At 44.3% G+C, this 132,882-nt stretch overlaps 1 protein-coding gene across 5 annotated transcripts; it reads left to right on the top strand.

Annotated features, from left to right (window-relative positions):
• Positions 1 to 15,109: 15,109 nt before the first annotated feature.
• On the top strand, positions 15,110 to 76,291 carry TTC8 (tetratricopeptide repeat domain 8). Of its 5 annotated transcripts, XM_088839392.1 has the most exons (15): positions 15,179 to 15,352; positions 26,202 to 26,279; positions 35,048 to 35,168; positions 36,716 to 36,779; positions 36,898 to 37,057; positions 37,276 to 37,365; positions 39,835 to 39,879; positions 44,286 to 44,371; positions 53,882 to 53,969; positions 56,620 to 56,730; positions 67,454 to 67,593; positions 68,924 to 69,098; positions 69,384 to 69,506; positions 72,189 to 72,272; positions 74,518 to 76,291. In XM_088839392.1, exons 1-15 carry the CDS (start codon positions 15,251 to 15,253, stop codon positions 74,632 to 74,634), a joined length of 1,584 nt encoding a protein of 527 aa, XP_088695518.1. In that variant the 5' UTR covers positions 15,179 to 15,250; the 3' UTR covers positions 74,635 to 76,291. The 5 variants fall into 5 exon arrangements, with proteins under 5 accessions (XP_055291953.2, XP_055291951.2, XP_088695518.1 ...); XM_055435978.2 differs by lacking the exon at positions 26,202 to 26,279 and having other exon boundaries at positions 15,110 to 15,352; XM_055435977.2 differs by lacking the exons at positions 15,179 to 15,352; positions 26,202 to 26,279 and adding an exon at positions 34,224 to 34,318.
• Positions 76,292 to 132,882: the final 56,591 nt, after the last annotated feature.

Raw genomic sequence — 132,882 nt, 5'->3', positions numbered from 1 at the left:
TTTTGATGAAACATTAAAAGCAATGTGCAAGCAAATAGTCAACTTTGCAGAGGCATAATTCCTCTGCTGCTAAGTCACTTCAGTCGTGTCCGACTCTGTGTGACCCCATAGATGGAAGCCCACCAGGCTCCCCCGTCCCTGGGATTCTCCAGGCAAGAACACTGGAGTGGGTTGCCATTTCCTTCTCCAATGTGTGAAAGTGGAAAGTGAAAAGTGAAAGTGAAGTCGCTCAGTCGTGTCCGACCCTTAGCGACCCCACGGACTGCAGCCTACCAGGCTCCTCCATCCATGGGATTTTCTAGGCAATAGTACTGGAGTGGCTTGCCATTGCCTTCTCCGATAATTCCTCTAGGACACTATAAAAGTTTTAGGTACTCTAATCTGGATGACAATAATAAATGATTTAAAGCAGTATTTATCGTTCTGGGGCCTCTGGATCATGAGAAGCCTGTGAAACTAATAAAATTTCAATTATAGAAAGGCAGTTGTATACTTTCCAGCACAAGTTAAAACATCAACTCGATTTGAAGTAGACCTCACTTTGGATACAATGGTTACTTAATTTCAACATGAAGTTTTTGTGTTCTTCTAATTTTTAATTTTAACCTTGACATAATTTTAGACTGTTAGAAATGATAAAAGAATTTCTGCATATTTTAATCTTTATCCATATTCCCGATGCCCTGACTATTAGCACTTATTACATTTTCCTTACCATTCTGTCTCTCCGTATGCATGTATGGAAATATGTATACACACATACAGGTATATATATATATATGCATACGTGTGTATGTAAACTCTTTCAGAGTAATTTGTAGACATAATTCCCTTTTTAGTGTGTATTGTTGTTTTCCAAAATGACATTCTCTTACATAATTATAGGATAATTATTAAAATCACCAAATAAACATTGATACAATACTATTGTTTAAACTATAAATCTTACTTGAATTTTGCCTATTGTCCAATTAATAGCCTTTATAGGAAAATTTTTGAAATCTGACCCAGGATTCCATTTACACGCTGTATTAAATTTTCAAGGCTCTTTAAATCTGGAAAAAGTTTTTGAATCTTTATTTTTCCATCATCTTGACATTGTGAAGAATACAGATCATTTATTTTGCTCAATTGGTTTTATCTGATGTTTCCTCTTTACTAGGTTCAGGTTATACATTTTTGGGAGTAATACCAAAAACAATGTTGCATCCATCTCAGTACATGATATGCAGAGGAAAAATGCCATCTATGTGTTCCATTACTGGTTAACTTTGATGGCTTGGTTAAGGTGGTGCCTGCTGGTTTTCTCCTCTTTAAAGTTACAGTTAATTAATTCCCAAGATTTTAGTCCCAAGTATTCTTTGGAATAATAAAGAAATTTTAATATAAAATGTTTATTCATGAGCATTGACAAATAAATAGAAAATTAATAACTATAGTTTGGTACACATAATTTCTCAAGGCATGACTTTGATGAGGGGTGATTGAGGGGGTAATAGATTACACACTACTGACTTAGAATATTATTTTAATCTCTGATTAACAAATGCTTGTGGCATCATGTTTAGTCTGTTTATGATGTTTATTAAATTCTGTAGAGCATTCTCAATGAATGCTCAGAATAAAAATCTCATTCATAGTAATCAACTTTGTTCAAGGGACAATCAGCTAATCTGTTACAGGTTGAAAAAGTTTTTAAAAGGTTACAATGAGGTATTTTGAATACTTGCACATGGTAAAACACATTCATTCCTGCAAGTTAATTTTTGTTGCTGAGAGGTTTTTTTTTTTTTATCCTTTTGTATCAATTTTTAAAAATCAGGCAATATGCAGGACTGTAAATAAAAATTTGGTTATAAAAAGTAACCATTAAGAATATGTGATCGTTTCTGTTCACAAATATTTCAACAGGGGTCACACAGTGGAAGCTGTAGAGTCACAGGAGTTTTGTAAGTCGACAGGGTAAATAGGCCCATTGAATTCATCATTCAGTGAGTCCTTTTACGTTTTCCCTTTCTTTCCTGAGCAGGTCTGTGCAGAGGAAACTCTTTTATGCTGTTGTTTCTTGTTGGAGGATAACAGCTTGACCATGCTGTGTTGGTTTCTGCCATCCATCGCCACGGATCCGCGGTGAATGTACACACACCCCCCAGCCCCCGGCCTCCGTCCCACCCTAAACCTCTAGGTCATCACAGAGCTCGCGGCTGAGCTCCCTGCTGCGAGGCTGCGAAGAAATGTCGTTACAACTTGAACAGGTTTGAACAGTTACTCAGAGCATTGGCCTAAAAGCGGGGCTTCCCAGGAGGCCCAGCGGCAAAGAACCCCACGCACCAGCGCAGCCGAAAGCAGTGCGCCCAGACTAGAGCCCAGGGTGTGCAGCAGTGTCAACGTTGTCGTTCGGGCGCTCAGTCGTGTCTGTCTGTTTTGACCCTGTGGACTGAAGCCCGCCAAGCTCCCCTGCCCATGGGCTTCTCCCGGCAAGAAGACTGGAGTGGGTTGCCATGCCCTTCTCCCGGGGATCTTCCGGACCCAGGGATCAAACCCGTGTCTCCTGCATCGCAGGCGGATTCTTTATCACAGATCCATCTGGGAAGCCCAGGGTTAAATCTGGGATATAAAAAGTGCTGTGTAAGGTAGGACCCCAAGTATCCTCGAAAGGAATGTTAAAATTTAGTGAGTAGGAACAGTTCAAGCTGGGCCTAAATTTTGGTAGGTAGACAACTCGGAAAGGAGAAGGAGGACATTCCTGAAATGTGTCAGGCTATTGAATAGAGGTGCGGGTGGGCTGGAGACTGGAAGGGTGAAACTGAAATTTTAAATTTACATTGTAAAAGTAGTACATTGATTTTCACTATAAAAGCTGAAGATATACTAAAGGAGTGCTCTTTTTTTCCTTGAAAGCTAAGTTTCTAAAAGTGAGATTTAAAAAAAAATAAAATGAGATCAATCTTTAGATTTTGTATTTCAATCTTTAGATTATTTTCTAAAGAAATTTTCAGAATTCCCAATAATTCTGTAGGGCATGAAAGGGTTTCTTTGTATTCTAACCAACACAATTTTTTATCTTTCTAACTTTTCCTAATTGAAAAATAAGTGCTGCTTTCATTTTTATTTCTCTGATTGATAGGGAGGTGGATCAACTCCAAATATGTTTATACTTTATCTCCTACAGTTTTTTAAGAAAACATTATTCTTAGTTTCTTTTGTTTTACAGGAGTTTAAAATGGGTTGTATAGTCAAATAAGCCTATCTTTTCAATGGCAATTTTTGGGTTTTGGGGCCTGTTTGGTAAAAATTCCTTCTACCCAAGATTAAAAAAAAAAGTCTTCCTAACTTTTTTTCTTTTACTTTTGGAGTTTGTTTTAACCAAGAGATCTTTATTTTTGTACACTGGTGAGTTGACTCATTTTTTTCCCCAAACGGAAAGCTAACTGTCCCCTACACAATCTGTCGGAAAGGCTATCTTTTCTCACTGTTTTGAAATACCATGTTTGTCATGTGTTAAGCTGTCACTTATCTGTAGCCATATCTAGCTGCTCCATTCTAGTCCATCGATCTCTTTGTGAACCTGTTCAGGTACCTCCTTGTTTTGATTACTATAGCTTTACTGTAGGTTTTTGATGTCTTGTAAGGCAAATCCCCCCTTATAATTATTCTTTCTCACTTTTGAGGGTGGGAAGATACTCTTCCTAATGACTGTCAGATTCAACTATTCTAGTTATTTAAAAAAGACAGAATTTACAGGGTAATTTGAAGAGAACTGAAACATCACTATCTGATCTTTCAATCTAGGACCAGGGTATTTATTTATGTTTCTTTTTATATGCCTTTCAATAAAATTTAGTACTGTCATTCGTGTGGGAGTTAGCTATCTCTTGCTAATTAGTATAAGTAGATGTCCAAAATCTAATTATGGGAGACAAAGAAATGAGGATGAGGGTATTAGTGTTTGTCAGCTTTGCTGCTGTAACAAATGATCCAAACGTCTCCGTAACTTTCAACAATCACCGTTCTTTCCTGTTCACATTGCATGTTGGCAGGTGTGCAGAGCTGTGGCTTGGCTGGCTTTGCTGCGTCCGTCTTTTCACCCTAAAACTCAGGCTGAAGAAGCAGAGGAGAAAGAGCAAGAGACAACCATAAAGGCTCAAGAAGATTCTGATAGAACATAGAGTGTGTTTTTTTCTGCTCATAATCCGTTGACCATAGCAAGTCACGTGGCCAACTCCAATGTCAGCGGGGACAGGGTGGGTGGATGTTTAACCTTCCTGTAGAGGAGGGGTGAGTGGATAACTGGGGACAATAATACAATCTGCCACAGTATCCTCAGGAAAAGGAATTATATAAGGGAATTCAGAACTCTATAAATGCTTAAAACTTTGGAACGTCCAGAGTAAAGTGGAAAATTTTTCAGAATATGAGGGAGGGAAAAGGGTAATGCCAGGAAGTATAAATATGAGACTTTCACAAGAAGGCAAAAATATGTTCCACCATGCAGGGAAAAGTTAACTCTCGCTGTTTGACCTTCTCAGGTTCCAGCAGGGATTCAGGGATGGGCGGTCAGGCTGGGAATGAGAGTGGGTGTGCCGGGCAGATGACTCCTCCGGATTCCCTCTCATTGCCTTTCTCTCCGAATTCCAACTGGGAAGGACACCATGGGGTAGCACTCTGTTGTTGATTCTAACAGGGCCAAGGCCAGGCATTGTGACGAGATGGGAATAAAGTTGCAGAAATTCTTGAGATGACTGTTTTGTTTGGTTTGATGATAAGGTATTATGTTCAGTTAAATAATCTATACTACCAAGTCTTAACATTTATCAAGATGTTAACTAATAGATCTTAAAACTGAAACAGTAAACCAGAACTTGTATTACTCAGTATAATATTATTGGAAGGAAAGCTATTTATTCAGAAAATGTTTTCTTGTTTTTTTTTTTTTTTTTTTTTGAGCACGTATTATGTCCAAACACTCTTCTAGGCACTGAGGATGCAGTCAACTTTCTCCTTTTGGTGCTTGCTTTCTGGGGAAGAGTGGCTAAGGGGAGAGAGAGAGGTAAATATATACATGCATACATGTTAAATGTATCAGGTGGTGACAGATGCTTCAAACAAAAAAGTGGCAGGGCAGTGAGGTGGGAATGGTTTTCGGGGAGGACCTCTTTTGTAAAGTGCTGTATCAGTGGGGAGTTTTATGAATGGACAGCGTGATGTAGGTGGCTACCTCGAGGCAGAGTGTGGCTGTCAGCAAACACTGCCCTAAGCCCAGACAAGCACCAGCAAGGAGGCCAGTGAACCAAGTCAGCAAGTCAGAGGGGCTGAGACACGGCCAGAGAAGCAGGCAGGAGTGAGGACCCGTAGCACCGTCAGATCTCGGCAGAGAGTTCGGATGGTGCCGATAGGGCCTTCCAGCGCTTATTTTGTTAAAAAAGAGCAGTACTCTAGCCAAATCAAAGATGCTGCCTTACTCACTGTCCTTCTGTCCTAAGTGTATATAAGTGTCCTTGTGGTAGACCAGAGCAGGGATGTAAGAATACAGTGTATATTGCACTTTAAAAACCACTACTTCCAGTTTGCATTTAAACTTTTTATACCAGGATTCCCTGTATATAAATGCCATATGATAGGTACTTGTTGGTTTGATCAAAATGCCATTATTTTAGCTAAAAAAATAAACTAGGTCTATTTTTCTTTTTAAAAATAATTTTAAAAAGATTCTCATGACCCCTTCCCAATGAGTAGAAATAAGGCACTCTTTCAGATCATGTTCAATTGAATGAGGATGACATGGAGCCAGAAGTGGTTGTCACATAAATAGAATTTATACCAACAGAGTTCTAAGCTTACTTCAATTGTTGAAATTAATTCATTTTCAGACTTCAGAATCTGATTTTCGGAGTACAAGACGCTTGATGGAAAAAGCAATTGAATGCAATCAGCCTCTCTTTGTGTGCTTAGTTTAAAAGTGTTTAGGCTGTCGTATGTGATATGGATCGGAGAGACTCGATAAATGTTCCTAAGAGCACCTAGATGCTCACCTTTATGGATGTGTAATTGTCTGTGAAATTCAGACTGAAACAAGCAAATTTAGAATAAAAGGGAATGGTGAATCATTGTATTTTCATGTTTCTGAGGCTTTGGCCAAAATACCTGGCAATGACTTCATTGGAGAGTCACGAGAGAGAAGAAAACGGGTCTTGGCAGATGGTCAGTTATTTGAGGTCAACGTGAGGTAGCTCGTATGCAGAAATCGAGAGGCATTTTATTCATTTTCAGGGAAGTCACTAGTTTTACAGTGTTTTTCAACTTGGACATTATAATGGTAGTAACAGATTGAAGATAATACATCCCATCAGTTTAGGAAAAACTATTGTTCAAGGATTTGAAATGCCAGTAATGTTTGATTGTGATTAACTTTATGGCACAGAATAGCTTTCCTGTGAATAAACGCTTACATAGGCTTGAAGACTCGAGAAAATGTGACGATTTATATAGAGAGCAATAGTAATTAAAGCTGTGATATATTTTCCTAAATACTGACCTTCATATCAATGGCCTTGAATAGACAATCCAGAAATGCATTCATTCTATGCTATAATTTGCAATATAATTAAGGTAGCATTCAAAAATCACTGAATCAGTGTCTAGTAAACTATGGAATACAAAATACACATTAAAAAAAAAAACACCAAGAGCTTTCCTGCATAACAAAATTTCCTAGAAAGACAATAATCTGCATTTGGCAAATGACAACTTTGGCTCTGCCCTTCCAATAGCCAAATGTATTATTCTGTTCATGGCATTGACTATAATTTTCTGCACAATAATAGTGGCGCTAGCCTGTCTTGTCCCATATTCTAATGGAGATGTGTCTAAGTTGTACTGTTAAGTGTTTTTAAGATAGGATACTCTAACAAGCCAAGGGGACTTCCTGGTGGCTCAGAGGGTAAAGAATCTGCCTGCAATGCAGGAGACCTGGGATCCCTGAGTCGGGAGGATCCCCTCAAGAAGGGAACAGCAACTCATTCCAGTATTCTTGTCTGGACAAGTCCATGGACAGAGAGCCTGGCATGCTATAGTCCATAGGACTCCAAAGAGTTGGCCATGACTGAGCAATTTACACTTCCACTTTCACAACCTGCTAAGGGAACATCCTCATATTCCTAGTTTGTGACGGTGGGTTAGTTCCTCAGTCATGTCGAACCTCGTCACCTTATGGTGAGTAGACTGCCAGGCTCCTCTATCCAAGTTTACCAACAGCAATAATTTTCTCTCCCTTCCATGAGAGAAGAGAGTCTTTGCTATATCCCCATAGTTTGGAAAGTGTCTGTACAGGTGGGCACTCAATAAATGCTTGGTGAATAAATAAAAAGTTATTAAGAGGATTGAATCAAGAAGACATGTGATGTGTCTATAAAATTATCTGGAAAAAGTTTGAGATCTAAAGAATAATTTATCTAACAATATTGGAATTATACCTATATCAAAGTTGTATTAGAAAAAATATATCCATTTTCTTAAAAGTAAGTGAATGTTTTGATAGTTTGTACAATTAAGTTGCCTTTAAAATGCATAAAGATCTTTAAACTGTGCTTTTTTGGGCTGTTATGGGTCTTCGTTGCCACGTGGGGACTACTCTTTGCTGCTGTGTGTGGGTTTCTATTTGTGGTGGCTTTTCTTGCTGCGAAGCACAGGCCCTAGGGCGTGTGGGCTTCAGGACTTGTAGCGTGCGGGCCCAGCACTGGTTCTGTGCAGGCTCTGGGGTGTGCAGGCTTTAGTACTTGTAGCGTGCAGGCCCAGTACTGATTCTGTGCAGACCCTGGGGTGTGCGGGCTTCAGGACTTGTAGCATACAGGCCCAGCACTGGCTCTGTGCAGATCCTGGGGTGTGTGGGCTTCGGTAGCTGTGGTGCACCGGCTTAGTTGCTCCATGGCATGTGGTATCCCCCCAAACCAGGGATCGAACCCATGTCTCCTGAATTGGCAGGCAGATTCCCATCCACTGTAACCCCTGAGAAGTCCTAAACTGGTCATTTTAAAAAATAAAGACCAAAAGCCAACTTGTCTGATTTTTATCCCCTTCAAGAGAAAAATAACTTTCAAATTGCTTTAGGAAAACTATACTTATGTAGACTAATCTTCAAAGGCTTTGGTATCTTAATGAAAAAAGCTATATAGCTTTAAGTTTTGAAAGGGTTAAAATGAGTTCCCTAAACATTGCCAACATCTGCTGGATCATGGAGAAAGCAAGAGAGTTCCAGAAAAACATCTATTTCTGCTTCATTGACTATGCCAAAGCCTTTGACTGTGTGAATCACAATAAACTGTGGAACATTCTGAAAGAGATGGGAATCCCAGACCACCTGACCTGCCTCTTGAGAAACCTGTATGCAGGTCAGGAAGCAACAGTCAGAACTGGACATGGAACAACAGACTGGTTCCAAATAGGAAAAGGAGTACGTCAAGGTTGTATATTGTCACCCTGCTTATTTAATTTATATGCAGAGTACATCATGAGGAACGCTGGGCTGGAGGAAGCACAAGCTGGAATCAAGATTGCCGGGAGAAATATCAATAACCTCAGATATGCAGATGACACCACCCTTATGGCAGAAAGTGAAGAGGAACTCAAAAGCCTCTTGATGAAAGTGAAAGAGGAGAGTGAAAAGGTTGGCTTGAGGCTCAACATTCAGAAAACGAAGATCATGGCATCTGGTCCCATCACGTCATGGGAAATAGATGGGGAAACAGTGGAAACAGTGTCAGACTTTATTTTTTGGGGCTCCAAAATCACTGCAGATGCTGATTGCAGCCATGAAATTAAAAGACGCTTACTCCTTGGAAGAAAAGTTATGACCAACCTAGATAGCATATTAAAAAGCAGAGACATTATTTTGCCAACAAAGGTCCGTCTAGTCAAGACTATGGTTTTTCCAGTAGTCATGTATGGATGTGAGAGTTGGACTGTGAAGAAAACTGATCGCTGAAGAATTGATGCTTTTGAACTGTGATGATGGAGAAGACTCTTGAGAGTCCCTTGGACTGCAAGGAGATCCAACCAGTCCATTCTAAAGGAGATCAACCCTGGGTGTTCTTTGGAAGGACTGATGCTAAAGCTGAAACTCCAATACTTTGGCCACCTCATGCGACAAGTTGACTCACTGGAAAAGAGTCTGATGCTGGGAAAGGTTGGGGGAGGGAGGAGAAGGGGACGACGGAGAATGAGATGGCTGGATGGCATCACCGACTCTGTGGACATGAGTTTGAGTGAACTCCGGGAGTTGGTGATGGACAGGGAGGCCTGGCATGCTGTGATTCATGGGGTCACAGAGTCGGACACGACTGAGCGACTGAACTGAACTGAAACATTTAAATAGATGCCAAAGTGCATATTGAAGCATTATTTATTTCAAAATGTAACTGTCAGCTTTGCATTTAGTAAGAAAAGTATAGCATCTACTGAACTTAGCTAGTCATTCAACAAACATCTATGAGATTTTGTAAGGTTGAATAATAGGAAAGTCTACTAGGGAGACAGAAACATTACAATGTAGCACAATAAGTTTTATAGGAAGAGTACTGAGAATATTTGCAGACAGGTCTCTGGAGAATTGGAGTTCAAATAAAGTTGACATTTGGCTTGGATCTATACCAACCAGACAACAGGCATGGGGAAAGCATATGAAGACATTGCAGGTACAGACCAGCAAGTGCAAAGGCACTAAATCCGGAAAGTACATGAAAAGTACAGACAGTGTTGTGTGCCAGAGTATCTTCTGCTTTCCAAAGTACAAGTTGCACATTTGGTTGAGGGTGTAGGATCTTGGGGCCTCCCTGGTGGCTCAGATGGTAAAGAATCTGCCTGCAATGCAGGAGACCCAGTTTCAATGACTCGAGTTCAAATTTGATTCTGCCACTTACGAGCTGAGCAAACAACAAAGTCTAATTCTCAGTTCTTTCCCCTGTAAGACTGAGATAATAATACCAAACTTGCAGGGTTAGTTAGAAGATCTAAGAGCAGATGTAGAACCTAATTCACCTAGGGTAAGACTGAGTAAATGTTAGTCATCATTATATTGGTATATGGATAAATGTCAGTGACTTCTTATTAAAGTAATACCAAGTGGTGATTCGCTTATAGATTGCTGACAATTATTTATTTCGTGGCTTTTGTTTTAGCTTAAAAAGCAGAAGTATTATGCTAGTGCTAATAATGAGCCACCTTTTCCATATAGAGTCCAAGGGTATCACAGTATCACTTCTTCCTGAACAACAGGAAAAAAACTGTAAACATGTTACCTTGGGTAATATCCATGTTAGAAAAAGATTTCTACCCCAGAATCAGTGGTTTGTGCAACTGCCGGTAATAGAACTCTGTAACTTTAAAATTCCAAAAGAACGTCTTTTGTTGTTCAGTTGCTAAATCCTGTCTGACCTGCAACTCCATGGACTGCAGCACACCAGGCTTCCCTATCCTTCATGGTCTCCTGGAGCTTGTTCAAACTCAGGTCCATCGAGTCAGTGATGCCATCCAACTATCTCATCCTCTGTCGTCCCCTTCTCCTCCTGCCCTCTCTCTTTCCCAGGATCAGGGTCTTTTCCAGTGAGTCAGTTCTTCCAATCAGGTGGCCAAAGTATTGGAGTTTCAGCTTCAGCATCAGTCCTTCCAATGAATATTCAGGACTGATCTCCTTTAGGATGGACTGGTTGGATCTTCTTGCACTCCAAGGGACTCTCAAGAATCTTCTCCAGCACCTCAGTTCAAAAGCATCAATTCTTTGGCACTCAGCCTTCTTTATGGCCCAGCTCTCACATCTGTACATGACTATTAGAAAACCATAGCTTTAACTAAATGGATCTTTGTTGGCAAAGTGGTGTCTCTGCTTTTCAATATGCTATGTAGGTGTGTCATAGCTTTTCTTTCAAGGAGCAAGCGTCTTTTAATTTTGTGACTATTACATGGTAAATAGCCATAAAGTATAACACATCTTTGAATTCACGCATGTACATGTGGATTTACAAGTATTTTAAAATCATGTGCACGACTGTCCCTTGAAAGAGTAAATTGTGTTTTTATGTCTATTTCTTTAGGTCTGTGTTTTGCTTGACTTTCTTGGACAGCCAGGTACAGATGTTCTGCTGATAACTGGAGACAGATACATGTCAGAAACCATAGAAAGAGATCAAGGAAAGATAAAATTTGAGACTTCATATATCTGCTCATTGAAGGCAATGGATGAGACCCCATGGAGAGTCTGTTGAATGAGAAGAGAAGAGAGCCAAAGAAAGAACCCTGCAGGCCCCCAGTATCCAGGGGCAGGTAATTAGACCATGGGGTCGAAAGATGAAACATGTCAAGGAGAAACAGAGATGCAAGAAAGCAGATGTTGATCAAAACGATATCTCATTTTACACTTTGGGTTAAGTTTAAATGGCCTGAGTGCTTTCAATTTAACATTTAAGAAAATTTAACCTTTCACATTTAAAGTTACACTGACTTCGGTATCTGATTAAACTGAATTAACCTAAAGAGATACCCAGTTGCTAGAGAGCAAAAAATAAGGATCCCTGAACTGAGATCTAGCTCTTATTGTGAAACTGACCTTTCAAAAGAGATTAAGTTTTTTTCTCCAGTTTTATGTCCAGGAATGGGGTCGCAGGATCGTATGAGAGCTCTATTTTTAGTTTTTTAAGGAACCTCCACCTGGGTTCAATCCTTGGGTTGGGAAGATCCCCTGGAGAAGGGAGAGGATACCCACTGCAGTATTCTGGCCTGGAGAACTTCATGGACTATACAGTAGAGGGAGGCGCAGAGAGTCAGACACGACTGAGTGACTTTCACTTTCATGCTGTTCTCCATAATGACTGTGCCAATTTCCATTCCTGCCAACAGAGTAGGAGGGGCGTCCCTTCTCCCACACCCTTTCCAGCATTTGTTGTGGATTTTTGATAGCTATTTTGACTGGTGTGAGGTGATATCTCATTGTAGTTTTGACTTGCAGTTGTCTAATAATTAGCGATGTTGAACATCTTTTCCCAAGCCTCTTGGCCCTCAGTATGTCTTTCTAGGAGAAATGTCTATTTAGGTCCTCTGACCATTTTTTGATTGGGTTGTTTTGTTTTGATGATATTAAGCTGCATGAGCTGTTTGTTAATTTTGGAGACTAATCCCTTGTCAGTCACATCATTTGCAAATATCTTCTCCTATTCTGTGGGTTGTCTTTTCATTTTGTTTACAGTTACTTTGCTATGCAAAAGCTTTTGAGTTTAATTAGGTTCCATTTGTTTTTATTTCCCCTTCTCTGGGAGACTGATGGAAAAAGATATTGCTGTTTATATCAGAGAGAGTTCTGCCAAAGTTCTCCTCTGAGAATTTTATAGCATCCGGTCTCACATTTAAGTCTCTTTAACCTGTTTGAGTTTATTTTCGTGCGGTCCAAAAGGATGCATACATCTCAGTGTTCAGTGCAGCACTGTTTACAATAGCCAAGACATGGAAGGAACCTAAATGTCCATAGACAGAGGAATGGCTAAAAAAGACGTGGTACATATATACAATGGATTATCACCCAGTCATTAAAAAGAATGAAATAATGCCATTTACATCAATATGGATGGACCTAAAATGGGAGGAGGAGGATGAGATGGTTGGATGGCATCATTGACTAAACAGACATGAGTTTGAGCAAACTCCAGGAGATAGTGAAGGACAAGGAAGTCCGGCATGCTACAGTCCATGGGGTCACAAAGAGTCGGATGTGACTGAGTAATTGAACAACTGAAATCTGAATAAACTGTGGAGTTAATAGTAATATTCCAATGTAGGTTCCTTCTTTGTGTCATATGAGCCATCGGTTCAGTTTAGTCGCTCAGCTGTGACCGACTCTTTGTGACCCATGGACTTCAGTACGCCAGGCTTCCCTGTCCATCACCAACTCCCGGAGCTTGCTCAAACTCATGTCCATTGAATCGGGGATGCCATCCAACCATCTCATCCTCTGTTGTCCCCTTCTCCTCCTGCCTTCAATCTTTCCCAGCATCAGGGTCTTTTCCAACGAGTCCGTTCTTCACATCAGGGGGTCAAAGTATTGGAGTTTCAGCTTCAGCATAAGTCCCTCCAATGAATATTCAGGACTGATTTCTTTTAGGATTTACTGGTCTGATCTTGCAGTCCAAGGGATCTAGTTTCCCCACCAGCTTTTGAACCAGGATGCCTGCATTAGGAGTATGGAGTCTTAGCCACTGGACTGCGAGGGAGGTTCCCATAAGTCACAGTAACGTTGTTAACAGCAGGGGAAACTGAGTGAAGAGTATACAGGAACTCTCTGTATTATCTTTGTAACTTTTCCATGAATCTGAATATATCCTAAGGAAAGACTGAAGTGGGAGTCGGTGATGGACAGGGAGGCCTGGTGCGCAGCAGACCATGGGGTCACAAAGAATTAGACACGACTGAGTGACTGAACTGAACTGAGTGTTTAGAAAATCTGGCTAATATGGAACAGAGGTTGAGAATCCAGTATACAGAAAGCACTTACATTGCACCAGAAAAAAAAAAGTGCCCTGTGAAATACTGAGTCCAACTGCCAATTCCAGCATGAACAGACCTAAAAACCTGAACCCTAGAAGCAATGGGCTGCTGCTTTGGAACAGGTTACATCTCTAGAGGCACTTCTAGGGAAACAAAATTGGACTAATTGCAATAAACATAACTGGAATAATCACAGTTCTGATAATTAATTGCCTCTAAGATACAGAAATTCAAGAAAGACTGCTTAGTAAAGGAGAAAAAAACTACTCACAACCCATTTCTGAGTTTAGAAAGGTGTCATTTTGATATATATGAAAGGTATATATATCTGGATTCAATATAATGTCATTGCGGTATCCTCGTGATTCGAGAAAATTATGATTTATCTTTGCTAAAAGCTATTGTCAGTTTGCTTTTGATCTCTAAAAGAGATTTAGACCTGATCAGAAAGTTCTTCAATATTGAGTTATCATTTCTTCTCCTGCCTCTCCCACTGTGGTAGGAAGAAGGCAAGAAAAAAAGATCCCCTGACCCTCCATAGTGAAGTTAACCTGGGTTTAGCTTGGTCTCATTGGAGAAGGAAATGGCAACCCACTCCAGTACTCTTGCCTGGAGAATCCCAGGGACGGGGAAGCCTGGTGGGCTGCCGTCTATGGGGTCGCACAGAGTCGGACACGACTGAAGCGCCTTAGCAGCAGCAGCAGCTTGGTCTCATGTCTCTTTTCCTAATCATTAAAGATATTTGTCATCTGTGTAAATCTCTAGAGGAAAGTTAGAATTGTATAAAGAAATCACTGTGCACAAGTAAACATTTGACAAACAAGTTCTTGGAGATGGCGTTTTTAAAACCTCCTTAAGAATTTTTTTTTGCATACATTATCTTGTTTAGTAAAAATATCTCTGATTTATAAATCGAGAACCCCAAGGTATCGTCAAAATAACAAATGGTATTAGCAGTTTGTGATGATCCAGATAATAATCCAGCTCCTTAACTCTATGTGACACCATGTTAATAATTTTTCTGAGCCCATCTCAGTTTCTCATTTGTAAAATGAACGACTTGAGAATACATTAAGGATACGCGGTTCTCAATGTACGTTTTCACTGGGACACAGACTCGGTGAGAAGGACTTAGAGAAACAGACTGGAGTGTTTGCGGATTTAGGGCTTGGAGTTCTGGTGGGCGGGATGGTGCTGAAGAAAGGTGTCCCCTGTGTTTCTGAAGTCGGAGGGGTAAGTGACAGGGGTGTAGGAATGACTGAAGTGCAAGAACAGGACGGCTACTGCTGGAGGATCAGCTCCCGGGATTTCTGTGGCACGGGCGGAGGACGCGCGCTCGGTTGCTAGGCAACCGGGGTCCTCGGGGCGGGTGGAGGACCCCAGCGGGAGGTGTCTCGGTCAGTGCCTGCCCGTTTGGGCGCGGTACCGGGCTCGGAACCAACGAAGTAGGTCGCTTTTTCAAAGGCGCACGGTTTCCGGAGCCAAGGCCTGGCGAGACCCAGAGCCGAGCTCGCCCGCGGCGCGTCTCCCTGTCCCCGTCCTCGGGCGCGAGGAGGGGCGCCGCTCGGGCGAGGCCCCCGCCGCCGAGCGTTGCGGGGCGGGGCCGGACGCTGTCGCCCGCGCCCCCGGGCCCCGGCCTGAGCCCCGCGTCCCCCGCGCCCCCGGCCCGGCCCCGGCCCCCCGGCCCCCCGCGACCCCGACCCGGCCCCCTCCCTCGGGCTCGGCCATGGAGCCGCTGCTCCTGGCCTGGAGCTACTTCAGGCGCAGGAGGTTCCAGCTCTGCGCCGACCTGTGCACGCAGATTCTGGAGAAGTCCCCTTGTGACCAGGTACCGGCCGGACCCCGCCGGGCCTGCGGGTCTCGGCAGGAGGGGGCTGCAGGGAGGAGGGCGCAGGGAGAGCGTGACCCTGTGGTCAGCACGGACGCCTGGAGCCCAGACCCTCCGGGCCCGCGGCCGCGGGGTCCCGACTGTGCGGGGACCGCCCCCTCCGCTGGCTTCGGCCGCTGAAAGGTGCTGAAAGACAGCAGCTAGGAGACCGCCCTCAGATGTCGCTGAAATGATGATGAACTCTGTTAGGTCCTGTATTCTTGCGTATCAGTTCAGTCCAGTCGCTCAGTCGTGGCCGACTCTTTGCGACCCCATGGACTGCATGCAGCACGCCAGGCCTCCCTGTCCATCACCAACTCCCGGAGTTTACTCAAACCCATGTCCATCGAGTCGGTGATGCGTATATTCTTGCGTAGAGGTTGGCTCTTAAGCTCGCTGCCTGTTGCCTTATTAATTTCCAAAACAATTATGTGTAAACTTAAAGATTTGTAACTCCCCCCCACCCCGCCATTGAAATAGCTGCCTTTTTTTCTTTTGGATCAAACGTACAATCCTTCCAGTTCATCTTAAGACGGTTGTCCAAAAGTGGGGAAGCTTTGGATTCTGGGCCTTGACTGCAGCTTGAGGCAAACAATTCAAGTCAGAGGAATGAGAACCTAGGAAGGGAAAAGATACATTTATTATTAGGAGGGAGGGGTGAGAAAAATAATCCCCCTAAAAGAAGGAAATGATAGCATTGATGTTTACTGCTGCTGCTGCTGCTGCTAAGTCACTTCAGTCGTATCCGACTCTGTGTGACCCCATAGACGGAAGCCCACCAGGCTCCCCCATCCCTGGGATTACTAAAGCTCTCTTAAATACAGTGTTAAATAAGTGAGTGAAAACGGTTATATGCTGCTTGTGAGAGCGGCACCCCTGCGGTTGTCAGGTAGTTCTGGAGAAGGCAAAAAAGGAGAAAAGTGCCTCTAGTAAATGCAAAATGTACTCATGGAGTTCAAGTTCCCCAGCTTTTTCTCTAGTGGTGTTGCCTTGGGGATGTTAGAGAAAAAAGGAAAATTGATGAGAGTTACATTCAGGGAGGTGTGACAGGAGGTGTGACAATTGTTCCTCCCCTCTGCCTTAGCTCCCAGCAAGTGGATCGAGGATAGCCTGTCAGGGAGAATAGTTTGGCCTTCAGATAGATAGCACATCTCCCTTAGAACAATTTACATTAGTGGGAATGCTAAACTAGGTTCTGTTTGGGTTAGTTCCTATTAGTTAATAAGACTCTTATTTCCATAGGCAAGCATGTGTTTCTTAGCACAGTTGTCCCACAAATGCTGCTTAAAAAAAAGATTCCACCCTCAGATTTGTTTGGGAACCATGACAAAATATGGACCCCTTTACGCTTGTACAACCAGAGTTTGTCACACACTAGTGATGTACCAGACGTTGTTTTTCCATTGAGTCAGCATAGTTTCCATTCCACAGAACAGCAGTTCCCAGAGGAAGAAAATTTCCTCATTAAATGCATTTGGGAAACGTATATTCCCTACTTAGAGATTCATACTAAAGGCTCTGAGAATTTCTGCAGAAAGAAACTTGACTTTGCCTGATTTTGATGAATACAATAGTTATGAAACTTAATTGCTCAGGGATTCCTTTTGTGGCTGTGGGCGAGGGTCAGCTCACCCTAGAGAGATGTCACATTGGGAAATGTGTTATAGGCAAAGCAGCAGTGTTTTCTGTTAATAGTTAAGACATTGGAATCTTTATAAAAATCATTTTTGTGTTAGTTTCAGGTGTTACAGTGAAGTGATTCAGTTATACATATATATATATTTTCAGCTGTTATATAGCTTGTTCCAGGATATTGAATATAGTTCACTGTGCTATATAGAAGGTCTTTGTTGGTTATTTATATATAGTAGTGGGCATATGTTACTCCCTAAATCCTAACTTATCCAACCCATAGCCCACTTTCCCCTTTGGTAACCATAGTTTGTTTTCTGTGTCTGTTGTCTTACTGGCATAGTCACAGTTGACAGTCAGTATTGCAATTCAGGTTTAGTTTGTGCTGGGCACTGTGATTAGGTCTTTACAGTGTTCAGTAACCTTGTATAGAGTGCTTACTACTTGCCAGGGATAAATTCTATAAATTGTGTGTATTTCTTTGCTTAGAATAACCTTGCAAAGTAACACATCACTGACATTTATTATTTGCTCTGTCAGGCTTGATTCAGAGGGTTTTCTGTTATCTCACTTAATCCTCAGCTAGTTTAGGAAGTTGGCGCTGTTCCCACTATTTTGCGGGCTGAGCCCAGTGAAGCACGAGCTGCAACAGTTGTCTGAGGTCACAGAACCGAGAAGCCCGCTCCCTCTGTGTACACGACGCGGCTTCTTGGGCGCTGTGTAGCCTCATTTGTCAAAAATCTGTGTCTCCAAACTTTTCCTCATACATTTTCTCATCTACTGTTCCTTTTTCAAGATTTTGGATAAACGGTAAGGAACTTGACATACCTGTGTACTTGGGTTAAAGGCTCTGGGAAGTCCGGAAGGAAGGTAACCTGCCCAGTTTTGATTAAGGCAGCATTCTAAAACTTATTTGACTGTCGCCTGGTTTCTTGTTTGGGGGAGAGGTACAAATTTATCCTGGGGAGGGTTGTCACTTTGAGAATGCAAAGGCAAATTATTGGCTTTGCTGTTATTGGCTAAGACTCAGCTGCAGAGGAGACCGTGACTCCTTTCCTCGTACCTGGGGAGAACAAGATGTACAGATTAAGAACTTCATTAAAAATCTCCTAAATTAAGAGCTAAACCAGGTAATAATTGAATCTCTTTACTTGGTCTCTTATGTGGGTCCCTTTAGGCCTTGCTGGCCCTCTTGGAAAATTAAGACTCGTTACAAAGAATGTTTGGAGAAGGCAATGGCACCCCACTCCAGTGCTCTTGCCTGGAAAATCCCATGGATGAAGGAGCCTGGTAGGCTGTGGTCCATGGGGTCGCTAAGAGTTGGATACAACTCTGCAACTTCACTTTCACTTTTCACTTTGATGCATTGGAGAAGGAAATGGCAACCCACTCCAGTGTTCTTGCCTGGTGAATCCTGGGGACGGCGGAGCCTGATGGGCTGACGTCTGTGGGGTCACACAGAGTTGGACACGACTGAAGTGACTTAGCAACAGCAACAAGGAATGTTTAGTGGTTCTAATTTTGATAATGGCAACGAAGAATAGAAGACACAACCTCATACTGGGAAATACTGCTGTTATAGTCGGTTAACCGTCTGACGTGGTTTACGTCATTATGGCAGAAGGTCTTGTTACTTCTTATTACTTCTTGCCACTGTCCTGTTTGTTGTAGGTTTGAAATGATGCATCGAAATGTGGTGTAAGTGGAAGCGTTAGTCACTCAGTTGTGTCTGACTCTTTGGGACCCATGGACTGTAGCCCACCAGTCTCCTCTGCCCGTGGAATTTCCCAGGCAAGAATACTGGAGTGAGTTGCCATGCCCTCCTCCAGGGATCTTCCCGACCCAGGGGTCGAACCCAGGTCTCCTGCATTGCAGGCAGATTGTTTACCATCTGAGCCACTGATAAAGCTTGGTGATATTTAATTTTAATATCCTAGAAATGTTTTTTAAAATATAATTCTTTGCTCCTGTTTTTTTGTTATAAGCAGGGGTTGATATGTTCAGCTCCTATGAGTGTCAGAGGTGGCCTGAGAGGATCACCAGATTTAGAAGAAATTGAGGACATGCTTTTCGTCTGGGATCCTTTTGTTATGCCGAGGTGGTTTATTTATTTATTTATGTTGTCAGAATGGTGAGCAGCTCTTTGCCAGGAACAGAATTTTTACCAAACTGGCCTTCGAATGCCCGGCTTGGGCCTCTGTAAAGTTTACATGGCTCACTCCTATTGGTTATCCTTTGATCCAGCCTTTCAACGCTGTGCTGTTTCTCTGCATGCTTTCCTTAGCACCAATTTGTGCATGTTATATCCAATTGTTATTTCGTTTTGGAAATATTTTCCAGCATGATTTTCCCCACGCTTAAAGAAATTGTGCTTTTTTTTCTTAATTAATTAAAAAGAATTTAAATATTTATGTCAGAGTGCTGGTGGAATTAATGAAGAGCTTTAGGAAGCTTAAGGAGGTTTTCCTATGATTAAAAGCCCCAAAATTCTTTCTTCCTCTTAGCATATGAGTCCAGGATGGCAGGTCTGTGTAGAATGTCAAGGAATCTGGCACACAGGTGCCCTCATTACGTATTAATGTTTGCTGAACAAGTGCAGCGGTCATATTCATACATGCATTTGGAGGGTGTTATTTATGTGTGCCAGCTTCCGCTCTGTTTACCAAGATCACCCTAGTTGCCTGATGGCCTCTGCCTCTCCCTGCCCCCCGTCTTAATTCCCAGCACCATAGGTTCTTTATTTTTTTTCTTATACTTATTTTTACTTGTTTAATTATTTGGCTGCACCGTCTCAGTTGTGGCACGTGGGATCTAGTTCCCCGACCAGGGATCGAACCCAGGCCCCCTACCACCAGGGAAGTCCCACCGTAGTTTCTTAAATGGATTCACCTTTTCAAACAAGTGTGATTGCATTATGGGACCCTCTTACTTCATTTCTTGTTTCAAGGATGAATTTTTTTTTTTTTTAAACCAGTTGAGCAGTTACTTCCTGGATCCTTCCAGGAGAGTATTTCTGGTAGTAATTACACTGATATTTCTTACGACACTCTTGCTGTTCCACTGGAGGAAGTTCAGAGACTGGCAGTCAGTGAAGAGCTAACAGAAATACACGCTCAGAGCAGAAGCAGATGGTCCTTAGCCGGCAGTTAGCTGGTTTATCTTCACATGTCCCTTTAGCCTCATGGGCTTTGTTTGTTTTTTGAGGCGTCTATATTTTAGAGTATTTTTCCTCTGCAGCTCCTTGAAGTACCATTTCTATGCCACCCAACTGATTTTAGTACAAATGAGTGACTCTGATGCAGTGCCTGGACACATGGAAGAGAAAGGAAATTAAAATATTCCTCCTGAGTGCCAAATGTATTCATTTTTGCTTTTGCTTTTTTTTTTCTCCCAGAACAAAAATAGCTTTTGTTTTTTATGTTAATTTTCACTTTTTAGCTTTGCTTATTTTTCTCCCAGATGAGGAAAACCTCTCTAAAGTGATCTGCTCTTTGTTAATCTTTTTATAAGCTGGTTCAGGGAGCTTCATGAAGGTAACATTTCAGTCGTGATACATTATTAACCTTTGGAGATGAAGCCCACCTCTAAGACTATTTCTTCTACATTTAGTTATTTAAGAGATAACATTTTGGTGTTATATCAAAAATAATGAGTACTTTGTAGTTTTTATTAGGGCTTTCCAGATACTCATTGGTAAAGATTCCACCTGCCAATGCAGGAGACATGGGTTCGATCCCTGGTTCAGGAAGATCCCCTGGAGGAGGAAATGGCAACCCACTCCAGTATTCTTGCCTGGGAAATGCCATGGACAGAGGAGCCTGGCAGGTTACAGCGCATGGAGTCATAATGAGTTGGACATGACTGAGCGGCTGAGCACGCACACATACTTTCTACTAGGGTGTGTGAATTTTATTTAGTTTTGATTCTTGCCAATGTCAGAGTAGTCAGGTTGGCTGGAGAGGTTATGATATGCTATGGACTAGCTTGTTTCCTTAGAGTAAAACGTTTGTATTTGGGTACAGAAGGCCTGACGGGTAGGTTGAAGATGGTAACGTGATGTTTGGCAGCGCAGAAGGGCTCCTGAAAACGATGGATTCTGAACTGCTTTTCCAGATGCAGAGTGGTGAGGGATGGAGGAGAGGGTCCTTAAGCATGAAGGACTAAGGTGCTGACCAGTTAAGAATAAAGAAGAACAGCCGATGAATCCATCAGAGCTTTCCCATTTGACAAAAGACAGTAAGAACAATCAGTTCATAGAGAAGTGTTGTCTTTTTTCAGAGCTTATTCTAAATCGGAACTGGGAAAGTGGTTAAAAGTTGTAAGATATACAAAAGAGAAATGCAAACGGCCTTCCACGCAGCAATATGACCTAGAGGGAATGCTTGCTTTTACAGCTCATGTTGGTCATCCTGATTAGTTGCTTAATCTGATTACTGTTCTTTGTGTTCCATATGTCGAATTCATGGCTTTAAAAAAAAGCAGCCCTGATTTTAGCTCCAGTATAGTTCAGTTCATGAAACATACAGGTTTTTCAGGTAGTTTTTTTTTTTTTTTTTAAGATAATATACTTTTCTTAATGGGGTAGATTTCCAATCAATTTTTGAAGTATTAGAATCAGTGATTCTGGGAGTGGGAGGGTGAGCTGTGTACCAGAATGGGGGTAATTCACGTTTTCCTTCCCCACCACCAATCTCTGCTTGTAACAAGAGATGTTGCAGCGGAGAGTTATGACTGTAAATGGTCTGAATGTGGAGAAAAGGCCGAAAGCCGCTGGCTTAGATGAACGGTAGGGAAGCAGGGGTCCCCAGTGAGATGTATGTTAGTAGTTGGTTGAGACAAGGATCTAGTGCTTCAAGCCAAATAAACATCTTTCTGTGTGATTACCTAATTTATTTCCTCACTGGGGCCATGGAGACTTACAGCCAGACAATCTTTTGATTCTCAACACTGCAGAGCAGTTCACTTGGCTGAATTTTCCAGATTACATTCCCACTTGGCTCCCTGGTCACTAAATCTCGCTAAACCTTCTGAAATCTGTTCGTTTCTCTCTTACACTCTCTGCCTTCCTGTTATTGCCAAATTCTGAATGAGGACCCTGCAGTTCATGGGCAGAGCTGGTTAGAGTCATTAGCCAGAGTAAGTATTGATGGCAATTAGGAAGTCACATTCAGAATTAGCTGGAGATTTTAATTCCCTAAAGTAATAGGAACAGCGTGGGGAGAGCTGTTTCCTCGGGAGGAAGGAAGCCTGCTGCTGTGAACTGAGGTCTGTGCTCGTGAGTTTGCGCTGGTTCCAGGCAGCGCCCCTCTATTCTCTGTCTTCTTACTCACTTCAAAGGAGGTTCAAAGGGAAGTTTTAATTTGATGCACCATAAATTGGGAGGCAGTTCTGAGTTCTGAAGAAGGAAGTTATAGAGAGCTGGGTGCTTTCCTGCTCACTGGATACATTTTTTTATAAGGAAATTCTGTGTGGTTGGTACCTATAAAGAGGGCGCTGGGGCTCTAGAGCTGAGAGGGGGACGGGGTCGTGGAGGTTGCCTGGCCTGCTCAGGGTCATGCAGCTGCGTGGCTGCCTGGGGGTCAGGCCCGGGTCTTCTTACGCTGGTGCTGCTCCTCTCCACTCATCTGTGCTGGCTGGCGCCCCTGGAAGTAATCCGCGACACCCAACTTGTGGTTCCTTATGCGAGTGGGTTAATTTAAATCATAAAGCTGTAATTGACAGAGACCCAAAGATCAAGGTCTCAGTGATTTAGAAAAGAGTTTTGCCCTATCTCTAAAATATCCTGACTCTTTTCCTGCATTGTCCTGCCATTCCTTACGGATCTCCAGACCAGCCTTGGTCTTCCACACCCTACGGTAGTCTGCTTTCCAGCCTTGCTATGATCTCAATACAAAGCTAAGTGCATGCTCTTGACTGAGAGTGTCTAGGCTCAAACATTCCCTGTACACTTTGACCTCTGAGTTTTCTCATCCATCAAATGGCCATGTTAATATGCCTGTCTCAAAGGACTGTTCGTTGGCTAAGTTCATCAACACGTGTAAGTGAGCTCTTATTGTCTCTATATAGCTAGAGCTAGGGAGACGGAAATGGCAACCCACTCCAGTATTCTTGCCTAGAGACTTCCGTGGACAGAGGAGCCCGGTGGGCTGCTGTCCATGGGGTCGCACAGAGTCGGATGCAGCTGAAGCGACTTAGCATGCTTGCATGCATGCATTGGAGAAGGAAATGGCAACCCACTCCAGTGTTCTTGCCTGGAGAATCCCAGGGACGGGGGAGCCTGGTGGGCTTCCGTCTATGGGGTCACACAGAGTCGGACACAACTGAAGTGACTTAGCAGCAGCAGCAAGCTTCCAGAATCATCTCTCTCGCCTCTGACCTCCTGGTCTCTCCTGTTGTCTGCTTTTCTCTCATGCCTCTAAGTAATCGATAATTGGTTCAGGCTTGAGCATAGCATTTGCCACATGGTACTGTAATCTATTTAATTATTGCCTTCCCCCATAAAAATTATTCCCCCATAGAAGAAATTATTCCCCCATAGAAGAATTATTGCCTTCCCCCATAGAAAGTTTTCAGTGCCTGTCCAGGGAAGCCAGGAGAATATGGTGGAAGTAACGTTTTCTCGGCCTCCCTTCTGGTTCAGCCTCGCCTCCATCTTGAGCTGCATCACCTGGACCAGCTCTGCGCCTTTCCAGCCTCTAGGCCTCTGATTTTCTTCTCCTTCCGCGTCATTTCCCTAATGTCCTTTACTCGCATCGGAAATCGTCCTTGTGATCCCCAGAGACAGAGAGACCGTGGAAGTCTTCATCAGTGAGCAGGGCACTCAGGCTGGGCTGCTGGCGTCAGTTTGGGCCGCTGGAGGAATCTTCGTGCCCTTGGCCGAGTGGCAGGCACCCCGCATTTCCTTCCTCTCCGTGGCACTTTTTCCCTTAACTTTTCTTTTCCTCGTCAGACATTGTGTGCAGTCACCTCCAGTGAACACTTTTACCCCTTTCTGTGCGGAACTTATCTTGTTCCTCTCCCTCACTTTACCTTTCAATCCTGCCTTGTCATATCCAGCTCATTTTCTGTCTCCAAGGTGGACTGGCAAGAATGAGCTCTGGCTTCTTTGTGAGACCTTGTGCAAATTACATGATGTCTCTGAATTTGTTTCCTTATCTGTAAAATGGATAATAACACTTAGCCGCCTCCCTGAGATGGTTGTTGTGGGACTCAAATGAGATAATGGGCCATTTAGACATGTACACCAATAAATAAAAGGAAGAATAGAGGGGTTATTTCTTCTGTCGTCTCATTGTCTATATTGGTATCTTTCTCTGCTTATGGACTGTGAGATCTAGGAAATCTGTTCTTTTCCCAGCTCTTTCTTATGCACGCTGGCATGCAGTTCAGTCACTCAGTCGTGTCCGACTCTTTTGCGAACCCATGAACTGCAGCACGCCAGGCTTCCCTGTCCTTCACTGTTTGCCGGTGTCTGCTCAAACTCACGTCCATCGAGTCGGTGATGCCATCCAACCATCTCACCCTCTGTCGTCCCCTTCTCCTCCTGCCTTCAGTCTTCCCCAGCATCAGGGTCTTTTCCAGTGAGTCAGTTCTTCACATCAGGTGGCCAAAGTGTTGGGAGTATGAAGCAATGTGAAAGGCCCTGGCACTGAAAAACTGCAGTTGCTGTGTCTTACACGTTGCTGTTTTGGGTTTGGTTCAGCTAATTGCCAGTGTTAGTTGCTCAGTCGTGCCTGACTCTGCCACCCCGTGGACTGCAGCCCGCCAGGCTGCTCTGTCCATGGGATTCTCCAGGCAAGAATACTGGAGTGGGTTGTCATCTCCTTCTCAGGGGATCTTCCCAACCCTAGGATTGCACCGCGGTCTCCTGCGCTGCAGGTGGATTCTTTGCCGTCTGAGCCCCCAGGGCCTCACTGGACTCCCCCTTTCCGGCCTAGTTGAGCCTTTCCCTCTCACGCTGCTGTGGCGTGTGATGCTAAAGAAACTGCTTATCCTTGCCTGGTGACCAGATGGCTTACACACTGCTTCCACACGTATCCTTAAACAAATATTTTAGGGTATTCTTTTTGGATTTTAGAACTCTAGAAAGCAAGGATCTTTTTTTCCCCTTTCTTTCCTTTTTCTGTTTCTTATTAACTTTCCTAGTAAAACATGCTGCAGATTGAGTGTTCAGAGGTTGCTGACTATAAATATGTGAGTGTTCAGTTCAGTTCAATCGCTCAGTCGTGTCCGACTCTTTGCGACCCCATGAATCACAGCATGCCAGGCCTCCCTGTCCATCACCAACTCCCGGAGTTCACTCAAACTCATGTCCATCGAGTCGGTGATGCCATCCAGTCATCTCATTCTCTGTCGTCCCCTTCTCCTCCCACCCCCAATCCCTCCTAGCATCAGAGTCTTTTCCAGTGAGTCAACTCGTCGCATGAGGTGGCCAAAGTATTGGAGTTTCAGCTTTAGCATCAGTCCTTCCAATGAACACCCAGGATTGATCTCCTCTAGAATGGACTGGTTGGATCTCCTTGCAGTCCAAGGGACTCTCAAGAGTCTTCTCCAGCACCACAGTTCAAAAGCATCAATTCTTCGGGGATCAGCTTTCTTCAATCTTTTATAAATAAATTTGTTATGAATATGTTTTTTTTTTTAAACCAGTGGACTTCTTTTTAATTTGAGATAGAAAAAAACCCGAGTTTATCAGTACCTGGCACCAATATATATTGCATAGTCTATTTACAAAAATTTCTCAGAGGACATTACAGTCAGAATTAATTTCTTAGCTTTAGCCACTAATCCCATTATGTTTATGCAGAGCAGAAGGGTTTATAGGATGTGGATTTTCCTCCTCCCCAAATGATTAAAGTCTGAATGTTTAACCACCATGAAGTTCAAAATAAGTATTTTTGAATATAAAAAAAAATTTCCTTGGTATAGTTGTAAAATTATTTTTAATTCCTGAGATACTGTGACTTCATTAAATACATAGATACCTTCTCTGTGCTCTGAGTGAGGTTGGAATAATTAGAATTTTCTGATCATAGGAAATTTAGCACTCTTCCCTGGATATTAGTTTTACAGAACTCTTGAGTGCACTTTTGGGGAAAGATTAATGTTTGGGTTTTTATTGAATGATTTTTAGTCTACCTACAAGTATTCGGTTAATCATTAAGACTTTTTATTTTAGAAACTGTATTATCCTAAAGATGTTTACTACCTTCTTAATGCTTTCCAGGAACCAGATCCTGCATTGCCAGTGTCTCAGGTAAAGGTTTAGCTGCAATCTTTAGTTTAGAGAATAGTTTAATTCCTATTACTTAGTTGTTGCTATAGATTAGTAAATTCATTGCCTATCTACTGTGCTGTTATAAAATTAGCTAAATCTATCAGGCATTCTGTACCTTTGTACATAAATATAAACTATTATATTTCCAATACTTTTGTGTCTGTAGGTTTGAAAGTAGGGCACTCTACTCGTGAAGACTTGGAGCTTAAATAGAAATGACCAATACTGACCCAGAGGATGAGATGCAGCAGAGGAGGCAAGGGGAGCCAGGGGCTTAGAAAGGGAGCCAGAACATCCACAGAGCCAGGAGCGGCCGGAAAGCCTGTGATGGATGGGAGTGTCGGTCCCGAGTAAGAAGGAGGCTGACTCTGCTTGGAAAGGCCTTGTCTTTAGAGAGAGGTGCCTGCCACCATGAGGAGGAAAGGGAGACTTGGCCAGACAGCCACGTCTCCCGAATCGGCTTTGTTAGAAACGGAGAGGCAGCCGGAGAGAGCTGCCAACTGGGTGAGTCGGAAGGGAGCCCAGGAAGAGGAGGTCTGGGTCGGGAGGCTCCTGGCCAGTGACGTTTTTAGCCCAAGAGGGTTTCTAGTAAGTCTGGGAATAAGGAGAGGGGATGAGAGAGCTGTAGATCAGAGAACTTAAATATTGCCAGGTGTTTGCCCTGCCAAGCGAGAGAAAACTCTTTTAGGTAAATAAACAGTTTGAATCTCATGGGGTTCAAATGTGTAGTCATCAGAACTTTTTAGAAGAAAATGGTACACAAAATACTCTGCAGGAGGCCTGTGTGGTGTCAAACAAACATGGTAGATAGGTTAAAGTGTAGTACTCTTCTTTAAAAGGATGACATTTGTCATTAGAATATTCATTATAGTTTCTGTATGGATGGGCAGAACTATTTTTTTGCATAATATGTGTACAAGTCATAAGAAGGACCTAAAGTATAATAAGCAGAGTAAGTAATGTGCCTTTTGTTTTCAGTAATTTTGCAAGATTTTGATTAAAATTAAGTTTAAAACATCAACCACTTGCATTGTTGGTCTGGTTCTAAAACTTTACAGGGGATTTGAAAGTTTCAAAACCAGCACATGGACTTCATGAAGGACCTGCGTTTGGTATGTCCTGTCCTGTCCTGTTCCTGTTGACTTAATTGGACCGTGATCTAAAAAAATCAGAAGGGAGCAGGGCTGACTGGATTCTTTTGAGCTCACTATTCACACTTTGCACACTCAGGTTTTAACCACTTCAAAGTAAATGACTTCCCTGGTGGCTCAGACGGTAAAGCGTCTGACTGCAACGCGGGAGACCCGGGTTTGATCCCTAGGTTGGGAAAATCTCCTGGAGAAGGAAATGGCAACCCACTCCAGTACTCTTGCCTGGAAAATCCCATGGACGGAGGAGCCTGGTAGGCTGCAGTCCATGGGGTCACTACGAATTGGACACGACTGAGCCACTTCACTTCACTTCACTTCAAAGTAAATGCCACTTTATAATAACAGCATTTTGTGCCTGAGTTTTCATTCTCATAGAGTAGGCAGAGTGTCAGTTGTTACTGATTCTAAGTAAGGTTAGAAGGTTACTGATTCTAAATGTCCATTGTTACTGATGTCTCACTGAGGTTAGACAGACCATTCTTTTGGTGGCTTTATTCTAAGAATAACTTAGGAGAATTATTTGTTACCAGCCTTAGGCCTTCCATGGCTTTGCGTTCTGTATGAAGAGGAACAGAACAATTTAAACATGTTTTACTCAGTCAGTAGAGTTTTAACCTTTTTGTCTATTTTTATCACTAAAATTGGGTTAACCTCCCAGAAGGTAGTACAAGTAAGTCAATATTTTCCTGATGTTAGCAGGCAGATATTTGCCTCTGGAGTAGTGTCCTGTAGACTAACTCAGTAGGTGAATGAGTTGGGATTATGTTTCACAGATAAAAAAGGAAATAATTGATGTGATAATTACTCATTTATCAAGGAGAATCTCTGTTTTTCCATGAAAAAACTCCTAAGCATCTATTTTTTTTTTTTTTATCAATTTCACAGTACTTCCAATTTATCATCGGTATTAAAATTTATTTGCATAAACCACATGACCCTGTCATTTATTAACAAGTTAAGTGTATCTGATAAAAAGTTTGCAATTTTATTTAGATTCTAGTCGCAGTGTAAGATTACCAGTTTGCTTTGTTATGCATTTTATTTCACCAATTAAGTTCTGAACTTAAAAATTTAAACAGCCAGAGGAATTTAGGGTTGTAAAACCTACGTGGCATTCCTCCAAATAAGATGTTTTCATTAAAATTCCAAGAATTGTTCCTGTTGCCCAGAGCAACAATGTTTAATCAAGCAATGATATACATGATTTTCAAGGGCATTTTTGTCAGGATAGAAATAAAGTTAGGAATATTAATATTTTCAAATACTGATAAAACTTAAAATTAAATAATTGTGAAGATTTTATTGCAGATATTTAAATATCAAGAATTCACATGATTATCTCTACTTCTTAAGAGTGAGATTTTAGAAATTGAAACAAATATATCTATTTACTTTTTTGAAAAAATGAATTCTTATGGAATAAAATTTAAAAAATAAATCTTCCTGTTTGGCTTCTAAGGCATGTATTCATTTGGTGAGGGGGGAATAGTGGATTTACTTTCCTATCCTGACATAAAAAAAGCTGCCCTTCCTTACTATTTGAGAGTTTAGTAGGAGGACGGAAGTCAAGAAGCCTGATGGATTGGACTCTGAGGTGACAGTATGTGTATGAAAATGGTTTTACAAGGAGAAAAGGAAAGATAAAGCATCTGAATGCAGAGTTCCAAAGAATGGCAAGGAGAGATAAGAAAGCCTTCCTCAGTGATCAATGCAAAGAAATAGAGGAAAACAACAGAATAGGAAAAACAAGAGATCTCTTCAAGAAAATTGGAGATACCAAGGGAACATTTCATGCAAAGATGGGCTTGAAAAAGGACAGAAATGGTATGGACCTAACAGAAGCAGAACATATTAAGAAGAGGTGGCAAGAATACATAGAAGAACTGTACAAAAAAAATCTTCACAACCAAGATAATCACGATGGTGTGATCACTGACCTAGAGCCAGACATCTTGGAATGTGAAGTCAAGTGGGCCTTAGAAAGCATCACTATGAACAAAGCTAGTGGAGGTGATGGAATTCCAGTTGAGATATTTCAAATCCTGAAAGATGATGCTGTGAAAGTGCTGCACTCAATATGCCAGCAAATTTGGAAAACTCAGCAGTGGTCACAGGACTGGAAAAGGTCAGTCTTCATTCCAATCCCAAAGAAAGGCAATGCTAAAGAATGTTCAAACTACCGCACAATTGCACTCATGTCACACGCTAGTAAAGTCATGCTCAAAATTCTCCAAGCCAGGCTTCAGCAATATGTGAACCGTGAACTTCCAGATGTTCAAGCAGGTTTTAGAAAAGGCAGAGGCACCAGAGATCAGATTGCCAACATCCGCTGGATCATGGAGAAATCAAGAGAGTTCCAGAAAAACATCTGCTTCATTGACTATGCCAAAGCCTTTGACTGTGTGGATCACAATAAACTGTGGAACATTCTGAAAGAGATGGGAATCCCAGACCACCTGACCTGCCTCTTGAGAAACCTGTATGCAGGTCAGGAAGCAACAGTTAGAGCTGGACATGGAACAACAGACTGGTTCCAAATAGGAAAAGGAGTACGTCAAGGCTGTATATTGTCACCCTGCTTATTTAACTTATGTGCAGAGTACATCATAAGGAACGCTGGGCTGGAAGAAGCCCAAGCTGGAATCAAGATTGCTGGGAGAAATATCAATAATCTCAGATATGCACCCTTATGGCAGAAAGTGAAGAGGAACTAAAAAGCCTCTTGATGAAAGGGAAAGAGGAGAGTGAAAAGGTTGGCTTGAAGCTCAACATTCAGAAAACAAAGATCATGGCATCTGGTCCCATCACTTCATGGGAAATAGATGGGGAAACAGTGGAAACAGTGTCAGACTTTATTTTTTTGGGCTGCAAAATCACTGCAGATGGTGATTGCAGCCATGAAATTAAAAGACGCTTGCTCCTTGGAAGGAAAGTTATGACCAAACTAGATAGTATATTAAAAAGCAGTGATATTACTTTGCCAACAAAGGTCCGTCTAGTCAAGGCTATGGTTTTTCCCGTGGTCATGTATGGATGTGAGAGTTGGACTGTGAAGAAAGCTGATCGCCGAAGAATTGATGCTTTTGAACTGTGGTGCTGGAGAAGACTCTTGAGAGTCCCTTGAACTGCAAGGAGATCCAACCAGTCCATTCTAAAGGAGATCAATCCTGGGTGTTCATTGGAAGGACTTATGCTGAAGCTGAAACTGCAGTACTTTGGCCACCTCATGCGACGAGTTGACTAACTGGAAAAGACTGTGATGCTGGGAAAGGTTGGGGGCGGGAGGAGAAGGGGACGACGGAGAATGAGAATGCTGGATGGCATCACCGACTCGATGGACATGAGTTTGAGTGAACTCCGGGAGTTGGTGATGGACAGGAAGGCCTGGCGTGCTGTGATTCATGGGGTCGCGGAGAGTCGGACACGACTGAACTGAACTGAACTGTGCATTTATAATTAATAGCCAACTGTCTAAATGATAGTATACGAATAAAAACTTGATTTTTAGAAAGTTAATTTTACTAGGGTTCCAAATCATATGTAAGTCCCCTACACACGAGCCTTCGGGTTGTGAACCTGCAGAGAGGCCATTGGGCGCGTGCGTGTTCGGTTGTGTCAGCGTGAGGGACGCTGCGTCGGCGTGAGTGGCGTCAGCGTGAGGGACGCTGCGTCGGCGTGAGTGGCGTCGGCGTGAGGGACGCTGCGCCGCCGCGGCTCCCGCCCTGACGGGCCTTCAGCTCCGCTGTCTCACACCTCGTCTGCCTCCGGGCGGTAACTCTGCTTGCCTGTCCACTCAATGGAGGCCCCTGAGTGCCGGCTGCTGTACTACCATCCTTTTCAAGGTCCTGTAAGTAAGATTAAAGCTGTTTTGGTTTTTTTGGTGTGTGTTATTTGTGTGAAAAGCATCATAAACCTGCATTACAGCACGGTACTCTGTAGCCGCTTGTGTTCACTGGGTACCTAGGCTAGCTTTGCTGGACGTGGGAACAAACTGGACCTCTGTGCTCTTGCGACTAAACTCGTTCGTATGTAGGGGACTGTCTGTCCTCCGGAAGCTTTACTAGCTCCTTCTTCTCAGAGGGGAAGTCCACACCCCTCTCCAGGGCAGACAGGGTCCCGCGTTTGTCCCTGACTCTCCCTCAAGCTTCTTCCCAAGCATCTGCTCCTCAGCCGAGCCCCACCCTTTAGTTTCTCCAGATCAGCTCCTAAGTGGGGCTTTCTCCTCCTCCTCAAGTCACCTGGCACTCGCTCTCCTGTCTTGACCGGGGTCCGAACCCTTCTCCTTTCCCTCCACCCCAAGGCATCCAGTCCCATCACTTCATGGCGAATAGATGGGGAAACAGTGGAAACTGTGGCAGACTTTATTTTTTGGGCTCCAAAATTGCTGCAGATGGTGAATGCAGCCATGACATTAGAAGACGCTTGCTCCTTGGAAGAAAAGTTATGACCAACCTAGATAGCATATTAAAAAACAGAGACATTACTTTGCCTACAAAGGTCCATCTAGTCAATGCTATGGTTTTTCCATTGGTAATGTATGGATGTGAGAGTTGGACTCTAAAGAAAGCTGATCGCCGAAGAATTGATGCTTTTGAACTGTGGTGTTGGAGGAGACTCTTGAGAGTCCCTTGGATTGCAAGGCTATCCAGCCAGTCCATCCTAAAGGAGATCAGTCCTGGGTGTTCATTGGAAAGACTGATGCTGAAGCTGAAACTCTGATACTTTGGCCACCTAATGTGAAGAGCTGACTCATTTGAAAAGACCCTGATGCTGGGAGAGATTGAAGGCAGGAGGAGAAGGTGACGACAGAGGATGAGATGGTTAGATGGCATCACCGACTCAGTGCACATGAATTTGAGTAAACTCCGGGAGTTGGTGATGAACAGGGAGGCCTGGCGTGCTGCAGTCCATGGGGTCGCAAAGAGTCGGACACGATTGAGTGACTGAACTGAACTGACAAGGCATTTGGGTGCCTTTCTCTGCCATGTTCCAGATTTTTGTTTTTACACCCTCCCTGTAACACTGAAATTCTTACGAGCTAGAACCTGGGCCAGAGAAGGCAATGGCAAGCCACTCCAGTACTCCAGAAAATCCCATGGATGGAGGAGCCTGGTGGGCTGCAGTCCGTGGGGTCGCTAAGGGTTGGACACGACTGAGCGACTTCACTTTCACTTTTCGCTTTCACGCATTGGAGAAGGAAATGGCAACCCACTCCAGTGTTCTTGCCTGGAGAATCCCAGGGACGGGGGGGAGCCTGGTGGGCTTCCGTCTATGGGGTCACACAGAGTCGGACACGACTGAAGTGACTTAGCAGCAGCAGCAGAACCTGGGCAGTGGCTTATGCAGCTCTGTTCTCAGGACCTGGGGTGCAGGGTGTGCCCCCTGGGAATGTGAGAAGGAACCAGTGAGGCCCGTGTCTTGCTTTCCTGTGTGAACAGAAAGTGCAGTAGTCCTTCCCGTCCTCCAGAAGGTGCTGAGCAAAGAATACCCTTTTGAAAAAAGCCTTCCGATACTTGCAGGGCAGCATAAACTGTGAGGACTTAAAGATAAATCAGGATTACTTACTTTCATCCTCAAAGTTAAACGATAAGTCCAAGCCATTGACAGCTTCCATGACCCCTGCGGACAGCTGTATAGATTTGCAACTTTCCTCATCTTTTTTGTGAGTGAAAATCTCAGGTTTCTACACTTCGGTGGCTCTCACAGTTAGATGCAGTTCCAACTGAAACTGACTTTTTTTAACAAACAAATCAGTTCTTTGGACCCATGTTCTGCACGTTCAATTGTGCTGAATTTACACATAACATTTGAAATATTTTATTCTAAGTTATCTGATAAGAATGCAGTAAACCTCAGCCAGAAAAGTACAAGCCCCAAATCCAACAATCTAGTCACATGTAATTTCACTTGAGGAGCCTAAATATGTTGTGAAGTCAGCCTTCTTTGTTCCCATTAAAACGAAAGCATGAGGACTTTCTTTTATTCTTTTCTTTAAAACATTTTAAAAATAGACATTCCAGTTACTTCAGCCCAGAGGAGGAACTCTGCTTTCTAATTCTTGTAAAACTGTTTTCCACGTCGCACATTTGTCACGTGTCCTGCGCCCCTTGGCCCTGTCGTTTAATCTAGTAGGTGACACGTTCAGGGAAATTCGGATCCATGTTTTAATGTGCTGTTTCCTTCTCAGAACCTATAGCGCAACGCCATGTAATGCGGTGCTCCGTCAGTACACGCTGATGACTGAGGACGTCTCGAGATCTGATAAGGTCCCTTTGGACATCTTACTGCCTCCGTCTGTTCCTCTCTCTGTCCGTTTGTCCACCTGCAGCATGTTTCACAGCCTGGTTCCTAGGGCGATGAAGACTGATCCTTCTCCTTGCTGCTACCTCCTCTCCACTTTAGAGTCGGTCCTGTACTGCTGCTTCAAGGGTGCCCTTCTCCCCACAGCTTCCACAGGGCACCAAGCTTTAATGGTCTCTGCTTCTATTGAGGCAGAAAGGCAAACTTTTCTGTTGAAGCAGTTTTAAATGTTTAATAAACGTTTGGGCTTCCCTGGGGGCTCAGATGGTAAAGAATCTGCTCTCAGTGCAGGAGACCCGGGTTCAGTCCCTGGGTCAGGAAGATCCTGTGGAGGAGGGCATGGCAACCCACTCCAGTATTCTTGCCTGGAAAATCCCATGGACAGAGGAGCCTGGTGAGCTACAGTCCATGGGGCTCCCAGAGTCAGACATGACTGAGCGACTTTCACTTTCAGTTTTCTGTTGAGGCAGAAAGGTAAACTTCTCTGTTCAAGCAGTTTTGAATGTTTAATAAGATATTCAGTTGTGCACAACTTGGCATCTAATTTCTCAAGATCAAGCAAAACTGGTAAGATATTTTCTAGACTCCTTAATTATCTTTTCCATTTTTTTTTCTTCCACTCTCTAGCAGGGTTTCTACTGACTAAATCACAAAGCAACTGAGATTGTGTTGATTAGTTACTAAAAACTGGCAAACTGATCTTAAGTTCAAGTCAGCAGTTTTGAAATACCTATTGTGTACAAAAACCGTAGGTGTTGTGGAAAAATCAAAGTGAACAAGGTGAAAAAAAGCATGTGTTCTGGGGGAAGGGAGGGCAAGCGGATGCCCAGGAAATCACAGTATTTGTCAGATATGGTATGAGCATAATAATACGAGTGTAAGGAGACTGCTTGAGGAGAAAGATGAGAGGGAAGTAGTTTAGAGTTCAACCGTCAGGAAAGTTCTCATGAAGGACTTGGCTCTGAAGGAGGGAGACAACACTGTGGTGTTAGCTTTATTCATGTGTTTTCAAGTTATTCTAGTAAAAGTTTCTGTAAAGATCTTCTTTCACTTATAAAAGGCAGCAGCAGCAGAAGATTGCTAGGTAATTACCATAGTGTTGTTCACTAGGTAGTTGATACATATAGGTTGTTTCTTGGGTAACAATGACTCTGTCTTCTCGTATTAGTTTCTAGACATAGCCCTTTAAATCAGTATTATGCGTTGTGTGGTAAACATGCTTGGTAAAAATTAGATGATAATAAAGGATGGTTAGCTTCGAGTTAAGATCTGCTTCATCTTGTCCGTGCTTATTAGGCAGCCTGGATTTTGAAAGCACGAGCGCTGACTGAAATGGTGTACGTAGATGAGATTGACGTAGATCAGGAAGGAATCGCAGAAGTGACACTGGATGAGAACGCTATTGCTCAAGTTCCCCGTAAGTACTGGGTTTCCGTTCAGTAAATGAGACGCCCTTAGGATAATAAAACTAAGACATTGTATACATGAAACGTGTATATGTGAAAAAAATATTGCCTCAAGTAAATGGCCTCTATTCTGCCTAAATAGTACAAAAGCACAATTCAGTTATATTATCTCAAAGTATGAGATTGATGTATAACTGGTTTTAAGTAGAAATTATATGTTTTAAAATGTTTTATAAAAATGAATTCCGTCTGATCAAACATAATGAAAGATTGTTTATCCAAGAGCTTGTAAACACAGGAAAGCATCTAAACAACAGAAGTGTTCTAAAAGGATTTTTAAAAATTTGACCATTTGAAAGCATCACCTCCTTGCAGTAACTGAAGATGCTTTGCTGTGATGCATGATGTGAGGTGGTGGAGTGATTGATTGGCTTGGCAGAGAATGCCCATCACGACTGTCACGGTGGCCTACTCCCAGCGTGCAGGTGTGCTGCTCTGAATGGCACTGGGTGATTACCATGACATACAGTGGTTTTGCTGGTAATTTCTTAGTTGTGACAGTGATAATTCATTTATACATGTTTGGAAGGTATAGCTGGAGAACGCAATGGCAACCCACTCCAGTACTCTTGCCTGGAAAATCCCATGGATGGAAGAGCCTGGTAGGCCGCAGTCCATGGAGTCGCTAAGAGTCGGGTATGACTGAGCGACTTCACTTTCACTTTTCACTTTCATGCACTGGAGAAGGAAATGACAACCCACTCCAGTACTCTTGCCTGGAAAATCCCAGGGACAGAGGAGCCTACTGGGCTGCCGTCTATGGGGTCGCACAGAGTTGGACACGATTGAAGCAACTTAGCAGCAGCAGCAGCTGTTTTAAAGTGTCTCTTTTCCCTATCATTTGGTCTTTTGGAGTTAAAATATCTAAATTCTAGATATTGAGGGTAAATGATCTTTTCCTGGGAGAAGAAGTTTGTATGAAAAATAAGCTATGAGTATGCTGCTGCTAAGTTGCTTCAGTCGTGTCCGGCTCCGTGCGACCCCATAGACGGCAGCCCAGTAGGCTCCTCTGTCCCTGGGATTTTCCAGGCAAGAATACTGGAGTGGGTTGCTATTTCCTTCTCCAGGGGATCTTCCCAACCCAGGGATCAAAGCTGGGTCTCTTATGTCTTACCTTCTTTGGCAGGCGGGATCTTTACCATGAATGCCACTTGGGAGAATAGAACTCTAATTTTGATGCGTCAGAGCTTTGGAGCCTGTCTTGTCTTGAGTGTGAATGCTGGCTCTGCTAACAGGTTGACCTGTTAAGGCTTAAGTCTCTAAGCCTTTGCTAAATGGGTTAGTACTATCTACCGTACAGAATTAGTGTGAAGATTAAATGTGATAACAAAAGTAACATAGGTACTCAATGAATATTAATCAAACACATTTTACTAGGTTCAGTTTGTTATTAAGGTCTTTTTCGTCAGGCCAGTGCACTTGTGAAAATTGTGTTAGCAGACAGTTTTTACAGATTAATAAATAATATATGAATTGAACGTGCCATCTGATCTCCTAGGCCCTGGAACGTCTCTGAAACTCCCTGGAACTAATCAGACGGGAGGGCCTAGTCCCGCTGTCAGGTATGTTAGTACACTCCTGTTTCATTCCCCCCCACCCTGCCGCCCATACCTACCAGACTGTATGAGAGCCTTCCTTTCTTGATCTTCGTCAGACACTAATGATTTCCAATCTTCGCAGGCCGGTCACTCAAGGTGGAAGACCCATTACAGGTTTCCTGAGGCCCAGCACGCAAAGCGGAAGGCCAGGCACTATGGAGCAGGCCATCAGAACGCCGAGGACCGCCTACACCGCCCGCCCCGTCACCAGCTCCTCCGGGAGGTTTGTCAGGCTGGGAACGGTAAGTTCTGGCAGCTGCACCGTAGCCTTGGATGACCAAAGTAATTTATGTAATGTTACATCATTTTCCACTCTTTTTATAGTAGGGATTTATATGGAAGATTTTTGAAGGTGATTCTTTTTTACCTGTGTTGGCTTTATAATTTTATGCACGTTAAATTCAGTTTTTGTTTCAAGAGAAAGTTTCAGTTTTTTTTGTTCTGTCATTTCTCCCCATAGGCTTCCATGCTTACAAGTCCTGATGGACCGTTTATAAATTTATCGAGACTGAATTTAACAAAATATGCCCAGAAACCTAAATTGGCAAAGGTATGTATTTTATGTTATGAAGTAATGTTCAAAGTAAAAGTGAAAATCGCTTCACTCAGTCATGTCCGACTCTTTGCACCCCCATGGACTGTATAGTCCATGGAGTTCTCCAGGTCAGAATATTGGAATGGGTAGCCTTTCCCTTCTCCAGGGGATCTTCCCAACCCAGAGATCGAACCCATGTCTCCCACATTGCAGGTGGATTCTTTACCAGCTGAGCCACCCGGGAAGCCCAAGAATACTGGGGTGGGTAGCCTATCCCTCCTCCAGCAGATCTTCCTGACCCAGGGATCGAACCGTGGACTCCCGCGTTGCAGGCGGATTCTTTACCTACTGAGCTATGAGGGACTTATCATAATAGCATTGCAGGAAATGGATAAAAATTTGTGAAGAGTGAAGACCTTGTCTTGATTGATACGGAAATGTTTAATTACTCTAATATCAAAACTTTCTCTTAGTATTAAGAAAAGTCAATCAGAAATAAAGCATATATACTATGGTAATAGGAAGTTCATTTTCTCCTCATAAAGAATAGCAGTTCATAACAAAGAAAGCAGAGACACAGCACCATCTTTGGGTAATGACGTTTAGGGTGTCATCTGTATGTGTGTGTATTTTTCTTTTTTAGCTTGGACTGTTCTCAGAAAAATAATTTTGTGTCCTCATAGGATTTTAGAACTGTCAAAAAGAAGATAGAAAAATGTTCTTTCTAATTAGTAATTAATCTGGCATCTCAGTAAAGATTACTTAAGCCAGACAATGGCAAGCCAACTACATTAGTAATTCTAAGTATTAAATTCTGTTCTGAATTAAAGAAAAAGTGGGAGTGAGAGAAAGAGTGATACAAAGAGAGAGAGAAGGGAGAGGGGAGGAATAGAAAGGATGTTGGTGACCTCTCCAGTAGGAAAGAGTCTGAAGGGGGCATGGAATAATTCAGAGCCAGGAGCGGTTAGCTTCCAGAAACTGGTATAAGCCTAGCTCAGGTTTTTAGCTGTAGTCTCTGAATTCTGTGCGTGAGTGCTGAGCTCATTCCTATTATCAGTTCTACTGGCGTTTAACATATTTACTAAATGTTAAACATTCTAGGGACTTTGCTTGTGGCTCAGCTGGTAGAGAATCTGCCTGCAAAGCGGGAGACCTGGGTTCGATCCCTGGGTTGGGAAGATCCCCTGGCGAAGGGAAAGGCTACCCACTCTGACCTGAAGAATTCCATGGACTGTATAGTCCTTGGGGTCGCAAAGAGTTGGATACGACTGAGTGACTTTCACACACAAACATTCTAGGGAAGTTGAAAAAGAACTCTAGCCATACAGACTTGAAACTAAAGTCAGAAAAAGGAATGCTAGCTGGTAAATAGGAAATCAGACGGTCACAATGCCAATGATATTTTTCTTCATTCCTTATTTGATAGTGGTCTAGTCAACTTGATTTAGCAGAGTCATCAAGTTTTACTTCTTTCTTTTACCTTTATGAGGAATATCTGGTTGCTTGTCTTTTCAGGCCATTTATTAGAGGTGGCTCATTGACTACTTGATACCATTGCTGTTTTCTAACCAGGGATTGTAAATGGAGGCATTTCCCTCAATTATGATGCTTCCAGGACAGACCTGGTTTATGTTATGAAATTCAAACTAAAGTAGATTTTGCACTTATTTAAAGTATGTGGAAATAATGCCAAGTTTCTCTGTCTTTGGTGTTCACCTTGCCTTAACTTATCAGGACACGATCTGTACTCACAACTTTTTAAAAAATAACTTAACAAATGGAGAGTTAGGAATAGATTTTTTAAAGAGGGCTTTATCTTGATTTATTCTATTTTTGGTTGCTTCCAAGTGATCTCTGTTAATAACCTTGATATCTTCCAGGGGTAGAAGTGTACACTTTGCAAGAGTAAAATAATGGCATTTATGGATAAGTATAGTAACACCAAGAGGTAGTCCGGTAGATGCTTATTTATCCAGATGAGTTGGGGGCAGTATTGGAGTAATGGTCCTCAGCTTTGCTGCACGTAGAGACCTCTGCATATTATCATACTTGGAAGTTAAACTTGTTTCAGAAAGAGCTTCCAGATTTTCCCACGTCTAAGGTGTCATTATTAATATCATAATAACTGTATAATACATACAGTTTTATAACAGTCCTAAGGTTGGTCTTTTCATTTGTCTCTTTCTGATAAAATAACATGTATAATATGAAAAAAAACTGTTGAGCTTTCCAGTTCATGTTCTTGAACTTTCCAGTTCATATTTTTAAAAACAGGCATCAGTTACAAGCAGCCTTGTTTTAAAATGAGTGATTGTACCAAATGTATGGGTATGCCTTTTACTCATAAATTCCAGGCTCTTTAGAGGACTTTGTTATTTCGGTTCAATCCAGCTGCTGTCAAAATCGCCTTTGGGTTTTGCTGTAACAATAAAGCACCTTCATTACAATAAAATGTAATATATTTTTTGTATTTTTTCTTCACAGGCTCTGTTTGAATATATCTTTCATCATGAAAATGATGTTAAGACTGTAAGTTTTGAATTCGCACTATTTTTTTAATGTAATTTTTCTGATTTGGGGGATTTAGATTTGTAAATGTCCTATCTATTGCCTTATAAACAGCTGGAATTATTAAAGATTGGAGAATTACTCATACTTTCAAATCCACTGTTCATTTCAGTCGGAAAGTTTGTGTAACTATAGAAGTAGTAAGACTTGTGCCTGATCCATGGAGTAATAGATCTCCATTAAAGGGCAAGGTGTGGGTAATTGAGGATGCTGCATTAATATGTTTTCGTTAAAGTTTATTTTTTATACTAATAGCATGGTGGATCCATTTTCTTCTTTGGTTTGTACAGTGATTATAGGTTTACTGACACCTGTATTGGACTTCCCTGGTGGCGTAGTGGTAAAGAATCTGCCTATTAATGCTGTATTTCTGGCTTTTTGTGGTAATGTTCCTATCTCTCCCCTTCAACATTTTATGATAGAAAATTTCAGACATGTGCAGGTAGAATGTATAATGAGAGCATAATGAACCTGCATCAGTCATCACCGAAATTCAGCAAAAATCAGAAATCAGTTATCTTGGTAGCCTTTTAACAAGAGAATTTTAAGGTTCTATGCATATGACTTCTCCACTTGTGGTAATTTTCACATGCTCACTCATATGCAGACGAGCAGTACCTTCACAGTTTTTGTCAGATCAAATGTAGTTAATTCTACAGTGTCTAATGATAATATTTTCTGTCATTCTTTTATTCACGGAAAAAGCTTTGTGCCTGTGTATTAAGTGTGCAGGGAGACAAAAGCATTTTCCTCAGTGTGTTTTCTATGTGTCAACCATTACGCTATATAAAAATGCATTTTTTCCTGCCTTTATGAGCCATGTAATCTAGCTGAGGAAATAAAACTGACATAATGAAACAGTTAGAAAGGTAATTGCCAGGTGGTGATATTATTACCAGATATCAAGGGGGAAAATCAGGGGATGATATTAGTAAAAATCCAGTAAGATTTTTTTGGAAAGGGAGGGAGAAAATGTAAAAGAAGGGTAAAAACGTGAAGAAGGTATGGGATGAGAAGTAAATAAGCCATATCCTAAGTAGTGGGGGCATTCTGAGGCGTTGTCAGAAAGAAGTGACAGAATGTGATGCTGGATTTGTGTGGCCGACAAAGGAGAGAGCCAGGGCAGACCTGCCTCCTGAAGGTGCTGTGAGGGCGGCTGTTTTACTAACAGACGTGGGATTGTTAGGGAAGGAGGTTAGATTGTAAAGAAGCTGAATAACTCACTGGAAGGCATTTTCAGTTTGAAATTGTGAAAGCTGATCCAAGTGGAGAGGCCACTGCGTGTATCATGAGCTGTGCCCCTAAAATGTAGGTGAGAGCCCGGGCCAGATACACTGAGTATGGTGTATCTGTAAGGAAGTGATGGTGGATGTGGGCATATAGAGAAAAGAGAAACTAAGGCTGGACTCACTGAGAAACCGGGCACGTTGCTGTAAATAAAAGTAAATACAGTACATGCCGTTTTCACTTAATATAAAGCTGGTCAGAGCATTATAGGGTGACATATGAAATCATATATTGTCATTAAAAAGAAACATTCAAATACCATCCCCTTTTATAAATGAGTAAATGTTTGTAATTACAAGATCATGAATTTCTTAACTTGTTGAAGATTGATTCATTTATTGCAGAGATGTTCATTCTTTTTTTGTTTGTTCTTTTTTTCCTACACATTCTGAGCCACCACAGTGTACCAGGCCCTGTTCCAGGCCCTGAGACTACAGAGTGAAGTGAACAGACAAAATCTCTGCTCTTTTAGAGATTATGTTCTGTTTGGGCAAGGAATGGAGACAGTTAGCAAATTTAAAAAGTATATAAAATGTCATGGGATAAGTAATATAAAAATAAAGCAGGGAAACCAGGGAAGGGAATAGTTAATGACATGGAGGATGATATTATTTTAGATGAGGTAGAAGGCGGTTGCTTCCCTGGTGGCTCAGATGGTAAAGCGTCTGCCTGCAATACGGGAGACCTGGGTTTGATCCCTGGGTTGGGAAGACCCCTTGGAGAAGGAAATGGCAACCCACTCCAGTATTATTGCCTGGAAAATCCCATGGACGGAGGAGCCTGGTGGGCTACAGTCCATGGGGTTGCAAAGAGTCAGACACAACTGAGCAACTTCACTTTGACTTAGAAGGCGGTTGATAAAGTTCACTTTGAAAAGACATTTAAACCGAGGCCTGAAGGAGAGAAGACGAACCAGATGGTTCAGTGGAAGAAGAGCATGTAATTCAGAAAGACTGACAGCAGAGGCCCTGTGTATCAGCATTCTTGGATTGTTTAAGGAACGTTGAGGAGGCCAGTGTGGCTGGGTACCTGTTCTCAGGGGACACAGGGTCTATTTGAAATCATAATGGTGGTTTTGTCTAGTGCAGGCTCAGTCATCAAATGAAGAGTGATCATTAACATGTAATTTTTGCCATTTTTATTCTACATCTGTAATTCATATTAATTACCTTGATTGGCTTAGACAAATATGTGGGCATGTGAGTCCTATACGGGAATCATATCTGAAAGCAAAATCAGCAGCCTGTAGTCAGCACTAAATCTAATCTTGGAAAATTAGAATATGTAAAAAAATTCAGAATGATATATTTTTATGAAAAATAGAATGTTATATTAAGTCTGAAAGTGAATCTGATCTCTTTGCTTTAACAGGTCTAAAAGATTAAGTTAAAAGGAATATGATTCAGATATTTACAATGTACTCCTGAACTGAGCTGATTGAAATATGGTTTTCTGGTATTTCTAGAGATAATGATAATTGAAATGATGCCTTTTTTCCCTTCATTTTTCACTTCCACTTTTATCTTTGGCTTCTTTTTAATTTCCATAGCTTTCAAGTAGAGATGTTGATTTTTCAAGTCCATTAGAACCTCAGCATGTGACACCATTCCTTTATAAATAGTTTGCATATTTAGAAGTCTCCCCTGGAGTGAGGGAAGATGGGGAACACAAGGAAAGTTATTAATTTTGCAGCAGGAGCTTCAAGGAACTCTTTTGGCTTTCATTTCAGATAAGAGTTAATATGAAGAAATGAACAATAATAGGGGATACATTCTGAGATTATGGGTGTCCCTGGTGGTTCAGATGGTAAAGAATCTGCCTGCAATGCAGGAAACCTGGGTTCGGTCCCTGGGTTGGGAATATCCCCTGGAGAAGGAAACAGCTACCCACTCCAGTACTCTGGCCTGGAGAATTCTATGGACAGAGGAGCTTGGTGGGCTACAGTCCATGGGGTCACAAAGAGTCGGATATGACTGAGGGACTTTCATTTCACTTCTGAGATTATAGAACTGAAAATCTTAAGAGTTACTTTAACTGAGCTATTGGATATTGTGATGATGTTAACACTAACTAAAGAATAAAATGTTTCAACCTTAATAGAAAGGGTAGTAAGTATTATAAAAAATCAGAATTCTTTTTATTTTATTTTTTTTTTAATGAACAGAGGAAAATTTATTCTTTTTAAACTAATAACCAAATCTTTACATGAGCTTCAGATTCCTGTGAACTTTACATTTGTATAAAGATTGATTTGCTTCCTCTTTGTCCAAATGGTTTCTGCTTTTGGGGTATTTTTGTCTGATCTTGAATAATCACTAGAAGGAACAAACTAGAAGACATTAGAAGGAAAGGGATAAGCACACGTAAACTACGAAAGCAGTTAGCTCTTTTTTAGTCTATCGCAAGCAAAGTCTGACCTTTAGGATTACTGGAACGTAAACGGCAACCCACTCCAGGATTCTTGCCTGGAGAATCCCATGGACAGAGAAGCCTGGCTGGCTACAGTCCATGGGGTCGCAAAGAGTCGAACACGACTGAGCGACTTCACTTCACTTCAAAGGTGATGTCAGAATAATGGAACAATGGTTGTTAAAGATGGCAGTCACCCAAGAAATCCAGCTCTTCTTCAGGACCCTGTTTTTAAACCTTTTTCTATCTCCATCCTGGATCTTTCCCTGTTTCTTGACATCTGTCTTTAAAGTGGGGCCTGCATTTGGGCCTACTTTACACAGTAAAGGCTTGACTGCCACTAAGTTTGAAAGCATTTTGGTGGGGTAAAAACTTACAAATTTTTTAATACCAGTTTTGTACCTTGTGTATTAAAGCTGTATCAGATAGACTGTACATCTGCTTCCCTTTGATCAGTGTTTGCCTCTCATCTGCTGTCAGCCCTCTGGTCTGGAACTGATTATTTAGGGAAAATTGGTGGGGCCATCTGGAGACATGAGCAACTCGAGTTTCTGTCTGATTTCTAATGCATGTTTTGATTGATGCTGATTATATGGTTTATTTCATTATTTATTGTTTATGCTTATTGTCAGAAGAGAAAATCCTAATTGAAAATGAATTGTTTTTCAAAGGCTTTGGATTTGGCTGCCCTTTCCACGGAGCATTCTCAGTACAAGGACTGGTGGTGGAAAGTGCAGATTGGAAAATGTTACTACAGGTAAAATTCAGATTCTTTGTCAAAGGCTGAGAAATGGCAACATATTTTAGGGCCTCAAATCCAGTAACTTTTTCTGGGGGATGGATTTCCTCATGAAGAAGTGAGCAAGGTGTTGCTGGCTTACTTGAGAGAGCATTTGCTTAGCAATCACGTGATGGCTTCCCGCGAGTGGTAAAGAATCCGCTTGCCAGTGCAGGAGACTCTAGAGACACGTGTTCGATCCCTGGGTTGGGAAGATCCCCTGGAGTAGGAAATGGCAACTCATTCCAGTATTCTTGCCTGGAAAATTCCATAGACAGGGGAGCCTGGAGGGCTACAGCCCATGGGGCCACAGAGAGTTGGACATGACTGAGTGACTGACCACACACATACATGATGGCAGTAAGAACTGACACCTTTAGAAGAGTGAAATTTTAGGTCTGGGAACAGGAAGCTTTGAGACCATCACACCCTTTTCAGATGGAGAAGCCGAGCCAGAGAAACTGTGACTTGTGTCAGGAACCAGTTAGTAACAGACCTGGGGTTAGAATCAAGTCTGTTGACTCTGTACTCCTCTTGACTCTCACGTCTGTAAAGTGCTTTACAGTTAAGAGAGAACTGGCCCACACATCACGTTACATCAGTTAAATCTTACGGCATTTTGGAGGTCGTTGCTATTAGTAGCCCTTTGTCCAGACAAGAAAACGTGAGCCTCAGAAGGATAAAGTGACTTTCCCAACTTCATGTAGCCTGTAAGCGGCTGAACTAGAATCTGAGCTCAGCTTTCTGATGCCAGTTCTTTTACTGTTTGCACAATCTCATGGTGTTTCACTAGGATCTGAACATTCTTACACTATCTGAACATTCTTACAAAGTTCACTTGACCTTTAAACACATTTTTAAGCCAATTGAGAGATCAAAAAAGTTATAATGAATATTATACAACAACTGGTAAACAGGATCTGAAATGATTGCTTAATACTGAAATGCACTTGGAGCATTTGAAAAAAGAAACAAATGAATAGTTATATTTTATAAAGGTAAATGTGTTTTATTGTTCAAAAACAAGGTAGACTAGTCACTGTGAGCATCATTCGATAGTTAACTAACTTCAGTTATTAAACACTGAGGAAAAGGAAATATATAAATAGAATAAAAAGGATACATATTTTTCTACTGTTGAAATTAAGAGTATTTTCCATTTAGATATTTCACATAGAACTCTAAAGTATTTTTTCCTGCTGTTAACTAACTTTAGTTATTAAACACTAAGGAAAAGGAAGTATATAAATAGAATAAAAAGGATACTTATTTTTCTACTGTTGAAATTAAGACTATTTTCCATTTAGATATTTCACATAGAACTCTAAAGTATTTTTTCCTGCTGTTAGATTGAGGAAGTATTTTCTACTAAAAGGTAATTTTGGATCATTATAACATTAAGCTCTTATGAATATAATTTCTGAGGACAAGCTTGGAATCTTGAGGTTCTAAGCAAAACTCTCAGAAATCTGTAATAATGAAAGAAAAGCATAACTTGATTCCTTCATTCCTTTTGTAAGATGGAGAAGGCACTGGCAAGCCACTCCAGTACTCTTGCCTAGAAAATCCCATGGATGGAGGAGCCTGGTGGGCTGCAGTCCATGGGGTCGCTAGGGGTCGGACACGACTGAGAGACTTCACTTTCATTTTTTACTTTCACACATTGGAGAAGGAAATGGCAACCCGCTCCAGTGTTCTTGCCTGGAGAGTCCCGGGGACGGGGGAGCCTGGTGGGCTTCCGTCTGTGGGGTCACACAGCGTCGGACACGACTGGAGTGACCTAGCAGCAGCAGCAGCAGGATGGCATTTACATGAGTGTATTCTGTTGTGTGAGTGGTTCTCCTCCTGTCTCCTTGATCGCTTCTCATCTTTATGTATTGAGCGTTCAGTGTATTCTGTTGTGTGAGTGGTCCTCCTCCTGTCTCCTTGATCGCTTCTCATCTTTATGTACTGAGCGTTCAGTGTATTCTGTTGTGTGAGTGGTTCTCCTCCTGTCTCCTTGATCGCTTCTCATCTTTATGTACTGAGCGTTCATTCACTTGTTCGCTCACTCACAGTAAAGTGTTTGATGAGAAGCTCCTTTAAACGGTTTACAGCTGATTGGAAGAGAGAGAACAGGGATCATTTGCAAATGTGGTTCCCGTTCTGATGGCAGCAAGTGCAGGGCACCGGGGGAGCCCAGAGAAGAGCCCCTTCCTCTCAGTGACGAGGCCAGGGGTGGGTGCCAGAGGGAGCACCCAGGGTGACTTCCCTCCCTCTGCTCCTGACAGTGAAGTCCTCGTGGTCCTTCCCGGGCAGTGGCTTTTACAGTTGCTCCCTTACTAGCCATCCCCACTCCAGTGCCCTGTTCCCGGCTTTTCGTGTCATTTGTTTGAATTGCTGCGTTAGTTTCTTATCTAGGTTTTCTGTCTCCATTTTCTTGTCTGATCAATCCTTCCTACGTACTACTGTCAGAGTGACTGTTGCACCCATTCTTCGGTTGACCTCCGTTGCCCCTGAAATGAACTCTGTATTTTACACGTGGCATCCATGAGTTTGTCCAAGTCTGCAGCTGTGCCCATGTTTCTCCGTTTCGCCATTCTGTCTCGTATTTCCCTTTTTGGTTAAACCGAACAACGCAGCACTCCCCCGACATGCTGTGGGCTTTCCTTCTTATGTGCTTGTTCCGATAGTTTGCGTCCCTCAGAGGTGTCCCCTCGCCCCCCACCCCACCCTGCCTCGCTGTCGAAATCGTGCCCATTCCTTCCTTGCTGAGCCTTAGTTTGTTCCTCCTTGGTGCTCTCACAGTGCTTTTTTTCCTCATTGGCCATAATACAATTAGATTTATTCTAAAATATGTTTTGTTTCCATCTTAATTGGTGCCTTCAGTACATGGTTGTTATCTTCATTTTTGCAACTCCATAACATCATTAAATGTGCATGCAGTTGGTCCTTGACAATGTTTATTGAATTAAATTGGAGAGAAAAACTTGGCAGTTGGAGGAGATTATCTCTGGACTCTGACTCTTTGATATTGTCCTATGTTTATGAAGTTGACTGATGTTTTCATTATTCCTAGACGTTCTTTATACAGGGTACCCACTCCATTTCCTTTGCACAAGAACCCTTGTGGTGAATTCCTTTTTGATAGGATTAGAGGAAATGATCTCTTCAGGGTATAGTAATAAAACACACATGACTCATCCTTCTTTCCTTTCTTTGGTTTCCAGGTACTTCAGTAGCTCTGATTGCTTGTTTGTTTTTTAATTTCTTTATTCTTCATTGTTTTTTCTAAAATCTAGTTCTGTTTTCATATTCTTTTTTTATATGTATCTTTTTATTGTAATCCCTATAAAATTATTTTATGCACGAGACAGCTTATTAGTTAAATATATGCAAGCTAAATAGGTGTTCATGGAATTCAGTGATTCAACTTCAGCCATGTGTTTAAGACTTAAATGTTCAGTTGAAACTCTGTGTATAAATAATGCTGTTCTTCAGAACTTCAGAGTTCTCTGATAACATTTTATGAACACTCCTTGTAAAAGTTGCAGGGCTTTGAAGCAGTAGGGGCTTCTACCACATCATACATCTGCTGACTTTAGGCCAGACTGTGGGGTCACTTTAACCTCCTTGTCCCACATTGTCCAACATCTCTTTGGGTATAGTTACACCAGCACTTGAGGTTTGGGTTAGGAAAAAAAACCCAGCTATTCTTTCAAGCCTTTAAATGAAAGTAACATAATGGACCATATTGTATACTGTTTTGTCTTTATTTCATAAATAAAAGCATTATCATAAAGTGCCTAAGTAGCTCTCACATATCTGGGATGAGTAGTTACGAGAAAGCCCAACAGATCTATTAAGGACAGGCTGAAGTGTGCTTTAGCAATTGATTTCATGGTAATAAAATGTTCCCTGGGCAGAAGTGGGTGTTGTCATCAGGACAGTGTATTTAAGCAAGGAACAAGTCTCAGGTTCATAGACTAGGACAATCAGTATCAGATACAAAAAGAAGGAAGGAAAATGTTGTGGAATAATAAAACGGTGTAGCTGTATTACTTAAGTGGCAGTTCACCTCAAAATTGTTTAGAGTTTAAAAATGGGCTTATGCAGAGTCAAAAAAGGTAACTTGAAACAAGTGAAAGTTGGAATTACGACACATCAAAACTTATGCAGTGCAGCAAAAGCTGCATCCTAAGGGAGAAGTTCCGAGCAATAAATGCCTACTCAAGAAACAAGAAAATTCTCAAATAAGCAACCTAACTTTACACCTCAAGTAACTAGAAAAAGAAGAACAAATAAAGCTCAAAGTTAGTAGAAGGAAGGAAATAACAAAGATCAGAATAGAAATAAATGAAACAGGAACATGGGAAGGATCATAACTATGAGTAAGTGGGATTTATTCCAGGTATGTAAGGATGGTTCAGTATATGCAAATCAATGTAATATGTCACATTAACAAAATGAAGTATAAAAATCATATGATTGTCTCACTAGATGCAGAGAGAGCATCTGACAAAGTCCAATATCGTTTATGAAAGAAACTCCTAACAAAGTGGACGTAGAAGGAATGTACCGCAGCACCGTAAAGGCCACGAATGACAAGCCTGCAGCTGAAGTCACACTCAAGGGTGTCGAAAGCCTTCGCTCTGTAGGATGAAGGGTAGATAAGGATGCCCCCGGCTCCGTTTTCACTCAACATACTGTTGGAAGTCCTAGCCAGAGGAGTTAGGCAAGACGAAGAAATAAGAGGCATCCACATCAGAAAAGAAGTAAAACTGTCTCTGTTTATAGCGGATGTGATGCTATATATAGAATATCCTAAAGACTCCACCAAAAAACTGTTGGAAATAATGAGTGAATTCAGTAAACTTGTAGGATACAAGATCTGTTGTTTTCTGTACATTAATGACAAAGAAATTAAGAAAAGAGGCCTATTTACAATTCCATCAAAAAGTAAAATACCTAGGAATAAATTTAACCACAGAGATGAAGATACCTGTACACCAAAAACTGTAAGATATCAATGAAAGAAACTGATGAAGGCACAAGTAAATTGAAACATACTTCACGTTCTTGGATTCGAAGAATTATTATTAATAAAATGCCCATAGTGCCTGAAGCAATCTACAGATTCAGTGCAATCACTATCAAAATTATAGTGGCATTTTTCACAGAGGTAGAACAAGCAGTTCTAAAACTTGTATGGAACCACAGCAGACCCCGAAGAACCAAAACAATCTTGAGAAAGAAAAACAAAGCTGGAGGCATTACATTCCTATTTCAAACCAAAATACAGAGCTCTAGGGACCAAAGCATCACTATGAACAAAGTTAGTGGAGGTGATGGAATTCCAGTTGAGCTATTTCAGATCCTAAAAGATGATGTTGTGAAAGTGCTTCACTCAATATGCCACCAAATTTAGAGAACTCAGCAGTGGCCATAGGACTAGAAAAATGTCAGTTTTCATTCCAATCCCAAAGAAAGGCAATGCCAAAGAATGTTCAGATTACTGCAAAATGTCACGAATATCACACACTAGCAAAGTAATGCTCAAAATTCTCCAAACAGACTTCCAACAGTACATGAACTGTGAACTTCCAGATGTTCAAGCTGGATTTAGAAAAGGCAGAGGAACCAGAGATCAAATTGCCAACATCCTTTGGATCATCAAAAAAGCAAGAGAGTTCCAGAAAAACATCTACTTCTGCTTTATTGACTATGCCAAAGCCTTTGACTGTGTGGATCACAGCAAATTGTGGAAAATTTGCTGAGAACTCTGTATGCAGGTCAAGAAGCAACAGTTAGAACTGGACATGGAATAACAGACTGGTTCCAAATAAGAAAAGGAGTACATCATGGCTGTATATTGTCACCCTGCTTATTTAACTTACATGCAGAGTAAATAATGTGAAATGCTGGACTGGAAGAAGCACAAGCTGGAGTCAAGATTGCCGGGAGAAATATCAATAACCTCAGATATGCAGATGACACCACCCTTACGGCAGAAAGCAAAGAAGAATTAAAGAGTCAGTTGATGAAAGTGAAAGAGGAGAGTTAAAAAGTTGGCTTAAGACTCAACATTCAGAAAACTAGGATCATGGCGTCTGGTCCCATCACTTAATGCAAATAGATGGGGAAACAATGGAAACAGTGAGAGACTTTATTTTTTGGGGCTCCAAAATCACTGCAAATGATGACTACAGCCATGAAATTAAAAGACTCTTGCTCCTTGGAAGAAAAGCTATGACCAGCCTTGACACCATGGTAAAGCTATGACCAACCTTGACACCATGTTAAAAAACAGAAACATTACTTTGCCAGCAAAGGTCCATCTAGTCAAAGCTATGATTTTTCCAGTAGTCATGTATGGATGTGAGAGTTGGACTATAAAGAAAGCTAAGCGCGGAAGAATTGATGCTGTTGAACTGTGGTGTTGGAGAAGACTCTTGCGAGTCCCTTGGACTGCAAGGAGATCCAACCAGTCCATCCTAAGGGAGATCAGTCCTGGGTGTTCATTGGAAGGACTGATGCTGAAGCTGAAACTCCAATCCTTTGGCCACCTGATGTGAAGAACTGACTCACTAGAAAAGATCCTGATGCTGGGAAAGACTGAAGGCAGGAGAAGAAGGGGATGACAGATGATAAGATGGTTGGATGGGATCACTGACTTGATGGACATGAGTTTGAGCAAGCTCCGGGAACTGGTGATGGACAGGGAATCCTGGCGTGCTGCAGTCCATGGGGTCACAAAGAGTTAGACATGACTGAGCGACTGAACTGAACTGAGGGACCAAAGCAGTATGCTGTTGACCCAAAAACAGACACATAGATGAACGGCACAGAATAGAGAGCCCAGGAACAAATCCGAGCCTATATGGTCGATTGATTTACGAAAGAATTCAGGAATGTGTAATGGGGGAAAGGACAGTTTCTTCAATAAATTGTGTTGGAAAAAAGGACAGCCACATACAAAAGAAGGTTGGACCATCTTACACCATACACAAAAAAGTAACTCAAAATGAGTTAAAGATTGAGGGTAAGACCTGAAACCTAAAACTGCTAGAAGGAAACATATGCAGTAAGCTCTTTAACATTGGTCTTGGTAATGAGTTTTTGGGTTTGAAACCAAAAGCAAAGACAACGAAAGCAAACATAAACAAGTGAGACTTTTTCAAACTAAAAAGCTTCTGCACACCTAAGAAAACTATGAGCAAAATGAAAAGGTAACCTACCAAGTGAGAAAAAATACTGGCAAATTAGCACGGAGAGATAAGAAAGCCTTCTTCAGTGATCAGTGCAAAGAAATAGAGGAAAACAACAGATCGGGAAAGACTAGAGGTCTCTTCAAGAAAATTAGAGAGACCAAGGGAATATTTCATGCAAAGATGGGCTCGATAAAGGACAGAAATGATATGGATCTAACAGTGCAGAAGATAGTAAGAAGAGGTGGCAAGAATACACAGACGAACTGTACAAAAAAAGATCTTCATGACCCAGATAATCACGATGGCGTGATCACTCACCTAGAGCCAGACATCTTGGAATGTGAAGTCAAGTGGGCCTTAGAAACATCACTATGAACAAAGCTGGGGGAGGTGATGGAATTCCATTTGAGCTATTTCAAATCCTGAAAGAGGATGCTGTGAAAGTGCTGCACTCAATATGCCAGCAAATTTGGAAAACTCAGCAGTGGCCCACAATCTCTGTCATTCCACACGATTGTATAGTATCCACTTTTCATCACCTGCCACAATTTGTTTTAAAAATGGAGCATTTTCCTTACGTGTAAGTAGAGAAGTGCATCAGAAATCCAGTTAAGAAGATTTTTTTTCTGCTCAACTTATGTGGAACCCAAATATCAAAATGATTAATGTACCACACTGGTATATATGATTTTCAGCATTTGGTTTAGATATTTTGAGCATGTCGGCTATCTCCTGCATGGTATAACATAGATTGTTCTCAGTGGATGTCTCAGTGTGATCGCTGTCAACTTCCAGAGGTCTGCGTGACCATGGAGCCCCGTCCAGTGAGAAATCTCCAGCACGCAACTTCACAAACCACTTTTGACTCATTTAATCAGTCACAGCACCTTCTCCCTACACTGGTTGTTTTTTTTTTTTTGCATTTCAGTTGCATTGTTTAATCTTTCTTGAAATAATAAAGCATAGTATTCTGAAAATGTTGCTTTTTTTCTTCCATCTTCAGTATTAAAATGACTACATAAAAATTTATCTGTTTTGATGTGTTTTTTTTTTTTAAATGAACACTGATATGACAGCTGTCACAATCAGTTCAGTTCAGTTCAGTCGCTCAGTCGTGTCCGACTCTCCGCGACCCCATGAATCACAGCACGCCAGGCCTCCCTGTCCATCACCAACTCCCGGAGTACACTCAAACTCATGTCCACAGAGTCGGTGATGCCATCCAGCCATCTCATTCTCCGTCGTCCCCTTCTCCTCCCGCCCCCAACCTTTCCCAGCATCAGAGTCTTTTCCAGTGAGTCAACTCGTCGCATGAGGTGGCCAAAGTATTGCAGTTTCAGCTTTAGCATCAGTCCCTCCAATGAACATCCAGGATTGATCTCCTTTAGAATGGACTGGTTGGATCTCCTTGCAGTATAAGGGACTCTCAAGAGTCTTCTCCAACACCACAGTTCAAAAGCATCGATTCTTCGGCGATCAGCCTTCTTCACAGTCCAACTCTCACAACCATACATGACCACGGGAAAAACCATTGCCTTGACTAGACGGACCTTGGTTGGCAAAGTAATGTCTCTGCTTTTTAATATACTATCAAGGTTGGTCATAACTTTCCTTCCAAGGAGCAAGCGTCTTTTAATTTCATGGCTGCAATCAGCATCTGCAGTGATTTTGGAGCCCAAAAAAACAAAGTCTGACACTGTTTCCACTGTTTTTCCATCTATTTCCCATGAAGTGATGGGACCAGATGCCATGATCTTTGTTTTCTGAATGTTGAGCTTCAAACCAACCACAACCTAACAAAATTGTTTTGAATGAAGTTAAAGACGATTAAGCACTATTAGAGCCATCTTAACGAAAAAACCTGAATGAACCTTTTGGCCAAACCAGAACCTCAGTTTTTAAAAATGGGCTTTTGTCTCAAAGTAGAAGATGTTTTTCAAAGAAATGTCATCTTCAGCTCTTCCAATAAAATGGAGGCTCTGAGCATTGCTTGAGGTCATGTGACATTTCAGCTGACACAAGCAACTTGGTTGATGACTCACTGGCATCCTGCTGTGATTAGGCTTCAGACTACAGACTCTACACCCCATTTAAGCATTCAGACAGTGAATATGGGAGTGCCGGCATCTTTTTTCTAACCTGTATAAATGCACACGTGTGCATATAACATCGCCTTCTTGGTACATGCTTACTCTTAACAGATGTAATTTGTCTCTAATTCATATCCTCAGGGTATGAATGAGTGCTGGTCATATTTGTTTTAAATCGAATGTCTAATTTTTAAAATGGTTGTTCTTAGGTTAGGATTGTATCGGGAAGCAGAGAAACAGTTTAAATCAGCCCTGAAGCAGCAGGAAATGGTAGATACATTTCTCTACTTGGCAAAAGTAAGTATTCTTAAATTGAATGGAATTTGTCTTCTCTGGATAAATGTTTAAATTCTAACCAGCGCATGGGGAGAGTTGCCAGTTTCTTTAGGAACAGTTGACAAGTTAATGTGTTCAGACTTAACTTTTTTTTTTTTAATGTTAAGGGAAAAGGTGAGAACATTCAGAGGATAACCATCTCAGGAAGAATCGGTTGCCAGGAAAAGTAAGACAGCTCCTTTGAAAGATTGCCATTAGATTGGAAGAACATGCTACAGGCTTACTGTCCCCAGGGGTCACAAGCCCCAGAGGGGTGTTTTTCTACAACACATTTGTTTCCCATGTCAGCAGACTATAGGAACAGGATTGTTTTTATGTAGGTCCTTCATTTTTTGGCTCTGCCATTATAACAAAAACAGGATTTCCCCTTTATTGAGCACCTACTCATTGTAAGGTATTTTATCAGTTCTGTTCCACATGTAATTTAATTAAACTTTCTTAGCAACACTGCAAAGCGGACTTTAACATTTCCTTTGTACTGTTAAGGAAAAGCAGACTTAAGAGGATAAGTGAAGATTTGCGGTCTCAATTGCCTATTAAGAGCCAGCATTCAAACCCAGGGGGCTTTCCCGGGGGCTCAGCAGTAAAGAATCCACCTGTCATTGCCGGAGACTCAGGAGACAGGGGTTCAGTCCCTGAGTTGGGAAGATCCCCTGGTGATGGAAATGGCAACCCACTCCAGTATTCTTGCCAGGAAGATCCCATGGACAGAGGAACCTGGCAAGCTACAGTCCATGGAGTCATAGAAGAGTCAGACACGACTGAGAGACTAAACAACAACAATTCAAACCCAGAACTTTCTGATTCTAGAGCCGCCTGAGTGCCACCCACAGCCACAGCAGAAGTGAAGGACCACCTGGAATTTTCAGTATTGGAATAAGTGACTTCTTTACCCTCACCAAGGCTGCTTTAAAAGAAGCATTTGATGAAGTGGTGGTTAGAACATCATCTTATATTAATATATCTTTAAGAATTTCTTAAATTCAAAAAGTGTTGTAAAGGAGGTTGAAAAGAAGATGAGAGAGGAAAGGAAGTGCTGCTGCTAAGTTGCTTCAGTCGTGTCGGACTCTGCGACCCCATAGACGGCAGCCCACCAGGCTCCTCTGTCCACGGGATTCTCTAGGCAAGAACACTAGCGTGGGTTGCCATTTCCTTCTCCAAAAGAAAGTGCTACTACTTTCTAAATATGGTGTTAATGTTAGCATACTAACAGAAACAAATGGAAGTTGTGCCATATAAACTTACTGTGCTAAATTAGTATGTTTATAGTGGTTTTTAAAAAATATTTGAAACTCTTAATATCTAAGTGTCTTTATATATTATATGTTAAATTCTAAAAAGGTTTCTAAACATCACAGTAAAGTTTTCTGACAGCTGAAATTATAATTCAGGTTACAGTATTTAACTATTATCTTCTTAATTGATAATCACTTGCCATGTGGTTAAAAATGTACTTTTTATTCTAACTCTTGTTAAATACATGGTTTGATTATTTTTTCATAAATTGATTTGCTTAACTCTGTTGTTGCCTATGTGACTATATAGAGTTACAATTTACTTTTTTTAATATGTGAAGGAATTATTGCTAAGTAATTGGAGACCAAGCAGATTTTAGGAACCACATTATTTCTTATAATTTAAGCTTGTTAATTTAAGAATTATTAATATTTTATATTATTTCACATATGGAATTATATTATTTATTACATTTTAAAGAGCAATTCAGAAGCATGTAAGGTAAAAGTTGGAAAGTTTTCATTCATACCCTTTCCTCTAGTCTCATTGTTTATCAATAAACACTGCAGGCAGTTTTGTGTGTCTTCATTTGGGCTTCTTCAAAGCACAGTCTAAATGTTTAGGAAGAAACGGAGGATCCAAGATCATGAAGAAAAAACAATGTCATAATCTTATGTCTCTATATGTAGAACTGTAATTCTTGTTTTAGAAATTCCTAATAGGTTATGGTTTCTCCACGCTGAATGTTCTCATTGCTAATTAAGTGGTGGAAACTGTTAACTGGGAGTATTGAGTGCTAACCCTCTCAACCCCCTGCCCCTCTGCCCTGCACATCCGCTTCCCTTCTACTTCTCAGGGTCCTTCTCCCCAGACACCCCTCCAGAGGCTGCCCCAGCCGCTCCTCCTCAGGCTTTCCCATGGGGCATGCCGTCTTTCTTCAGCATCTTCAAAATCAGCCTCACAGTTGGTCCTTCGTGCCCGCCTGTAGACACACTTAGGTCTGTTCCATCCTAAAAAAGATTTTCCCTTGATCCTCTCTTTTTAAAAAAAACTTTATTTTAATTGGGGGATAGTTGCTTCACAGCATGTGATAGTTTTTGCCACACAGCAGCAGCCTTTCCTAGTTACTGTCGTCTGTGTGGCAGTAGTCAGCCCACCGTAAGTGTTTGCTGAAGGAATAAATGGATAAATGTGTCACATGCAGCATGAGGAGATAAAACTATAGCATCATTATTGGAAATTAATCCTCCACATTTCTGAAGAATGTTTAATATCTAGGAGATAATTTGTTACTAAGCAGTAATTTTAAATTTGTCATAACGAATACTGTTATTTTAAGAAGCAGTACTTTTGTTGACGTGTATTCTGGGTTTAGGTTTACATCTCATTGGATCAACCCATGACTGCTTTAAATCTTTTCAAACAAGGCTTAGACAAGTTTCCAGGAGAGGTAACCCTACTTTGTGGAATTGCCAGGATCTATGAGGTAAGGTTCCTATCTTTCAAAAGGTTGATATAAGATTGAGGTTATATGCTACTTAAGTTAGTTCATAGTCCCTTGGGGTCTTAAAAAGTGTAACAGTTTGTAAAATTATGATTGTTGGCCTCTTATTCTGTAAGAGGTTTTAGTGTATACATTAAACAAACAAGTTTTTATGATGAAGTATTTCAAACACACAGAAGGGTATAGAGAATGGTATGAGATAGGAATTTAAATTAGTTCTTCCCTCTGCATAGTTGGTTGTCCCAGCACATTAACTGATCCTTCTGTCAGGTCTGTAATGTCAAGCAGCAGGTTTTTTTCTGTGTGTATGGTAGATATGTTTTGGGGTTTTCTATTCTGTTCTGTTGATCTGCTTGTCTATCCTTATACCAATATTATACCATCTTAACCCCTGTAGCTTTATTATGCTTACTCTTTGCTAGGGCGCTTTGTTCATCTTCATTAGGAATGTCTTGGCTATTTTGGACTTTTGCTTATTCTAATAAATTTTGGAGCCATTTTTGTCAAATTTCATGAAAAGCCCCATTGAGTTGTTCTCCCTGCTGCCTAATTAAGATAGCTTCATAATAATTCTTGATAACAGGTTGGAAAAATCCTACCACCTGTTCTTCACAGTTGGTTATTCTTGGCGCTTTGCTCTTCCATATTAAAAAACCCTGTCGGCATGTGGATTGGAATTGCATTGAATGTAAGAACGATGGGGTGAAGGGTCTGCCTTTCTTCCCTCTGGGGTCATGATGTAACTCTCCATTTACTTAGGTCTTTTTTGTTGTTGTCTCTCAGTGAATGTCTTTGATTATTTTCATAGATGTTTTGTCGAGAGTCCCCAAAGCCACTGTGAGGCTCAGTGATTTGCTAGGTCTGGGGACTCGGCATGCAGTTGTACTCATAGCCACGATTCACAAAGCACAATCAGTAAAGGGAACAGGCACGTGGGGCGAAGTTCAGAGGAAACCAGGCTCAGGCTCTCAAGAGTTTCCCTCGCACCCACCCCAACCCCTGGTGGAGTCACAGAGGACACATCTGATTCTTCCTGCAAGTTGTGGCAACATGTGTGAAGCACTGTCTGCCAGCGAAGCTCATCAGAGACCTGGTATCCATCACATAAAGAAGGCTGAGCGCTGAAGAACTGATGCTTTTGAACTGTGGTGCTGGAGAAGACTTGAGAGTCTCTTGGACCGCAAGGAGATCAAACCAGTCCATCCTAAAGGAGATCAGTCCTGCATATTCACTGGAAGGGCTGATACTGAAGCTCCACATGATGCGAAGACCCGACTCACGGGAAAAGACCCTGAGGCTGGGAAAGATGGAGGGCAGGAGGAGAAGGGGACAGCAGAGGAGTCACCACCTCAGTGGACATGAGTTTGAGCAAACTCCGGGAGATGGTGAAGAACAGGGAAGCCTGGCGTGCTGCAGTTCTCGGGGTCTCAGAGCGTCGGACATGCCTTAGCGACTGAACAACAATCTGTTTCCAGGGGCTGGCCGTAGAGGGAGGCACCGTCCACCTATCACTTACCAGGACCTCAGGCTCCAAGAAGTGAAGCAGGAGTTCATATACCACGTGCACTGCACTTTGCACGGTTCAGGTGCAGTGAGCCCCGCTATCATCTGGGGAAAGTTTTATATAAGCTTAGGGCACTAGCTGGGCTTTCCTGGTGGCGCCAACGATGAAGAATCCGTGTGCCAGTGCAGGAGGTGTAAGAGACATGGGTTCAATCCCTGGGTCAGGAAGATCCCATGGAGGAGGGCATGACGAGCCAGCCCAGCATTCTTGCCTGGAGGACCCCATGGACTGAGGAGCCTGGTGGGCTGTAGTCCATAGGGTCACAAAGAGCCAGACACGATTGAAGCGACTTAGCACTCACGCACGCACACACACAAGGGCCAGCCTTTCAAGCAGGCCTTTCTCAGAGTAGCAGTCCCAGGCTTACTGTGTTAACTCTTTTCTGCACAGATGTATTTGTAGGTAAAATTGTGAATGAACTGCTTTTTTTTCTCTTGTGTTTTCCATGGTCATTTCTGGTGAGTAGTAATTTAAGTTGATTTGATACTAAAACTTGGCTAAATAATCTTTTTAATAACTTATCATAGATTCTCTTAGATTTTCTGAGTAAAACTATCATTATCTGTGAATGTAGACAGTTTTATCTCTTAATTTCAATTATTTTACTTAAAAAAACCTTACTGTTTAGGACTTCCAATACAGTATTGAACAGAAGCATCTGTTCTCTTTTAAATTCCTTGAAATGCTGGGTATGATCTTTTAAAATTATTTTGTTAGAAAAAAGAATGGAAAGTATTAATAGTTGCTATACCTGGGTAGTAGTGTGTAAATGGTTTTTATTTTCCAGATTTTCTGTAATCATCATTTATTACTTGTAATATGAAAACAACAAATATTATCCTTAAATTGTTTAGAAATAGCTCTCCTTGTGAAATGTAATTTTGATAAGCATATAAATAGAAACCTTTGACCATTCTCTAAAAAAACAGTATCAGTATCTCTGTGTCTTTAGTTGTGTGACCTTAAATTGAACATGAACAAAATTTTGACCAAGAAGCTTAGGAAGGAAGTAAAATAGAACCCGTCTGCGAGCTGTGACGTTCATAGTGGTGACTGCCTTGATGTGGTCGGGATCGTTTGCGCCTTTTCTTCCTTCTGCCCTTCTCAGGTGGGAGCTGCTGTCAGAAGGGACTGGTGGGAAGGATTCCCACTACAGTGATCGCTGCTATGGCTGGGACAGGGGGCGGGTCTGGAGTGGGTTCTTTAATCAGCCTCCTTCCTTCCCCTGCTCTGGGTCTGGCCAGGACTTGAGGAGCACATTCTTTTGTAAGGGTGACAGGGGAAGGCTTTGTGAGAAAAAGCGGAATCTGGATTTTTACTCAAAAGAAGAGAGAAGTGAAGAGAGAGCATCCTAGTTTTGAGGATGACATCGTGTACAGATAGGGTGTCCGAGGGCTGAGCAAAGACTTGAAACATCTGGATGCAGCATTTCCCCTTGAATTTACATGGTTAATTTCACTTATGGCAAAGTTTGCCTTACAAAGATTTCCGTTGTGTTCCTTTTCTCTTTACGTGACAGTGGATTGAGGGTTAATTAGTGAAGTTTGGTTCTTAGCCTTGGAGCTTGCACAGCATATGCCTTTAGGGAGTTTTGTGTGTATATCATACTTTTCTCTGGAGGGATTCTTTTCCTTTATGTTCTTTTTTTATCACTTTCATTTTGATCTTGTTTCTTTTAAATGAACATGTTGTGCTGCCTATTATTTATTGCATGTTCTGTACAGAATCTTGTTTAAAATGATTTATCCTTGCTAAATTTATTTGGTTGTGGTTTTACTTTTTCTTGGGCCCTTTTGTTTATTCATTTGAAAGGCAGGCCTTTATTTGAACTATTCTGTGGTAAAAGGTTCACATCAAGGCCTGTCTTGCTTCCCTGGTGGCTCAGATGGTAAAGAATCCTCCTGCCATGCGGGGGACCTGGGTTTGATCCCTGGGTTGGGAAGATCCCCTGGAGGAGGGCATGGCAACCCACTCCAGTATTCTTGCCTGGAGAGTTCAATGAACAGAGGAGCCTGGTGGCTTATAGTTCAAGGAGTCGCAAAGAGTTGGACATGACTGAGTGGCTAAACACAGCACGCTGCAAATGTTAAAAGGTGTTGAAACTGAATAATTACCCTAGGAAATATTGTTCCCATGGTCCTTGAACTTTACTATGTATAGAAATGACTTTGGGAGTGTTTGAGAGTGAGGCCCATCTTCCTTCTCCTGACTCACATGTCCTGGAAAGTGGGATACAGGCTTTTATCTGCTGAGCAAGCTCACAAGGGGATTCTGACATATGACAGAGTGTGAGAATCATAGCAAAATTCACTTCCCTAAGTTATTTACAGTTTTGTTTTAAATAACTAAAACCCAGTGTTGATATTCTGTTCAGTTCAGTCACTCAGTTGTGTCCGACTCTTTGTGACCCCATGGACTGCAGCATGCCAGGCCTCCCTGTCCATCACCAACTCCCGGAGTTGACTCAAACTCATGTCCACTGACTCGGTGATGCCATCCAACCATCTCATCCTCTGTCGTCCCCTTCTCCTCCCACGTTCAATCTTTCCCAGCATCAGGGTCTTTTCAAATGAGTCAGTTCTTTAATTTAACTCAGATGATATTCTGTGGGTTAGTTAAAAAAGTAACCACTAGTAATTACTGTAATAATCACTTAAATGATAGTTGAAGTGATATTTGTATGTTCGAAGAGATTATTTTAAATCTACCTTAATAAAATTTATTCTTGAGCTACTATAAACACTTCTAATGCTGGAATAGATTAAAGAAAGCACAGAAATAGAATCTGCGTGTATTCATACATATGAAAATTTATGTGATAGAGACTGTCTGTTAAACCAACTGGATTATTGGATTGTTTAATAACTTCAAAATAGAGCTGGATGAGTAATGATTTCTTTTACTGAAAGAACACATTGCTGGGACTTCCCTGGTGATCCACTGGTGATCCAGTGCTGGGACTTCCCTTTGTTCCAGTTTGGAGCTAAGACTCCATGCTCCCAATGCAGGGGGCCTGTGTTTGATCCCTGGTCAGGGAAGTAGATCCCACATGCCTCAACTGAAGCGTTCAGATGCCGCAATCAAAGACCTTGCATGCCACAATGAAGACCTGGGGCAGCCAAATAAATAAATACTAAAAAGAAAAAAAAAAAAAAGGAACCCATTGTTACCAGGGGACTTGAAGATTTAAAACCATGAATGTTCCAGAAGAAAATACAGATGAATTGTTTATATAAACTTGGATTGGGGAAGACCTTTCTAAACATGATACTAATTCAGAAAGCCATAATAGAAAAAACTGACCAATATGAGAACATAAAGGTTAAATTTTCTATACTGTAAAAACGAAAATACAAATAAAAGCAAACCCTAACAAAACAGGTAAAAATATCAAACAGGGAACATATTTGCCATACCTGGGACAGGGGAAAACAAAGGCTACTTTTACTGTCTTCACTTTATATGTTGCTCAACAATTGCTGGATCTCAGGTGGTTTATGGATTGATGGGGGAATTACACACCGACACATAAATGTGCGTATCCACGCTTGTAAATTCTCATTTTGGTCAAGGACAGAAACATAGAAACTGCAACAGGCATTTCCTCAGAGCACTGGTGGGGGTGAAACCATGGTTGGCCCTTGTCCTTGCAGCCCACACAGTGACGATGGCCCCTCTCCATGCAAGTAGTCACTCCAGGGCCGAGACGGCAGCCAAACCCCGGCCGCAGCTCGGCAGCACCACCGCCCTTTCATCCTGGTTCTGGTTGACACACGTCTGGAAGGACTCAGTCAAGCCACCTGTGCTTGCCCTCTGAAGGGAATGTTCATAATCACGTGGCTTTCCTGGGTCGTGAGCGGAAGTCCGCGTCAGCACGCGTTCATTGTGTCAGGGAGGAGAAAGCAGGCAGTGCCCAGTGACCCTGGAGCCACAGCTGTGTCTCCAGTTCTCCTGAGCCCAGAGGGTGGTTTCCCACCCAAGCCCCTCACACACACAAACCAACGATAAGAGGACAAGAGATGGGATAACAAAACTGACAAAAGGCATGAATCTGCGGTTCGCAGGAAAAGAAATGTGTAGTGTGTTGCATGTCTAACCTCAGTGATAATTAAGGGAATGAAACTTGAAACAACAGTGTCACTTTTTACTTAAAGATGACTCAGTTTCATGGCATTTAAGCTTGTCAAGATGTAGAGGGACAGATGTCACGGGAACATAAACTGGTACCGCCCGTTCGGAGGCTGTTGGCAGTTACTTATGAGGTTCTTAAACGTACATTTAAGTCTATTTAATATAAGCACATATTTTATAATAACAACTTTGAAAAACTTCACATAAGGTTGTCAAAGACGTGTGTCTGTTCAGTCGCTAAGTCGTGTCCAGCACTTTTGCAACCCCATCGAATGTAGCCTGCCAGGCTCCTCTGTCCATGGGATTCTCCAGGCAAGAATACTGGAGTGGGTTGCCATGTCCTTCTCCAGCTTCCCAACCCAGGGGTCAAACCCTCATCTCCTGCACTGGCAGGCAGATATTCTTTACCTCTAAGCCAGAGGGGAAGTCCCAAAGACATGTTAGTTTCAGTCTAAAATTCCTAGACATTACATAAATTTAAGTCCATGACCATCAATCAAGTATGCAGACATTCTAAGGCATTTTTTAAAAACTGAAGTATAATTGTTTTTAGAAGTGTCTTAATTTCAGGTATGCAAAGTGGAAACAGACTTACAGACATAGGAGACAAACTTAATTGTTACCAGAGGGAAGGGGGAGTGGTGTTACCAGAGGGAAGGGGGAGTGGTGTGGGGTGACAAGTTAGGAGTATGAGGTTAACAGATACAAACTTCTAAGATAATTTTATAGAACCAAAAGCCTTGAAACGACTAACCACTCGGGCTGGAGTCTTTGAATTGGGTCTTACCACCTGTGGCGGACTGAATTTTCTGCCTCCCTGCCCCCGCACATTCTTACGTTGAAGCCCCAGCCCCCTGTGGAGGGTGTCTAGAGGCAGGGCCTTGGGGAGATAATTAGGGTTAGATGAGCTTATGAGGGTGGGCCCTCGTGATGGGACTAGTGCGCCTATAAGGCAAGACTCTGCTTCTTCCCTGCAAGTAGGTTTATCAGTACCATTTTTCTGGATTTCATATATGTGCGTTAATATATGAGATTTGTTTTTCTCTTTCTGACTTACTTTACCCTTATAACAGACTCTAGGTTTATCCACCTCACTAGAAGTGACTCAGACTTGTTCTTTTTTATGCTGAGTAATACTCCATTGTGTGTATGTATAATATATATGTATATCATATGTATGCACACACATCCACAGATGTAGAGAATGGACTTGTGGACACAGGGGGGAGGGAGAGGGTGGGACAGATGGGGAGGCGGCACCAACATTTATACAGTAGCATGTGTAAAATGGGTAGCTGGTGAGAGGTGGCTATATGACACAGGAAGCCCAGCCTGAGGCTCCGTGATGACCTAGAGGGCTGGGGTGAGGGGAGGGGCAGAAGGTTTGGGAGGGAGGGGATAGACATAATTATGGCTGATTTGTGTCGTGGTATGGCAGAAACCAACACAGCATTGTAAAAATATTGTTTCAAAGACACCAGAAAGCACTTGAGTGCTTTCTCGATCGCTCTCATGCAAGGACACAGTGAGAAAGTGATCCTCTATAGCCAGGGAGAAAGTCCTCACTAAAATTCTGTGATGTCAGCTCTGTGACCTTGGACTTCAAGCCTCCAGAATTGTGAGAACATAGATTTCTGTTGCTGAAGGCAATCAGTCTGTGGTATTTTATTACGGGAGCCTGAGTGGATGAATACACCAAGCTTGGCGCCTGTAACACTGAACGAAGCCTTGCGCTGTGGAGTGCTGTTGCCTTCCGAACGTCCTCTTTGGAAAAACACCTATTCAGGTCTTCTGTCCATTTTTAATTGGGTTGTTTGTTTTTTGATAGTGCATTGTATGAGCTGTTTGTATATTTTGTATACTAACCACTTATCAACTCAGAAAATTGGCATATATTTTCACCCATTCCTTAGGTGGTTTTCATTCTGTTAGTGGTCTTCTTTGCTGTGCAGGAGATTTTAAGTCTATTTAGGTCCCGTTTGATTATTTTTGCTTTTATTCCTTTGCTTTAGGAGACAGATCCAGAAAAAGCAGTGCTATGATATATGTCAGAGAGTGTTCTGTCTGTGTTTTCTTCTAGGAGTTTTATGGTTTCTTGTCTTACATTTTGGTCTTTAATCCGTTCTGAGTTGCATTCAGCAGGGGCTGCTCGTCATTGCCGACCACAGGCTCCTCGCGTGGTGGCTTCTCTTGTTGTTGTGGAGCACAGGCTCTAGCACGCGGGCTCAGTAGCTGTGGCACACAGGCTCTAGCGCGCGGGCTCGGTAGCTGTGGCACACGGGCTTTAGCATGCGGGCTTGGTAGCTGTGGCACACGGGCTCCAGGCACATGGGCTTGGTAGCTGTAGCACACGGGCTCTAGCGTGCGGGCTCGGTAGCTGTAGCACACGGGCTCCAGGCACATGGGCTTGGTAGCTGTAGCACACGGGCTCCAGGCACATGGGCTTGGTAGCTGTGGCACACGGGCTCTAGCACGCGGGCTCGGTAGCTGTGGCACACGGGCTCTAGCGCGCGGGCTTGGTAGCTGTGGCACACGGTCTCTAGCGCGTGGGCTCGGTAGCTGTGGCACACGGTCTCTAGCGTGTGGGCTCGGTAGCTGTGGTACCCTGGCTTAGTAATGGTGACACATGAGCTTAGTTGCCCTGAAGCATATGGAATCTTCCCAGAGTAGGGATCGACCCCCTGTCCTCTGTATAAGTAGGCAGATCCTAACCGCTGGACCACCAGTGGTTAAATCCTTGACTTTATTTTTGAATATAGTGTGAGAAAGTTTTCCAGCTTCATTCTTTTACATGTAGTGCACCAGTTAATGAAGACACTGTCTTTTCTCCATTGTATGTTCTTGCCTCCTTTGAGGTAGATTAATTGACCATAATAAATATGTGGCTTTATTTCTGGGCTCTCTGTTCCAATGATCTATTAATATATGTCTCTTTTTGTGCCAGCACCATACTGTTTTGATTATTGTGGCTTTGTAGTACAGTCTCAAATCAGGAAGCATGACTCCTCCAGCTCCTCCTTCTTTCTTCAGATTGTTTTGACTCTTCAGGGTCTTTCTTGTCTCCATACAAATTTTAAAATTATTTGTTCCATTTCCGTGAAAAATGCCATTGCTATTTTGATAGAGATGGAATTGAATCTGTAGATTGCGTTGGGTGGTATAGTCATTTTAACTATGTTGATTCTTCGAATCTAAGAATATGCTGTATCTTTCCATCTGTTTGTGTTGTCTTCAGTTTCTTTCATTAGTTTCTAGAAGTTTTCCAAGTATAGGTCTTTTACCTCCTAAGGTAGGTTTATTCCTAGTATTTTGTTCTTTTTTATGAGATGGTAAATGGGATGTTTCCTTAATTTCTCTTTCTGATAGTTTGTTGTTAATGCATAGAAATGCAACAGATTTCTGTATATACTTTTGTATCCTGAAGTGTTAGCAGCTTCATTGATGACCTCCAGTAGTTTTCTGGTGGTATCTTTAGGAATTTCTATGTATAATATCATGTCATCTGTAAATGGTGATAGTTTTACTTCTTCCTTTCCAATTTGGATTCCTTTCATTTCTTTTTCTTGTCTGCTTGCTGTGGTTAGGACTTCCAATACTAAGCTGAATAAAAGTGGTGAGAGTGGGCCTCCTTGTCTTATTCCTGACCTCAGAGAAAATGCAGAAATCCTCAACAAAATATTAACTAACTGAATCCAACAATACATTAAAAGGATCATACACCATCATCAAGCGGGATTTATCTCAGGGGTGCAAGGATTTTTCAGTATTTTCAAATCAATGTGATATCCATACTTACAAATTGAAGAATAAAAGCCATATCTCAATAGATGTAGAAAAGCTTTTGAGAAAATTCAACATCCATTTGTGATAAGAATTCTCCAGAAAGAGGTCATAGAGGGATCATACCTCAACATAGTATAGTCCACGTATGACAGACCCACAGCTGACATCAGACTTGATGATGAAAAGCCGAAAGGCCTTCCTCTAAGACAGGAAGTGTTCATGCGCTGGTCTTCCTACCATATGTAGGTGCCACCGTCTTTCTGTGTCCATGGGGGATTGGTCCCAGGATATAATGTGGCAGAGGATTGGCATATAACCTTCCCACATCTATCTGTTGCTGCTGCTGCTGCTAAGTCACTTTAGTCGTGTCCGACTCTGTGTGACCCCATAGACGGAAGCCCACCAGGCTCCCCCGTCCCTGGGATTCTCCAGGCAAGAACACTGGAGTGGGTTGCCATTTCCTTCTCCAATGTGTGAAAGTGAAAAGTGAAAGTGAAGTCGCTCAGTCATGTCCGACCCTTAGCAACCCCACGGACTGCAGCCCACCAGGCTCCTCCATCCATGGGATTTTCTAGGCAAGAGTACTGGAATGGCTTGCCATTGCCTTCTCCGACATCAATCTGTATACTTCATTTATTTAAAAACTCCTGTCTGTCTGTGTTGGGTGTCAGTTGCTTTGTGTGGGCTCTCTCGTTGCCGCATGTGGGCTTTGTTGCTCCACAGCCTGTGGGGTCTTAGTTCCCCAACCAGGAATTGAGCCTGCATTCCCTGCATTGCAAGGAGGATTCATAACCCCTGGGCCTCCAGGAAGTCCCCATGTGTATGCTTTAAGTCACCTCTAGGTCGCTTATGATGCCTGATAAGACAAATGCTATGTGAATAGCTGGGGATGCAGAGTAAATGGTGCATAAATAATTTCCAGTGCAGCAAATTCAAGTTTTGCTTTTTGGAACTTTCTGGAATTTTTTTCTAAATATTTTTGGTCTGTGGTTCACCGAACTCATGAAAGCGAAACTACAGATGGGGGGGTGGGTGACTGTAATCTTATCTTTTTGTTCACATTGTGTCCCCAGGGCCTAGAACAGAGTCTGGCTATGGTAGGCTCTTAATAAATATTGAATTGGAAAAAATACGGAATTGAATAAAATAATGTAAACCAATCGTCATCATAACACTTTCTTGTTGAATATTAATACAGTATTGCTCTTCCCTCTTGATGGAGAATAGGAAATGAACAATATTTCATCAGCCACTAAATACTACAAAGAGGTTTTGAAACAAGACAATACTAATGTGGAAGCCATTGCGTGCATTGGAAGCAACCACTTCTACTCTGATCAGCCAGAAGTAGCTCTCCGGTTTTACAGGTGTACTTTACGTTCAATTTGTAAAACTGCTTTCCTGTGAAATAGTGATGCAAAAAGTGATAAAGACGGAATGAAAATGCAGGGAAATAATGTGTAGGCCATGTCTATATGAGACTAAAAATTCAAGCACCCAGATGTTTTATGACTAGTAAAGCTATTTTAAATAATTTGGAAAAGCAGAAGTATTTAGCATCTTGCAGAAACACATCTGGATAAATGCCTACTTTTAACACCATGTCAGTGTATATGAATTGGCCATTTTGTCATCAACCAATAACAACTTAAGAGTTACTAGAAGCTTCCACATCACTGCCTCCATTAATACCACTGTACATAGTGTCAAAACCTTAAAGGTAAAATAATAATGTGATTTGTAAAGAGTAGTGGACCCCAGGCTCTAAAGTTCTGATGAGGACCTTAAAAACAGAATCCCACTTTTGTGAAGTATTGTTCACTCTTGTTCAAATACGTTTGCAAAATAAGTTATTTTCCTTGGTTCTTTGAGTACATACTTATTTTATCCTATAGATGGTTTCTGAGATTAATTTTTAATTATGATTTCCCCTTTAGCCCTTGGGTAATACAGAGGGAGATAACTGGCAGCTGACAGGAGTTCTAAGAACACGTTGGAGCACAAAAGATAATACTGTGAATGCCAGCCTGTGCACACACAGCTTTCTCTACTCCCCTGCCCCCAGAGCGGGTCATGGGTTCCTCAGGGCAGCTGGGGTGATCTTCTGAACTCTCTCACCCTTTGGGATTAATGATGATTAGAAGCAAATTAGGGTTCTTGAGCTGCAGCGTGAAAGCTAAATGCAGGACATCGGGATCCCCCGACAGTCTTGTCTTCCTGCGTAGAAGCTCACTGGCGGTCACTGGATGTTGCTGAACCGTAACACAAATAACCAAAACCAGAGTCCAGCTCAGCCAGAAACTCGGGAGGTTGAACAGAGGGCTCGGACTTGGTTAGAAGGTCTTAGAAATTTCCCTTCCGAACCCCAAAGTTGCATGAGGCCAAAGTGTGTAGGGGTTTTACTTTATGTGACTATTTATTTATTATTTTGATACTCTAGCAAAGCTTTTTTTGGGGAAAAAAAAGTTAGATAAGTTATTTCTGACTTTGCCTCTGGGTACATTTCTCATAACTGGTACCATTACAAAAGACATGCTTTTGAAATTGCTTTAAACTCCTTTTCATTTACTATAATACTTTCTGTTCTTTGGAGGGTATTAAAAACAGATACAATAAATTCATTTCTAACTTTGTAAAAAATATGTCAATATCTGTAAAGTTCATCTGACACCAGAATGTATGTGCTCTTTTCAAAAGGCGACTCCTTCAGATGGGTGTTTACAACTGCCAGCTTTTTAACAACCTGGGGCTGTGTTGCTTCTACGCCCAGCAGTACGATATGACTCTGACCTCGTTTGAACGTGCCCTCTCTCTGGCTGAAAATGAAGAAGAGGTAGCTGATGTCTGGTACAACTTGGGACATGTAGCTGTGGTACGTTGTTTCCCTGAGATAGTTTCTGTTCTAGAAAAGGTAGCCACACATTAGTCTTGAAGAAATTTTCACGTACTGGAAATCCAGGTTTGGTTACAGTCCTTGTACCAATTTAGAGATTGCTGGGAGTCACCCAAACTTGTTTTACGTCCCCAGGTTAATCCCCTTACGAACAAGTCACACCCGACTCCGGTGTCAGGAGATATGTGTATGGGGCAGGAGGTCGGAGGCAGCGGGAGGAAGTGGCCGGACGTGTGTGTGGGAGTTTGCGCTCTTCTCTTACAGGGACTAGGGGACACGAGCCTGGCCCACCAGTGCTTCCGGCTGGCTGTGGTGAGCGACAACCACCACGCAGAAGCCTACAACAACCTGGCCGTGCTGGAGATGCGGAGGGGCCACGTGGAACAGGTCGGCCAGCCCCGTGGGCCGCGGACGGCCTGCGTGCTTCCCAGAGCAGCGGCCGCGTGCAGCCGTCCTCACAGCTGACAGGTTCAGAACGCGTTCTGGGGTCTGACTGCCCAGGGTTTGAGTTCCAGTATTGGCAGCGTGACCTTGGACAAGTCACTTAACCTTTCAGTGTCCAAAACAGAGCGCTCGAGTTTATTAGGGCAAAATGCATCTCCCCAGTCTGTCCTGTCGTCGTGAACTGTTCCACCGTTCACAGCCCCCCTACCGCCACCCCGCTGCTCAGGCCCGCATCCTAGGACCACCCCCTCCACATCCTGGGACCCCCACCCCTCCCAGAAACTTCTCTTTTCCAACTGCCCCTTCTTTGCCACCCTGCGCCTCTAGTGAACCCCGTCCGTCCCATGCACGCGTCCTCCACTCTCTGCCCCTCGCCCCCTCCAGGCTGCTGTTGTCCTTGCCTGGATGAGTATGAGAGTCTCCTAGGTTTGGTCTTTGTTTCCACTTCCATCGGCAAGGAAGTGCACCCTGTAATGTGTCTTCCTCCGGACAGCCTTAAGGGTATGTTTTTAAAACCAGATTATTTCATCACTGCTTTGCTTAGCATCCTCCAAAGGCTCCTCCCTGCACTTGGAATATGTGAATAGTTTGAACTTCAAACCTTCGCCTTCAGGGCCCCTCATTGTCTGGCCTCCAGGGCTCCACTCAGACCACGCTTTGCCACCAGTCCTTCCCCACTGGCTGTCAGACGAGTGAGCTGCTGGCTGCTGGGCGGGCCTGTTCCTCCTGTGGGGCCTTTGGACTAGACTCCTTTCAGGTCCGACAGGGACCCTTTTCTTTCTATCGTTCGGGTCTTCGCTTAATTGCCACCTCTTCAGAAAGACCCGCTTGGCTGTCAGTCTAAAGAAGCCCTCAGTATCATCTCCTAGTAGTCTCTCCTTCACAGCACTTGTCACTTCATCAGGTATTTTCAGTCTGTGTGTGTAGAATGCAGATGCTAGGTGTGTGAGAGCAGGGACCTTCTCTGTCTTCTGACTGCTGCATTTTCAACATCAGAACCATTGCCCGACACTGGGGAGGTGCTTAGTGTGGGTAGAATGAGCGGATGATAAATAAAATAGAGTCATCACAGCAGCTGACCTGAAGGGGTTCTTGTGAAGGTGAGCCACTTGTGCCTGTAAAGTGCTTGGAATAGTAAAGTCACATGATAGATGCTTAATACATTATGTTTTGTTGTTATCCTTTACCTAAAGGGAAGTTTAAAAGCTAAATACACTCATACCATGACAGTCAAGATAAACAGCTATTCCATCCCCTGTATTAGAGATGACGAAACAGACTAGAGGAGGGTAAGTAACTCACCGAGGTCACAGAACCTGTGCGCAGCCTGCCAGGACGTTAACCTCCAGCCTGGCCTCTGGAGCGTGTTGCTAAACCTGAGAAAGCAAGCAAAGAGGCCTCAGTGGATGCCGCCTTTGTTTCACAAAATTTTCCCAAAGCGAATAAAATGGCTGTGTATTTTGTAAACAAAAGCTAACTGCTCTAAAGTGGGAACTTGTTCTGTCCTGGAACTTTGTATCCATTTGAAGCAAGTGCTTTTTATGATTTTCTCTGTTTCCATGTTGGTGATTTTCTTTCCCTCCTACTTATTGTAGTTTCTATGGTATGCAGTTGATTGGAAATGTTTTGGTGAAAGGTCTCACTATTATTAAAAATTATACTCCAGTTCCCCTGGAGAAGGACATGGCAGCCCATTCCAGTATTCTTGCCTGGAAAATTCCATGGACAGAGGAGCCTGGCGGGCTGAGGTCCATGGGGTCACACAGAGCCGGACATGACTGAGCACACAGACACATACTTCAATGAAAAAGAAGCTAGCAAATCATAAAATTAATATCTACCATCTTATATAAACTGTTATTTTCCTTTAAAAAAAAGATTTAAGAATTTGTCCTCAGGGTCATACGTGGAAGTTTAGCTACAAGTTGAAAGGCTGTTTTGGCAGCTTGGGAATGCTGAGTTTGTGGTCTGAGCAGCGAGTGTACAGGCTCCTCTGGTCACTCAGTGGTCTCTGCAGCAAGTGATCCTCTGAGCCTGTAGGCAACAAAACATGATGTGAGTTTTGTCTTTTGAGTGCTTTAGAGAACGGAAGGCTTGTCATTTTCAGTTGCCTTCAGTTGTCATTTTCAGGTCAGCAGTATAATAAGTGCTTGCTCATTGTTGTCCAGCACAGAACGTGGCGATCTGAGTTTGCAGCGGTTTTTTGATGGCTTTGGTTGTTGCATTAGAGAAAGTAGTTGAAAGCCTTCTAAATCAATCAACAGCAACAAAAACTAGATTGATAAGACTATTTATTTTAGCATTGAGAGGACTATATTTTGAGTTGTACATCATATTGAAATATAAACTATAAGAACAGTGGTTCTCACATAACTTTTCAATTCTATTCTTTTCTCCATATTTTGAAGCATTTTATTTTTAATATAATTTTGACAAGATATAAGTAGTTAATTGTATATCTGTAAATTGTGTTTCACAGAAATCCATCCATGTTTATCACAGAATCATGTTTTTTAAAGTCCTTTCCTAGGTAAAGTATTCTTCTGCCAAAAAAAAAACCCACCAGTATAGTGCTAATATATGCTCATATGGCTTTGGTCTCTCTTTTTTTTCTTTTCTAAATAGGCAAAAGCACTGTTACAAACGGCATCATCTTTAGCACCTTGTATGTACGAGCCACATTTTAATTTTGCAACAATTTCTGATAAGGTATTTGTCTTTATCAATTTATCATCTGACCGATTTGTTTTCTTCGTGTGTGTGTGTTCCTTGGTTTTAAAAATTGAACAGATAAATAAGGACATTCTAACCATAACTTCCTGAGAGAAATGATCTTTTAAACACTTGATTATTTATACTTATGTCTTCATTTTAAGGGAATGTTTAATATACTTTAAGTATATTTATCACTGAATATTAGCTAAGCTTTAGGTCGTGGAGAGTTGGACACGACTGAGCGACTGAACTGAACTGAATACCATTATGGATTGCAGAAGAATTACTTTATGTTTTAAAAGATGACATTTAATCATTGAAAAACTGCTCATTAACTCCTGGTTTGGGGAGGATTTAGTAATCAGTGTTTTTTTTAACAGGGAAATCCTGTATATCATTTATAGATCATGTAGTCACCAAGTCTAGCATGACGCTATAAAATTAGGGATATTAGTGAAAGCTGTTTCAGCAATGAACAACATAGGAAAGATGCAACTGTTGATACTGTGTTACAAGTCAGTTAACATCTAAGAGCTAAAAGAAATTGTGTGTCCTTTTACTGTAAGAAGAAAGAAAGATAAGTCATCTAATAACTTCTATTTGCAAGACTTCCTTTAATATGGAAGATGAGTTTTGAGGATCAGGAAATGGCTAAAAATGTTTGCTGATGTAAAGACTCTTTTTTATAGACCCAAAAAGTTATAAAAATCATTTTTCATAACATGAGTGTGAGCTCATTCACTCTCTTATGTTTTGAAAATAAAATGTGCTGTTTTTTATAAATTGTCATTTTTGAGCACTTGTTCAGTGCTAGTCACTGTTCTGGGTCCTCTCCACACCTCTGATTCTCTCAACCACCCTGCGATGTAGGGAACCCTTACCTTCCCGATGCATTTTTTTCATACAACTGACGTTCCATTTGTTGAACTTGTATGAACAGCTGCTACATACCAGGCGCTGTTGTAGGCACAGAAGATGTTAGTAGTGAATAAATCAGGCAGAAACTTATGCCTCATGCAGCTTACATTCTAATGGAAGCCAAGGCTTTGGAACTTAAAAGACTTCTCTGGAGCTCCATGGCAGTGGCAGATTCAGAATTCATACCCAGCTCCCACGTGTTTCCCGATGTACTGTGCTGCCACTGGGCGTCCCTGGTGGCTCAGACGGTAAAGAATCCGCCTGCAGTGCAAGAGACCCTGGTTCGATCCCAGGGTCGGGAAGATCCCCTGGAGGAGGGAATGGCTACCCACTCCAGTATTCTTGCCTGGAAAATTCCATGGACAGAGGAGCCTGGCAGGTTATAGTCCATGGGGTCGCCAAGGATCGGACACAACTGAGCAACTAAGCATGCATGCACATGCTGCCAGTTAGTTAAACCACAAAGAAGCCTTGATTACTTTCTTTCAGGAGTGTTATTAAATTTTAATGATATTTAACGCAAATGGAATATTTCTATTAGCAAAAGTCTACACTTCCATAAGAGAAAATACTATGTTAAAAAGAAATGCTGTGATTTTAAAAAGAATAGTTTTCAGTTCATATGTGTGTTTACCAAAAAACTACCAGAAGTGAATGATCTGTATTTTGTGTTTGTGTGTGTGTGCACGCGCGCACACACTGCAAAGCTCTTTTTCTTTAGAAGTGTGTACATGAATCAAGATACATTCAGATGGATTCAGATACTGTATGTGTTTTTCTTTGGGACTAGATTTTAACAAAATGTTAATTGAAAATCAAAGATACCATGAATTTTAAAAACTGGATATCTTCCCAACATTACTATGTTAGCAACCTTTTAAAAGCTCCCAGAGCATGTTATTGTATCTTAAATACAATAGTTTTTACTTAAGTTTCCTGTCTTTAAGAGATATTACCCTAATCAAAACATATCATTGTCTGTGGTAAATTACAGACTGAACTGAGTTGGCTGTTTTAGCATGCAGATGTCAATTTATTTTTATGAGACTATCCATGACAGGAAAAGAAAGCAGGTTTATGAGTTCATAACTAGACAGTTGTAATGGAGCACAAATTATTTACATGATTGGTTATTTTTCTCATACTTTTTCGAGACTGAATTGTAATCTAGGTGGAAAAATTTTTATATCAAAGTAACACAGTCAAGCAGTTTACCTTGGGTTTTTACGTTTCACAGACACTATGTTTTTTTTTTAAATTTGTTTCTTATTTTTTTCTGGTTCTCATTCTGTGGTCTTATTCTGGTCTGCTGTTCTTACAGATTGGAGATCTACAGAGGAGTTATGCTGCTGCTCGGAAGTCTGAAGCAGCATTTCCAGGTCACGTGGATACTCAAAAGTTAATTAAGCAGTTAAAGCAGCATTTTGCTATGCTCTGATTTTTCCTCAGTTAAATATATTCATATATATATGTATTTAGGGAAAAAGTAGTATTGTATATATATATTTGTAATACAAACCTGTGCTTGATATTAGTGAATGTGATGTAGGGGGATTTAAACCAGAATGTTTAAAACTGTATAATAATCACTTTATAAGATAATATCATAAAAGACAAAGATTTAATCATTTGTAAGCAGATCGTGAACTCTCCCTCGGTATATGGTAGAAGTTTGTTTACAATTTTTGCAAAACATTTTCATGAATTTCTTCAAATTCTTAAAAATACACATTGTTAATGTCCTTTAGTTGGCCATTAGCTAGCATGTAGCTTAAGAGGTGTGAAATCTGCCTTTAAAGTTGCACTTTTATGGCTAAAAGTTACATACTTACCCTTGGTACAGACTTTAGAAATTAAAGGTTGTATTTCAAACTGTTTTTTTATGAAATGCTTTGTGAGACATTCGACATTTTCTTATATATTATGCTTTAAATAAATGTGTATAAAACGCCATCCTTCTGTTACGTTTCATGAGTTTTTGTTTCGGTCATCTCAGATGTCACAAGTTTTCCAGAAGTCCAGAAATGAAGTCTTAGAAATCAAGTCATTATTCTAATTTTATTTTAAATGATGTACTGTCAATTTTGCTTTTTCCTGAGAAGCTATTTATGGGATATAATGTTGTCATAAGAATATCAGGATTAGGAGTGGAGTCATAAGCCACAAGTCCCACCTGGTCAGCCCGGAGAAGGTTAGGGGGTTCCAGTACCGTGAGTGGTAACATCCTAGGAAGGCTCTGCTCTCCAGTGTTTCATGGAACGCTCATTGACTGATGGCTTCTCACAAGGAAGTGCGTTCAAGGGGTGGGGCCACTCACGGTCCTGCTTTGGGATCTGTCCATGGTACTTCTTATTGTTTTAACTTTGTGAAAACTGTTCCAGGGGTATTTGTTTCTGTTCCAGTGATATAAATTGTACTGCTTAGCTGATGGAACACAAAAGGTGTGAATGCAGACAATAAGATTGTTAGAGGCTGGAAGTTTCTTCAAAGAATATGTCGATGAATCTCACCGCGGGGAGGAGGCCAGGCCCTGCCTCACACCTCACCCTGCACTTCAGACTGGAACCTCCCCTGGTTCTCCATGAGAGGCTACCACTTGTTGGGCTTGCGAGAAATTCCTCAAGCGCTGTCACATTTCCTAACATCATATTCAGTATTTAGGTTCAAATTTTATATTGTGAATTGTGTTCTTAGTTAATTTAAAATAAGAACTAGTAACAGTGGCTAGCATTTACCGAGGATGTTGTGTGTACCGAGCACTGCTCAAGCCCTGGTTAAGGAGTGACATTTCATCCCCATTGCAGTCCTGTGAAACGCTGTTATTCCCATTTTTCTTGTGAGAAAAATGAAGCGCAGAGCAATCAAAACAGTTTGCCCAGGTTGTCAAACTCAGTAAGTGGCAGGGCTGGGGTTCAAGTGCACAGTTACTCTAGTGGTTAAGAGCACATACCTGGGAGCCAGGTGCACATTATTTGTAAAGAAATGGATATAAGGTAGACTTCAGACTTGCGTGTGGCCTCTGAATATGTGTTTTTAACTACTGTGTCAAATCTCTTAGTGTTTCTTCTGTAAATAAAGCTATAATTTAAAATCAATGTTATATGCATTAGTAAAATTGAATAATAAGGGGATATTAACTGCTGTGATGAACAGTATTGCACAGGAACCTGGAATGTTAGGTCCATGAATCAAGGTAAATTGGACGTTATCAAGGAGAAGAGGGTGAGAATAAACATTGACATCTTAGGAAGCAGTGAACTAAAATGGACAGGAATGGGCGAATTTAATTCAGATGACCATTATACCTACTACTGTGGGCAAGAATCCCTTAGAAGAAATGGAGTAGCCCTCATAATCAGCAGAAGATACAAAATGCAGCCTCAAAGATGACAGAATGATCTCGGTTCGTTTCCAAGGCAAGTCATTCTGCGTCACAGTAACCCAAGTCTATGTCCCTGCCACCGATGCCGAAGAAACGAGTTGATCAGTTCTGTGAAGACCTAGAAGACCTCCTGGAACTAACACCAAAAGTAGATTCTGTTCATCACTGGGGACTGGAATGCCGAAGTAGGAAGTCAAGAGATACCTGGAGTAACAAGCAAGTTTGGCCCTGGAGAATAAAATGAAGCTGTGCAAAGGCTAACTGAATCTGCCAAGGGAATGCATTGGTCATAGAAAATACCCTTTTTAAACAACACAAGAGAAGACGTTACACATGGACCTCACCAAATGGCCAATACTGAAATCAATTTGATTACATTCTTTGTAGCCAAAGATGGAGAAGCTGTTTACAGTCAGCAAAAACAAGATCGGAACTGACTGTGACTCAGATCATCGCCTCTCATAGCAAAATTCAGGCTTAAACTAAAGAATGTGGGGAAAACCAGTCGGCCAGCCAGGTGCGGCTTAGATCTCCTATGAATACGCAGTGAAGGTAATGAATAGATTCAAGGAATTAGAACTTGTAGACAGTGTGCCTGAAGATCTGTGGAGGGAGCTCTGTAATATTGCACAGGAGGCAGCGAACGAAACCCTCCCAAAGCAAAAAGACAGGCAAGAAGGTGACGTGGTTCTCTGAGGAGGCCTTACAAACAGCTAAAGAAAGAAGAGGCCGAAAAAGCACAGGAAAAAGGGAAAGAGATACCCCACTAAATGCAGATTTCCAAAGGACAGCAGGGAGATACAGGAAGGCCTTCTTCAATGACCAGTGTGTAAAACTAGAAGAAGTCAACAGAAGGGGAAAGACTAGAGATCTCTTCAGGAGAATTGGAGATACCAAGGCAGCATTTTGCCCAAAGATGGGCACGGTAAAGGACGTAAAAGGTAGAGGCCTAGTAGACACTGGCGAGATCAAGAAGAGATGGAAAGAACACATGGAAAAACTATGGAAACATCCAGATGAACCCATGACCATGAGGATGTGGTCAGCCACCCAGAGCCAGACACTGGAGAACGAAGTTAGGTGGGCCTGAGGAAGCACTGCTGATATAAAAGCTAGTGGATGCGGTGGAGTTCCAGTAGAGCTATTCAAAATCTTAAAGAATGGTGCCATCAAGGTGTTGCATTCAATATGTGAGCAAATTTGAAAGACCCAGCAGTGGCCTCAGGACTGGAAAAGGTCAATCCTCGTCCCATTTCCCAAGAACGGTAGTACTAAAGAATGTGCTAACTGTCAGATAGTTGCACTCACCTCCCATGCTAGTAGGGTCACGCTGAAAATCTTGCATGCTAGACTTTAGCATTACGTGAACCAAGAACTTCCAGATGTCCAAGCTGGGGAGCCAGGGATCGAATTGCCAGCAATCACTGGATCATGAAGTAAGCTAGGGAATTCCAGAAAAACATCTACTTCTGTTTCATCAACTACGTCAAAGCCTTTGAGTGTGTGGATCATAATAAACCGTGGAAAGCTGTTAAAGAGATGGGAATACCAAACCATCTACATGTCTCTTGAGAAACCCATATGCAGGTTAAGAAGCAACAGTTAGAACCCTGTATAGAACAACTGATTGGTTCAAGATTGAGAAAGGAGTACGACAGGGCTGTCTGCTGTCACCCCGTTTGTTTAACCCATACACTGAGCACGTCATGAGAAATGCTGGGCTGGATGAGCTATAAGTTGGAATCAAGACTGCTGGGAGAAACATCAACAGCCTCAGATATGTGGATGATACCACTCTAATGGCAGAAAGTGAACAGGAACCAAAGAGTCTCTTGCTGAGGGTGAAGGAGGAGAGTGAAGGAGCAGGCTTAAAACTAAGTATTAAAAACCTAAGATCATGGCATCCGGTACCATTACTACATGGCAAACAGAGGGGGAAATGTGGACGTAGTGACAGATTTCCTCTTCCCGGGCTCCAAAATCACTGCAGACGCTGACTGCAGCCCTGAAATAGAAGATGATTGCTTCTTGGCAGGAAAGCACTGGCAAACCTAGACAGTGTGTTGAGAAGCAGAGACGTTACTCCAGTGACAAGTCTGTACAGTCAAGGCGTGGTCTTCCCAGTGGTCACGTACGGTTGTGAGAGCTGGACAGTAAAGAAGGCAGAGCACCAAAGAATTGATGCCTTCGAACTGTGGTGCTGGAGAAGACTCTGGAAAGTCCCTTGGTCAGCAGGGAGATTAAACCAGGCAATTTTAAGAAAAATCAACCTGGAATTCTCATTGGAAGGACTGATGTTGAAGCTGAAACTCCAGTATTTTGGTCATCTGATGCGAACAGCCAACTCATTGGGAAAGTCCCTGATGCTGGGAAAGACTGAGGGCAGAAGGAGTAGGCGTCAGAGGATGAGATGGCTGGATGGCAACACCGATGCAGTGGACATGAACTTGGGCAAACTTTGGGAGACAGTGATGGACAGAGCAGCTCCACGCCCAAGGATGCAGGAGGGCCGAGAGGAGCTACTCCACGTTCAAGGTCAGGAGGGGTGACCTCATCCAAGGTAAGGAGCAGCAGCTATGCTTTGCTGGAATAGCCGTGAAGAGACAGACCACGTCCAAGGTAAGAGAAACCCGAGTGAGACGGTAGGTATTGCGAGGGGGCATCAGAGGGCAGACACACTGAAACCATAATCACAGAAAACTAGCCAACCTGATCACACGGACCACAGCCTTGTCTAACTCATTGAAACTAAGCCATGTCGTGTGGGGCCACCCAAGATGGGCGGGTCATGGTGGAGAGGTCTGACAGAATCTGGTCCGCTGGAGAAGGGAATGGCAAACCACTTCAGTATTCTTGCCTTGAGAACCCTATGAACAGTATGAAAAGGCAAAATGATAGGATACTGAAAGAGAAACTCCCCAGGTCGGTAGGTGCCCAGTATGCTACTGGAGATCAGTGGAGAAATAACTCCAGAAAGAATGAAGGGAAGGAGCCAAAGCAAAAACAATACCCAGTTGTGGATGTGACTGGTGATAGAAGCGAGGTCCAATGATGTAAAGAGCAATATTGCATAGGAACCTGTAATGTTAGGTCCATGAATCAAGGCAAATTGGAAGTAGTCATAAACAGGAGATGGCAACAGTGAACGTCAACATTCTAGGAATCAGCGAACTAAAATAGACTGGAATGGGTGAATTTAACTCAGATGACCATTATATCTACTACTGTGAACAGGAATCCCTTGGAAGAAATGGAGTAGCCATCATGGTCAACAAAAGAGTCTGAAATGCAGTCCTTGGATGCAATCTCAAAAACGACAGAATGATGTCTGTTTGTTTCCAAGGCAAACGGTTCAATATCACGGTGATCGAAGCCTATGCCCCAAACCAGTAACGCTGAAGAAGCCGAAGTTGAACGGTTCTATGAAGACCTACAAGACCTTTTAGAACTAACACCCAAAAAAGATGTCCTTTTCATTATAGGGGACTGGAATGCAAAAGTAGGAAATCAAGAAACACCTGGAGTAACAGGCAAGTTTGGCCTTGGAGCACGGAATGAAGCAGGGCAAAGGCTAATAGAGTTTTGCCAAAAACGCACTGGTCATAGCAAACAGCCTCTTCCAACAACACAAGAGAAGACTCTACACATGGACATCACCAGATGGTCAACACCGAAATCAGATTGGTTATATTCTTTGCAGCCAAAGATGGAGAAGCTCTATACAGTCAGCAAAAGCAAGACCAGGAGCTGAATGCAGCTCGGATCATGAACTCCTTATTGCCAAGTTCAGACTTAAATTGAAGAAAGTAGGGAAAACCAGTAGACCAGGTATGACCTAAATCAAATCCCTTATGATTATACAGTGGAAGTGAGAAATAGATTTAAGGGACTGGATCTGATAGACAGAGTACCTGATGAACTATGAATGGAGGTTCGTGACATTGTGCAGGAGACAGGGATCAAGACCATCCCCATGGAAAAGAAATGCTAAAAAGCAAAATGGCTGTCTGAAGAGGTCTTACAAATAGCTGTGAAAAGAAGAGAAGTGAAAAGCAAAGGAGAAAAGGAAAGATATAAGCATCTGAATGCAGAGTTCCAAAGAATAGCAAGGAGAGATAAGAAAGCCTTCCTTAGCGACCAATGCAAAGACATAGAGGAAAACAACAGAATGGGAAAGACTAGAGATCTCTTCAAGAAAATTAGAGATACCAAGGGAACATTTCATGCAAAGATGGGCTCGATAAAGGACAGAAATGGTATGGACCTACCAGAAGCAGAAGATATTAAGAAGAGGTGGCAAGAATACACAGAAGAACTGTACAAAAACGATCTTCACGACCAAGATAGTCACGATAACGTGATCACTGACCTAGAGCCAGACATCTTGGAATGTGAAGTCAAGTGGGCCTTAGGAAGTATCTCACTATGAACAAAGCTAGTGGAGGTGATGGAATTCCAGTTGAGCTATTTCAAATCATGAAAGATGATGGTGTGAAAGTGTTGCACTCAATATGCCAGCAAATTTGGAAAACTCAGCAGTGGCCACAGGACTGGAAAAGGTCAGTTTTCATTCCAATCCCAAAGAAAGGCAATGCCAAAGAATGCTCAAACTACCACACAATTGCACTCACCTCATAGGCTAGTAAAGTCATGCTCAAAATTCTCAAAGCCAGGCTTCAGCAGTACGTGAACCATGAACTTCCAGATGTTCAAGCAGGTTTTAGAAAAGGCAGAGGAACCAGAGATCAAATTGCCAACATCCACTGGATCATGGAGAAAGCAAGAGAGTTCCAGAAAAACATCTATTTCTGCTTTATTGACTCTGCCAATACCTTTGACTGTGTGGATCACAATAAACTGTGGAACATTCTGAAAGAGATGGGAATCCCAGACCACCTGACCTGCCTCTTGAGAAACCTGTATGCAGGTCAGGAAGCAACAGTTAGAACTGGACATGGAACAGACTGGTTCCAAATAGGAAAAGGAGTACATCAAGGCTGTATATTGTCACCCTGCTTATTTAACTTATATGCAGAGTAAATCATGTGAAATGCTGGGCTGGAAGAAGCACAAGCTGGAATCAAGATGGCTGGGAGAAATAGCAATAACCTCAGATATGCAGATGACACCACCCTTATGGTAGAAAGTGAAGAGGAACTAAAAAGCCTCTTGATGAAAGAGGAGAGTGAAGAAGTTGGCTTAAAGCTCAACATTCAGAAAACTAAGATCATGGCATCCAGTCCTATCACTTCATGGGGAATAGATGGGAAAACAGTGGGAACTGTGGCAGACTTTATTTTTTGGAGCTCCAAAGTCACTGCAGATGGTGACCGCAGTCATGAAATTAAAAGACTCTTACTCCTTGGAAGGAAAGTTATGACTAACCTAGATAGCATATTAAAAAGCAGAGACATTACTTTGCCAACCAAGGTCCATCTAGTCAAGACTATGGTGTTTCCAGTGGTCATGTATGGATGTGAGAGTTGGACTGTGAAGAAAGCTGATCGCCGAAGAATTGATGTTTTTGAACTGTGGTGTTAGAGAAGACTCTTGAGAGTCTCTTGGACTGCAAGGAGATCCAACCAGTCCATTCTAATGGAGATCAGTCCTGGGTGTTCATTGGAAGGACTGATGCTAAAGCTGAAACTCCAATACTTTGGCCACCTCATGTGAAGAGTTGACTCACTGGAAAAGACTCTGATGCTGGGAGGGATTGGGGGCAGGAGGAACAGGGGATGACAGAGAATGAGATGGCTGGATGGCATCATGGACTCAATGGACATGGGTTTAGGTGAACTCTGGGAGTTGGTGATGGACAGGGAGGCCTGGCGTGCTGTGATTCATGGGGTCCCAAAGAGTCGGACACGACTGAGTGACTGAACTGAACCAATGGACAGGGAGGCCTGGCGTGCTGCAGTCCATGGGGTCACAAAGAGACATGACTGGATGACTGAACGACAACAAGTAACACAGCTAAGAAGAACGCGTCGGTATTCCTGAAGTGATACGGAGAGATCTTTTTTGTCTTTATGCTAATTCATTGTGAACACCAGTGCAAAGCATGACTCAGGATGGTGACGTAACATTGCGTCGGGGTTACAGACATCTTTGTAACAAAAGTACCTCTGGGCTGCATGACCTCAGGCTTCTGTGCCCACACTGCTGTATGAGGAAGGCTAACAACTGTCCTCTACCATGATGAAAAACGTGTCCAATCCATGTGTGAATTGCTCAGCCAAAACTAACATTGTTGAGCTTCCAGCTGATGAAAACGAGGTATGGCAAGAAGACTGCCTGTGCTCAATGATCACTGAAGTTAAAAGTCCTTCCTTTCCAAGTAGGTCACATCTGAACCAGCCTCTGTGGTACTGCTGCTCTGTCACACTTCTAAGCCGTGTTCTCCAGGATCAGAGCACCCATCAGGACATACTTTATGGCATAGAGATAGGAAAATTGACAAAGATAGCTCACTACTTTTAATGTACTACCAACTCTATTAAAACGAGGGATTTCTCTTAAGAGCTTTCAACTGGGATTGATTTTAAGCATTCATAAAAACAACAAAGATTTTAGAACTAATGCAAGAGGACTCAACCTTGGGGAAAAAATGAATGCAGAAATTAGGGAAAATGCCACTACTGGATTGTTTCAAATTCTAGGGAACAGGTGAATTGAAACGGTCCACGGAGATGTTCCAGAGTTCCAGAATGTTTACCTAGGCTCAGCTATTAGGGGGAAAGTTTATCAGTTTGAAAATAACTACAGTTTTAGATCCTTCCATGTTGATGGCATTAGTCCTATTTTTGGCTGACTAAAAATTTAATGTTTTTGAGAAATGCTGCCATTTTACTTCCTTGTTATTAAAGCCCAACTCTTGAGATTAAAGAGTAAGGATTAAAGACGAAATTATAATCCTTAAAGACTGAGTTGGTAAAGAATCTGCCTGCAATGCAGGAGACCTCTGTTCAATTCCTGGGTAGGGAAGATCCACTGGAAAGGGATAGGCTACCCACTCCAGTCTTCTTGGGCTTCCCCAGTGACTTAGCTGGACTCTGTTTCTTCCAGTGTGGACTATATTTCTAACAGTGTGATAAAATGTGAATAAAGGACTATATTTCTTATAATGTGATCATTTCCCTTACCTGAATCTTACTGATAAGGAGTAATTGATTGGTATAATGTCAATAGCACTAGTGACAAAGAACCCGCCTGCCAGTGCAGGAGACAGAAGAGACTCGTGTTCCATCCCTGGGGCCGGAAGACCCCCTGGAGGAGGGCACAGTGACCCACTCCAGTACTCTTGCCTGGAGAACCCCATGGACAGAGGAGCCTGCTGGGCTACAGTCCACGGGGCCATAAGCAGTTGGACACAGTTGAAGTGACTTAGCACAGCACACAGCTCAAATGACAGGCACTCTTGCAGAAAGCAACCATGTTATCTTAGTGAAGAAAGAGTCATGCTGAGATATTGGGAAGAGCGGTCTCTCCTGTTTTAAATCAGAGAAGACAGACCCTCTTCCAGTGTCTGAAACTCAAGTTTCAAAAGCTGGGTGCCAGCGTTTTCTTTCTACTGAAATGTTTCTCTCATTCCCCATTAAAAAAAAAAACAACAAAAAAGCAGTGCCTTTAAACCCGTCCCTTTACAGCACTGCCTTCCTCCCTTTGTCAGAACATCTTCAAAGAGGAGATGATGCTTGTTGCCTGCTTCCTCATCTTCCCTGTGTTTACTGACCCTCTTCAGTCTGGCTTCAACTCCCACCCCTACTCAGCTCTCACTGAGGTCACTAATGACTCTCATTAGAAAATCCAGAGTTTTTTTTTACAGTTATTTATTTTTTATTGGAGTGTAATTACTTTACAATGTCGTGTCCGTTTCTGCTTTGCAACGTGAATCAGCGGCATGGATACGTATATCCCCTCCCTCCTGCATCTCCCTTCCACCTCACTGCCGCCATCCCACCGACCTAAGTCATCACAGAGCAACTAGCTGAGCTCCCTGTGCTGCACAGCGCTCCCCACCAGCTGTCTATGTTACACACTGTTGTTGCTGTTCAGTCACTTAAATCGTGCCTGAATCTCTGAGACCCCATGGACTGCAGCACCCCAGGCTTCCCTGTCCTTCACTGTCTCCTGGAGTTTACTCAGATTCATGTCCACTGAGTCGGTGATGCTAACCATCTCATCCTCTGCTGCCCTCATCTCCTTTTGCCTTCAATCTTTCCCAGCATCAGGGTCTTTTCCAATGAGTCAGCTCTTCATATCAGGAGACCAAAGTATTGGAGTTTCAGCTTCTGCAACACAGTCCTTCCAATGGATATTCTGGGTCGATTTCCTTTAGGATGGACTGGTTGGATCTCCTTGGGGATTTTTGTGGCTTGTGAAGTTGCTCAGAAGTGTCCGACTCTTTGTAACCCGTGGACTGTAGCCCACCAGGCTCCTCTGTCCATGGAATCTTCCAGGCAAGAGTACTGGAGTGGGTTGCCATTTCCTTCTCCAGAGGATCTTCCCGACCCAGGGATGGAACCTGGGTGTCCTGCGCTGCAGGCAGACGCTTTACCATCTGAGCCACCAGGGAAGCTCTGGGGATTCTGATGTCCCCTAAATTTTGACTGGTTTGATCTCCTTTTGCATGTGGTGGCGTATATATGTCAATCCTAGGCAAGGACTGAGAGCGAATGGACAAAGTCCCTGCATGAAGGGTCAGTAGGATTTTGACAGCCAGAGAGGAGAGAGAGACTGGCGAGACATCCCAGGCAGGGCCTTGGGGGCTGTGAGAACGTGAACTTGGCTGGATGGGAGCTGGGCAGTAGCATCCTGGTCATGAGAGCTGGGTTTGGAGGCTCAAAAGGACCAGCATGTAGAAGGCTTTGAGTCAAAGTTAAGGAGTTTCACCTGAGGGTTGCAAAGTAAGCAGGTATTTTGTAGGTATTGATCTGGAGACAATGTTTAGGATCAGTTGGAGAATATAGAGTTGGATGAACATTTTATTTATTTTGGATATAGATTTTAAATCAAGTTTCCTAGGAAGAGTGTGAAAATGAATATATTTACACTGGATAATAGATACAACTTTCTCAACTACACCACATATGCGACCGATCAGATAGTTCATGCCACACTTCTGCTTGGTTTACCCTTTTCTCTTTCCCATCTGTGCCCCAAAGCAGAAAAAAATGGCCTAGTCACAGCTCGTGCAAAGAACGCTGAATATCACAGATGGTGCTTCATTAATTACACATGTCAACAAATAGTTTTCTCAACAAGATTTCTGTCTTTTCACCAAAGTGTGTCTGTGAGTTAAGTGACATTTTTACATTTCATGAAATAGGAATTTGGAGGAAAGAAAAATGTTAATACTGAGGACAGTTTTCTCCGCTAAAATCTTTGTTTCGAGTAGTGTCTGTGGCTCGGCTGTGGGGTTCTGATGTCCCCTGAAGTTTGAGAACCACTTTGCTACACGGTTTCTAAGAGTATTTTCACCACTACATTCCTCAAAAGATGCAAACTGTGGAAGGGCCCTCAAGAAGAAATGTGCGTGTTACTCGCCCAGTCGTGTCCGACTCTCTGTGACCCATGGACCATAGCCCGCCAGGCTCCTCTGTCCATGGGATTCTCCAGGCCAGAATACTGGAGGGGGTTGCCATGCCCTCCTCTGGGGGACCTTTCCGACCCAGGCATCGAGCCCACATGTCTCTTGCATTGCAGGCAGGTGCTTCACCACTGAGCCACTGGGGAAGCCCTCAAGATGAAATAGATACGCTGAATAGCTCTGTATCTATGAAAGAGTCTTCCTGTTAATACAGCTTGAATACAGTGCCAATGGGAGGTGTCCCAGATCCCTTGAGAGAGGGCTTTAAATTGAAGGACTCGGGCCATCTTTTGAGACCCTCATGAAATACCTGTGAATAGAGGTGGGGAGAGAGGACACCCCAATAATAAGTGATTATATTACTATTGTTTTATATTAAGTGCCTGCTGCTTGTAATCTTTGCAACTCTCCATATTATGATTCCCGTTTTCCTGGTGATAACCTCAGAAAGGTTACATCACTGGCCCAATGTTCAGCTCAGTTCAGCTCAGTCGTGTCCGACTCTCCGCGACCCCATGAGTCACAGCACGCCAGGCCTCCCTGTCCATCACCAACTCCCGGAGTTCACTCAAACTCATGTCCACAGAGTCGGTGATGCCATCCAGTCATCTCATTCTCTGTCGTCCCCTTCTCCTCCCACCCCCAATCCCTCCCAGCATCAGAGTCTTTTCCAGTGAGTCAACTCGTCGCATGAGGTGGCCAAAGTATTGCAGTTTCAGCTTTAGCATCAGTCCCTCCAATGAACACCCAGGACTGATCTCCTTTAGGATAGACTGGTTGGACCTTGCAGTCCAAGGGACTCTCAAGAGTCTTCTCCAACACCACAGTTCAAAAGCATCAATTCTTCGGCGATCAGCTTTCTTCACAGTCCAACTCTCACATCCATACATGACCACGGGAAAAACCATAGCCTTGACTAGACGGACCTTTGTTGGCAAAGTAATGTCTCTGCTTTTTAATATACTATCAAGGTTGGTCATAACTTTCCTTCCAAGGAGTAAGTGTCTTTTAAAAGCATAGCTGGGAATCACAGCGTCTGGACATGCTCTCTCCCTTCAACCAGTTAAGAACAGGCAAGCTAGCAAAAGGAGAAGATGAAGTGGTAGCTCTCGACAAGTTTGAGAAATGAGATGGGACCTATGGGTCATAAACAATGAGGTATCGCCTATCAGAATGGATCCTGACATTCCCACAGGTTCTGTGGGTCATGATCTCGTCTGATCCTTTCAGCAACCCTATGGGGCTAGCAACCCAGCAGTTCATATCCCCATCCTGTAAATGAGAAAAACAAAATTCTGAGAGAGAAACTGATCCATCTACAGTCAAACAGCTGCCAAGAGACACATTAAGGGACTTAACAACAGGTCTCTAATCCCTTTTAACACCATATATTTCCACTTTCCCAACCACGTAGGCTTTTAATAGCAGAGAGACGAACTGAAAGGCAAAATTGCATGCATTAAACTTTCCAGGCAAAGGAGAGCTGTGTTTAGAAACAGTTAGCTCAAATAGTTCCGAGCATGTCTTTATTTATTTATTTTTTTTTTGAACAGAGGAAAATTTATGCGTCGAACCTGGACTGGTCACTTATGATAATATACATGCTACAATTCCATTCTCTCCAATCATGTCTTTAGATAGGTTACACTGAGTAAGCATGGATGATGTCCACCACTTCCTAAAGAAGCAGTGGAAGATTCCAAATGGCTCTGACAGAGGCGGGTTGTGTTCCAAGCCCCACATTCAGACCTGTGCAAGCTTACAGCGGGCTTACTGTGGTTTTATAGTCCCTGCTAGGGTTTCGATCAGAAAAAATGTCTGAAGAGCTTCGATTGAAAAGCACCTGTGTTGTTAGCGTTGAGCTGTGCTCTGATCCTGATTTCCTGACACAAGGCTTCTTGGTTTCCTATCCGTGAAGCTCATCGGTGGGCAGCTTTTCCAGGTGTTACAGTGACTCTCAGTAGGAGGAGGAGGGCAGGTGACCGAGCTGAGAAAGTCTGAGTCCAAGTCACCACCCAGGAGGTCCACCGCAAGCAGGACATTTGAAATTGGGGCCTCCGTTTGAAATAGTGGACGCAGAGATGATCACATTAAGTGAAGTAAATCAGACAAATACCGTATGACATTGCTTACATGTGGGATCTAAAAAGAAGACACAGATGCCCTCGTTACAAACAGATAGACTCACAAAGGCAGAAAGCAAACGGTTCTGAAGGGAAAGTGGAGGGGAAGGGGTAAGTTAGGAGTTTGGGATTAGCAGATACACACTAAAACACACTACACAGACAAGCAGGCTGAGAGGCCAGCAGCGAGGCCGTCGGTGGAATTCGGAAGGTGGTTCCCTGGAACCTGGCTCAGCATGTACCGTATACTGCAAATGATCACGTCTGTGCCCTGGGAACCGTTTTTCAGGGGTGGGGACTGGAGTTTGAGGGTGTCTGTTGGAAGACATTCCCCAACTTCCCGTCAACAAGTGTCGCATCCTCAGTTCTGTCCACCTTTAGGTTCCAGTTTGGGTTGTTGTGCTGTATATAAAGGGGAAGGGTGCTGAGAGCGGGGCAGTGCGCGCGTGGGGCGGGATGCTGAGAGCCAGGGGGGCAGCCCGCGCGTGGGGCGGGATGCTGAGAGCCAGGGGGGCAGCCCGCGCGTGGGGCGGGATGCTGAGAGCCAGGGGGCAGCGCGCGCGTGGGGCGGGATGCTGAGAGCCAGGGGGCAGCGCGCGCGTGGGGCGGGATGGTGAGAGCGAGGGCGCAGCACACGCGTGGGGCGGGATGCTGAGTGTGGGCGCAGCGCGCGTGGGGCGGGATGCTGAGTGTGGGCGCAGAGCGCGTGGGGCGGGAGGAATAAGAGAGGTCTCTGTGCTGCCTTTCAAGTTTGCTGCGAATGTAAAACTGCTTTAAAATGTAGTCTTGAAAAAGTAAACAGGGACCTCCTGCATATTCAATATCTTGTCATGACCTATAATGTAAAAGGAGTTGAAAATATGTGTATTTATAGGTACAGGTGTAGCTTATATCTGGGCTTCCCTGGTGGCTCAGACGGTAAAGAATCCTCCTGCAATGCGGGACACCTAGGTTCCATCTCTGAGTCGGGAAGATCCCCTGGCGGAGGGAGTGGCCACCCCCTCCAGTATTCTTGCCTGGAGAATTCCATGGACAGAGGAGACTGGTGGGCTACAGTCCATGGCGTGGCAGAGTCGGACACGACTGAGTGACTACATACAGCACAGCATAGCTTATATCTATGCTTCAGCACTTGAGTATAGAGATAAATAACTGAATCACTTTGCTGTACACCTGACATTGTAAATCACCCATATATCAATTAAAAAAAAAGTCAGCTGGGTTTTGTCATTAACCCTAAAGCAGATCTGTATTAGCTTTAAGATAAAAGTGATACATCCCTCACTTCTTCACATAAAGCGGCTGTTCAGGACAAAGGCCTGTAACTCTGCCCGCATTCTCCCCAGCAGTTGCCGTTATTACTCTCCTCCTATTTCTAGTTCTGTGTAGAAGAACCAAGCAGCTGAAGTCTGCCTCGTTTAATGCCTTGCCCTCCCCACCGCTCCCTCCGGCTCGTCCAGCCTCCTTCCTATTCTCAGGGCACAGGGTTCTGTCCTGTCCTGCTCAGCAGCGTCTTCTGTTCTGGACCTTTATGTCCCTTCACCCAAATTTGCCCAGTTCTACGTTGCCAACAAAGGTCCGTCTAGTCAAGGCTATGTTTTTTCCTGTGGTCAGGTATGTATGTGAGAGTTGGACTGTGAAGAAAGCTGAACGCCGAAGAATTGATGCTTTTGAACTGTGGTGCTGGAGAAGATTCTTGAGAGTCCCTTGGACTGCAAGGAGATCCAACCAGTCCATTCTAAAGGAGATTGATCCTGGGTGTTCATTGGAAGGATTGATACTAAAGCTGAAACTGCAACACTTTGGCCACCTCATGGGAAGCGTTGACTCACTGGAAAAGACTCTGATGCTGGGAGGGATTGGGGGCAGGAGGAGAAGGGGACGACGGAGAATGAGATGGCTGGATGGCATCACTGACGCAACGGACATGAGTTTGGGTAAGCTTCAGGAGGTGGTGATGGACAGGGAGGCCTGGCATGTTGTGGTCCATGGGGCGCAGAGTTGGACATGACTGAGCGACTGGACTGAACTGAACTGAACTGATGATGCTCTCTAATGGGGACTCTTTTATGTGTTTCTCCCGCCTAAGGAAAATACTGTGGTTTCCCATGAGATTTCAGGCATCATGGCAGACTTACATGAGTTATCTGGGGCCAGGAAGAACTCCACGGCATCCCTCAGCTCACATGCTGAAAGCAGTTGTGACAGTGAGGAGCAAACCTGACTCCATATTGGATGTTTCTTTTACTTTCACCTCTGTATTCTGTTGCTTTTGCTACAAGTTCATCACTAAAAGGATGTTGCCTATAGCTTAAGGTACACGTAATGGCCCAACTCCAGGAACAGTGCCTCCCATGCCTGAGAGTTAAGCTAAAATACCTTTGTTTAACTCACAAGAAAATCCTGACCAGGGTGTTTGAATGGCTGTGAAGAGCTGCAGGAAAGAAAAAGCTAACACATCCCCTCTGGAGTCCAGCCAGAACCAGGAAGTATTTGCAATAGCTTATCATCCTTTTTAGTTACTTCCTCACCTCACGCCTTCTTTGCTCTAGAACAAAAGCTAGCATCCCAACCTGGGCAAGATGGTTCTTTGGGACCTTAGTCCACCATCTTCTCCCTCTGCTTGCTATTCCTTGCTCCAGCAACTCGTCTCCCATTCGGCGAGCAGTGCAAGCCTGGATAATTAAGCACAGCCAGCTCGGTGGAACACTGCTCTTCTAAGTCCCAAAGCCATGAGAGTAGCTGGTGAAGTTAGAGCAGAAAGCCAGAAAGCATTAGAACCTAAGCATTTACATAGACTTCTGCGGTTTCACCACGGATCCTCTGTGGGGTTTAATTTTCAAATCCAGCGGAGGGGTATGACAGCAGGGACAGCAGGAGTCAAAGGACCAGCCCACACCACGCTGGTCTCCAGAATCCCAGGAAAACAGGAAGTGGTGGCTGCACTTGGTCTATCCTTCGGGTAAAACCACGGCTCACGGATGTTGGAGCCTGTTTCTAGCACGTCCCGTTAAAATGCTCAGGACCTACTCTCCCTTGAGTAAAAGTGCTAATTACAGTTTCAAAGCTGTAAACCAGCACAGTGTTTTTGGAAGGCAGTGGGAGGGTGAGTAAGTGTTTGGAGACACTTTCTGTGCTGGCTTTGCTCACACACCCATTTCTGCCCACATGGTGCCACACAGATTATACCTTTGAGGTGCTGTGGGGTGGTTTCTTTGTGCATTCCTGTGTGTGTGTGTGTGTGTGTGTGTGTAGGTGTGTATAGTGGAGGACATTATATTCTTTTTTTTTTTTTATTGCAAGTTAATCTCATCCTGAGAGTTATGCTGTAGGAGCCATTTGGGAAATAAGAATTTTCGATTTGCTTTTAATACAGAGAGAATCCTTGTAGTCAGGGAGCCTCAGATTAGTGGCATCAGTCAACCACATGAAAGAGGCATGTTGCTCTGTATCCAAAGACACTATTTAAACAGCATGACCTTGCCCCCGCCCCACACTGCCTCAGCTGGGGGGACCAGGAGTAGCAAATTCACAGGCTGGCTCTCTCGAACGGTGGTGTGACCTGAAAAGGCAAAGGAGAGTTAGGGTTGCCCTTGAGGAGAGTCAGAGAAAACTCCCTTGAGCTTCTCTCCACTGGTCTGGGAGTCTCATAGTCTCTTTCTGTGTCTTTAGTAGTCATTCTTAATATTGAGACATACTCAGTTTAAGGCTCTTTTAAATTTAATATGTCCACCCTTTCCCTGCATAATTCAAAATCCTTTAATCTTACATGGCAACGTATTACAAGTATTGGTTTGGCCAAAAAGCTCACTGAGGATTTTCCGAAACTGTAATGGAAAAACCGGAATGAACTTTTTGGAATCTCAGTTTGTATCTCTATCTCTTAAAAGTAATTTGTGGCTATTGTTGTTAATGCTTGTCCAGATATACCTATGTGACGGCCAGTTTCTTTGTTCACAGTTCTTGTGATTCGTGGCATATAAATTTTCAGGGCAACTTACCTTACAATTGGTATGTATTACATGAACAGAAAAATATCTGTTCTCTAGATAAGAGATAATCAGATTTTCCTGTTTCTTTAATATACAAATCATGTTTTCTATTAAACATTTATTTTATTATGCAATGTATCTCTGTTCTCACTGCCTATTTTATCTATTAAATTTGTCAGATTTTAAAAAATTATTTTAATTGGAGGATAATTACTTTACAGTATTGTGATGGTTTTTGCCATCCACCAACATGAATCGGCCACAGGTATACATGTGTCTCCTGCATCCTGAACCCCCTCCCCCACCCTTCCCCGCCCCATCCCACTGGGTCGTCCCAGAGCACTGGCTTTGGGTGCCCTGCTTCGTGCACCAAACTTGCCCTGGTCGTCTGTTCTATGCGTGGTGATGCACGTGTTTCAATGCTAGTCCCTCAAGTCACCACACCCTCGGCTTCTCCCACTCAGTGCAAAAGTGTGTTCTTCACAGCTGCGTCTCCTCTGCAGCCCTGCGTATAGGATCGTTGGCACCATCTTTCTAAATCCTATATATATATACACACACATACAGTATTTGTCTTTCTCTTTCTGACTTTCTTCACTCTGCATAATAGGCTCCAGTTTCATCCACCTCATTAGAACTGATTCAGATGTGCTCCTTTTTATAGCTGAATAATATTCCATGTGTATATGTACCATAATGTCCGTATCCATTCATCTGCCAGTGGACATCTAGGTTGCTTCCATGTCCTAGCTATTGTAAATTGTGCTGCAATGAACATCGAGGTACATGTGTCTCTTTCAATTCTGGTTTCCTTGGGGTGTATGCCCAGCAGTAGGTTTCCCTGGTGGCTCAGATGGTAAAGCATCTGCCTGCAATGCAGGAGACCCGGGTTCAATCTCTGAGTTGGGAAGATCCCCTGGGGGAGGAAATGGCAACCCACTCCAGTATTCTTGCCTGGAAAATCCCATGGATGGAGGAGCGCGGTAGGCTATGGCCCATGGGGTCGCAAACAGTCAGACACAACTGAACGACTTCCCTTTTCTATGCCCAGCTGTGGGATTGCTGGGTTGTATGGCAGTTCTACTCCCAGGTTTTTAAGGAATCTATTTTCCACAGTGGCTGTACCAGTCTGCATTCCCACCAACAGTGTAAGAGGGTTCCCTGTTCTGCACACCCTCTCCAGCAGTGTTTGTAGACTTCTTGATGATGGCCATTCTGACCAGTGTGAGATGATACCTCATTGTGGTTTTCATTTGCATTTCTCTCTTAATGAGTGATGGTGAGCATCTTCCCATGTGTTTATTATTTGTCAGATTCTTGACAGCATAGCATCTGATAAACTATCTCACGGAGTTTAGATATGGGTCTTCAATAAGATTATGTCTGTTTACATCCCAGGTATCTAGCTCAGTGCTTGTCTGTTGAGCCAGTGTGGGCTTGATCTCTTTCCTTCTCTTTCTTCTCCTTTCACAATGATATAAGATTTTGATGACCTGTGGTGTCACGTACAAGATGCAGAACTGTATTATCTCACCTTCAGTGCAGTCACTAAGGCGTGTCCAACTCTGTGACCCCATCAACCGCAGCACGCCAGGCCTCCCTGTCCATCACCAACTCCTGGAGCCTACCCAAACCCATGTCCATCGAGTCGGTGATGTCCTCCATCTCATCCTCTGTTGTCCCATTTTCCTCCCACCTTCATTCTTTCCCAGCATCAGGGTCTTTTCCAGTGAGTCAACTCTTCGCATCAGGTGGCCAAAGTATTAGAGTTTCAGCTTCAACATCAGTCCTTCCAATGAACACCCAGGATTGATCTCCTTTAGAATGGACTGGTTGGATCTCCTTGCAGTCCAAGGGACTCTCAAGAGTCTTCTCCAGCACCACAGCTCAAAAGCATCAATTCTTCGGCGCTCAGCTTTCTTCACAGTCCAACTCTCACATCCATACATGACTACTGGAAAAACCATAGCCTATCTCACCCTAATATAATTTTATTTGGGGAATCCCACAGTGCTGGAAGTAAGAAGTCCAAAACCAAGCTCTCAGCCGGGCCATGCTCTCTCTAATGGCCTCTTCCTGGGTCGTGAACGGTTCTTGGCATTCCTTCCTTGGCTTGTACCTGCGTCACCCTAGTCTCTGCCTTTATCACCACATAGCCTCCTTCCCTAGGTGTCTATACGTGCCCTCTCCTCTTACAAGGACACCTATTACTGGATTTAGGGCCTACTCTGATACAATATGGAGATGGCAATGGCAAGCCACTCCAGTACTCTTGCCTGGAAAATCCCATGGATGGAGGAGCCTGGTGGGCTGCGGTCCGTGGGGTCGCTAAGGGTCGGACACGACTGAGCAACTTCACTTTCACTTTTCACTTTCACACATTGGAGAAGGAAATGGCAACCCACTCCAGTGTGTTCTTGCCTGGAGAATTCCAGGGAAGGGGGAGCCTGGTGGGCTTCCATCTATGGGGCCACACAGAGTCGGACACGACTGAAGTGACTTAGCAGCAGCAGCAGCAGCTGATACAATATGACCTCATCTTAATTTATTGCACCTGTAGAGACCTTATTTCCAAATTTCTGAGGTTCTGGATGGACATAAATGTTTGGAGGACACTGTTTAACCCATCAGAAGGAAGGTCTTCTGAACCTCAAGAGCTATGGGAAATAAATGTCTGTTCTTTACGTCACCCGGTGTGCGGTGTGTTGTTATAGCAGCTCAAGGTGACTAAGACAGCCTTGTAAGCTCAGTCACTCAGTCGTGTCCAGCTCTTGGCGACCCCGTGGGCTGCAACCCACCAGGCTCCTCTGTCCATGAGATTCTCCAGGCAAGAGTACTGGAGTGGGTAGCCATGCCCTTCCAGGGGATCTTCCCAACCCAGGGATCAAGCCCAGGTCTCCCACATTGTAGGCAGGCTCTTTACCATCTGAGCCACCAGGGAAGCCTGAGACAGCCTTCTTATCCAGAGTTTTGTTATAAGCTTGTTTTTCTATTGTTTCAAACAACTTTCTTCATGTGACTCCATTCTCTAAGGCAAAACAAAAGGAAAAAAAAAAACAACCAAATGGAGTTTGAAAAATAAAAGTCAAGTCCAAATACTAAAAAGCAAAGAAATGACAAACAAATAAAACCAGACTGACAAAGATGTTTGAACCCTAGTGAACCTGTTTCATTATCATTGGCACGTAAAGCGCTAGTAAATTTAATGTGGGTAGTTCTGAACATCTGTGGGTGTAAATATCAGGAACAGGGACTCTCTTAGGTCTTCTCAACCGAAAATTTCATGATTTTTTAAATTAATTTTTTTGGATGATAACTGCTTTACAATGTTGTCTTGCTTTCTGCCGTACAAGAGTGCTCACCGGCCATAAGTGTAGACATATCCGCTCACTCTTGAGTCTTCTTCCCACCCTGTCCCACCCCTCTGGGTCACCACGGAGCCCTAAGCTGAGCTCCCTGAGCTATACCCAACTCCTGATGCTGCTTTGAGCCTTCTTCCCACCCTATCCCATCCCTCTGGGTCACCACGGAGCCCTAAGCTGAGTTCCCTGAGCTATACCCAACTCCTGATGCTGCTGCTGCTGAGCCACTTCAGTCGTGTCCGACTCTGTGTGACCCCATAGACGGAAGCCCACCAGGCTCCCCCGTCCCCGGGATTCTCCAGGCAAGAACACTGGAGTGGCTGCCACTGCCTTCTCCGATGTACAACTCCGCATTAGCTGTTAATGTTACACATGGGAGTGTATGTATATCAGTGCTCAGTTCGTCTCACTGTGCCCTTCCCACGTGTCCGCTCCCTACACCTGCATCCCTATTCCTGCCCGCAAATAGGTTCATCAGAACCATTAAAATTCCAAGATTCTTTTTTTTTTTTTGCTGTTTGAAATCCTTAATCTTATCTATAAATTATAACTGACCCATAAGGTTATTCTTTTTCAGGGGATAATTGGCCACAGATTTAGTTCTGTTCCAACAATTAATTCAATTCTATCCATTTCTCTGTAGCCCAATATAACCATACATGTAAAGATTTTACATCTTCCACAGAAAAATGTATAGATGTATCCCCGTAAGGCAAAATAGCAAAAGTTTTCATAAAATCTATATTACTTCTTATTACAGCTGCCCTGGAGACTTGGAGATATAAAAACCCATTTCTTATGCAATCTCAACATCAAGTTAGGAGATTGAACTTTCAAATGAGAATGCATGTCTTTGCCCAAAAATCATTATTGCAAGGTTTCTGAAAAAATAATGTCTATTTTCATATGAACCAGACTAGAATTAACTTTGTTTTTTGCCTGCTTGTGCGTATGTTTGATATTCAGGGGTTAGTGGTTTCGTATTAGTTATTTATTCATAAGTATTCTAACCATCCCTGCATAAAGTAAATATACATGAGGAAACTGAGGTTCCGTAATTAACCCAAGGGCACATCCTTAAATAGCAGACCCTACTGCAGCCACGGGTTTCTTCCCTGGAGGCTCAGAGGTAAAGAATCTGCCTGCCAAGCAGGAGATGTGAGTTCTATCCCTGAGTCGGGAAGATCCCCTGGAGAAGGAAATGGCAACCCACTCCAGGATTCTTGCCTGGCAAATCCCATGGACAGAGGAGCCTGGCGGGCTACAGTCCACGAGGTCACAAAGAGCTGGACATGAGTTGGTGACTAACAACAGTCTATTGACTATTAGTAGACTATTGTTAGTCACAAAGTGACTATTGCAGCCACACTTTTCTACCCTCAGATCAGCTGGCACTCATGGCATGTCACTCTGTGTACTGACGGAGGCTGCTGCTGCTGCTAAGTCGCTTCAGTCGTGTCCGACTCTGTGCAACCCCATAGATGGCAGCCCACCAGGCTCCCCCGTCCCTGGGATTCTCCAGGCAAGAACACTGGAGTGGGCTGCCATTTCCTTCTCCAATGTAGGAAAGGAAAAGTGAAAGTGAAGTCACTCAGTCGTGTCCGACTCTTAGCTAGCCCTATTCAAAGGGCAGCTTTTGGAAGTTCTGTGCCTCTCACAGTGTGCTGCGAACACCATAGGAAAGAAAACATGTCTGGGGAGAAGGGGCTTTTTAAAAACGCAAATTCCTGGGCCCGATATCCATCTTTCCTGAATCAGATTCTGGGGAATAAACAGTCCTGGGAATAAACATTTTAGACATGCTCTGCAGCTGATGCTTAGATTTACAAAGCAGTAGGACTGTTTTTAGAAGGGACATTGACTCACAGCTGAGTTATCACCATAGCAACCGAAGAACCCGCTACCTGAACCATATTCCACATGCTTTCGTGTTTGCTGTCTTCTACTCTAAGTGATAGATCAGAGAGAATGGAAGCCACCAGGATCTGGTCAGCAAGTCATCATTTATTCATCAACACAGCTCCAGGTCCAGAAAGCTGCCTGACATGACAACTTCTCTCTCTTGGCTACGGTCCCTTCCAGACAGTCGAGTGACAGGGTCATGGATCCCCTTCAACAGCGTGAGATGTGCTTGCCCCAGGGTGCCCTCTTCAGATTCACCCCGTCATTCTGCCAGCCTTGCCAACGTGCGACACGGGGGGTCACCCCCAAGGGAACCGCTCTGAGCTAGTTCTATCCCAATCCCTCACCTCACAGGCACTCATGAATCAGACGGCACGTCAGAGAGATAAATAACAGGCACTCAGAATAGTTTAGGAGGAGAAGGGATGCACCACTTTTAGAACTCCAGAATCAAAGCACGAGAACAGAGGGGGGAATAAGAGAGAGAGAATATGAATTTTCCAGCTTGCATTTTCTGAGGCTGTCTGCAGCTTGCTCCTGAGAAAGCAGCTTGGAATAGAGCTCAGGTGATGGGCCTCTGGTTGCCATGGCAATTCCTCAGCTGCGTGCACGCCTGATGCGTCGCTGATTTCCCTACAGAAGTGTACACGAGGTCAGCAGAGGACGGCGCGGAGCGCCTGCCCCAGACTCCTGGGGACAGAGTTGGTCTCTGCCTGTCATATGATCCCAGTGTCTTTAAAATTCGCTCCATGCCTTAGAATATTAGTGCTTGCTTTGACGTGAAGTAGAATGAGGCAGTCTGGAGCTTTGGCATGTAGAAATAGAGTTTTATTTTGACATAACTCAACTTAGTTATGATTATCCTTTATCCCAGTGGGGTGGTGGGAAAGTTTAATGTCTTCTGGGACCACTTCACTTTCTTAGGGTTGTATGGAGGTTAGAGGTGGGGGGCTTGGTTCCATGTGGTCAGGTGTGGGGGGGACATCTGGGCACGCAGGTGGTCACTGAGATCAGGTTCCTTTCTGTACTACCTCTCTCTGCGGCTCTGCTGGCTCTTGAGCGGCTGACTCTCTGAGAGGCTGTTTGTGGTCCTTTCTGCATGGATGCAGCACCCAGGCATCCCGCTCAGGGGACCGTAAAAGGCAAGACACAGATTCCACTCTCCGGAGCTCACAGGACTCTTCGCTCTTATCACTCTTTCAGTCCCGTCAAATATTTTTCTAGTACGTGGGTGGGAGGTCTCCTTCTCCCTTTCGAGTAACTTCCAAACGTTTTGTCTACACCCTACCCTTTCTATTACCAAAGGCTTAGAGTTTTAGAAACTCAGGAAGACTTTCTCTGTTTTCTGCCCAGCTGTGTTTCTCCCTTGAGACATTTATTCATTTATTGAGCACCTCTTCTGCTCAATTCGTGTCTGACTCTTTGTGACCCCGTGGGCCACAGCCTGCCAGGCTCCTCTGTCCATGGGATTCTCCAGACAAGAACACTGGAGTGGGTTGCCATGCCCTTCTCCAGGGGATCTTCCTGACCCAGGGGTGGAACCCTCATCTCCTGCATTGGCAGGCAGATTCTCTACACTGAGCCACCTTATTGAGCATCCACTACTCTACATTAAATACTGTTCTAGGCTATGAGGATATAGTAGTGGAAAAAATATGCAAAATACTTGTGAGTGTGGGGCTTATTGTGTTCAAGAAGGGGAGACAGACAATAATAAATAAATGTGGACTTCCCTGGTGGTCCAGTGGTAAAGAATCTGCCTGCCAACGCAGAGGACACCAGTTCCATCCCTGGTCCAGGAAGATCCCACATGCCTCGGGGCGACTAAGCCCGTGTACCAGAGCTACTGAGCCTGCACACTCTAGAGCCCGTGCTCCGCAACAGGAGCGCAGTCCCTGCTCGCTGCACCTAGAGAACGGCCTCGTGCAGCCGTGAAGATCCCAACACAGCCAAAGCCGAGTTAAAAAAAAAAAAAAGCAAGTGACCTGACTTGGGTTTAAAAAGAATCTGGCTGCTGTGATGAGAAGAGACCATAAAGGGTAAGACTGCAAACAAGGAGATGTTAGAAAACCGTTGCAGAACCCACGGTGTGAGATGGACCCGCAGGTCACGAGAAACAGTCAGAAATGGGGTCTGACCTCTTCCACCTCCACCTCCATCTGCTTTTTCGTTGTGTTCACTAAATTTCTCCTTTCCACCCACTGCTTGAGGCAGCTGTCAAACCCATGTTTTATGGACAACATGCGATCGGTTTTCCAGGAGCTTTTCTTCCTGACAAGCAGAACCCCCTCAGGGATAGTGCGGGCAAGCATTCGTGCCACTGCCCCTCCTGGTAACATGAGTCATCGTGAAAGACGCTGTCTGGTAACTTGATGTGGCAAATGGCCTCACATCTTGATTCACATAAAGTCAGAAAGAATGTTTACCAATTAAGTCCCCCCAACCTGCCTTTTTTTTAAAAAAAAAGAAAAGAAAAAGGAATTCAATTTCTGTTTTGTAGCAATTCATGTCTTCTACCAGCTATATCGGAGAAGGCAATGGCAAGCCACTCCAGTACTCTTGCCTAGAAAATTCCATGGATGGAGGAGCCTGGTAGGCTGCAGTCCGTGGGGTCGCTAAGGGTCGGACTCGACTGAGCGACTTCACTTTCACTTTTCACACATTGGAGAAGGAAATGGCAACCCACTCCAGTGTTCTTGCCTGGAGAATCCCAGGGACGGGGGAGCCTGGTGGGCTTCCGTCTGTGGGGTCACACAGAGTCGGACACAACTGAAGTGACTTAGCAGCAGCAGCAGCAGCAACCAGCTATATAACAGCCCAACTTTTTATCTCTGGGGGCCTTTTATGACTTAAAAAAAATTTATTCTATTTATTGATTTTTGGCTGCCCTGGGTCTTCGTTGCTTGCGCGGGTTTCCTCTGGTTACAGCTGGCGGGGCTGCCCTCTAGCTGCAGGCTGCAGACTCCTTGCTCCGGGGGCGTCTCTTGTTGCCCTCCAGAACACGGGCTCAGTAGTGTCGATGGACAGGCTCAGTTGTCCCGCGGCGTGTGGGATCTTGCCAGACCCTGGATTGAACATTGTCCCCTGAGCTGGCAGGCAGATTCTTCACCCCTGGCCCACCAGGGAAGTCCCGCCTGTGGCCTGTGAATGACACCTCCGCTATTTCTTGTGCGTTTACCAGTATCCGTTGCTGTTGCTAAGTCGCTTCAGTTGTGTCCGACTCTGTGCGACCCCATAGACGGCAGCCCACCAGGCTCCCCCGCCCTTGGGATTCTCCAGGCAAGAACACTGGAGTGGGTTGCCATTTCCTTCTCCAATGCATGAAAATGAAAAGTGAAAGTGAAGTTGCTCAGTCGTGTCCGACTCTTAGCAACCCCATGGACCGCAGCCCACCAGGCTCCTGCATCCATGGGATTTTCCAGGCAAGAGTACTGGAGTGGGGTGCCATTTCGGTATCCGTTGCTCACAACTATTAATACTTGGATATTATTGCTCTGGTTTAACCTACAGGAGTAGAGGCAGTATCGGAGCAGGATGGGCTGGCCTCTGACTACCATTTCAGGGGCTGCTTTTTGTTAACATTCATTCTGAATACAGGAATTCCTGCTCAGGAGCCTTTGAAAGCATAGCTGCAAATCATATATCCTTGGCAGAAAGCTCACCTGCTTACTGTCACCGCTTCAAGTTCTTCAGGTAACAATCAAATATCTCGGTTTTAGTTTTTTTTGTTTGTTGTCTCGTTTTGTGAATCTCTTTATTAGGTGCTTGAACAGTCAGGGTTCCTGGCTGCATGTAATTGAAATGGTGGTTTGGTTGCCAAGTCGTGTCCAACTCTTTGTGACCCTGTGGACTGTGGCCCACCAGGCTCCTCTGTCCATGGGATGCTCCAGGGAATATAATTGAAATAACGCTGATTAACTTGAGTGGACAGCGAATGTATCAGAAAGAGGTGAGGTAGATCATAGAAAGGGAGAGATGGCTGGAGAACCAGGCTCCAAGGGCAGGTGGGAGCCTGGCGGGAAAAGGGAGGGTGAAGGCCAGTGCAATGGACAGAAAGTTTGTGTCCTCCCCCAGATTCATACGCTGAACTCTAGTCCCAGTGTGATGGTATTTGGAGGTGGGGTCTTTGGGGGTAATTCATTCATGAGAATGGAGCCCTCAAGGATCAGATTAGTTCTCCTGTAAAAGAGGCCGCAGAGAGCTCTCCAGCCCCTGTTCTGTCATGGAATATTGCAACCAGAAGTCAGTGGTCTGCAGTCTGCAAGAAGGTCTCACCAGAATCCAACCATTTTTTAAAAATTCCAACAGCCACTCTGTCACCAAATCCTTTGTAATCCTTCGTTGTTGCTGTTCAGTTGCTCAATTGTGTCCGACTCTTTGTGACCTCATGGACCACAGCGCACCAGGCCTCCCTGTCCATCACCAACTCCCAGAGCTTGCTCAAAGTCATGTCCATTGAGTTGGTGATGCCATCCAACCATCTCATCCTCTGTCATCCAATTCTCCTCCTGCCTTCAATCTTTCCCAGCATCAGGGTCTTTTCCAGTGAGTTGGCTCTTCACATCAGGTGGTCAATGTATTGGAGCTTCAGCTTTAGCATCAGTCTTTCAATGAATATTTGGGACAGAGGCCTGTCTCCTGGCGTCCGCTGAGTCGGTGAGGCCACCCAGCCATCCCGTCCTCTGCCAACCCTTCTCCTCCTGCCCTCGGTCTTTCCTGGCATCAGGGCCTGTTCCTGGTGCTGGAAGGGTCGCTGCTCAGCTTGCTGCTCTGTGTGACCTAGAGGGGTGGGTGGGAGGGAGGTCCAAGAGGGAGGGGATACGTGTAAACATGTTGCTGATTTGCCTCGGTGTACGGCAGGAGCTGGGCCTCCCGAGGGGCTCAGCGGTAAAGAATCTGTCTGCAAAGCAGGAGACACCAGTTCAACCCCTGAGTGGGGGAAGAGCCCCTGGAGGAGGGCATGGCCACCCACTCCAGCATTCCTGTCTGGAGAATCCCACGGACAGAGGAGGCTGGCGGGCTGCAGCACATGGGGTCACATGACTGAAGTGACTGAGCACACACATGCACAGCAGAAAGTAACAAAACATTTTAAGGCCACTAGAATACTCCAATTAAAAAAAAAAAAAGAAAGGTTAACATGGTAAAATTAGCTTGGCTCCTGATTTCTCCTGGTGAACGACACCGTCTTGGTTTAGACCCTAAGGGTGTGTTGCCTGGGATTTCTTCAGCTCCTAATTCGTCTCCTTGACTCTAGCTTCTGCTGCTCCAATGCCTCTCACATCATGTTTGTCAAACCCATATAATGGCACAGCTTTTTAAGGGTGCTTCTAAGACACCTAGTGCAAGGTCTCCAGTCCGATGGCAAGTCCCCTCTGCTTCTATTGTCCTGATCTCTGAGGGTTAGTCCCGTTTCAGCAGGCCGCCTTCTCCTTGAGTCAGAACCCAGCAATCGCGCCTCACTCCCCGCGGGACTCAGCTCCCGGTCCTCTGCAAGGCTGGTGGACCCCCTTGACCTCTGGCTGCCTGCGTTCGGCCTCTCCCGCACAGGGTCAGGCTGCTTTACCCCTCAGTGCTCCATACGTTCGCCCTTCTATGCTCTCAGACTAGCATTCCTGTCCCTGGTTTCCTTCTTTGCAAACTTTTACTGACCTGTAAGATTGAACTCATTCATTCCGTCCATAGCTACTAAGCACCTGATGTGTGCCACCTGGTGTCCTGGGAGCTGGTCAGGCATGATCCCTGCTGGTGTTCCAGAGGCAGAAGACCGACAGTTAGGGGGAAAGAAATATGTGAAGAACTTCCAGTAACAGTGAGCACCCTCAAAGAGACAGAGCGGCGGCGGGGTGGCCCTTTACCCCGGCGTGCAGCGCAGGCTCTCCTGGAGAAAGTGCCGTGTGGTCTGAGGTCCAAACGGGAGCAGGAAGTAGCCACGCAAAGGTCAGGGGAGAAGGTCACTGCGGGCAGAGGGAGCAGCAAGTGCCAAGGCCCCAAGGCAGGGAAAGCCAGTGCGTTAGCGGAGCGGAGAGGCACCTGGAGGGCAGGAGGTGAAGGGAAGACCCCGGACCGCACTGCTCCTCATGAGCTATGAGAGAAAGTTTAGGTTTCTTGCTTCCCACACTGGAACCTCCCTGGCTTTCTGTCACTACGTTTGTGTGTTTTCTTATTTACTGTTTGGCTGCGCTGGGTCTTCCCTGAGCCGCGGGAGCTTGCGTTGTGACGCACAGATTCCTTAGTTGTGGTGTGAGGCCTCCGCTAGCTGCAGAATGTGGACTTGGCTGTTCTGTGGCAGGGGGGGATCTTCGTCCCCCGAGCAGGGATGGGACCCAGGTCCCCTGCATGGCAAGGTGGATTCTTAAGCACTGGGCCACCAGGGAAGGCCCCACTGAATCTTTGAGCACTGTGGCTTGACCCTCAGCGACTGAAACACTGAGCAGGCTGAGCCTGTCACCAGGCGCTGTCACCTCAACTTCCCTGTGCCTCTTTGGCCACTGTTTACCGTATTCGTAGAAAATGAAACAAAGCCAGTTTCTTTGTTGAAAATGGCAGCAGATTAAGGAGAAACTATGAATGAAAAGTCACTGAGGATCTGCCCAGGAAACCTGTGGTTCTCAGTGAGCACATGATCCATGTTTCCAAATTTGGGGAGGTCAAAGATCTGCAGAAACTGTCTTCCTGACTGGCGAAGGCCTACTCCACTGTGACTTCCCATCCTTAGGACCATCCAACTGGCTATTTTTTCAGCTAAGTAATTAGCTCCTTTGGGCTTCCCAGGTGGCTCAGTGGTAAAAATCCACCTGCCAGTACAGGAGCCCCAGGAGATGGGGGTTTGATCCTTGGGTCGGGAAGATCCCCTGGAAGAGTAAATGGCAGCCCAGTCCAGTATTCTTGCTGGGATAATCCCACGGACACAGGAACCTGGTGGGCTGCAGTCCATGGGGTTGCAAAGAGTCTGACACTCTATTAGCTTCTTCAGAGGTAAATTCTGTGGATGGAACTGGTTTTCCACACAAATAAACTTCCACACAGTACCAAACACACTTCTGTTTCCATGAAATGGTGGGTGCCTGTGAAGTCCACTTCGAAGGCTTTTGTTTACACTGACAGAAGGATTGTGTAAAGAAGGTGTGTAATAGCCAATTATCAGGGTTTATGACCATCCACATTATGGGAGGAATATCCCAATGATATAAATCCCTCCGCACCAATTTACATAGAAGCCAGCCTTTCTTTCTCAGCCTCCCTCGAAGTTAGGGTACAGCCTGTGGTCCTGACTTCTAGAATCATTCACCCACATAACACTTGAAATTGGAAGAAAGCAATGTGAGTAATCAGTTGCTTCCCAGAATCCAGTTTTCAGAGAACAGGGGGGTGAGGTGTCCACCTATTTAAAGCAGAGGGAGATGGACGTCCCTGGTGGTCCAGTGGTTAAGACTCCACGCTTTCACTGCAGGGGCTGATCCCTGGTCAGGAACTAAGATCCTGCATGCTATGGGGTATGGCCATAAAATAAAATTAAAAACAAAAAGCAAAACAACCCGAGGCAGAGGGCTGGCTCCCAGAACCTGGGCTCAGCAGAGGACTGTGGATCTGTATCCCCTGACCATCTTTGCTGGAGCTGCCCTGCAGCGTGACTCACACGTTCATGAACTTTCAGTCTGACTCTGGCCCTCCAGGAATTTCTGTAAGTGACCTCATATCCTTTAATGCTTTCCTTTTTCTATGTAAACTGATAGAATGCCTTCTGTTTTTCTCAACTGAGAACTCAGACTGATGCAGGCAGGGTAGAGGAAGCAGGGACATGTTCAATGAAGTGTTAGGGTTGCAAATGAGTCAGGAATTAAAACAAAACCTCTGTAAGTTATGATTTAAGTCAATGGGGGGGATGATGGCTGATTTATCAAAGTCCAATTTGCTCACACACTCTTGGAGAGCAGAGCTATCGAAATAATATTGCTGTTAAGCAGAAGGCAGGTATTTGGCAACTAGAAGCTTGTAAAGACATTTGGGCTATAAAATACCTCAGTAGGATGCTGTGTAAGCATGTAAAATAAAACTCTTAAGACCTCTCACTTGCATGTAGAGTGGCACGCTGCTTGATGGTATTATATTCTGTCCCAGTGTGAGCTGTTTCCTTTTCACCCTCAGGGCCCTGAGTGTGTGTGATGCCACGGGAGTGTTTCTGCATTGAGTTCCTGGCAACTGAACGGGAGGTTTTGAAATACTTGGCAGAAATGGTATTCTTGTATAGTAAGTCTCCTACATAGGAGTGAGTTCTGTTTTGAGAGCATGTTCTTGAGTCCTAAAATACGCAAATGTCACCATTCTTTGGAAAACAGCGAAATCTAGACACAGCAATGTAACATGCACAATTACAGCATCCAATTAAAAACTGGTCAGCGATATCATAGGACATCCCTTATGTGTGGAATATGAGAAGAAACGATACGAATGAACTTACTTACAAAACAGAAAGAGACTCACAGACTCAGAAAAGGAACTGACGGTTGCCGAAGGGAGGGACAGTCAGGGAGTCTGGGAAGGCCATGCACACTCTGCTGGATTCAAAATGGGCAACCAGCAAGGACTACTGCACAGCACGTGGAGCTCTGCTCGATGTTCCGCCCCAGCCTGGGTGGGAGGGGTTTGGGGGAGGATGGGTACATGCATATGTCTGGCTGAGTCCCTTTGCTGTTCACCTGAAACCATCTCAATATTGCTACAAAATAAAAAGTTGAAAGTTTGAAAAAAGAAAAACTAGTCAACACATTAACAATGAGGAAAAGGTGAGCCATACCCAGGAGAAAAATCAATCAAATGGAACAGCCCCAGATGTGACAAAGGTAATAGAATTAGCAGATAATCACTTTGCAAAAGAGCAATTATAAATACAGCAAGTCCCCTACACATAACTGAGTTCCGTCCTGAGCTCATTTGAAAGTCCATTTTTGATTGTTAAATCCAACAAAGTTAGCCTAGGTACTCAACACAATCGGCTATAGAGTACTGGACTGTAATGGGTTAATAATACTTTCCACCTTTTAAAAAGTTTAACATACTTTTATGTTTTTTTACATGAAAAACAAGCTCAAAATAACCATTTATATTTTTACAGTACAGAACCTTGAAAAGGCCAGTAGCGCAGTGCAGCAGCTGGCACACAGGGCTGGCATCGGGCGAACAGGCAGGGAGGCTAGACCGATTGGAAGGTGGGAGCCGCGGAGCTGCAGGGTGGTCCGCGCTGCGAGACGGTGCGTGCATCACTCGCGCCTGCGTGGATGGCGCAGCTTCTGGTTCCTTGCTGGATTCAGTTTCGTCTCCCCTCTTGAAAAAGATGACCCGGTGATGTCTGCGTGGCGGCCCTGTTCCGCTCGTCGCAGATGACGCGGTAGGGCCCGACCGCATCCTAAGCTGCCGCTGCAGCCTTCCTTACCGGTCTGCCTTCGGGTCCTGGGTCTCAAAGACTCTCACTGCCTCCTCAAGTAAAGAAGATCCCCTTGGAACCAGTTTCAGAAGGGTAAGTGTTAGCGCTTCTCCAAATGTTTGATAGAATTCACCTTTGAAGCCAGCTGAGCTGGACTTCTGTTTGCTGGGAGTTTTTAAACCACAGTTTCCAGTTTAGAGCTTGTGATGGGTCTGTTCGTATTTTCTGTTTCTTCCTGGTTCAGAGTTGGGAGAATGTACCTTTCTAAATTTGTGCATTTCTTCCAGGTTGCCTGTTTTATTGGTGTAGAGTTGCTTGCAGCAGTCTTTTATGATCCTTTGTATTTCTGTGGTGTCAGTTTTAACTTCTCCTTTTTCATTTCTAATTTTATTGATTTAAGCCCTCTCCCTTTCTTTCTTGATGAGTCTGGCTAAAGGGCTATCAATTTTGTTTATCTTTTCAAAGAACCAGCTTTTAGTTTCATTGATTTTTCTATTGCTTCTTTAGGCTCTATTCCATTTATTTCTGCTCTGATCTTTGTGATTTCTTTCCTTCTATCAACTTCTGCTTTTGCCCTTTCTTCTTTCCCTAGTTGTGTTAGGTGTGAGGTTACGTTGTTTATTTCAGATTTTTCTTGCTTGTAAGATTGTCACAATGATCCCTGCCTTGTCAACCTTATTGAATTGTAATAGGATTTAAACAAGATAATTAAAAGATTTTAAAAACCAAGAACCGTTAAAGAAATGGATGATACATATTTTTTAACACTGTAGTTTATTTATTTTTAAAAAATTAGTTAATTTTAATTGGAAGATAATTACTTTACAATATAGTGATGGTTTTCGCCATTCATTGACCTGAATTAGCCTTGGGTGCACATGTGTCCTCCCTTCTGAACCGGATGATACATATTTCTACCAGTCAGGGTTATCAGTCAGAAGACAGAAAACCCCTCTAGGTCTTTAGATGGAGAGAAATTTTACATAGGAATTAGGTCACAAGATGTTTGGGAGGGCTGGGGGAGCAGAAAGCAGTAGGCGTGATGCTCTCTTGAGTCCAAAAAATGCAGAAATCTGCTGCTCCTGAAGGGGTGCCCCTGTTCCTGGTGTTTCCACTGGGTAACCACCAGCAGGGCCACCAAAGGAATGGCGGCTACCTCCCTCTCTCCTCCTCACCTTGGTGAGTCCTTCTTGCCAGTGGAAACGAAAGGTATTTTTCTGCTTTTGCTGAGGAGTGCTTATAAAGGTGGTTAAGGACCACAGATGATGTGTTTTTGCTTTAAATTAACTTTTATTGGAGTACCGTTGCTTTACAGTGTTGTGCTAGTTTCTGCTGCACACCAAAGTGGATCAGCAGCACGCGTGCATCTGTTTTGGATTTCCGTCCGCTTTAGGCCGCCACGGAGCACTGAACAGGATCCTGTGAGTGATACAGTAGGTTCTCGTTAGTTACCTATTTTATACATTGTAGTGCATATATGCCAACCCCAGTCTCCCAGTTCATCCCACCCCTGCCGTTTCCCTCTTGATGTCCATATGTTTGTTCTCTGCATTGACCGCAGATGATGTTTAATCCAAGCACAATGTTTGTTTAATCCAAGTTTTCTCCTCTGTACCAGGGCCCTATTACAAAAACCATGTCTCTCTGGCTCCTGCTCCTTCCATAGTTATGGGTCTTTTCTCGCTCTAAAATATCCTTCTGGGTCTTCTGGAGTATTTCTGAGTGCTGCCAATGGGGTCGTCTCTGGGGCTCTGCTTCGCAGTGTCTGCCCTGGGGGCTTCTGAGGCTGGTCCTCCCGTGGCCTTCCTGTTGGCTCTGCTGCTGAAGGGTCTGGCACCCTTGAAAGTTCAAGGGCTGCCGTGCATGGCTGTGCCTGCCACTCAGGCTGCCACCGCCATCAACTGCAGGAGCTGCCGATTCCACCAAGACGTGCCAGCTGCAGATGACAGCATCAGTGGTGGGAGTTCTGCCCTAGCAAGGTGCCACTGCCACTGTCTGCTGAAGCTGGCGCCAGATCACCACCCAGCACTGCCAGTGGTCGGGTCCATCGTCCACACACGCTGTGGATGTCACAGAAGCAACCTCCTCCCCACACCACACTCTGCTTCTTTATTCTGGAGGCAGCTGTGTTTGCTGCCCCAAATTTATTGCCACATATTACCCTGTTCCCATACGACACTGAATTTTTTTGTTTGAAAATAGCACTCCTTTAGTATTCTGGGGTTTTAAAAATTAAATATAATCTCTTTTTTTTGAAGTAGTCCATGAATACAGGTCTATTTATTTACTCATTTTATTTCCTGGTCAAGCAGCAGGGCATGTGAGATCTTAGTTGCACGACAAGGGATTGGACTCACACCCTCTCCAGTGGAAGGGCAGAGTCTTAACCACTGAACTGCCAGGGATTGTTTCTGAAGGTCACTACTCATCTTTGCCTAAGGACTGGACCACGGCACAGAACACAGTGCCCATTCACTTGCAAATATTTATCGAGGCCTGACATTGCCAGCCCCGTTCTAGGCTCCAGAGATAAAGCAGCAAACAAGACTAACAGAATTCCGGCCCTTGTTGAGCTCGTAGGTTGGAGTTGACAATAAAGGCAGACCTCAGACAGTAATTTTATAATGTTATCAGGCGGTGATGAATGTCATATCAGAATAGGGAAGACAATGATATGTGTGTGTGTGTATTTCAGCAGTGGTTGGGGAAGACCTCCATGTAAGGTGACTTTTGAGCTCTGCCTTGGCTATGGACTGACTGAACTGACTGAATATCTGCGCCCCACGCTCCCACCCAATTCATATGTTGAAGCCCTAGGCCCCAGTGAGATGGTATTTGGAGGTGGGAACTGTGGGAAGTGATTAGATCATGAGGATGGAGCCCTCATGAGTGGGATTACTGCCCTTATAAAGGAGATGCCAGAGAGATAATCTCTCTCTCTCAGCCATATGTTGATGTTCAATCATTAAGTCGTGTCCAGCTCTCTGCGACCCCAAGAACTGCAGCACTCCAGACTTTCCTGTCCTTCACTATCTCCCTGAGTTTGCTCAAACTCATTTCCATTGAGTCAGTGATGCCATCAAACAATCTCATCCTCTGTTATCCCCTTCTCCTTTTGCCCTCAATCTTTCCCAGCATCAGGGTCTTTCCTAGTGACTCAGTTCTTCGCGTCAGGTGGCCAAAATATTGGAGCTTCAGCTTCAGCATCAGTCCTTCCAATAAATATTCAGCGTTGATTTCCTTTAGGATGGACTGGTTGGATCTCCTTGCAGTCCAAGGGACTCTCAAGAGTCTTCTCCAGCACCACAGTTCAAAAGCGTCAGTTCTTTGGCGCTCAGCCTTCTCAGTGGTTCAACTCTCACATCGGCACATGACTACTGGAAAAGCCATAGCTTTGACTGTGTGGACCTTTGTTGGCAAAGTGATGTCTCTGCTTTTTGATACATCCTCAACCATATGAGGACACAGAAAAATGGCAGCAGTTTGCAACCCAGGAAGGGATTGCATCAGACACTGAATCTGCATCTTGATCTTGGACGTCCCAGACTCTGGAATTGTGAGAAATAAATGTTTGCTATTTAAGCCACCCAGGCCATGGTAGTTTTATCACAGCTGCCTGAGCTGCCGGAGACAGCTATTAACTGACTGTTGCCATCGATGCTGTTTCTGTCCACATGGGATCATCTCAGTGACCCTTTAGCAGCCTGGCCTCGGGAGGCTGCTGACCCAATACCCCTTTGGTCAAGTAGAATACTAGACAAGCACAACCACAGCTCCAATAATCAGCATATTCTGATCATCTCCCATGTGCCAGACTGTTCTCTGCTTTGCATACGTGATCTAATTTAATCCTTTTCTTAGTTCTCTGTGGAAAGTACTGTTATTTCTCTTTCACGATAGGAAAATGGAGGCAGAGGCGGAGTTCCTAGTAGGCATGCTCTGTCTGGATCAACTTCAAGTGGACCACCTTATGAAGACATTTGCCCTTCTGTAGCACAAATACCTCCTTCCAAGCGCGCTGGTTCACCTGAATTGGCTGTCTTAGTTAATGAGGCTGTTAGAAACCAAGCTGCACTGTGAGAAAGTGCAGCCTCCATTCCGGTGCTGACTCGTTGAAAACTTGGCCCCTCTCGCCTGTAATCGTGAGAGAAAGAGCCCACAGTTGATCCCAAGGGGCCTGGGCAGCGTCATCCATGGAGCGGGCCCTACTCAGAGGCGCTCCTTAGTTTTTAATTCTCTTGTCCCCTTTTAATTTGCTACTTACTTTTGGCTGTGCCGGATTTCCATTCCTGTGCACGGGCTTTCTCTAGTCGCAGTGAGCTGGGCCTGCTCTTCGCTGGAGTGCACAGGCTTTCCAGAGGCGCTTCCTTCCCTTGTCTCCTAATACCTCAGCCAGGGGCAGCCCCCAGTCCTCCGGAGCTGCCTCCAGCCTTGTGGTCCCTTCACTGAAGCCCCGGGGTGCAGGGGCTTAGGGAAGAACTCACATCCGACGCTGGTGTGAGTAGGTGAGCCTGGGGCCCTGCTGAAACTGTAGGATGAATCACAGTGGGCGTTTCCCTACTATCCGTCTCCGCATCCAGGACTTCGAGCCAAAGCAAAGGAGGCTGCCCTGAATGTCAAGGTCAGCCATCAGAGGAAACAGCCAAGGGTAGAACCATGGGAGCAGAGGCCACGGTGTCTTACGAGGTGTTTCCCTCTGCGATCCTGCGGAGCTGGCTCTAACCTCAGTCCCTGATGTACTTTCTCTGAAAGAAAGACAGCTGAAGAGAAGCTGGTGGGTGCTGTGACACCCAGAGCTTCCGTTGAGGCCCCCAAACGACGTTCACATCGCGCTCAATTCCCCACCCCACCCCCAGTTCTGAGCAGAGGTGCCTGTGGCTGAGTTCTTGGTGTTCCCCACTTCCTGCGTGCTCTCTGATGGTTACGGTCCACCGAGGACAGCTGTAAGACTCAAAAAGGAAGCCCAGTTTTCCTTTGTCACCTCTGCGCATTTTTGGTTTTCAGTTTAAGATTCAGAGAAGAAATGAATTCAACTGGCTTGTTCATCAAACGCAAAGAACACTTGCAGGCAGGTGAGTGTCCAGTACCACCTATCTGTAGGGGTGGGGTACGTGGTGGTGTTGGGTCACATCTCACTGTCTCCCTGGTATCTTTCCAGACTGGGATCACTCTGTCTTAAACCAGGAAATGGTGTCTTTGAACCACTTGGTATCATCTGAACCAAGTCGTCTTTGGCTGCTTCTCCTATATGTTATAGGGAAGGGTCTCCCTCAGAGAACTGAGGCAAGCTTCCCAGGTCCGATTCCACAGTAGGAAACATAGAGAAAGACGCATTTGGGGCTTCAAAATAAGACTTTTCCAAAAAAGCCCTAAATTATATTGGGAGTCAGGCGATCTCCCCACAATCTCCACACCCAGCGTGAGCCAGGAAATGTTTAGCAACTGGCTCTCTGGGGGCAGGGAGCCTGTGCCAGCTGCTGTGGTGTAGATGGTCCACTGCGGCCAGCTGCAAGCTTTCCAGTGTAAGGTCAGTGAGTGCAAAGTTGAGAAGGGAAGGTTGTTACAGGCTCCTGTGAGCCACTGTGACCTCAGCACCCCATCAGTGGTCCAACATCAATGACGGGAGGGCAGGCGGACTTCAGCTCTCAACTCTAATTAGAGCTGTGGTGGGACCCAGAGAGGCAAGTGGTATGGGACACACACCTTGAGGAGACGGGCAGAGGCCAGTTTCTCTGCATGAAAAAAAAAAAGCAAAGAGACATCGGGGAAGGTCTCTGTAGTGGGTGACCTGGAAGAGAAAGACGAGAAGTGTATGGGGTATTTGGGCGGTGTTAGGGGTGGGGGGCAGATAAAATCCTATTTGCCATTTATGACTTGTGTAATTGAAAAGTGAAAAAGAATATTAAAAGTGCTCTTTGCTATGTAACATAAGCATCTCTTTACCATCCTTTCAGAAACCTTCAGGAAAATCTTCAGATTAATTCTTCACCTGTGGTTATCTGAGTGATTGTGCTTTGGGAAGACAGGATGAAGTGCTTGGCTCCTCTGTGATACCGCCATAGGTCAGATCATCTATTTATGGGACAGTAGCTGTGGCGATGTCCATCTGATAAGGATCTCTTACATTTTTTCAAGTAATCACTAGACGGTAAGTTCCCTGAGAGCAAGAATTTGGTCGTTTTGCTCACCTGGGTATCATGGTCTGGCCGGTGGAACGTGCTCACTGTGTACTGGGTGTTGTGAGGGGCTCTCTAGCGTCTCTGTGATGCTCTAACACAGCGAAGTGCAATAGGACGCTCGGCAGTGATGGAAATGTCCTCTGTGCTGTTCAGTGTGGGAGCCACCAGCCACGGGTGGCTACTGACCCCTTGAAATGTTGCTACTGTAATTAACTGGATTTGAAATTAATTTAAAGTTAAGTTGAAATGGCCACACATGGCCAGTGGCTGTCATAATGGGCAGCACAGCAAACAGCCTATGACTCAAGTTGCCATCTACGGACCAGCAGCTTTGGCGTGACGGGGAGCTTGTGGGAAATTCAGAATCTCAGGCTCCGCCCCTGAACTACAGAATCAGGATCTGTTTTCCATTCCCATGGATGTGTGTGCATGCTAAGTCGTTTCAGTCGTGTCCAACTCTGTGTGACGCTATGCACTGTAGCCCGCCAGGCTCCTCTGTCCGTGGGATTCTCCAGGCAAGAATATTGGAGCGGGTTGCTATGCCCTCCTCCAGGGGGTCTTCCTGACCCGGGGATTGAACTCGCGTCTCTTAGTCCCGTGCACTGGCAGGCGGGTTCCTTACCACTGAGCCACCTGAGAAGCCTGTGTACATGCATCCTTGTCTGAGAAAGTGAAGGTCGCTCAGCCACGTCTGACGCTTTCGACCCCATGACAGCATACAGTCCACGGAATTCACTCGGCCAGAATGCGGGAGTGGGTAGCCTTTCCCTTCTCCAGGAAGCTCTGCTCTAAAACGAGCATTTTCACAAGACTTGACTTCATTTGATTCTCACAGAAAGTCTGGATTGTGGTTATCATTCTCCAGGTTTTATAGATGACATATTCAAGCCTGTGAAAGATTAGGTGATTTGCTCAAAACTACAAAATGGAACCGAGAGACTGAGTTCCAAGCCCAGCGTTTCTTCCCTTTTGTTCTCTGTACTGTTGGGATGGAAGCAGCAAGTGAGCTCCAGGCTAGCTCAGGACCGCTGTTTCTTCCAGTTCCGTTCTTAACTGCGTAGGATTGCAGCACTTTACTGCTGGAAGCATGAGCTCCGGAGCAGGTGATAGTGGAAAGGGGCTGTGGAGTGACATGGAGGGAATTAGCTATCAGCTTCTAGTCTCTTCCTCAGGCTGGCTGGGTGAGGGGGAGCCAAGACACAGTGAGGGTGCAACGCCAGGCTGGCTTCTAACCAGAAAGAGTAGTCCTTTTGTTGTTCAGGATTTATTTCTACACACAAGCCAGCTGCAACTGTCTGTTTTCCTTTTGTTTGTTATTTCATCATGTGAAAAGGTTGGAGAGATTTTTTTTTTTAACAATCTACAGATTAACTATTGATTGGTTTGTTTAAATTTCCCAAAGGAAATCTTTAAGAGTAAGGGCACGGGGATGCCCTCCAGGATGGCTGAAGGCGAGATGAAAAGATGGAGAGAAATTAACAGTGGTTTCAAACACGAACCCCGAATCAAAAGACGCTCACAAGGACCGAGACGTAAGTTATGACTTGTTTTGTTTTCTAGCAGGCGCTCATGGAGGCATCTCTCTGTAAGAAGCTTCAGGTTCACGTTAAATAAGTGCACACATGTATTTAGAGGTGGTGCCTGAGTGTCCTCAGTGAAGTTAGGAAGTCTGCTCTGAGGCTCTACGTGCCGGCCAGTCCCTGAATTGTCAGTGTGGGCACTTTCCTCTTCAGATCAGTTCGGTTCCCATCCTACACTGCTTCACTGGCATCATCTCTGTAGACCTCACAGCCTCAAGTGAAGGGCCATGTTAGAAAAAGCAGCTAAAGCTAGATGCGTGTACTCCTGGCTGGCTGGTCAGTAGTGAGAAAGAATAAGGAGAGGAGCAAATAAGGAAACAAATGAACAACAGTGAAGTAATAATGGTTCAGGGTTGTCAGCCGTCCTTGAAATGACAAGCATCACCTCCTCCCGGCCCACCCTCCCCATGGCCTGATTGGAGAATGGTTACTCCTTCACACGGACTCCTGAGCCAGGAGCCCTGCTCCAGCGTGGATTCCTCTCCGGAGGCTGTCTCCACTCATCTCTCGCTCGCCCTTCACGTGCAGCTGATCATCAGCCCTCATGAACTCTCGCTTTTAAGTGAGTCCATGATACCATTTCTAGTCTTGGCCACGGGCCACGTCTTTATCATGTTTCCTGGACTTCTGCCTCCTCACCACTCCCTCCCAACTCTGCCTTTAGGATGGCTCCCCACTCCAGGATTCTTGCCTGGAGAATTCCATGGCCAGAGGAGCCTGGCGGGCTACAGTCCATGGAGTCGCAGAGTCAGGCACCACCGAGCGACTAACACTTTCACTTATCAATCTAGTATTTCTGCAGAAAGAGAAAGTGAATTCCCAAGGATAATTCAACAATAATCTCTATTTCCATCATCCAGAACTGTCACATGTACATCAAGTCTTTTCTAAAATTATGTCGCAGTTCTAGATAACATTCCCTTTATTCACTAACTCCTGTTTGCATTCTTCTTTTCTGCTCCTCCAGAGGCAGTCGCCCTAGTAAGTTTGGTGTACCTGGTAGGTTGTATTATTTTTTCCATAATAATCTGTTGCCACCTCATCTTGTGTTCTTCTTGGAGGTAGGACACAATGTATCACAGGCCAACAGAGCCTGGCAGCGCTGAGCAGAGCCACGGCCAGCCTGCAGCCCTTGTGTAACATGAGTGACAGTACTCTCGTTCTTGTAACCCGCTAAGATACTGGGGTTATTTGTTATGCAGCAAAAAAATATGACTAATTCAAAATATTTACGCATGTGAAAGTTTACATATCTTGCTGTACATACATATGCATCCACAAGCCATGTATGGCTCTGTTCGGTACGTGTTCCAAGTTTACACAGATGGTTGCATTCTAGATATATTTTTCTATATCTTGGTTTTTACACTCAAGATCTGTTTTGGATAGTTCTCCATGTGGGTTTGTATCGATCTAGGTTATTCGCTTTAACAACTGTCAGAGGAATGTTTCTAAATCACAGATTTGGAGCTGCCACTTCTTTGCCTTAAAGAGCAGACAGCTGAAGGTAGTCACCATAGCACGGGGAGCAGCCGGATTATAAACCCTCACGGAGAGCAAACGGATGATGCATCACAGCCACTACCCCGTGTAGTGGGGTCCACGCCTCAGTGCCTTCCGCAGCTCAGGGGGCCTCTTTTTAGACAGAAGCTTAGAGAGGAAGGTGAGGAAGGCAAGCCAGAGCCCCTGCTCTTGCATCTGGCTTAGAACCATGACTAGCGTTCATCATCTCTCTGCCATCCATTCCAGCTTCCTCTCGCCCTCCGCCAGCACCCCGGCTGCTTTGATGGCTTCTCTCGTGGTTTAACTGAGATTTGCATCCCCGAGGGGTCTGTGTCCCTGGTCACCTTGCCCTTTGTAGGTTGCTGCACTCTTGTGTTTTCTGTCCAAACGGCACAGGTGGCAGAGGCGCTCCAGGGGGTCACCTTGGCCCCAAACCCATTCCTCCTGGTCTCCATGGCGCAGCAGCAACCCAGGTTGGTTTTCACTGAAAAAGGAAGTGAAACCCACGAGGCTGATTGTAACCCATTTCCTGACTCCACCTCAGATGACTAGTCCATTGATTTGATTTCCTTTCCAATAATCAAACTAGGCTTATTCAGAAATTGTGATTATGATTGCGTTATCAGTTCAGTTCAGTTCAGTCGCTCAGTCGTGTCCGACTCTCCGCGACCCCATGAATCACAGCACGCCAGGCCTCCCTGTCCATCACCAACTCCCGGAGTTCACTCAAACTCATGTCCATCGAGTCGGTGATGCCATCCAGCCATCTCATTCTCGGTCGTCCCCTTCTCCTCCCGCCCCCAACCTTTCCCAGCATCAGAGACTTTTCCAGTGAGTCAACTCATCGCATGAGGTGGCCAAAGTATTGCAGTTTCAGCTTTAGCATCAGTCCTTCCAATGAACATCCAGGATTGATCTCCTTTCGAATGGACTGGTTGGATCTCCTTGCAGTCCAAGGGACGCTCAAGAGTCTTCTCCAACACCACAGTTCAAAAGCATCAATTCTTCGGCGATCAGCTTTCTTCACAGTCCAACTCTCACATCCATACATGACCACGGGAAAAACCATAGCCTTGACTAGACGGACCTTGGTTGGCAAAGTAATGTCTCTGCTTTTTAATATACTATCAAGGTTGGTCATAACTTTCTTTCCAAGGAGTAAGCGTCTTTTAATTTCCTGGCTGCAATCAGCATCTGCAGTGATTTTGGAGCTCAAAAAAATAAAGTCTGACACTGTTTCCACTGTTTCCCCATCTATTTCCCATGAAGTGATGGGACCAGATGCCATGATCTTCGTTTTCTGAATGTTGAGCTTCAAGCCAACCTTTTCACTCTCCTCTTTCACTTTCATCAAGAGGCTTTTGAGTTCCCCTTCACTTTTTGCCATAAGGGTGGTGTCATCTGCATATCTGAGGTTATTGATATTTCTCCAAGAAATCTTGAGTCCAGCTTGTTCTTCTTCCAGCCCAGCGTTCCTCATGATGTACTCTGCATATAAGTTAAACAAGCAAGGTGACAATATACAGCCTTGACGCACTCCTTTTCCTATTTGGAACCAGTCTGTTGTTCCATGTCCAGTCCTGACTGTTGCTTCCTGACCTGCATACAGGTTTCTCAAGAGGCAGGTCAGGTGGTCTGGGGTTCCCATCTCTTTCAGAATGTTCCACAGTGTATTGTGATCCACACAGTCAAAGGCTTTGGCATAGTCAATGAAGCAGAAATAGATGTTTTTCTGGAACTCTCTTGCTTTCTCCATGATCCAGCGGATGTTGGCAATTTGATCTCTGGTGCCTCTACCTTTTCTGAAACCTGCTTGAACATCTGGGAGTTCACGGTTCACATATTGCTGAAGCCTGGCTTGGAGAATTTTGAGCATTGATCTCCTTTCAAATGGACTGGTTGGATCTCCTTGCAGACCAAGGGACTCTCAAGAGTCTTCTCCAGCACCACAGTTCAAAAGCATCGATTCTTCGGTGATCAGCCTTCTTCACAGTCCAACTCTCACATCCATACATGACCACTGGAAAAACCATAGCCTTGACTAGATAGACCTTTGTTGGCAAAGTAATGTTTCTGCTTTTTAATATGTTGTCTATGTTGCTCATAACTTTTCTTCCAAGGAGTAAGCGTCCTTGAATTTCATGGCTGCAGTCACCATCTGCAGTGATTTGGGAGCCCAGAAAAATAAAGTCTGCCACTGTTTCCACTGTTTCCCCATCTATTTGCCATGAAATGATGGGACTAGATGCCATGATCTTAGTTTTCTGAGTGTTGAGCTTTAAGTCAACTTTTTCACTCTCCTCTTTCATTTTCATCAAGAGGCTCTTTAGTTCTTCTTTGCTTTCTGCCATAAGGGTGGTGTCTTTTATGTGTATAAAAATATAAGTGTTTACATGCAGATGTGCCTCTATATATATCAGGGGCTGTAGAAAAATTAAAAGGACACCACAAAAATCACCCACAATACCGCCATCCAGAGGGAAATATCGCTGCCTTTTGATATCTTTCTTAGTAGTTTCTTTCTCTATATATTTCTTTGATTTTTCTAAAATGAAAACTACAGATATGTATATATAAATTATTATCCTGCCTCTTTAAATAAATTGAATAGTGTATCATGACTGTTTCCCAACCCTTCTGTCTTTACACTGTATTCAGAAAAGGGCAAAAGAATCAGACTGATTGTGATTACTTCTCAACAGCATTCTCAGAGTGATGTTTATGACAAGAACTGGCTGACTTTGAAGAATTAGAACAAAACAATTTCTCTTTAGAAGGCAAAAAGCAGCATGCATAATATACAGCATATTTAATAGTGACTACTAAGATAATAAATGTATATTATTAACCCAACAGTCATATTATGAGCTCAGTATATATTTTTAAGGATTTTTTTTTTTATGTGGACCGTTTTTTAAGTCATTGAATTTGTTACACGATTGCTTCTGTTTTATGTTTTGGGAGTTTGGTCACAAGGCCTGTGGGATCTCAGCTCCCTGACCAAGCATCAGGGATCTTTGCCCCCTGCTTTGGGAGGCAAAGTCTTAACCCCCAGACCATCGGGGGAATCCCTGAGCTCAGTGTGTGTTATGGGTCACACACCTAGAACCCCGAACCAAAGTTCAAATCTAGACACCCTGCCCTCAAACCCCACACTCATATCTATGAAAAGTGGTTAAGACAAGTTTGTGGGGGAGACAAAAGCCCAGGAGACTGGAGGAAGTCCAGCCAAGCAGGGGAATCGTGACGACGGGGCCGGGCCAGAGCGTCCGTCAGGCTGGGCGGCTGCCTCCAGAGGGCTCCCTGGGGTCCCGGGACCTCTGACCTTCAGGGAGTGGGAGAGTGAGTGGCTGAGTAGCACCTCAGCCCAGGACCTGGAGCCCCAGGGAGACTCGGGGAGGCAGCCCCGGCCCGGGCAGGAGAGAGCCCCAGGTACAAGAGACGGGGAGGAGGGAGGTGGCCGGGGAAGGAGAGCGGTGGGGGCTAGAAGTCAGGCAGTGAGGACCCCCTTTCCTTCTCCTCCCCACCCGCCTGTCACTCTGGGTTACCCTGCCTCATTGTAACAGGGGCAGGAGGCTTGTTTTAAAAAAAGGAGGAGATTAAAGGGCCACACACAACAGGAGTGATTAAACACACTCACCAAAAGACATGTGCCAGAAAGTTCCTAGCAGTCCCGTTCAAATGGCCCCAAACTGGAAACAACAAATGTCCCTGCAGCAGGATGCATGAATAAACTGTGGCATAATCACACTGTGGAGTACGACACAGCAGTGAGAACGAACAGACCAAACTGCTCACAGCATCAGGCGGCCGAATCTTGCAAACCCGATGTCGAGGGAGAAAAAGACACAGGACCTTACATTCAGTAAGATTCCAATCATGCAAATTATCACCACAATCCAAGCTCTTCTGTGCCCCTAGAAGTAAGGTGGGGGGGGGTCACTGGCAGGGTCGCGACGGGGCTTCTCATCTTCAGATTTTAAATTTGGGTCTGTGCCCCTAGAAGTAAGGTGGGGGGGTGACTAGCAGGGTCACGACGGGGCTTCTCATCTTCATATTTTAAATTTGGGTCTGTGCCCCTAGAAGTAAGGTGGGGGGGGTCACTGGCAGGGTCACGACGGGGCTTCTCATCTTCATATTTTAAATTTGGGTCTGTGCCCCTAGAAGTAAGGTGGGGGGGGGTCACTGGCAGGGTCGCGACGGGGCTTCTCATCTTCAGATTTTAAATTTGGGTCTGTGCCCCTAGAAGTAAGGTGGGGGGGTGACTAGCAGGGTCCCGACGGGGCTTCTCATCTTCAGATTTTAAATTTGGGTCTGTGCCCCTAGAAGTAAGGTGGGGGGGGTCACTGGCAGGGTCACGACGGGGCTTCTCATCTTCAGATTTTAAATTTGGGTCTGTGCCCCTAGAAGTAAGGTGGGGGGGTGACTAGCAGGGTCACGACGGGGCTTCTCATCTTCAGATTTTAAATTTGGGTCTGTGCCCCTAGAAGTAAGGTGGGGGGGTCACTGGCAGGGTCACGACGGGGCTTCTCATCTTCATATTTTAAATTTGGGTCTGTGCCCCTAGAAGTAAGGTGGGGGGGGGTCACTGGCAGGGTCGCGACGGGGCTTCTCATCTTCAGATTTTAAATTTGGGTCTGTGCCCCTAGAAGTAAGGTGGGGGGGTGACTAGCAGGGTCACGACGGGGCTTCTCATCTTCATATTTTAAATTTGGGTCTGTGCCCCTAGAAGTAAGGTGGGGGGGGTCACTGGCAGGGTCACGACGGGGCTTCTCATCTTCATATTTTAAATTTGGGTCTGTGCCCCTAGAAGTAAGGTGGGGGGGGTCACTGGCAGGGTCACGACGGGGCTTCTCATCTTCATATTTTAAATTTGGGTCTGTGCCCCTAGAAGTAAGGTGCGGGGGGTGACTAGCAGGGTCACGACGGGGCTTCTCATCTTTATATTTTAAATTTGGGTCTGTGCCCCTAGAAGTAAGGTGGGGGGTGACTAGCAGGGTCACGACGGGGCTTCTCATCTTCATATTTTAAATTTGGGGCGCGCGTTGTGTTTGTGCGTTCTAATCATTTCATCTAAAACTCAAACAAGGGCTTATTAATTAAAAAAATAAGATAAAAGTAGGAGAAAAAAATGACCCAGAGCAGCAATGGCAATAGGCTAACCCAAATCATTATGATGAAAACATTTAATTTCACACAACTTCCATCTATAGGTAGAAAATAGTATACCTTTGGCATGTATTTCTATACAGTTACCCCACCCCCACCCCCAAAGCATCCTAGCCCAGTGATCATAAGAGAATCAGCAAAGAAGTTTCAGGCTCTCAAATAATTCATGATTGTTCCAACCTACTTCGGAAGAGTCACAGCTCTGGGCTGCAGGGCATGGTTCCAAAGAGCTTTGAAGTCCTATTGCATTATTTCTGTGTAATGCAAATTGACAAGGTCTCTAAATTAGGCAACTAACTAGAAAATGAGGTCTGAAAGCCTGCTTTATTAGCAGCCAGGGACCTGGTCTGAAAGATTTATCTGTTTGTGGTCAGGGCAGGGGTGGAGAGAATGTTTTCTACAGAGGGACTCTGGGAGACAGGGGGAAGGTGGGGGGAGAGCAAATGGAGAAGCCAGGGGGTAGGTCTGGAGGTTGCCCATTTTTCTAGGCTTTATTTGGCAAATATTTGTAGAGCCCTTTCTTTGCGCCAAGCACTAACTACGCACTCTGGGAACAAAGACTCGTCTAACCCTTACAACAAACGTGTGAGGTGGTCGCTCTTGGCGCCATCCTGGTTTTTGAGTTGGGGAAGCTGAAGCATAGGGAGGTTAAATGATAATCGGAAGACCACACAGCTGCCAGGCGGCAGAGCCAGAGTCCAAATCCAGCCACGCTGCTTATTCCGAAAATGGCGGCACAGCTTGAGGGTGACGGCTTTGCTTTTCCTCGCCGGCGTCCCCGCTGGCAGACCTGCTGCTCGACCGACTGCCTGCCTGATGTGCTTCCACGATTGCTCAGAAGTCACATCCTCCCTTCATCCCCCACTCCAGCGCATCCCGAACTTCCACCACTGGCATTTATTCTTTTGGGTACGTGCTCTGTAAGCTGGGCTTCCCTGGTGGCTCAGATGATAAGAAATCTGCCTGCAGTGCAGGAGACCCAGGTCCAATCCCTGGGTTGGGAAGATCCCCTGGAGAAGGGAAATGGCAACCCACTCTGGTATTCTTGCCAAGAACGTCAGGGACAGAGGAGCCTGGCAGGCTACAGTCTGTGGGGTCGCGAAGAGTCGGACACGACAGAGCGACGTTCACTTTCTGTCTCCCCCATGCCCCTTATAAAACTGCAGATACCCCTGCAGGCATCTGTGAACCAGGATCTGACTGAAGCTTCCCCCAGTTTTCTGAGAAGGGGCAAGCTGAGAGCACTGAGGGTTAGCGGGGTGAGGAGATGCCCAAGCCAGGTGGGGTCTGAGTGCCAGATTCCCTGACCTCACTGTTCTGCCTCAGCACAGCAGGCCTGTGGCTGTCCAGGGCATGTCTCTTTATCCACCCATCCATTTCCCACGTTTGATCCTTAATAGACGTTGAGTCTTGTTCTCAGTGGCGTGCGGGGTAAAGCGGCTTTATAACCCTCAGTATCCCTTTAGGTGTTATCCATGTTTTAATTCGCAAAACTCTTCTCCTGTGATCCTCTAGGGCCACTGTTATTATCCCCAAGTATCACCGAGGAAAGTCGGGTTCAGAAAGTTTCTGTGAACTTCCCAGGGTCACTGGGTTTGTGTTTAGCAGGAATCAGGATCAGACCTTCAATTCATCCCAGTGGAGAAGCTGAGGAAAAAAAGGGGAATTACTCAACAAGTGCTTTGTTTGTTTGTTTTTATTGTGATAAAGTATGCATAACATACCTAACAACTTGTGGCTCAGGTGGTAAAGAATCCGCCTGCAGTGCAGGAGACCTGGGTTCAATCCCTGGGTTGGAAAGATCCCCTGGAGGAGGGAATGGCAACTCGCTCCAGTATTCTGGCCTGTGAATTCCATGGACCGAGGAGCCTGGTGGGCTACAGTCCATGGAGTGACGGAGTTGGACTTGACTGAGAGACTAACACACACACATAACATAAAATTTACCATCTTAATAACTTCTTAAAACACACTTATGCATTCTTTATTTTCTGTTTCATGTTTTATTTTATATATTTATTTTTTGGCCACACCTCACAGCATGTGGAACTTTCTTGACCAGGAATTGAACGTGTACTCCCCCAACCTTAACCCCGCTCTCCTGCAGGGGAAGCCAGAGTCTTAACCACTGGACTGCCAGGGAAGTCCCTTAATCATTTTTGAGCGTCCAGTTCAGTAGTGTTAGGTACCTTGACACTGTTGTGCAAGCCAACTCCAAATTCTTTTAGCTTGAAAAATGGCAATTCTGCACCCACTCGGCAGCAACTCCCGCCCTCTTCCTCGCATCCCCGGGAGCCCCACGCCCTGTCTGTCTCCGTGGATCTGGCGCCTCTGGGACTTCGTGTCAGTGGGGTCGCACAGTGCTTGCGTCTCTGTCGCTGCTTCCTTTCACCCAGCACAGTGTCCTTTCTCAGGGTTCACCCATGTTGTGGCATGGGACAGGATGTCTTTCCTTTTTAAGGCTGAGTGGTGCTCTGTCGTATGTGGGGGTCATATTTTGCTTCTCCTTCTGTTTGTTGGTGAGCACTTGGGTTGCTTTGCCTGTTGGCCATTTTGAGTAGCGACCTTAGGGAAAGTGTTGTGAAAGCCGAGGTCTGGTGAGAAGAGTGTGATCGAGCGTTTGGGGATCAGGCTATGAGACCCAGGGGGGTGTGGTCAGAGCAAGGCTCCTTCCTGTGCTGTGCCTGTGCCACTGACCGCCCCCCACCAGGGCTAGCCCCCAGCCCGGGACTTTCTCCTCCAGGACTGGCCAGGGCCTCTCTCACAGTCCAGTGCCCTCTGCTGTGAGCGACTTGTCCATCTGAAGATCTGGTCAGGACCCCAGATGCCGCCCTGGACACCTTGTCTGCGGTCTAGTCCAGGGGACCAATCCTCCATCACCTGTTTTGAGTCCCGAGTGGCTGACACATCGCGTCCATCCTGGCCCTAGCCATGGTCCACTGTTGGGTGTGACGTTTACTGAGGTGACAGTCCCTCAGTGAAAGCACCACAGAGCTCAGGGTCCAGGTTAACGGCACCCAAAGGCTGCCATCCAAGTGAATATTATAGCAGGACAGACGCTGGAAAGGACTAGCCTTTAAATGGCAAGAGGAAGAGGAAGAGGAAGAAAACAATGCTTTCACCTAAGCCTGTCTCAGCTGTAAGGGCATGCTTTAAGACTCCCATTAGGCCCATCTGATCTCAAACAGAAACTGTCTCATGGTGTAAACGAGCCAGCATCACATTTCCCATTTCTATCTTGGCCGCTTAGCCTGGCAGGGAGAAATTCGCCTTTTTCACCATCACAGACTTAACAGAGAGGCTTGGAGTCAAGGAGCGGGCTGGCGCGGTGGGGAGGGAGAGGGCTGAGCGTGGCCGGCTCACCAGCAACGTGCAGAAAACCCCAAGCGCCCATCCTCCCAAGGGCCAGGGATGCTGGGACTTTATAAACACTACTCATCCGCCTGGACACATGGAAGTGGGCTCATTTGGGTGTGGGCTCGTAGAAGGCAGGCATCACAGCCATTTGTCCTTTTCATCTTGGGCAGACTTTTTCCTCTTATGACAAGACCCAAGCTTTGCGGCATCTCTGTGGCATCTCAGCATGGCAAAGGCCCCAGAAAGGACAGTCTACAGGGTGTTTCCCTTTTGGTTCAGAAGTCCCAAGCGATCAGTTTTGGTGGGTGTTTTGATCAAGGGCTGGTCTTTGATGTACAAGGCCTGCAGAATTGAGGCTGACATTCACACTTCCTTCCCCTGCAGCTCTTCTAACACCTCAAAAGTGAATCATCAAGACCCCCCTCTGCAGGCAAAGGAGAGCCTGCAGAGAGGACAAGGCACCAAGGGAGAATTGTCTGGTTACGGATCAAAGGAGTGAAGGTCCACGGCTCCGTCCCTCATCAGAGGATCGGGCTTTGGGTGCTCAGCCCGTCTCTTCGTCTGACTGTTCCTTTATGCGGTGGAAACAGTTCTCTGGAAGCCGCGGCAGTACTAACGGGCTGGAGAAGCGCTGCTGCAAGCGGCGTCCGTGCCACACGCGGACCGTGACCGTGAGATCACAGGGGTCGTTTCACAGGTGTCCCGCCGCCCTAGTGTCTGTAACTCATTAGTCTCCTAATGTAATACTTGCAGATGGCTGATTCTCGTCCAGAATGTGTGCTTATCACCATCTCTTCTCGAGCCAAAGAATAACACTCAGGTCAAAGGGAGACAGAACCTCTGCGGAAAGTGAGATTTAAATAAAAATCGGAAATAGATACTTTGAGAAAGGGCACTTTATTTTTAGAAAGAAAAGGAATTAGGAGAAGATAATGGTTGCCGTGGCGACGGCAGAGCCCTGCGTATATTCTATAGGCCAGGCTTTAGACATGAAGTGGGGAACAGAACGGATTCCCTGGTGACTTTCTGAGAAAAATACGGACAGAAATAAAAAGGCTTCCCAGAAACAGTGTCTTACATTAATTCAACTGCCATTTCACTGCGATTTAATAGGCTCTTTACTCCAAAGCCCTGTATTAACGTCAAAACCCATTTTTAATGTTTGGCACAAAATCCATGTTAAAGTCGAGTCTTCATTTCATTTTCCTTCCCCATTTCTAACTGTGCCGTAAAAACTGAACTGAGAGGAGCAGGCCCAGGAGCATGGCTTGGAAGCCCAGGATTCTTTTTAAACAAGGATGTGGTCTTGCCAGCACTTGCAAGCCTTTGCACTCAACCTGGAAAGACAAAGCGAGTTCATTGCTAATGTTTCACGTCTGGAGGTTGCACATAAAAATTAAATGTTCTATCTTCTCTTACAAACTTCGACAAACTGGCCCTCCCGGATCTTCTTTTTCACATGGTAAAAACCACCCACAGTTCTCACGTGTCTCCGCCACGTTCCCTTCCGCCAGTACCTTTTCTGTCACTGCCTTGTCTCTCTGGACCTTGGGTGTGGAATCCCCACCTGGTCACAAGCACAGTCCTCCCTCTAGATTCGTGCTTCTCAAGCTGCAGTGCACTCAGACTTACCCGGAGGAATTGCTGAAATGCAACCTGCTGGATCCTGCCCCAGAGTTTCTGCTTCCAGGGGTTTGCGGTGGGCCAAGAATCTGCATTTCTGACAAGTTCCCAGGAGATGGTCTTGCTCTGGGTCTAGGGACCACACTTTGAGAGCCACTGCCCTAGATGAACAGCTCCTACATTTTTGTTAGCCAAGACCCCTTTTCTTTTCTTTTTATTTAAAAATTGAAGTGTAAGTCATTTGCAATGTTGTATTAGTTTCAGGTGTATAGTGAAGTGAGTCAGTTTTATATATACATATAAATGTATTCTTTTTCATTATAGGTTATCACATGATATTGAATCTAGTTCCCTGTGATATACAGTAGGTAATTTTTGTTTATTTACTTTATATATAGTACTGTGTACCTGTTAATCCTGAACTAATTTATCCCCCCCCCATTCCCCTTTGGTAATCACAAGATTGTTTTCTATGTTTATAAGTCTATTTCTATTTTGTAAATGTTACATTGTTTTAGATTCCACAAATAAAGGATATCATATATTTGTCTGACTTACTTCACTAAGTATGACAGTTCTAGGTCCATCCATGTTGCTGCAAATGGCATTATTTCTTTCTTTTTATGGCTGAGTATATAAGTACCATATCTTCCTTTTTAAAAAATGTTTTTTTTCTGTCTTAATTTTTTTCTAATTGGGGTATAGGGCTTCTTTGGTGGCTCAGATGGTAAAGAATCTGCCTGCCATGCAGGAGACCCAGGTTCAATGGCTGGCTTGAGAAGACGCCCTGAAGAAGAAAATGTTAACCCACGCCAGTGTTCCTGACTGGAGAAGCCCCGTGGACAGCAGAGCCTGGGGGGCTGCAGTCTGTGGGGTCAGGGGGTCGGGCATGACTGAGCGACTCACCATCATGGTCGCTCTTCCTTACAGAGTTGTGTCGGTCTCTGCTGTACAGTGGGGCGAATCAGCTGCGTGTGTGCATGGATTCCTCCCGTTTAGGTCAGCACGGAGCTCTAAGCGGAGCTCCTTGCGCGATGAAGCAGGTTCTCATTAGTAATCTATTTCATAAGCACTCAGCTCAGGTCACTTCAGTCGCTCAGTTTCTGACTCTCTGTGAGCCCTGGACGGCAGCACGCCAGGCCTCCCTGTCCATCACCGACTCCCGGAGCTCGCTCGAACTCATGTCCATCGAGTCGGTGATGCCATCCAGCCACCTCATCCTCTGTTGTCCCCTTCTCCTCCCACCTTCAATCTTCCCCAGCATCAGGGTCTTTTCAAATGAGTCATCTTTTCACATCAGGTGGCCAAAGTATTGGAGTTTTAGCTTCAGCATCACTCCTTCCAATGAATATTGATGTTCTTTAGGATGGACTGGTTGGATTTCCTTGCAGTCCAAGGGACTCTCAAGAGTCTTCTCCAGCACCACAGTTCAAAAGCATCAATTCTTCGGCACTCAGTTTTCTTTATAGTCCAACTCTCACATCCATACATGACCACTGGAAAAACCATAGCCTTGACTAGATGGACCTTTGTTGGCAAAGTAATGTCTCTGCTTTTCAATATGCTGTCTAGGTTGGTCATAACTTTCCTTCCAAGGAGTAAGCGTCTTAATTTCACGGCTGCAGTCACCATCTGCAGGGATTTTGGAGCCCCCCCCAAATAAAGTCAGCCACTGTTTCCCCGTCTATTTGCCATGAAGTGATGGGACCGGATGCCATGATCTTAGTTTTCACTCTCCTCTTTCACTTTCATCAAGAGGCTCTTTTGTTCTTCTTCACTTTCTGCCATAAGGGTGGTGGCATCCACCCTTACATTGGGGGAAGAAAGAAACAATACTCTGACTACAAAGGACGTGGCTCAACTTCTTGGCCGAGACCAGGTGACAAATGAGAAAGGAATGAAGAAAAGAGGGAGGCAGAAAAGAACGGGGACTCTAGTGTGAACTCAGTAGGACGAGGGCTACTCGTCCCCTCCCTGTGACCCCCAAACCTTAGTGAGGTCACCTAAGCCTGTGGTGTGCATGGTGTGAGTGCACGGGGTGTGTGTGTGTGTGTCTGTGGAAAGGGCAACACGGCCTCATAGCGAAGCGGAGCTAAAGAGGGGGCGGTGCGGGAAACAGCGGGTGCGGTCGCCATGGAAACCGAGCCCCGGAGGCCTGCAGACACCTCAGCGAGGGCTTTGGGCTTTCTCACACTGTGGCCTTGGGAGACCTGAGCTGGTTTCCCCCAATCTCAGAGGAGCAGGAGGCCCCAGCTGACCTCTGCTTGTCATAAATACGAAAAATGTCACCTGTGCTGTGGCCGGAAAGTCTGTATCCCCCCCAAATTTTTATGCTGAAATCCTATCCTCTAAAGTGATGATTCAAAATTGAGAAAGGAGTACGTCAAGGCTGTATATTGTCACCCTGCTTATTTAACTTATATTCAGAGTACATCATGAGGAACGGCGGGCTGGAAGAAGCACGAGCTGGAATCAAGATTGCTGGGAGAAATATCAATAACCTCAGATATGCAGATGACACCACCCTTATGGCAGAAAGTGAAGAGGAACTCAAAAGCCTCTTGATGAAAGTGAAAGAAGAGAGTGAAAAGGTTGACTTAAAGCTCAACATTCAGAAAACGAAGATCATGGCATATGGTCCCATCACTTCATGGGAAATAGATGGGGAAACAGTGGAAACAGTGTCAGACCTTATTTTTTGGGCTCCAAAATCACTGCAGATGGTGACTGCGGCCATGAAATTCAAAGATCGTCACTCTTTGGAAGAAAAGTTATGCCCAACCCAGACAGCATATTAAAAAGCAGACACATTACTTTGCTGACAAAGGTCTGTCTAGTCAAAGCTATGGTTTTTCCAGTAGTCATGTATGGATATAAGAGTTGGACTCTAAAGAAAGCTGAGCACCAAAGAATTGATGCTTTTGAACTGTGGTGTTGGAGAAGACTCTTGAGAGTCCCTTTCTCTGCAAGGAAATCCAACCAGTCCCTCCTAAAGGACATCAGTCCTGGGTGTTCATTGGAAGGACTGATGCTGAAGCTGAAGCTCCAATACTTTGATCACCTGATGTGAAGAACTGACTCATTGGAAAAGACCCTGATGCTGGGAAAGACTGAGGGCAGGAGGAGAAGGGGACGACAGAGGGTGAGATGGTTGGAGGGCATCAGTGACTCGATGGACCTGAGTTTACGCAAACTCTGGGAGACAGTGAAGGACAGGAAGTCTGGTGTGCTGCAGTCCATGGTCTGCAGTCTGCGCTGTGGTCACAAAGAGTCAGACAAGACTTAGTGACTGAACAGCAGCAACGTGATGGTTTGAGAAGGTGGGGCTTTTGGAAGGTGAGGAGGTCACGAAGGCAGAGTCCTCCTGAATGGAATTAGCACTCTCACCAAAGAGCCCCAGGGAGATTGCTTGGCCGTTCACGTGAAATCACAGGGAAAAAGATAGCTGTCTAGGGAGCAGGCTCTCACCAGACACAGACGTCTGCCCGCACCGTGATCTTGGACGTCCCGATCCCCAGAACTTCAGACATACCCGTTTGTTATTTATAAACCACCCATCTATGTTGTTTTGTTATGGCACCTGCACGTACTCAGACACGCTGAGTAAAAATGTATAATTCATTTTGCCTGTTTTTAAACATTTATTTATTTTTAACTGGAGGATAATTGCTTTACAATATCGTGTTGGTTTCTGCCGTACGTCAACACGAATCAGCCCCAGGTACACGTGTGTCCGCTCCCTCTCCGACCTCCCTCCCAGCTCCCACTCCAGCCCGTCCCTCTAGGTTGTCACGGAGCCCGGTTTGAGTTCCCTGAGTCATGCAGCAAATTCCCATTCATTTTGCCCATTTTTAATCATCAAAGACACGAATGTGTCTGGCAAAGAACCTGAGGTCTGTTCAGCATGAGTTAACACCGGGCTGACTTAATTCCAGACAAAAGCAACAGCACTTGGCCATTTAGATCATCTGTGAAGGTTTTCCCAGGGCCAACTCTTTGCTGGTCTTTTTATTGAAATACCAACGATAGCTCCTGGGACCTCATCATTTCCTTTGAAGGCCTTTGGAGATCTGGGGACTCCTGAGAATGCCTCCCGGGCTGGTGTGAGGGCTTACACGGAAGGGTCCTGTGATGATGGGTCCTTGGAGCCCCATGTAGGAGACCTGGTGGAGGAACCATCAAAATGACCATTTTACTTGATGGTTCTAATAAGTCTTGTTGTTATTGAGTGCACACAATTACACATATGAAAGCATTATGCGAGATGGTAAAATGTTGTTTAAATATCTTTTCAATGGGCACCTACTATGTGTCCAATGCTTATGGGCACTTTTTAGTTGAGTATTTTCAGCAACCCTGAAAGAGAAGCATTTTATTCCTCGTTTACAGAAAGACACCAGGCTGAGAAAGATTTAATAAATTTCCAAAGATCATTCAGCTGATAAATGGTAGAGTTAGGATTTGAAGCCAGATCGGTCCAACTCCAAATTCCCTGTGGCTTTCTTATAATACAAAAATTAATTAATTAATCAGGCTGCATTGGGTCCCATGGCAGGGTGTAGACTCTGCAGCTGTGGCTTGTGGACTCCAGAGCGTGCAGGCTTGGTTGCTTGGATCTTACTTTCCCACCAGGGGCCAAATCTCCACCCGCACCTTGCAAGGTGGATTCCTAACCACTGGACTTCCAAGGAAGTCCCCCTGCCATTGCCTTATAACCACCCCACTGCTCCCTGCTTTTCAGACAAATGAAGATGTCTTTTCTTATTTCTGCACCATTTGAATGTGACAAGCAATAGTCTGATCTGCTTATATTGTTCAATGCTTGAAACCTGCTTCTTACCACCAGCCCCCCAAAGAAGCACAGAGATAGAATTTGTGCTACGACTCCTTTGAATGGTGCATAACATTCGTGAGCGTAAACTCTAAAAGAGGTCTTCTCTGAAATGCCGGTATTTGAAAGTGCCTGTTTGCCCCAGGCCTCTGTAATTTTTTTCGGCGATCAGTTCCAACATCCCTTTGAAAGTAAGAAAGCTCCACTTGGCTCCGAGTGAATTTAATCTATTTCCCTCCGGTTGTTTGGACACGCTAGAATGAAATTCAGATGAGATGCTAGGATAATACGCTTCTTCCGCGTGCCTCGCTCACAGCTGGGTTTCATTTATGTGCCCATAAACCAGCTCCTCTTGGGCCCATGGTAGTGACTAGGAATTGGGAAACCGAGCTAAACCAAAAATAGCAGCCAAACCCTCCCGTTTCTGCTGGTTTCTGAAGCTGGGAAAGCCTGAAGGCAAAAGGAAAAATGGGCGGCAGGGGATGAGATGGTTAGAGAGCATCACCGACTCCAGGCACAAGAATATAAGGGGATCCAGGGGACGGCGGAGGACAGAGGAGCCCTTGGCCACAGGGTCGCAAAGAGTCGGACACGACAAAGTGACTGAAAACAGTAAGTAGTGTATAGATGCTTAGACCTTGATCACGAGGAAGATTTGGAAATAACCCAATGGCCACTCACCTGGTTCCTTGCCAACAGCCTCCCCCAACCCCACTCTCCACTTCAGGGTCATTCTACACGGCCGCCAGAGGGACCCTTCTAGAGTGCGAATCTGAGCGAGTCTCAATGAGGGCTCAAAGGACCACATCCCTGCTGACTTCCCCACCTGTGCACCAGCAGGTCTTCTGCCCCCGTGTTTTGGAGAGGCTGCACTGGGTCCTGTCACTCCCCTGCTTAGATTCTGCACCCCCAGGCGTGCAGGCAGAAACCCCACTCCTCGCTTTGGGTGGTCCTGGAAAGTCTCTGTGACTTGCCCCTGGCTGTGGTCGAATGCCATCCCTTTCTCTTCTCGCTGTCCCTCATCCTACCAGCCAGCCTGGCTTCTGCGCTGCTCCAAGCCCACCTCAGGGCCTTTGGACCTGGAGTACTCTTCGCCTGGATAGCTACATGGCTCCTTCCTTCAGCCCCTTCAGGCTATGGGCCCAATGTCGGAAAGACCTTCCCAGACCTCACTTCAGAAATAGCAGTTGGCACTCTTATCTTTTTACCTTGATTTTGTGATTTTTTTTTTTATTACGCCTGAAATTACGCGTATTTGTTGCTTCTTTTTTATCACTGTCTCCTGCACAAAAACGCAGAGTCCACGAGGGCAGGATCCCTTGATTGTAGACCGCTGGTGACCCATAGTAGGCGCCACGCCTACTAAGTGCAAAACGAATTAATCTCCTCCCGTACTGCCCAGCATCATGCATTCTAGTAAGTCCACAGCACTTATAACCCCCAAATTTGTCAGGGGATTTCATACCATTGGACTTCAAAATGCTTTTAGGGAATTCCGTTGGTCCAGTGGTTAGGACTCAGCACTTCCAGGTTGTTTAGTTGCTAAATTGAGTCTGACTCTCTGCAACCCCCTGGACTACAGCCCACCAGGCTCCTCTGCCCATGGTGGATTCTTTACCACTGTCGCCACCAGGGAAGCCTTGTCTTTCTCCATCTGACATTTCATTTAG

Source organism: Moschus berezovskii, chromosome 9, assembly GCF_049115385.1.
Source record: "Moschus berezovskii isolate FMDL1 chromosome 9, NW_MosBer_1.0, whole genome shotgun sequence".
Lineage (NCBI taxonomy): Eukaryota > Metazoa > Chordata > Mammalia > Artiodactyla > Moschidae > Moschus > Moschus berezovskii.
Note: the sequence above shows the minus strand (reverse complement) of the source record. Positions and strands in the feature narration are given on the sequence as shown.

Bases quoted from the DNA above. Each gene is read 5' to 3' on its own strand.
- TTC8 (XM_088839392.1), top strand. From the start codon at position 15,251: ATGGAGCCGCTGCTCCTGGCCTGGAGCTACTTCAGGCGCAGGAGGTTC. The intron at 67,594-68,923 runs GTGTACTTTACG...TCTTTTCAAAAG, and splicing joins GTAGCTCTCCGGTTTTACAG to GCGACTCCTTCAGATGGGTG. The intron at 72,273-74,517 runs GTATTTGTCTTT...CTGTTCTTACAG, and splicing joins TTGCAACAATTTCTGATAAG to ATTGGAGATCTACAGAGGAG.